This window comes from Medicago sativa, chromosome 4 (assembly GCF_051527215.1).
Source record: "Medicago sativa cultivar Bolivia chromosome 4, Bolivia_mono, whole genome shotgun sequence".
NCBI lineage: Eukaryota > Viridiplantae > Streptophyta > Magnoliopsida > Fabales > Fabaceae > Medicago > Medicago sativa.
The window spans coordinates 54,963,352-55,085,247 of NC_140752.1; the positions used below are offsets into that span (position 1 = coordinate 54,963,352).

A 121,896-nucleotide genomic window follows, 5' to 3' on the forward strand; every position below is an offset into this window, starting at 1 on the left:
AAGATTCAACTAAAGATCTTAGAAATTAGGAAGTTGAATCACATATGTAAAGGAATTTGTCATTCTGTGAAGCATAAAATCCACCTAGTAGAGGTCAACCAAGAGACTCCTAAAGAACCTTGGACGACTTAGGTCTTTAAGTTGTTGACTAGGGCAACTATTGGGGTTGATCAAGTGCTATAGAGAAACTGTTTTATGTGGGCAAACATAGGTTACCGGTTAAGTAAGGATATAAGTCACACAAACAACCTCCAAGAAGATTCGATCCACAATTGATGTCTCAAACCAAAGTTGAACTAGATATGCTTCTTAAATCAAGCTTAATTTGAACAACTAGAAATATTGAGTGGTTGTCTAATATAGTGTCTGTGATTAAAAAAATATGGTTAAGTCAAGGTTTGTATTGACTATTGCCACCTGAATTTGGTTACTTTAAAGGACGAGTATCCAAGAAGATTTGATCCACAATTGATGTCTCAAATCAAAGCTGAAGTAGAGACATTTCTCAAGACAATATCAATTTGAAATGTGTTGAGTTGTTGTCCAATATAATGCTCGTGATTATGAAATATGGTCAAGTCAAGGTCTGTATCGACTATTGCGACCTGAATTTGGTGATTTCAAAGGAATCAACTAGTGGGGATCCACAATTGGTGTCTCAAATCAAAGCCGAAGTAGAGATGCTTCAAGGCAAACTTAATTTGAACGACTATATATGATGAGGGGTTGTCCAATATAGTGCTCGTGATTAAGAAATATGGTCAATTCATGGTTTGTATCGACCATTTCAACCTGAATTTGGCTACCCTAGAGGACAAGTTTGGAATGCCAGTAACAGTGGACTAAAGTTCTCACATTCATGAACAAAAATAGTTACTATCAATCATCTATTTATGAGTGAATTGTCATGTCATTCAAACTCAAGAATGATACTAGTCCATCGCTCGACTTACTCTCAACTTCAACAACATACTCAAATCATTGCCATTAGGCATGGCCATGGGGGGGGGGGGGGGGGACAGGTTTTACCTCCCGGTCCCCATACCCGATTCTCATATACTTACATGATCCCCGTCACGTCCCCATCCCCACATTAAATAATTTTTTTTTCAACTCTAAGAGCAATGTTGTAATGCATTATCCAACAAAATGCTCACTTTAACTTTTTTTTTTTTGGTAAATCGAGTATCCTCCGCGCGCAACTGCAGAGACTAATCCATTGAGCATTGTGGGACCCAAATGACCGAAAAGGTATCCCTAGAGTTTCAACGTCGCTGCATGCCCAAGGCTGGATTCGAACCCAGGACCTTGGTTAAGCTAGAAGAGACCCGTGCCATCTCATCCAAGCACTCTTTGGGTATGAGTCTGGGGTGGTTACCTATATACCTGTTACCCGTGTTTTGAAATCAGATAAAAACTCAAATTCATACTCAAACCCAATCTAAACATGAAAAACCCGTCAAATTAAGTTTGATTCGGGGGGACAAATATAGATATAAGTTTTGTTACCATGCCTAATAGCCATATGTACCAAGTTACTTTGTTACTCCTAATAATTTCTTTTTTGTTTTGATTTTTTTTTTAAAACTTGGTATCTGGTCCATAATTTCTTTTTTATTAATAGAATTATGTAGTATTTATTTTATTAACAATCAATTCCGTTTACCAAATTTGGTTCTCTCTCTTCTACTTCTATCTTGTGTGAGTCGTCACCAAAGTCCAAAACCCTAGTTTATTTTCCTTCATCCATTAAAGAGGGGTGATTTAGGGTCAATTTTTGACCTAAAATCACCTCTCTAACTCGTTTTTCTCTTTCCCTTTTATTGAAATAAGTGACTTTCACATCTATTTCGTTTTTTCTTTCGTGATTTCGTCGTATTAGTGCGACGTTGTGTTCGTCGTCTTTGTGCGGCGTTGTTTGTCTTTCTTGTTTTGCTCAGTATTTGTTCGGTTCAGATTGTCAGATCAGTTTAGATCCAGTGTAGATCCAATCAATAACTTTGGTGTCGTCAATGCTGCAGATCCGGAGACGTGTATTCCGGAGACTTGAATGTAGTCATATGTGCATGCCTTTGTACTTTGCCGTTTTATGCTGTTAACATGGATGCTGTGAGTTTGTTTGCAAATTCATCCTTTTTGTTTTTAGCGAATTTACATTGTATCAATGTGCTTTATCAATTTGAATGAATAAATACCATTTATTTTTGTAAAAAAAAAATTCCGTTTACCAAATTCCTGTTGTTAGCTTCATTATTTATCCAATATTAATTAAGGCACATGCATTAGACAGCAAACTGCTGGTGACAAATGAAAATTAATACTCCCTCCGTCCCGGATTAATTGAGCCATTTACTAAAAAAAAGTGTTCCAAAATAACCGAGCCATTTCAATTTTCAATACTACTTTTATCATTCCCAATTCAATATATTTCACGTTTTCCCCTTTATAACTCTAATTAATACTACTTTCATCATTTCCAATTCAATACAGTAGAAACTCTATGAATTAATACTCGGTAAATTAATAAACTCTCTAAAATAATAAATTTGTCCGGTCCCGACTTGGGCCAATGTAAAAAATTGAAAAACTCGATAAAATAATAAGATAATAATTTTTCGGGAGATCCCTTTATAATTTTCGGTCCCAAGAAAATCATAAATTAATAATTCATAGAAACTAAAAAAAAAATATATTAAGAATACATTGAACACATTTGTTCCTCTTGTTTACATTTACTGTACTTCAAAAGTCATTAAGCATATGAACACAGTAGTTATTAATTTACGTTAAGTCTCAAGGTTCGCTGCAACGTAATTCTAAGAGGCATAGACTAATTTGCCTTTTTGTTTGGTATGTACAATATAATTACTTAAAAACTCTTTAAATTAATAATTATTAATTTATCGATAAATTAATAACTCTCTAAATTAATAAATTTCTCCGGTCCTGACATTATTAATTTATAGAGTTTTAACTGTATATTCCACTTTCCCCTTTATTTATACATTTTTCTTAATAAGTGTGTTCTTAATAAGTGTGAAATGAGCCAAGGGCTCAATTAATTCGGGACGGAGGGAGTATGTTCCTTCCTTACTATGGAAAATAAATAGATGACTGACGGTAACATCAGTACTTTGTTTTTTTTTTGGTCAAAAAAATCCGACAGTACCATTCGTACTTCATTATTACCATCACCATCAAACCAACATTGAATTATGAATGGAGAATAAGAAGAGGAAGAAGATGCATAATGGAAAATAATTATAAACCGACCATGTAGTACTTTTTTTGTTAGGGTAGTGTTAACTTGTGCTCTTAGGGCACATGTTAAGATACCTAAAAGAAGAAATATTTTATAAAATTTTGTGCATTCAACTCATTAAAAAACTAAAGATTAAATGTAATTTACACATTTCAATGAACTATTTCTATATTTATTTCATTAACTTGTGCCTTAAGGCACAAGTTAACATTTTCATTTTTGTTATTATACCTACGGTGCTGAGTTAGTTTCTTTTAAATGCATCAAATTTAGTACGGATAGCTTTTTAAATTACGTAATTGTTCACCTAACTTCAGCCAAATTATAAAAACGTGAAGAATATGATTCTATCAATATACAACAACATTAATTTCACACTAATTGCGATTGGAAGAGATTATTGACATTTCGTTCACATTTGTTGTGACTTGAGTTCAATATGAAATTCCACAGTTGGAAGATTACGCATAACGTAATTCTATTGTATATTCTCAATGATGTTGGTAGTTCGTTCTAATCTTGAAGGCTACATTATTTTTTTTTATTTTTTTTGGAGAGAACCTTAAAGGTTACATAGCGATGTGCCTTACCTAGTCAATTTTTTTATTTACATAAAAAAATAAATAATGTTTTAGTATAACAACTTAGCTAACAAATATTTTTTATGAGAATGTCTTGATCCATACTTAGCTAGTTAGCTTACCAACATTTGAGAGTGGAATTTAATCCCTAGTGATATGAGAAGCTTGAGCGGTCTATACAATGTTTTTTTAGTTTATTTAACATGTTTCTAATAAAATTTGACGATCCTTGTATTTTTTTTTGGAGGATATCTCCGAAGATTTTAGGTCAACTGGTTCCGTGGATTATCCATTTTGTGGAGGATATATCCATTTAGTAGTCATACATTTGGACCGACCCTAAGAATGTCAAATTAAAAAGTCTAGGTAAATTATATTCTTAATAAAATAAATAACACTTAGAATAATTTTTATTAACTCATATCAAACATGACAATGTTTTTCTTTTTTAGAGAAAACATGATAATGTTATATTTGTAACTCACTTTTCTCAAAATGTTTTGATAATCTTGAAACAAACAAACACTTATAATTTTTTTATTTCTTATACTTATAGAATTATTTTATGAATACTTTTAACAACAAACACTTTCCATTACCAAAATTACATTGTTAGCTTCATAATCTCTCACCAAATACTAACTAATTAAAGCACACACATAAGAAATTCAATCTACATACTATTGGTGACAATTGAAATGTTACTCCCTCCGTCCCGGTATATCTGAGCCAGTTTGGTTTTTCACACAGATTAAGAAAAATGTATAAATAAAGAGGAAAGTGGAATATATTGTATTGGGAATGATGAAAGTAATATTAATTAGAGTTATATTGTATTGAGAATGATGAAAGTTGTATTGAAAATTGAAATGACTCAGTTATTTTGGGACATTTTTTTTAAAAAATGGGTCAGATATTCCGGGACGGAGGGAGTACTTCTTATGGCAAAATAAATAGATAATCTGACAGCAGTGTAACCTTTTCTTCCATGTTTTTTTTTTTTTAAGGAACCTTTTCTTCCATGATGTTGACACTTTTTTACATACTTCATTTTCACCATCAAACTAACACATTGAATTATCAATTATCAAACAACAACAAGAATCAAATTGCAAAAAAAAAAAAAAAAATAGTAAAATTTCAAAATTAAAAAAAAAAAAACATTAAAAAAACAAGAAAAAATTGTAAGCCTTGAAATGAACCTGGTAGACCAGCTGTGACTGTCGGCGAATAACAAAGCACACCCATAAGCCCCCCTTCTTCTTCTCTCTCTCTCTAAAAAAAACTCTTGAACTGTTAAACATAAGAGAGAGAAAGTGTTTGTGTTTTTTGTACTTGGTGCTTGTTTTTTTTCTTAGCATTGGTAACAAAGATTGATACTTTCAATCTTGTTTATTGTAGTTTCATAGAAAAAACATTAAGGGTCATGCTATGCTATTTTTGTTGCTCAATGTTGAATGAAAATGCATAAGAGTGAGAGTTTTTTATGTTGGTGTGTTGTTGAAGCAATGTAGGAGAAGGTTTTTGCAATAGTTTGAAGTTGAAAGTGAGGATTTTGAGAAGTGGGTAATGGTGTAAAATTGGTTACTAAAATTGGGTTTTGTTTTGTTTGGTGAATTGAGAGTGATGGAATCTAAGATGGATCAGTATGAGATCATGGAACAGATCGGTCGTGGAGCTTTTGGTGCTGCTATTCTTGTTAATCATAAAGCTGAGAAGAAAAAGTAATAGTCAACACTTAATAATTTTCTGGGTTTCAATTTTATTAATGGGTTTATCTTTGTGTGTTTTTTGATAAGAAATTTGATGTTATATAGGTTAATAAGTTTGATGATTTAATGTTTTTTTTTTTTTGTTTTGTTTTGTTTATGGTTTGTAGGTATGTGTTGAAAAAAATCAGGCTTGCTAGGCAGACTGAAAGATGCAGAAGATCTGCTCATCAAGAGGTGAGTTTTTTTTTTTTTTTTTTTTTCAATTTTTGGAATATCCCTTTTTGTTGATTTGATTCATATACTTGGAATCTGCTTTTATTTGTGTGGTGGAGATTTGATTTAAGTGTTGTTGATTGGTTGGAATTTTAGATGGCTCTTATTGCAAGAATCAGACACCCTTACATTGTGGAATTTAAGGAGGCTTGGGTTGAGAAGGTGAGATATTCTCTTAGTTTTTGTATGATGTGATCATATTAGTATTTTTCTTTCAACAATTTGTTGCAGTTGCGATGCTGTTGCCGAGACCTCTAAAACCTTAGTACTTGCAATTGCGGCTGTGGACCGCAACTTATAACTATATATTTGTGTTCTTAAATGAAACGAGTGGATCATGATCGCGTTCACAGTTGTGTTGCGATTCTTGATGTTGCGAAGAATCGCTGTCAAATGCAGCCTCGATTGAGGTGGTGTTGTGGTGATGCAGACATAAAAAATCTTGATGTCACTGCTCCGATTGCACCCGCGAACGTGTTTTGAAAAATAACAGATAGTGATTGTTATCTTTTCAGCTAAGCATATTCTACTTTTGTTGTAGGGTTGTTATGTCTGCATTGTCACTGGATACTGTGAAGGTGGAGACATGTGAGTCTATCTACGATAATACCTATGAACTTGCAGTTTCATGTAAAAGTTGATAAATTTTATATGCCAAATTTCTCAATGTTTGGTATACTTGTTTCCCTCCATTCATTAAAATTGTTTTTCCGCCTCAAATTTGTAACAGGGCTGAACTGATGAAAAAATCAAACGGTGCTTATTTTCCTGAGGAGGTATTCTTTCCCTCAAATTATTAATTTTTCTTGTTTTTTTTTCTCCTCAAATTTGTAACACATTTCTCGTAATCGCATTTTTTTGATAACCTTTCTGTTTATGTATGTTTTTTTTTAAACATCTTAATTAATGTTTAAAGTATGTAATGACTCACACCGGAAGTTGTTGATATTGTTCAGAAACTCTGCAAATGGTTCACTCAATTACTGTTGGCAGTAGAATATCTTCATTCAAATTATGTTTTACATCGCGACCTAAAGGTATACTGTTAAGAAGCATATGGCCTACATTTCTTGTCTTCGATTTGAAATATACTTTTAGGTCTGATTTGTTGATTCTGCTAACAGTGTTCCAACATCTTTCTTACCAAGGATCAAGATATTCGCCTTGGTGAGTTCATTATCTAATTTTTCTTACATCCGATGTAGATATTTAAGCTTCAACTTTTCATCCTAAATTTGTCTGTATTTTTCTGGCATATAGGTGATTTTGGACTTGCTAAGACACTAAAACAAGATGATTTGGCTTCTTCAGTATGTATTATGAAATACATAAATTGTTGCTTTCTTCTTTAAAGTCAAACTATTTCCTTAACCACAAGTTAACAAGTGCATTTCATTTATGTACAAATACGCTGTTACAAGATCTGGAATTAGTAGTAATTGTTATAAATGTTTCTATGCAGGTGGTAGGAACTCCAAATTACATGTGTCCTGAACTGCTTGCAGATATTCCATATGGATTCAAATCTGATATTTGGTCATTAGGTATATATATTTTATAAGAAAGCATCTGATACTTGCAGATTTGGTTTTTGTCCGACTGAAATGAGATTTTGTTGTTTATTCAGGCTGCTGTGTATACGAGATGGCTGCTCATCGTCCTGCCTTTAAAGCGTTTGTAAGTTTCTTCTGACCTTTTTTACTTTAAAGGCGATGTATGCTTGCCATGTGATTCTCTACACTTTTTGTTTTAGATTTTTATGTATGTGGAGATATCACACCGTGTGTAATTTCTTGTGTTTTTAACAATGCGTCGTGAATTATGTTTCAGGATATGGCAGGATTGATAAGCAAGATAAACCGTTCCTCTATTGGCCCTTTACCTCCATGTTATTCCCCTTCATTGTAAGTATCCATCTATCTGCCTTTGATATTACGATCAATACTGTTTTGTTATTACCCTCTTCGACGAAATCAAACTTATGATCACAAGATGTAGTTGCGCTAGTTTGCACCCATGTGTTTCTGTTTTCTGTGTTTGTGCACTTAACGACATTGTTATAGGCCGTCATTAATGTTTCCGTTGATTTTGTTAAAAAATTTCATTGAAACCGTTATATATGTTTACTTGCTACTTCAATTCTTATATTCTCTCTGATCAAAATCTTAAGTTGCTGACTGCTGAACCTACAGGAAAATACTAATAAAAGGCATGTTGAGAAAAAGTCCCGAGCATCGACCAACAGTAAGAATATCTTGAGAATATATTTTTTTTCCAATTTAGAAATGATTTATTTATTATCGTTGTTTTTTTTTTCCTAAACAAGTTCACTATATTTTTTCACAGGCATCTGAGGTGTTGAAGCACCCTTATTTGCAACCTTACGTCGATCAATACCGTCCATCTTTCGCTCCTCTAACAGCCTTTTCTCCTGAAAAACCGATTTCTTCTGCCACTTATACTAAAAGACATATGGCTGAAAGTCAGAACAGTACTAGTTCAAGTAGTGACAAAGACAGTTTACTGTCAAATGAGAGAAACATTGAAACAACAGCGCCGAAGTGTGATAACAAAGCCACTGAGATGGATATTGCATTGATCGATGATGATGGCTCTGAGCGAGAGGTGATAAAATCATCTCATAATGAACAGCATTCTAATGTTGAATCTAAACAGCCAAAAACAATTAGAAATATAATGATGGCATTGAAAGAAGGGAAAGGTAGAGAAGCAACTTCTCCGATGAGAGGCGGTAGAGAAGCAACTTCTCCGATGAGAGGCAGTCGTCTAAAGGCTGGTGGAGTATCGGCGCAGAAAGTAAATACAGACATATCATCTAAATTGCCTAAACCTACTTTCATTGCTCCAAGTTTGAAGCCTAATTTAGAGTCACCGACTGTTCCAGTTGTAAAGGCATCCCCTGATTCTTCAAAACGGATATATGGATCACATCAGTCAAAGTTACAGGTACATTACCTTTTGAAATTGGATTTAATTGATATACATTGTCATTATTACTTTTTTTTACACATTCAATTAGTTGCAATCGTCAAATCATTAAAAAAGTTTGACTTTAATCAAAACTATCTTTAAAGTTACATACATGATTGATGGTGATTTCTTGATAGTGTAAAAAGTATTACACAATACCAGCTATTTTCGAAGGTTTCCTCATAGCATTAAAATTATTTACTTCTATGTACTGGCAGTTATTGATGACAGAGCCCTCACCAAAAGTTAAACCGAAACATGATATGACTCCACCATCTTCTTCTATCAAACAAGTAGAAGGGGATGGAGTTCCTCCTAGGCCAAGACAAAGAACTCCTCCAAGCTTACTTCGGCGGCCTACTTTTCCAGGACGAATGAGGCTGGCAGGGTTTGATGTTCCAAATGCAGCGAACGATAGCGGGAAGCTAGGTCCAAGTAATACAGGCCAGGAATCTGAGATGAGCCATTGTCATTTGTTCAATGGCAATGTACCGCGTATTTCTAGACCGATTACTAGAGAACCTCATAAGGCTTTTGAAAGAAATTCTAAAGCAATGCAAACAGAGAGTAGTAATTCTGCCTCGTCTTCGGTTTCTATTCAGGGATGTGAACTTGCTGATGATGCAACAACTTTTATTGACATGAGAGAACATATACTTCCTGATCATGACAATGTAACAAAAAGTGTCGGTGTAGAATCACGTCCAGACAGTAGTCCGTCGACAACCTGTTCGCGTTGTACAATGACTGAAGAAGCGTCAGAGGAAACTTGTGAAGTCACCCTGAATTTTCAGAATACTATTACTAGAAATGAAAAAGTGAGTTCCAATTTAACACTTGATCACCCTGTTGAAAATTCTAAGAAAATGTTTGCTTCTGAAGACAGTCTTCCGAGAAATCAGACAACTGTATCTACTGCTTCTACATGTGATGATAGATCAGTTGATATACCTACTGCTTCTATGTGTGATAATAGATATGTTGATACATCTACGGAAGTGGCCGAAGAAATCGAAGGTCTTCGAGATACTTCTAATGAAATGGCTTTAACCAAGTCTCTTAAACATCCACACTCAACTTCTGTAGAAAAGTCTGTTTGTGAAGAAGTTGGTACGGTAAACAAACTCAATGATAGGCCTGAAACAGTCACTGATGATGACAAATTCACGGTGAAGGACCGATTGTCATTGGTCGCTGAAACTGCTCCTGTAATTACCTCTACTAAAGCATCGAGCCAGAAAGTTTTGCAAGAGAAAGGAACTGTAATGCAGAATCCAGCACAAGAAAGGCCAGATACTAGTCATCTTCCTGCAGCCTTTGATGACGTGATCCATGTTATACGCCATAGTAGTTACCGTGTTGGGAGTGATCAGCCGGTAATGGAATCGGTTGAAATGGGAGTTCAGAATGTCGATGTTGGGAAGTTTATCAATGTTATGAGGGATGACATAGAAATGAGAAACACAAACCCTCAAATGACTCTTAAATCTTCGAATTCCTCTGAAGCCGAAACCTTGAAATCTAATATTTCTGATCAGTTGGAAATGAGAAATACAAGCACAACCACCCCTCCTACACTTAAATCCTCAAGTTTCTCCGATCCTGCGAGCTTGAAATCATCGAGCATTTCTGAAAATCCACAAGATGTGAGTAACACTGTTTCTTTAGTTTCGGAATCTGATTCATCCGAGCACAGTAAATGCAACACGCCTACAATCAAAGACAAACCACCGGAAAAGGAAATACTCGATGTGAAATCATTCAGGCAGAGAGCAGAAGCACTTGAAGAGCTCTTGGAATTGTCTGCAGAGTTGCTGCAACATAATCGATTGGAGGAACTTCAAGTTGTACTAAAGCCATTTGGAAAAGATAAGGTCTCCCCAAGGGAGACGGCGATTTGGTTAGCAAGGAGTCTTAAGGGAATGATGTCCGAGGAAAATGGAGGACGTTGTTCATCATGAGGTATCTTGATTCTTTACTTGATGAGTTTGTTTTGTATTTGATGTTCAAAGTTTTCTTTTGTAGTTAAAAGCTACTTAAGGGAAAAATGTTTGGCTTTTATGCTGCTTATTTTCATTATTGTAATTCTTTCAGTACTTTTTTGACGCTGTAAATAGTGATCATACAAATAATAATACCAACTTACGGTTAATTGTATGGACATTCTGTGCCTTGGAATAGTTGTTAAATATTACAGTAAACATCCAATCTAGTCTTCAGAAAACATCTAAACTAATCTTATTTAGCCCTGAAAATGTGAAGTACTAATTTGATCCTCAAAAATCTGAAATATCGGTCAAATTAATACTTTTTTCAGACAATTTTTCGGAACATTTTACTCTCCATTTGATCAACATTTGAAAATTTTGAAGATTACATTAGTAATTTTTGTTATCTGGAAATATTTTTCTTGTTTATTTTATTATATTTTTTGTTGTTGTTGAGGACCAATTTCAGTTTAGTCTATTATTTTTTTAAGTGTACATTCAGACTGCATAGCTTGTCTGAAAGTGTATTTTTGGATGATACTAAACTCATGATGTGTATGATAGGAAAAGTTGAGCTTATTTTCTAGGCGCTGGCTAGGGTGGGAGAGCTTAATAAGTCTCTCACCGTGAGCAAGTAAAAGAAAATAATCATATCCATTAGATTGTGAATCTATGTGATTCTTGGTATACACCGACAGCACCATATACTTCTTTATTTTGTTCTCACTTTTCCTATTCTCTCTTTTCTCCATCCATATCTTTCATTCCCATCCAACAACCCAGATATGCAGCAACACCACCATCTTCTTCCCCATCATTCCAACATATTGATGGTACCATATAAAACTAAAACAAGCAAAGACGGTCTAATTCTTTCAGCTGAAACTTAATCCAAACAAAAAAAACTCAAAATTTTAACTAGAGTCTAAATGTTTAATTTCCATGCGATTTTTTTTTTCATGAACTACCCAGAAAATGGGTACATCGTGAAGATTCAAAACCACAAAAAAGAAAAGAAAAAGTAAGTTTTATCACTAGCATCCTTGATTAATTCGCCACTGTTCTTACAATTAAGAATTTATCAACAAAACACAGGATTAAAATTTGATTCTATCTCTTCTTTTCTCTCCACGGCAACAACCTCAAAACACCATTGTTGGCTTTTTGAATTCTCTTTCCATCCACACACATATTTTTTTTCCATCATTTTTTTTCTTTCTTTGTTTGCCATTACGAATTTCACACAAAGAACTTCATTTAATGAATTGTTTCTTTCTTTAATTATTTTAAAGCTTATTTGATTGTCCCATTTTCATGGTGGATTATGAAGTTTATGAGTTAGCTAGATTCTTCCTTTCTCGGCTCATGTTGGACTCATCATCTTTCTGGGTTCATATATACATTTTACACTTTATGGGTTTGTTGGTAGTAAGCTGGTTGAAGAAGAAGAGAAGAATTGGAATCTGCATGTCTTAAAAGATTAAACATTTATAAATCTTGATCTTGAGAAATTGGAAAACTTTGAACCACTCTTTTAAACAAAATCATGAAATTTTTTAAATTTAACCTGCAAATTACAAAAATGAAACAACAACTTAATTGAATTTGTGGGAATTTTATGGAAAGAGAGAGGAAGAAAGGGGAAGAGATGAAAGGATGAAACGGACTTTAAAATTGTTAATGGCATGCCATTGAGGGATTCTAATAACAGAAATGTTGAAAAACATCTAGTATGGTGTCAATGATGAATCTAATGGTGAGTTTTTTGGTTAATAAGGTCAAGACAGAGATGAAAACAGTTGCAGCAAGAGAAGTGAGAGAATGATCAGAATTAAAGAGAACATTCAGGTGTGTGTAGTACATAGTAAACATCCGTGTGTTGTTGTAATCCAACCGTTAAACAAACTTACGCACGGTGAGGGACCTAATTCCCTCACTCACGCTAGCCTTCGCCTATTTTCTAATCATACAGATTACAGAAGCAGAAACCATTCTTTGTTGATACTATAATTTTCAACAAAGCACATGATGAATTTTTCCTACTTTGGGATAAAGTAATAAATGTAAATGGACCTACTTTATTAGTTATTATACAAAATAACATAGTTTTTGTCATTGAAAGGGACCTACCTCAAAAATCAGTACTTCCTACACTTCCACCAAGTTTCTATATATGCACATTTTGCTTTCTAGGAAGCATCAAAGCTACTCTATCTATCTCATGCAACATTTTACGCGTTTTCTTACTTTATTAATGTGTGGTTTTCTATCTCATCATTCAAATTCATGATATACTTTCTACTTTTGATCATTGCATCACCTTCACCTTCATAACAAATACCTATAACAATACACTGCTTTTGAAAGATATATAGCACAAACCTTATTTTCAAAATCTAAAGAAATGAACATGGAGCACCCTCCTACTAGAAATATCCCAACAAGAAGATCTTCTGACATCGGTTTTGTCCGGCGTCTGACGTTGACGGTTGTATCGATCTTTGTCATTTTCATGGCTATCATTGGCATAGCTTGGTTTGTCATGCATCCACACGACCCTCGTTTTGCGGTAACATCACTTTCTGTCTCAAACTTCACTGTATCTGATTCACAGATTACAGGTGTGTTCGAGGCGGGACTAACCATAACAAACCAAAACAAAAAAATCCAATTGATTCTCGATAATTTCGACGTGGAGATACTTTACGGTGAAACCATGCTCTCAGAAGCTGAGGTGCAACAACCTATACTTTTGGTGAAGATGAGCAACAAGAGTATGAAGGTTGACTTGGTAACGACGAATTCAACGAAGTTCTTGCAGAAGGCGGTGCAAGAGAATCTAGTTGCGGAGTGGAACAAAGGGGTGGTGAATTTTGATGTGAAGATGGTTGTTAGAGTTGGATATGAAGCTGGAATATGGCCAAGCAAGGAAAAGACATTATGTGTTTCTTGTGGGGACTTGGATGTGGAATTCTATTCTACAAAAGACACTGGAAAACTATTGGGTATTGGGAAGAACTGCAACATAGTTGAAGCCAAACCATAGTTAGTTATTGAAGATTGCTTAATTATAAGTGGAATAGTAGCATAATCTAACGCTATTTTTAGTTTTTACACACCTTACTACTCTTTATCTTATTGAATAAAATGCATGTGAGATTGTTGGAAATCAAGCGAGTGGTTAAGTCTCATATCGATTAGAAAGGGAGAAAATATCGGATATACTAGATAGACGGTCCATACACCTAGTGTCTTTAGGTTTTTGGTAAATATGTGGTGTTAAGGTCTCGTACGAGTCCTTGACGTTTAGTTAATTGCCACTTCTCAAATTCCGCAACAAGGATCCTTCAAATCATATAGGTTTTACTTTTTCTTTGGTTGAATTAATATAAATTTTACATTAATATTTAAGAGTGTAAATATCATGTTTTTTATGTGAAGTCATTTTTGGTGGTGTGTTAGAGTATAATGTGTTGGCTAGGAAGCATGTGCTCACATTTTTGTTGCTTGTAACTTTGTTACGTGAGTTTAAGTTAAATTGGATTCGCAGGGACCATGTTACATAATGCGAGAATAAAATATTTATGAACTTTCTTGGCGGTTTATATTGAAGTTGTATTTGAATTACACATCGTCAAAATTTTCGCATTGCGCAATGCATATGTATTTGGACACGGTCGTCTTATAAACTACTCATTGTTGCTTTTATCCCCCCATTAACTAACCAAAAAAATTCTGTTATGCCGTTCAACTATATCTGAAACATCATTGCAACAGAAAAGTAGTTAAGTGGTTTCTAACTGTAATAATCCCAGTAACTGTTATAAACATAAATTAAAATGGAAATTTTAACTTAAACTTATGAAAAAAAATTGTATTTCTTTTTTTCATTTCAGCAAAACCTAATGCTTATAAAAGGCATTATTCACTTCACATTATCTTCATACTCAGTTGTTTAATCTTGAAACAACTTTCTGTTATATCTTCTCTTTCTCACATTCTCACCAAAAATCTTTCAACCATGAAAAACACCAAGAAACCCTCTCTTTACACCATTGATCTTGATGATTCATCTTTGAATCAAGCTTATGCAACAGCAACTGCACTCTTTGCAATTCTCGGCGAATGGATGATCTTGATTCTCGCATGTTCGATCGCCTTGTTCTTCGTCCCTCTAACTCCTTCTTTCACACTCCATTCAACAACTTCAACTGTTCTTAATGTCACCAATGGAAAAACCTTCACAGCCAACTTGGGTGTCGAGTTTCTTGCGGAACACTCCAACACTATCGGAAGCACAATTCACTATGACTCTCTTCATCTATCGCTCTTCCACCGTCAAGAAAACCTCTCAACCTTCTCTATTTCGAAGCCTTTTTACAACGAACCTGTGGATGCTTCAACTCAAGAAGCAAAGTTTCGTAACGTGTCTATGACGATTGATGGATGGAAAGTTCATGGTATTGGAGAAGCTTGCGGGTTGGTGTATTTGGATTTACGATTTAGTGCTAATGCGAGATACATTCAACCAATGTGGCCAGTTATGAAAGACAAGCTTGAAGGTCATTGTGGAGAAATGCAAGTTGAAATGTGTGATTCAGGTACAAGCGTCGTTGTTAACCCGCTTCTTGCGTCGTGCGATGTTTATAGTGATTTGGTGACTAATGTTCGGATTGCGTTGTTTGGAATGTTGATCTTTCTTCTTGTAATTGCTGTGGCTGTTCCTCTTATTGTTGAGCATTTCTTTTGCTCTGCCAATTTTTCTTGAATCTTGAATCTCATAGTTTTTTCTTCTTCTAGGAATTGTAAATATGGTTTCTTTAATTCTTCATGGATTTCAATTCCATGTGTTAGTTGTGTTGTAGAATTTCAGTTTTTCTTCTTCTTTCTGAATCATGAAAGTGTAATAGAGATAAATAATAGTGTAATAATATGCAACACTTTGGATGATTGAAAGTGTTGTCTTTGTTCAAAATGTAATAATGCAAATTATGCAATGCAATCCAATAGCCCTTTTTCTTTTCTTTAATTATTATTGTTCCAGTGTGATTCTATAGATATTTGTGTTATCTACTTTTGGAAGCATTATGGGAACTAATGAAATATTCTGATTGCAATAATTAGTGAAACCCAAAAGCAGGATGAAGGAATATACAATAGCTCATAATTAAGATAGATAATAATAAAATGGAGCTCAAAAACATGGTTAACAGTTTTAATAACCTTTACTTTTTTTAAGTTAAGAATGCAGTTTTTAGAATAGGAGTTTGACAATCTCTTGGACCATATGATTTTTCTGTTGTATTCTATAAATAAAAACTATTTGAATAAGTGGTGGGCAATGTTTATCAGTTGGTGCAGAGCTTTTGGGTAAAAATACAAACACACATTTGGATTTATTTATTTATTTATGTGGAAATTTCCCTTTAGAGTGTGACTAAACCTGTTTTGAAATGCTACATACATTACATTGAAATATCATAATGTAATATTTTGGTAACTAATAATCAAACACTTGAACTGAAAAATTAAAAAATATAAGCTAAGCATTCATTGTACAGAGATTGTGATGAACCATCTGTCGATATGAAAATATGTACAAACTCTTTAATCCTACATACATGACTAGAGGGAGAGTCATGGAGATTAGGTTCGGGTTGAGGAGTCATGGAGATTAGGTTCGGGTTGAGGAGAAAGTGGACCCCACTTGCGATTTTGGTTGAGAGCACTGTTTCGCCATGAATGGAGACCAGACCAAGGAGAAATGGTTGAAGAAGAGAAGCAAGTGTCAGAGAAATGTAAGAATTCATATTTAATTCATTTTTTTTTTTAAATTCTATTTTTTTTAGAGAGATTTTTACAAATTCTACACATTTATCACAATTTCATTAAAAAATACAAAAAATAATTTAAAAATAGGACCAAAGTAGTGACAGAAAATTTTAGGGTTAAATATGTTTTGGTCCCTATAAATATGTCAAATTTTCGTTTTAGTCCCTCTAAATGTTTTCTTCAACCTTTGGTCCCTCGAAAGTTTTCCATCTTTACTTTTGGTCCCTCCTTTAAAGTAAACTCACATGTAGAATTCATATTTTTGAATAAATTTTGATGAAAAATTCATAATATTATAAGAATCTCTCCAAAAAAAAAAAAAAGAATTTTATAACAAAACATGAATTTAATATAAATTTTTATATTTTTTGAGGTTAAAAATTCATATTTAATTTGTTTTGTTAAAAAAATCTAATTTTTTTAGAATATTTTACACATTTCTGCACAATTTCACTAAAAAATAATTAAAAATAGGGACCAAAAGTAATGATTGAAAATTTTATAAGGACTATAAGTTGAAGGAAAATTTTAGAGGAACTAAAACGAAAAGTTGGTATATTTATAGGGACCAAAAACATATTTAACCCAAAATTTGATAGGGATTAAAAGTTGAAGGAAAATTTTAGAGAGACTAAAACGAAAAATCAGTATATTTATAGGGATAAAAAACATATTTAACCTATATAACCAATATGGAAAATCTATGTTTACAATTGAAGGTTTTATAGATTTGAGGAAACTATAATTTCAACTTGTATTTCTTCGACATTTTAAATATTGGTTAATAGTATACACTTCATAAAGGTATCTGTATTTAAAACTAATAGAATATTTGGAACATAATGCTTATAAAAGGCATTATTCACTTCACATTATATTCATACTCAGTTGTTTAATCTTGAAACTACTTCTTTTAATTCTGTTGTATCTTCTCTTTCTCACATTCTCACCAAAAATCTTTCAACCATGAAAAACAACAAAGAAGCACCTCTTTACACCATTGATCTTGATGATTCATCTTTGAATCAAGCTTATGCAACAGCAACTACACTCTTTGCAATTCTTGGTGAATGGACGATCTTGATTCTCACATGTTCGGTCGCCTTGTTCTTCATTCCTCTAACTCCTTCTTTCACACTCCATTCAACAACTTCAACTGTTCTTAATGTCACCAATGGAAAAACCTTCACAGCCAACTTGGGTGTCGAGTTTCTTGCGGAACACTCCAACACTATTGGAAGCACAATTCACTATGACTCTCTTCGTTTCTCACTCTTCCACCGTCAAGAAAACCTCTCAACTTTCTCGCCTTTTTACAACGAACTTGTCGATGCTTTGACTCAAGAAGCAAAGTTTCGTAACGTGTCTATGACAATCGATGGATGGAAAGTTCATGGTATTGGAGAAGCTTGCGGGTTGGTGTATTTGGATTTACAATTTAGTGCTAATGCGAGATACATTCAACCAATGTGGCCGGTTATGAAAGACAAGCTTGAAGGTCATTGTGGAGAAATGAAAGTTGAAATGTGTGATTCAGGTTCAAGCATCGTTGTTAACCCGCTTCTTGCGTCGTGCGATGTTTATAGTGATTTGGTGACTAACGTTAGGATTGCGTTGATTGGAATGTTGATCTTTCTTCTTGTAATTGCTGTGGCTGTTCCTCTTATTGTTGAGCATTTCTTTTGCTCTGCCACTTTTTCTTGAATCTTGAGTCTCATAGTTTTTTCTTCTTTTAGGAATTGTAAATATGGTTTCTTTCATTCTTCATGGATTTCAATTCCATGTGTTAGTTGTGTTGTAGAGTTTCAGTTTTTTCTTTTTCTTTTCTGAATCATGAAAGTGTAATAGAGATAAACAATTAGTGTAATAATAATATGCAACACTTTGGATGATTGAAAGTGTTGTATTTGTTCAAAATGGAATAATGCAATGCAACTTTCTTCCCTGTTACATTTTTTTTCTTTCAATTTTCCAATAGCCTTTTTTCTTTTCTTTAATTATTATTGTTTCAGAGTCATTCTATGGATATTTTTGTTATATTCTTTTTCAAGATTCTGCTGAATATCAACTGCAGAATTTCATTCTTCTGAATGAAGGTATATACAACAGCTCATAATTAAGATAGATAATAATAAAATGGAGCTTACTTTTTTTTAAGTTAAGAATGCAGTCTTTAGAATAGGAGTTTGGCAATCTCTTGGACCATATGATTCTGTTGTATTCTATAAATAAAAACTATTTGAATAAGTGGTGGACAATGTTTATCAGTTGGTGCAGAGCATTTGGGGAACTAGGACCTCTCAATCAAACAAATATACTCACAAAACTAGATAGGGTAAAAATCTGTATTATAAGTATGCGCATGGGCAACGGTAGTTACGTGTACAAGTGTGTGTTAAAGGGTGTGTTGCTACTTGCTAGTACTCCTCGGAATACAAACACTTGAACTGTATTATAAGTATGCGCATGCGCATTTGGATTTATTTTTTTATGTGGAAATTTCTCTTTACAGTGTGACTAAACCTATTTTGAAATGCAACATACATTACCTTGAAATACCATAATGTAATATTTTGGTAACTAAAAATCAAACACTTGAACTGAAAATTTGAAAAATATAAGCTAAGCATCCAACTTTTTGAAATGAAAGTTCACATCATTGTACAGAGATTGTGACGAACCATCTGTCGGTATGAAAATATGTACATACTCTTGTATTCTTAAAAGCAATTTAATCATACATACATGACTAGTACATTGTGTTTAAAATTTTTTATCAAGATGGATTAAAAAAAAAGAGACTTGCTATTAATTACAAACCCAAACTTTGACGAAACACACAAATTCTCCGTGTATTCTTTTGATAAATCACTTTTCGGCCAAATGTGGAAAACACGAGTTCTGTCTCAGAAACTTCCAAGTTCTGATCTTCATCTGATTTTCTCTTCCTATAAGGCTTGGTGAATATCAAATCCTGCTCCATGCTTCTTTTCTTCTTGATGTATAATCCACTCATGCCAACCTTAACGTAATGCTTGGAAGCACAAAACCAAAACTGACTAATGAAATGAAATTCTCCACTTCCATTTTCAAGATAAAAACAAAATAGAAAAAAAGCTTCTTTATACCATCAAGTTCATACATATAAATGTTTCCACAACAGCTTTGTTTGCAAGTTTTAATCTTTCAAACTAGCTATTGAACTATAAGATTATGTTTCTATCTAATATGACATTTTGGACAAAAGATACATATTTACATTAAAACAACCAATGATAAAATTAAGACTTCTTTCTACCATATTTATAAAAATATTACTATGGAATGACAACCAACATTTTTATTCAAAAGATCTTTCATAGAGATTATGATTAAAACAATTTATGCTTTCAAAGTATAAGGATCTTACTTGTAAGAATATTCATCTAGGATCCGGTACAATTTATTAGACGTTGAGTGAAAGTGGCAAACGTCCACTGCACCTTTAGAAAGTTCGGGACTGAAGGGATACATCTGGACTGGAGGCCCTGAGAGATGGATTCCCATACTTTCTTCTGATGCCTTTGAAGCATCCTTATGAAATAGTTGAACAAAAATTAAAGTTATAACATAGTCGAATTTTTATCAGCGTTGTTTCAATGTCGATCATATGACATTGGAATAGATAAATGATTAAATGCGTTAAGATATAATAGATGTCACATCCTAGCAGAAAACCTTGTGAAAAGTGATTAAACAATTCCAATCTGAATCATAATTAATGAGATTAATAAAAATTTAACTACATCCAATAATATTCAAAAACTTTTTCATTAACCAATAAATTTACTGTGTTTAGGCTATTAACTTTTTTCACTCAAAAGATGCATTCAATCCACATAGCACAATAAGTAAATAAATAGATTTTCTTAATCTTTACAATAACTCATGAAGACTTTCAACATCAAATGTCAAGTTTATAAGTATAAAGTGGCTAAAATTTACAATAAGATGGTCTACTTATTGAACTTTAAGCAGTTGCAAACTCTGAGAACCTTTATTTCGACACTTTGAATCAATAGAGCAGGACCAAAACAAAACAAAATTGGTAACAATTATGCGAAACAATGTTTTCAGTTATAATTTCTAAAATTATAACTGAAGATTTTTATATTGAAGATGGTTTATATTGAAGATGGTTTATATCGAAGATTTTTATATCACACAGTGCATATGAATTTGGACACGGTCGTTGACCTACTTTATATCGTATAAGATTTTGCATGACATGTGAGAACTAGACCCATACTCATTGTTGCTTTTATCCCCCACTCAACTAACCAACAAATTTCTGTTATGCCAGTCAACTATATCTGAAACATCATTGTAACAGAAAAGTAGTTAAGTGCTTTGTAACTGTAATAATCCCAGTAACTGTATAAACATTGTCGCGTCATTTTTCGGAGATCAAGGCTATTTGATTAGCGTTTGACTCACTAATTTATTTCACGACTGAACATTTAATTTTTTTTAAGAAAAGGGGAAAAAAGTTCAAACACCCCATATTTTGAAAAGATTTAGGGTTCGGGGGTTAGTTACATAAAGGGAAGGTGTTAGCACCCTTTATGTCCGTAGTACTCTACGGGAACCTCTTGGTTTCATTTAATTAATGTGCTATAACTTGCTTGTTTTGAAGAAAAATGGAGTTTGAAAAGATAAAAGAAAGGAGACCTAGTTTATCTACATTTTATTGATTTGGAAGGACGAATGTCCTCTGCCTACGTACCCGTGAGGGATCAAAACCTCGTAGTTCGGGGTAAAAAAAACTGACGTTTGATTGGTTGTGTGTTTTTTATTAGTTTGAAAAAGGTTTTAAAATGGAAAAGCCAAATGGCAAAATGAAATTTGTTTGTATTTTTTATATTAAAGAAAAATGACTTGAAATATGATTAAATTGATTGAAGTTTGATTAAGGAAAGAAAATAAAAAAAGACGTCACTTGATTTAAGATCAAGGTTTATTTAGAAAAAATATTTTTGTGATTTTTGAATATTTGAATGTTTTTTGTTATTTTTGAATAATGACTATACTAGAATTTACACTAACGGAGCATAAGAGAATAAAAGCGTAGGTACTTTGTAGTGACGTTGGATCACCACAAAGACCATTGACCTAGACTAGAAACAAGATAAAAGGCATACACACACGCACGCACACATGCACCTAAAACTATTACATAAAACCTATTATACATGCTATGGTCTGCGGGAAAAATATAAATAAATTACATTAAGGCCTAATTTATACATTCTAAAATATGAGAAAAAAAGTAAATATGCATGAATCATTTACACCGAGCCTATATATACATTCTAATTTCCATGTGATAAGAAATAAACGACAAAATAAATAAATATGCATGAGTAATACTAAGGTTGCAAATTAATAGACCTAAACTGATAAAATGTATGAATTATTTGCATCTAAACCTAATATGCAATCTAAATTTTTACACAAAAATATATATAAATATGCAATGAACAAATCCTAAACTAGTGAATATGGAAATAATGAAATGCAAACGACATAATAAAAAAAATGCAAGAGAGTTTAAAATGCATGATGAAATAGAAATGAAAATGATGTAACGGAGGGGTGCAAGCAGCAGCGAGCAGGGTGTGTAAAAACTAAAAAAGATAGATGGGGCTTAAGGGAAACCGAAACGGGTCGGTTTGTATTGCAGGTGGGTCGGTTCAATGGGTTTGGGTCGTGGGTGATATATATGGGTTGTATGCTGATTTTTCATTCATTTTTTCATTTCTATTTCTCTCTCTTCCTCATCTATTCTCCCAATCGCTCACATCTCTCTGTTTTCTGTCCTATTCCTCTTCTTCTTCTCCGACATGGAGATACGGCGGTTGAAAGGTGCAGCGCGGCGGCCGACCGTCGCAGATGGCGGCGCCGCCGCTGCAAACTCTCTTTTTTTTTTAATTTTTTTTTGCTATTTTATACTCTCTTTCTCTCCTATTCGCTCACTCTGTTTCTTTCTAATCTTCTTCTCCGACCAAAATGGGCGGCGGCCGGCCACTTCAGGTGGCGGCGCGCCGCCGCCTTTAACCTACTCCTTTTATGTTTTTTTTTTTTTTGGTTTTTCTTTCCTACTTTCTTCTGCCTAAAACCGTTTTTTCACCCAAAATTCCTAAACAAAATTAACACAACCTTAAATCTAGACAAATAAACAGAAAAGATGAAATTTTACCTTTTGATTTGATTTCGACTGGCGGTGGAGGAATTGTCCTGTGGTGTGCCGAATTCGTCACCTTCTATTCCCTTCTCGGTTCCGATTTCTACACCTTCTGTTTTGATTCTGATTTGATTCGGGTTTGCTTGGGACTTGGCAGGTTCGTCTTTTGTGGTCCTGGATGTGCTTCGCGATTCCGATTCGGTTGTGTTTGCTGTTGATTGGGATCAGTTTGGGTTTGACGGTGATGCTGAAGTTTGAGAGACTGAGACGTTGACTGGTTCGATGTTTGGTTTGGATGCGGTTGTGATGAATTGTTTGGAAAAAAAATGGTTTGATGAAATTGTGTGCTAGAGGTTTTTGAATCGGCTATTATGGTTATGATGTTAAGGTTTGGTCGATGGTGATGAGCGGTGTTTTGTGTGTGTCGATTGGATTAAGTGAAATGGGTTTCCGATGAATTTCGTGTTGCTGTCGTGATTGTGCAGATTGAACTTGTGATGAAATTGTGATTGTGTGTTTGAGATTGTTGTGTAAAAATGTGTGAATTGCAGGTTTATGATTGTGAAAATTGTTCGTGACGAATTGCTATGTTTCTGTGAATTTTTTTGCCTAATTTGTGTGGGTGTGGATGTGAATTTTCGGCCAGTTTGTGCGTTGATGAATTTTGGCCCCCCCTGTTGTGTTGTGCAGGTGCTGGTTTTATAGTGACATGGTTTAGGACTTACGTTTGTTAACAAAACAGCAGAAAGTTTGTGGCTTGAGGAGGAAGAAGAGCAAAGTTTGTTGCTGGATTGGGATGAAAACGTGCGCTGGATATGTGATGTGAACAGGCTATCTTTGGATTTGAACCTGGACTGTTTTCTGATGATGAACAAACCGGGACTGTCTTTGGATTGGGATGAAAAGGAGTGTGCGACATCTTTTGATTTTATCGGATAATAACAAAATGAAATAATAGTAGAAATAATGAAAAATGAAAATGAATGACAAACTAAATGAATAAAACTACGCAGATCCTTAAAAAAGAGTATTTAATAGAAACAAAATAAAATAAAAAATAAGGACAAAAGAAAAAGTGACTAAAATAACATAAAAATCGAACAACTAACAAAAATAAAGATTGATTAATTAAATAAAATAAAAGATGGAAATTACGAATTAAAAATAAAACTTAAAGAGAGAAGAGGGTCTGACTCGAACAAAAAATGAGGTATTTTAAAATACCTCTCTGCCGAATTTTCACCGAAAAGTCAGAGACTGATCAGGGTCAAAGGCCACGTGTCGGTGTATGAATGTTGGATCCTTAGGTCAAAAATTGGGGTATGACAGATGCCCCTATTTAAGTTTCTTCGTCCGGAGATTTGAAGATGGAATCTTTAATTCGATCGGAGCGAAGAGACTTAAATACAAAGTACACCAATTTTGGACCTAAGATGCTATGAATGCTCGTGAAATGCTTGTATGAATGCAGGACGACAAAGTTGACTTGACTGAGACGAAAATAACGACGGGATACCCAAATTTGTTGAAGAAAGGGATCCGACTCCGCTAAGGGGAAATGTAGTTTCACTGGGGAAAAGATTGTCTACTACCGTATCGGTTTGAGGCGATAGCTTTAATGAAGACAAGACTTTATAGTGACATCTCTTGGACAACTACGTCGGGGATGACACTTTTGAAATTGACATTGAAATTGATTGAAATTAGAATTGAAATTGAAATAGAAATTGATTAGTGACATCACTAGAACAGCTAACGCTGGGGATAACACTTTTGAACTTGAAATTGAAATTGATTGAAATTGAAATTGAAATTGAAATTGAAATTGAAGTAGAAATTGATTAGTGACATCACTGGAACAGCCAACGCTGGGGATGACACTTTTGGACTTGAAATTGAAATTGATTGAAATTGAAATTGAAATTGAAATTGAAATAGAAATTGATTAGTGACATCACTGGAACAGCCAACGCTGGGGATGACACTTTTGGACTTGAAATTGAAATTGATTGAATTTGAAATTGAAATTGAAATTGAAATTGAAATAGAAATTGATTAGTGACATCACTGGAACAGCCAACGCTGGGGATGACACTTTTGGACTTGAAATTGAAATTGATTGAATTTGAATTTGAAATTGAAATTGAAATAGAAATTGATTAGTGACATCACTGGAACAGCCAACGCTGGGGATGACACTTTTGGACTTGAAATTGAAATTGAAATTGATTGTCGACGTTGTGATAGATGCGACCATGTATGAACGATGTTGTGTATGAATGAAAGTAATAATGCGTGAATGTATGAATGGTTGAATGAATATAATGAGTGTATAGACTGGATTGTGACAGATGAATTTGATGAAACGAGACAAGACAGGTAAGATGGAAAGCGGATTGACATCGCAGCACAAACACTCGACAAACATCCTTGGAGATGATATTATTGTGAACCAATCGAGCCGTTGACGAGGTGAAGCCCGACAAAAGGTAGCAACTGATGCCTCCTGGGGAGCAAACCCATTGTTTAACCAAAAGTCTGGAAGAAGTCGCCATTTGTAAATCAGAGCGGAGTGCTTTTCCCCTGGGATGCTTCAACAATCATGTTTTTTGTATATATTTTTTTGAAAATCCCTAACTTTTGCCTGGACCGCCCTTTCGGGTTTTCAGTCCACCGGGAATATATTCTTTTTTTTATGCCCCTAATTTTTGCCTGGACCGCCCTTTCGGGTTTTCAGTCCAACGGGACGCTCTCTATTGCCTAAGCCGCCTTTTCAGGTTTTCAACTTAGCGAGCATTGATTTTTTTTGTATTATTTTTTTGTATATTTTTTTGACTGTGAAAGCATCTTGCTTAAAGCAGAGGTCCTCTTCATTGTGCTTAGCCATGTTTCTCTTCTGGAATGTAACCGTTCTCGAGGCGGATGCTGATGTACACTTCGACTACTCACAAGTTCAAAGAGAGTGCGTTTGTTGTTCACACTTTTCAAAAGATGTAAAAGGTTTTTGTATTTTGAAAATTTTTGCTTCAAGTATTGCCATCAAAAATAGAAGAAATTTTGCAAATAGAATAAATGAGAATTCCAAATAAATGGCACAGGCTCAAATTTGATGACTAGAGTGGTGACCTGCCAACGGCGTGGCCCCACGGATCTTTGAAAAATTTGGAAAATGGTAAATATATGGGAAGGGTACATTGAACACGATAACCGTTATACTCCCTGACAACTTTGAATGCCCCAGTTCTGAGTCTTTGATCTGCAGATGCTTCGAATCGGAGGTTCTTTTGACGACTGGATGCCCCAAGTGGACTGTGCTGACTGATGCAGTTACCTGTCATGATCCTTAACTTTTGCATAGATTGCCCTTTTGGGTTTCAATCTATCAGGATAATCATTTTTGTTCATGTCTCTAATTTTTGCCCAGACCGCCCTTTCGGGTTTTCAGTCCACCGAGACGCTCATTTTTGCCTAAGCCGCCTTTTCAGGTTTGCGACTTATCGAGCTTTTCTTTTTTAACAGAGTATTTCTTGACTGCACCAGCATTCATAGGACGTGCGAGTTTGTCATCATCCATAGTTGTAAAAGTTTTTGCACATGAACCTTCATAATTAGGCATCCACTTGCCCCTGGAGTCTGGTTGGAAAGTAGTACAAAGTTCCGTTCTTGAAATTCATGGGGACGAACCTTTTTGTTAGAAGCTTGTTTTAAACCTCTTTTGATATATTTGTACAAGGTCGTCATGCGTTTAAACTCGATCAAGCTTGGACTTTAGCAGAACTCCTATTGACGGGACTTCAACCTCCACGGGAAGCACGACTTCCATGTTGCGTATCGGGGAAGGAGGGAGGGTTGCCCCTGTTGAAATTTGTACTGAAGTACGATGTCCGTACGAGGCAACGGTAACATCTCATGCCAGTCTTTGTGAATGTCTGCCATCTTCTGGACAATCTTCGTGACTTTTGTTTGCAGCTTCGATGGCTAAGATGCCCCAGTATGTGAGAGATCTCGTCAGGAGTCTCTTCATTCCCTTCTTCAGCCTCGGACACAGGGAACTTAAAGTTGGAAGAGAGTACATGGTTAATGTGTTCAACGGGTTTATTAATGCATGATTTGATTATTGATTTTGACAAGTATAAGTTATGATTATGCAGATATTTGAGAATGATTATATTTTTTTGGTTTTTTGTATTACCATTTTTCCAGAACAAAGCACAAAATAAAAAAAACAAAGTCGGGATCAAAACGACCTTTTTATTAATGATGAAAATGCTTAAAGCAAAAAGCCCTACACCAGTTCACTTTCGTCTCGGGCAGAACGAAAGGGTTTTTTTTTGAAAAGCAGCAAACAACAAACCAACGCATTATTTGAACAGATAAGTAGCAGAAGGAACATCAAAAACGACCCAAATGTGGCTTGCAAGTCCGAATTCAATCTTCGAAGAGCAATATATTGGCTTCAATCAGCTTCTGGACTTCAATCTTCAAAGAGAGACAGTGCTCAATGTCATGGCCGGGTGCCCCTTGATGAAAGGCACATGAGAGGTCAGGTTGATACCCAACCGGCAACTCGTTGGGCACCCGAGGAGGCTTTCTAGTTTTGACAAGGTTCTTCATGAGCAAGATGGTAAGCAGCTCCGCATACGTCATTGGGATTGGGTCAAACTGCATCTTTGGAGCCTGTTGTCGAGGCTGCTGTTGATGTTGGCGTTCGGGCCTTTGCTTGAACTACGGCTGATTCTGCAAAGCTACCAGTGAAACCACCAGGGTGCTCAGTCTCTCTGACTCGGCCTGGAGTGTTGTGATCTCTTGTTCAAACTGATATGTTCCCTCTTTTTGTTTGCACGAGTGTTGTAGGTGCGAGTTGGCCTTGGGCGAGGACAGTCGGACCACTTGAAACAGATTGACCTCTATGAAAAAGAAATTTTGTGAGACTCAGAATTGAGACTATGAAATGCAAAATGATGCATGATGCGTATGCAAAAATAGACACTTTTTTTTTATCGAAGGACTTATAAAAGCAAATTTGTAAACATCATAATTGAAAATTTCATTGAATAATTAAAGTACTACAAAATAATTCCCTTTTAACAAAACTGAGCCAAGGGATAGACTCCAAAGTACATCACAAAAAAGCTAGGAAATAACATAAAGTGGTGAAACAACTAAGATACTCTTGAACTCCTATAGCAGACTACTCTTCGAAATCTGGATGGGCGCCGGCGAACATATCCATGTACTCCTTCTTCCTTTTAGAATCCCGCCTGAGTATATCATCCTTCTGCTGGAGGAGATCATTCTGCCTAACAATTAGTTGGCCTAGCTTGAGAATTTCACGATCCTTTTGCTCTATCAGTCCATCCTTTGTCTCCATCTGAGCCATAACCATCTCATACTTCCTCTTCCAATTGTTCCTTTCACGTGTCATCTCGACCAACTGGTACTGGAATTCTTCCACATTTTCAGGGAGTATGGGCAGTGGGGGAGCTGAAGTAGTTGAAGATGGGACTCTGGATAAAGTGTAAGGCATCTTGTACGTTGTAGCTCTATGAATGACCCATTCCGTGTAAGAGCTATGGACGAAACTTGATCTTTTTCCCATCTTGCTCCTCTCTTTTCTATGGATGGCATGCCAAGCTTGTATGAATTTTTCCCTCTCATTTGTGTAATCATCATGGTTATGGTAGAATACGCTGGATAAGTCGAGGTATAAAGGTTTGGCTTTGACCGGGTATCCGAGCTGTTGTTGGGCAAGGATGGGGTTGTAGCTAATTCCTCCCCATATTCCGATAAGAGGTACATTAGGGAAGTCACCACAGTGGATTATGACGGTTTTGGTATCACTGGCTGGGTTGTACCAAACTATGTCCGCGGGGGTAAGGGACATGATTCTTTGGGACCACGAGAGCTTTTCAGGGTTTTTGATGAAGGGCTGAGTTCGAGGTAGATGGGAGGTAAACCATTTGTAAAGTAAAGGCGCACAGCAAAGGATAACCCCTCGACCAGCTAGATTACGATCATGGATGGAATGGTAAGTGTCTGCAAGTAATGTAGGGACAGGGTTTTTGGTGAGGAAGATTTTGATGGCGTTGATATCAACAAAGTTGTCAATATTTGGGAAAAGTAGGAGCCCGTATATGAGTAAGGCTAAGATGGAGTGAAAGGCTTTATTGTTGGGTAGTCCGGCGAAGAGGGAGGCTTTTTGGAAAAGGTAATGTGTAGGCAAGCATTGGAGTTGGGGTTTCCCTTTGATGGTAAGTTGAGCTTTCAATTCAGAGGCATCAAGGTGAAGAGCTTTAGCAATGGTTGAGGCTTCAGGATTGGGTTCAAGGCCATGGAAGGGTACTTCATTGGACACAGGTAAGCCAACCAAGTCAGAATATTCTTCAAGAGTGGGAACCAATATGAAGTCAGGGAATAGGAAGCAATGATAGAGTGGGTCATAGAATTGGACCAACGTATTGAGGACCCCTTCTTCAACTTTTGTTTGGAGGATGCTAAGTAGTCTTCCATGATGAGCTTGAAAGTCCTCCGGACTGGTTACTCTCGATCCTAGCTCCCTTAGCTTCAATAAATCGGGTTTCTTGAAAGTGTACTTCCTAGTGCTCCTTATTATAGGATTCATATCTACAACATTTACAAAAAGCTTGTTTTAAGTCCTTCGATGTTTAATGAGAAAAAATCGATGAATGAATGCATGCATGCATGATTATGCTACACAAACGGTGAAAACATGGTGAGGTTTAAGGTCCATGATGATGGAGTCAAGGGTAACAACGCCATTTGGTAAGGACTATGGTTTTATTTTCACTTGTAACAAGGGTTCTACCAAGTTCCCAGAGTTGTCAACCACTTCCGAACATTATCGGGTTGCGGAACTACTTCCGGTCCAACAACGTTCGTAAGAAAGTCTCGTCTGAGTGTAGTATCGCGTATCAACCAACTCAAGACTACTCTTGATTAGCCACCGCACTACGTCCTAAAAGGCCAAGATGGGTTAAAGGTAACTAAAGGTCCTCAACATTAACAGTCACTTGAAAATAGCAATGCCAATCACGACTACTCATGTCGACATAAATTACTTCCAAGAGACCTCCGTTGAGTGGGGTTATCACATGTACCATATCCCGAAACTTACTCTCGGTATGGGACTTTGATTATACCACCATCCTATCTTATGTTTCCCTCAAGTCCGGGTTAGGACTTATCTCACCACTCACGTTTAAAAGAAGGAAGAAAGAAGAATAAGGGAGAACATATATACACGTATTTCCATCTTTTATTTTTTATTTTTTAAGCAAGTTATAGCACAAAAATTAAATAAGACCAAGTTAGGCTCAACCCTCTTAGGGGGGTCCCCAGTGAAGTCGCCATTTCTGTCGCGTCATTTTTCGGAGATCAAGGCTATTTGATTAGCGTTTGACTCACTAATTTATTTCACGACTGAACATTTAATTTTTTTTAAGAAAAGGGGAAAAAAGTTCAAACACCCCATATTTTGAAAAGATTTAGGGTTCGGGGGTTAGTTACATAAAGGGAAGGTGTTAGCACCCTTTATGTCCGTAGTACTCTACGGGAACCTCTTGGTTTCATTTAATTAATGTGCTATAACTTGCTTGTTTTGAAGAAAAATGGAGTTTGAAAAGATAAAAGAAAGGAGACCTAGTTTATCTACATTTTATTGATTTGGAAGGACGAATGTCCTCTGCCTACGTACCCGTGAGGGATCAAAACCTCGTAGTTCGGGGTAAAAAAAACTGACGTTTGATTGGTTGTGTGTTTTTTATTAGTTTGAAAAAGGTTTTAAAATGGAAAAGCCAAATGGCAAAATGAAATTTGTTTGTATTTTTTATATTAAAGAAAAATGACTTGAAATATGATTAAATTGATTGAAGTTTGATTAAGGAAAGAAAATAAAAAAAGACGTCACTTGATTTAAGATCAAGGTTTATTTAGAAAAAATATTTTTGTGATTTTTGAATATTTGAATGTTTTTTGTTATTTTTGAATAATGACTATACTAGAATTTACACTAACGGAGCATAAGAGAATAAAAGCGTAGGTACTTTGTAGTGACGTTGGATCACCACAAAGACCATTGACCTAGACTAGAAACAAGATAAAAGGCATACACACACGCACGCACACATGCACCTAAAACTATTACATAAAACCTATTATACATGCTATGGTCTGCGGGAAAAATATAAATAAATTACATTAAGGCCTAATTTATACATTCTAAAATATGAGAAAAAAAAGTAAATATGCATGAATCATTTACACCGAGCCTATATATACATTCTAATTTCCATGTGATAAGAAATAAACGACAAAATAAATAAATATGCATGAGTAATACTAAGGTTGCAAATTAATAGACCTAAACTGATAAAATGTATGAATTATTTGCATCTAAACCTAATATGCAATCTAAATTTTTACACAAAAATATATATAAATATGCAATGAACAAATCCTAAACTAGTGAATATGGAAATAATGAAATGCAAACGACATAATAAAAAAAATGCAAGAGAGTTTAAAATGCATGATGAAATAGAAATGAAAATGATGTAACGGAGGGGTGCAAGCAGCAGCGAGCAGGGTGTGTAAAAACTAAAAAAGATAGATGGGGCTTAAGGGAAACCGAAACGGGTCGGTTTGTATTGCAGGTGGGTCGGTTCAATGGGTTTGGGTCGTGGGTGATATATATGGGTTGTATGCTGATTTTTCATTCATTTTTTCATTTCTATTTCTCTCTCTTCCTCATCTATTCTCCCAATCGCTCACATCTCTCTGTTTTCTGTCCTATTCCTCTTCTTCTTCTCCGACATGGAGATACGGCGGTTGAAAGGTGCAGCGCGGCGGCCGACCGTCGCAGATGGCGGCGCCGCCGCTGCAAACTCTCTTTTTTTTTTAATTTTTTTTTGCTATTTTATACTCTCTTTCTCTCCTATTCGCTCCCTCTGTTTCTTTCTAATCTTCTTCTCCGACCAAAATGGGCGGCGGCCGGCCACTTCAGGTGGCGGCGCGCCGCCGCCTTTAACCTACTCCTTTTATGTTTTTTTTTTTTTGGTTTTTCTTTCCTACTTTCTTCTGCCTAAAACCGTTTTTTCACCCAAAATTCCTAAACAAAATTAACACAACCTTAAATCTAGACAAATAAACAGAAAAGATGAAATTTTACCTTTTGATTTGATTTCGACTGGCGGTGGAGGAATTGTCCTGTGGTGTGCCGAATTCGTCACCTTCTATTCCCTTCTCGGTTCCGATTTCTACACCTTCTGTTTTGATTCTGATTTGATTCGGGTTTGCTTGGGACTTGGCAGGTTCGTCTTTTGTGGTCCTGGATGTGCTTCGCGATTCCGATTCGGTTGTGTTTGCTGTTGATTGGGATCAGTTTGGGTTTGACGGTGATGCTGAAGTTTGAGAGACTGAGACGTTGACTGGTTCGATGTTTGGTTTGGATGCGGTTGTGATGAATTGTTTGGAAAAAAAATGGTTTGATGAAATTGTGTGCTAGAGGTTTTTGAATCGGCTATTATGGTTATGATGTTAAGGTTTGGTCGATGGTGATGAGCGGTGTTTTGTGTGTGTCGATTGGATTAAGTGAAATGGGTTTCCGATGAATTTCGTGTTGCTGTCGTGATTGTGCAGATTGAACTTGTGATGAAATTGTGATTGTGTGTTTGAGATTGTTGTGTAAAAATGTGTGAATTGCAGGTTTATGATTGTGAAAATTGTTCGTGACGAATTGCTATGTTTCTGTGAATTTTTTTGCCTAATTTGTGTGGGTGTGGATGTGAATTTTCGGCCAGTTTGTGCGTTGATGAATTTTGGCCCCCCCTGTTGTGTTGTGCAGGTGCTGGTTTTATAGTGACATGGTTTAGGACTTACGTTTGTTAACAAAACAGCAGAAAGTTTGTGGCTTGAGGAGGAAGAAGAGCAAAGTTTGTTGCTGGATTGGGATGAAAACGTGCGCTGGATATGTGATGTGAATAGGCTATCTTTGGATTTGAACCTGGACTGTTTTCTGATGATGAACAAACCGGGACTGTCTTTGGATTGGGATGAAAAGGAGTGTGCGACATCTTTTGATTTTATCGGATAATAACAAAATGAAATAATAGTAGAAATAATGAAAAATGAAAATGAATGACAAACTAAATGAATAAAACTACGCAGATCCTTAAAAAAGAGTATTTAATAGAAACAAAATAAAATAAAAAATAAGGACAAAAGAAAAAGTGACTAAAATAACATAAAAATCGAACAACTAACAAAAATAAAGATTGATTAATTAAATAAAATAAAAGATGGAAATTACGAATTAAAAATAAAACTTAAAGAGAGAAGAGGGTCTGACTCGAACAAAAAATGAGGTATTTTAAAATACCTCTCTGCCGAATTTTCACCGAAAAGTCAGAGACTGATCAGGGTCAAAGGCCACGTGTCGGTGTATGAATGTTGGATCCTTAGGTCAAAAATTGGGGTATGACAGATGCCCCTATTTAAGTTTCTTCGTCCGGAGATTTGAAGATGGAATCTTTAATTCGATCGGAGCGAAGAGACTTAAATACAAAGTACACCAATTTTGGACCTAAGATGCTATGAATGCTCGTGAAATGCTTGTATGAATGCAGGACGACAAAGTTGACTTGACTGAGACGAAAATAACGACGGGATACCCAAATTTGTTGAAGAAAGGGATCCGACTCCGCTAAGGGGAAATGTAGTTTCACTGGGGAAAAGATTGTCTACTACCGTATCGGTTTGAGGCGATAGCTTTAATGAAGACAAGACTTTATAGTGACATCTCTTGGACAACTACGTCGGGGATGACACTTTTGAAATTGACATTGAAATTGATTGAAATTAGAATTGAAATTGAAATAGAAATTGATTAGTGACATCACTAGAACAGCTAACGCTGGGGATAACACTTTTGAACTTGAAATTGAAATTGATTGAAATTGAAATTGAAATTGAAATTGAAGTAGAAATTGATTAGTGACATCACTGGAACAGCCAACGCTGGGGATGACACTTTTGGACTTGAAATTGAAATTGATTGAAATTGAAATTGAAATTGAAATTGAAATAGAAATTGATTAGTGACATCACTGGAACAGCCAACGCTGGGGATGACACTTTTGGACTTGAAATTGAAATTGATTGAATTTGAAATTGAAATTGAAATTGAAATTGAAATTGAAATTGATTAGTGACATCACTGGAACAGCCAACGCTGGGGATGACACTTTTGGACTTGAAATTGAAATTGATTGAATTTGAATTTGAAATTGAAATTGAAATAGAAATTGATTAGTGACATCACTGGAACAGCCAACGCTGGGGATGACACTTTTGGACTTGAAATTGAAATTGAAATTGATTGTCGACGTTGTGATAGATGCGACCATGTATGAACGATGTTGTGTATGAATGAAAGTAATAATGCGTGAATGTATGAATGGTTGAATGAATATAATGAGTGTATAGACTGGATTGTGACAGATGAATTTGATGAAACGAGACAAGACAGGTAAGATGGAAAGCGGATTGACATCGCAGCACAAACACTCGACAAACATCCTTGGAGATGATATTATTGTGAACCAATCGAGCCGTTGACGAGGTGAAGCCCGACAAAAGGTAGCAACTGATGCCTCCTGGGGAGCAAACCCATTGTTTAACCAAAAGTCTGGAAGAAGTCGCCATTTGTAAATCAGAGCGGAGTGCTTTTCCCCTGGGATGCTTCAACAATCATGTTTTTTGTATATATTTTTTTGAAAATCCCTAACTTTTGCCTGGACCGCCCTTTCGGGTTTTCAGTCCACCGGGAATATATTCTTTTTTTTATGCCCCTAATTTTTGCCTGGACCGCCCTTTCGGGTTTTCAGTCCAACGGGACGCTCTCTATTGCCTAAGCCGCCTTTTCAGGTTTTCAACTTAGCGAGCATTGATTTTTTTTGTATTATTTTTTTGTATATTTTTTTGACTGTGAAAGCATCTTGCTTGAAGCAGAGGTCCTCTTCATTGTGCTTAGCCATGTTTCTCTTCTGGAATGTAACCGTTCTCGAGGCGGATGCTGATGTACACTTCGACTACTCACAAGTTCAAAGAGAGTGCGTTTGTTGTTCACACTTTTCAAAAGATGTAAAAGGTTTTTGTATTTTGAAAATTTTTGCTTCAAGTATTGCCATCAAAAATAGAAGAAATTTTGCAAATAGAATAAATGAGAATTCCAAATAAATGGCACAGGCTCAAATTTGATGACTAGAGTGGTGACCTGCCAACGGCGTGGCCCCACGGATCTTTGAAAAATTTGGAAAATGGTAAATATATGGGAAGGGTACATTGAACACGATAACCGTTATACTCCCTGACAACTTTGAATGCCCCAGTTCTGAGTCTTTGATCTGCAGATGCTTCGAATCGGAGGTTCTTTTGACGACTGGATGCCCCAAGTGGACTGTGCTGACTGATGCAGTTACCTGTCATGATCCTTAACTTTTGCATAGATTGCCCTTTTGGGTTTCAATCTATCAGGATAATCATTTTTGTTCATGTCTCTAATTTTTGCCCAGACCGCCCTTTCGGGTTTTCAGTCCACCGAGACGCTCATTTTTGCCTAAGCCGCCTTTTCAGGTTTGCGACTTATCGAGCTTTTCTTTTTTAATAGAGTATTTCTTGACTGCACCAGCATTCATAGGACGTGCGAGTTTGTCATCATCCATAGTTGTAAAAGTTTTTGCACATGAACCTTCATAATTAGGCATCCACTTGCCCCTGGAGTCTGGTTGGAAAGTAGTACAAAGTTCCGTTCTTGAAATTCATGGGGACGAACCTTTTTGTTAGAAGCTTGTTTTAAACCTCTTTTGATATATTTGTACAAGGTCGTCATGCGTTTAAACTCGATCAAGCTTGGACTTTAGCAGAACTCCTATTGACGGGACTTCAACCTCCACGGGAAGCACGACTTCCATGTTGCGTATCGGGGAAGGAGGGAGGGTTGCCCCTGTTGAAATTTGTACTGAAGTACGATGTCCGTACGAGGCAACGGTAACATCTCATGCCAGTCTTTGTGAATGTCTGCCATCTTCTGGACAATCTTCGTGACTTTTGTTTGCAGCTTCGATGGCTAAGATGCCCCAGTATGTGAGAGATCTCGTCAGGAGTCTCTTCATTCCCTTCTTCAGCCTCGGACACAGGGAACTCAAAGTTGGAAGAGAGTACATGGTTAATGTGTTCAACGGGTTTATTAATGCATGATTTGATTATTGATTTTGACAAGTATAAGTTATGATTATGCAGATATTTGAGAATGATTATATTTTTTTGGTTTTTTGTATTACCATTTTTCCAGAACAAAGCACAAAATAAAAAAAACAAAGTCGGGATCAAAACGACCTTTTTATTAATGATGAAAATGCTTAAAGCAAAAAGCCCTACACCAGTTCACTTTCGTCTCGGGCAGAACGAAAGGGTTTTTTTTTGAAAAGCAGCAAACAACAAACCAACGCATTATTTGAACAGATAAGTAGCAGAAGGAACATCAAAAACGACCCAAATGTGGCTTGCAAGTCCGAATTCAATCTTCGAAGAGCAATATATTGGCTTCAATCAGCTTCTGGACTTCAATCTTCAAAGAGAGACAGTGCTCAATGTCATGGCCGGGTGCCCCTTGATGAAAGGCACATGAGAGGTCAGGTTGATACCCAACCGGCAACTCGTTGGGCACCCGAGGAGGCTTTCTAGTTTTGACAAGGTTCTTCATGAGCAAGATGGTAAGCAGCTCCGCATACGTCATTGGGATTGGGTCAAACTGCATCTTTGGAGCCTGTTGTCGAGGCTGCTGTTGATGTTGGCGTTCGGGCCTTTGCTTGAACTACGGCTGATTCTGCAAAGCTACCAGTGAAACCACCAGGGTGCTCAGTCTCTCTGACTCGGCCTGGAGTGTTGTGATCTCTTGTTCAAACTGATATGTTCCCTCTTTTTGTTTGCACGAGTGTTGTAGGTGCGAGTTGGCCTTGGGCGAGGTCAGTCGGACCACTTGAAACAGATTGACCTCTATGAAAAAGAAATTTTGTGAGACTCAGAATTGAGACTATGAAATGCAAAATGATGCATGATGCGTATGCAAAAATAGACACTTTTTTTTTTATCGAAGGACTTATAAAAGCAAATTTGTAAACATCATAATTGAAAATTTCATTGAATAATTAAAGTACTACAAAATAATTCCCTTTTAACAAAACTGAGCCAAGGGATAGACTCCAAAGTACATCACAAAAAAGCTAGGAAATAACATAAAGTGGTGAAACAACTAAGATACTCTTGAACTCCTATAGCAGACTACTCTTCGAAATCTGGATGGGCGCCGGCGAACATATCCATGTACTCCTTCTTCCTTTTAGAATCCCGTCTGAGTATATCATCCTTCTACTGGAGGAGATCATTCTGCCTAACAATTAGTTGGCCTAGCTTGAGAATTTCACGATCCTTTTGCTCTATCAGTCCATCCTTTGTCTCCATCTGAGCCATAACCATCTCATACTTCCTCTTCCAATTGTTCCTTTCACGTGTCATCTCGACCAACTGGTACTGGAATTCTTCCACATTTTCAGGGAGTATGGGCAGTGGGGGAGCTGAAGTAGTTGAAGATGGGACTCTGGATAAAGTGTAAGGCATCTTGTACGTTGTAGCTCTATCAATGACCCATTCCGTGTAAGAGCTATGGACGAAACTTGATCTTTTTCCCATCTTGCTCCTCTCTTTTCTATGGATGGCATGCCAAGCTTGTATGAATTTTTCCCTCTCATTTGTGTAATCATCATGGTTATGGTAGAATACGCTGGATAAGTCGAGGTATAAAGGTTTGGCTTTGACCGGGTATCCGAGCTGTTGTTGGGCAAGGATGGGGTTGTAGCTAATTCCTCCCCATATTCCGATAAGAGGTACATTAGGGAAGTCACCACAGTGGATTATGACGGTTTTGGTATCACTGGCTGGGTTGTACCAAACTATGTCCGCGGGGGTAAGGGACATGATTCTTTGGGACCACGAGAGCTTTTCAGGGTTTTTGATGAAGGGCTGAGTTCGAGGTAGATGGGAGGTAAACCATTTGTAAAGTAAAGGCGCACAGCAAAGGATAACCCCTCGACCAGCTAGATTACGATCATGGATGGAATGGTAAGTGTCTGCAAGTAATGTAGGGACAGGGTTTTTGGTGAGGAAGATTTTGATGGCGTTGATATCAACAAAGTTGTCAATATTTGGGAAAAGTAGGAGCCCGTATATGAGTAAGGCTAAGATGGAGTGAAAGGCTTTATTGTTGGGTAGTCCGGCGAAGAGGGAGGCTTTTTGGAAAAGGTAATGTGTAGGCAAGCATTGGAGTTGGGGTTTCCCTTTGATGGTAAGTTGAGCTTTCAATTCAGAGGCATCAAGGTGAAGAGCTTTAGCAATGGTTGAGGCTTCAGGATTGGGTTCAAGGCCATGGAAGGGTACTTCATTGGACACAGGTAAGCCAACCAAGTCAGAATATTCTTCAAGAGTGGGAACCAATATGAAGTCAGGGAATAGGAAGCAATGATAGAGTGGGTCATAGAATTGGACCAACGTATTGAGGACCCCTTCTTCAACTTTTGTTTGGAGGATGCTAAGTAGTCTTCCATGATGAGCTTGAAAGTCCTCCGGACTGGTTACTCTCGATCCTAGCTCCCTTAGCTTCAATAAATCGGGTTTCTTGAAAGTGTACTTCCTAGTGCTCCTTATTATAGGATTCATATCTACAACATTTACAAAAAGCTTGTTTTAAGTCCTTCGATGTTTAATGAGAAAAAATCGATGAATGAATGCATGCATGCATGATTATGCTACACAAACGGTGAAAACATGGTGAGGTTTAAGGTCCATGATGATGGAGTCAAGGGTAACAACGCCATTTGGTAAGGACTATGGTTTTATTTTCACTTGTAACAAGGGTTCTACCAAGTTCCCAGAGTTGTCAACCACTTCCGAACATTATCGGGTTGCGGAACTACTTCCGGTCCAACAACGTTCGTAAGAAAGTCTCGTCTGAGTGTAGTATCGCGTATCAACCAACTCAAGACTACTCTTGATTAGCCACCGCACTACGTCCTAAAAGGCCAAGATGGGTTAAAGGTAACTAAAGGTCCTCAACATTAACAGTCACTTGAAAATAGCAATGCCAATCACGACTACTCATGTCGACATAAATTACTTCCAAGAGACCTCCGTTGAGTGGGGTTATCACATGTACCATATCCCGAAACTTACTCTCGGTATGGGACTTTGATTATACCACCATCCTATCTTATGTTTCCCTCAAGTCCGGGTTAGGACTTATCTCACCACTCACGTTTAAAAGAAGGAAGAAAGAAGAATAAGGGAGAACATATATACACGTATTTCCATCTTTTATTTTTTATTTTTTAAGCAAGTTATAGCACAAAAATTAAATAAGACCAAGTTAGGCTCAACCCTCTTAGGGGGGTCCCCAGTGAAGTCGCCATTTCTGTCGCGTCATTTTTCGGAGATCAAGGCTATTTGATTAGCGTTTGACTCACTAATTTATTTCACGACTGAACATTTAATTTTTTTTAAGAAAAGGGGAAAAAAGTTCAAACACCCCATATTTTGAAAAGATTTAGGGTTCGGGGGTTAGTTACATAAAGGGAAGGTGTTAGCACCCTTTATGTCCGTAGTACTCTACGGGAACCTCTTGGTTTCATTTAATTAATGTGCTATAACTTGCTTGTTTTGAAGAAAAATGGAGTTTGAAAAGATAAAAGAAAGGAGACCTAGTTTATCTACATTTTATTGATTTGGAAGGACGAATGTCCTCTGCCTACGTACCCGTGAGGGATCAAAACCTCGTAGTTCGGGGTAAAAAAAACTGACGTTTGATTGGTTGTGTGTTTTTTATTAGTTTGAAAAAGGTTTTAAAATGGAAAAGCCAAATGGCAAAATGAAATTTGTTTGTATTTTTTATATTAAAGAAAAATGACTTGAAATATGATTAAATTGATTGAAGTTTGATTAAGGAAAGAAAATAAAAAAAGACGTCACTTGATTTAAGATCAAGGTTTATTTAGAAAAAATATTTTTGTGATTTTTGAATATTTGAATGTTTTTTGTTATTTTTGAATAATGACTATACTAGAATTTACACTAACGGAGCATAAGAGAATAAAAGCGTAGGTACTTTGTAGTGACGTTGGATCACCACAAAGACCATTGACCTAGACTAGAAACAAGATAAAAGGCATACACACACGCACGCACACATGCACCTAAAACTATTACATAAAACCTATTATACATGCTATGGTCTGCGGGAAAAATATAAATAAATTACATTAAGGCCTAATTTATACATTCTAAAATATGCGAAAAAAAGTAAATATGCATGAATCATTTACACCGAGCCTATATATACATTCTAATTTCCATGTGATAAGAAATAAACGACAAAATAAATAAATATGCATGAGTAATACTAAGATTGCAAATTAATAGACCTAAACTGATAAAATGTATGAATTATTTGCATCTAAACCTAATATGCAATCTAAATTTTTACACAAAAATATATATAAATATGCAATGAACAAATCCTAAACTAGTGAATATGGAAATAATGAAATGCAAACGACATAATAAAAAAAATGCAAGAGAGTTTAAAATGCATGATGAAATAGAAATGAAAATGATGTAACGGAGGGGTGCAAGCAGCAGCGAGCAGGGTGTGTAAAAACTAAAAAAGATAGATGGGGCTTAAGGGAAACCGAAACGGGTTGGTTTGTATTGCAGGTGGGTCGGTTCAATGGGTTTGGGTCGTGGGTGATATATATGGGTTGTATGCTGATTTTTCATTCATTTTTTCATTTCTATTTCTCTCTCTTCCTCATCTATTCTCCCAATCGCTCACATCTCTCTGTTTTCTGTCCTATTCCTCTTCTTCTTCTCCGACATGGAGATACGGCGGTTGAAAGGTGCAGCGCGGCGGCCGACCGTCGCAGATGGCGGCGCCGCCGCTGCAAACTCTCTGTTTTTTTTTAATTTTTTTTTGCTATTTTATACTCTCTTTCTCTCCTATTCGCTCCCTCTGTTTCTTTCTAATCTTCTTCTCCGACCAAAATGGGCGGCGGCCGGCCACTTCAGGTGGCGGCGCGCCGCCGCCTTTAACCTACTCCTTTTATGTTTTTTTTTTTTTTGGTTTTTCTTTCCTACTTTCTTCTGCCTAAAACCGTTTTTTCACCCAAAATTCCTAAACAAAATTAACACAACCTTAAATCTAGACAAATAAACAGAAAAGATGAAATTTTACCTTTTGATTTGATTTCGACTGGCGGTGGAGGAATTGTCCTGTGGTGTGCCGAATTCGTCACCTTCTACTCCCTTCTCGGTTCCGATTTCTACACCTTCTGTTTTGATTCTGATTTGATTCGGGTTTGCTTGGGACTTGGCAGGTTCGTCTTTTGTGGTCCTGGATGTGCTTCGCGATTCCGATTCGGTTGTGTTTGCTGTTGATTGGGATCAGTTTGGGTTTGACGGTGATGCTGAAGTTTGAGAGACTGAGACGTTGACTGGTTCGATGTTTGGTTTGGATGCGGTTGTGATGAATTGTTTGGAAAAAAAATGGTTTGATGAAATTGTGTGCTAGAGGTTTTTGAATCGGCTATTATGGTTATGATGTTAAGGTTTGGTCGATGGTGATGAGCGGTGTTTTGTGTGTGTCGATTGGATTAAGTGAAATGGGTTTCCGATGAATTTCGTGTTGCTGTCGTGATTGTGCAGATTGAACTTGTGATGAAATTGTGATTGTGTGTTTGAGATTGTTGTGTAAAAATGTGTGAATTGCAGGTTTATGATTGTGAAAATTGTTCGTGACGAATTGCTATGTTTCTGTGAATTTTTTTGCCTAATTTGTGTGGGTGTGGATGTGAATTTTCGGCCAGTTTGTGCGTTGATGAATTTTGGCCCCCCCTGTTGTGTTGTGCAGGTGCTGGTTTTATAGTGACATGGTTTAGGACTTACGTTTGTTAACAAAACAGCAGAAAGTTTGTGGCTTGAGGAGGAAGAAGAGCAAAGTTTGTTGCTGGATTGGGATGAAAACGTGCGCTGGATATGTGATGTGAACAGGCTATCTTTGGATTTGAACCTGGACTGTTTTCTGATGATGAACAAACCGGGACTGTCTTTGGATTGGGATGAAAAGGAGTGTGCGACATCTTTTGATTTTACCGGATAATAACAAAATGAAATAATAGTAGAAATAATGAAAAATGAAAATGAATGACAAACTAAATGAATAAAACTACGCAGATCCTTAAAAAAGAGTATTTAATAGAAACAAAATAAAATAAAAAATAAGGACAAAAGAAAAAGTGACTAAAATAACATAAAAATCGAACAACTAACAAAAATAAAGATTGATTAATTAAATAAAATAAAAGATGGAAATTACGAATTAAAAATAAAACTTAAAGAGAGAAGAGGGTCTGACTCGAACAAAAAATGAGGTATTTTAAAATACCTCTCTGCCGAATTTTCACCGAAAAGTCAGAGACTGATCAGGGTCAAAGGCCACGTGTCGGTGTATGAATGTTGGATCCTTAGGTCAAAAATTGGGGTATGACAAACATAAATTAAAATGGAAATTTTAATTTCAACTTATGGAAAAAAAATGAATTTCTTTTTTTCATTTCAGCAAAACCAATGCTTAAAAAAGGCATTATTCACTTCACATTTATTCATACTGAGTTGTTTAATCTTGAAACAACTTCTTTCAATTCTGTTATATCTTCTCTTTCTCACATTCTCACCAAAAATCTTTCAACCATGAAAAACACCAAGAAACCCTCTGTTTACACCATTGATCTTGATGATTCATCTTTGAATCAAGCTTATGCAACATCAACTACACTCTTTGCAATTCTTGGTGAATGGATGATCTTGATTCTCACATGTTCGATCGCTTTGTTCTTCATTCCTCTAACTCCTTCTTTCACACTCCATTCAACAACTTCAACTGTTCTTAATGTCACCAATGGAAAAACCTTCACAGCCAACTTGGGTGTCGAGTTTCTTGCAGAACACTCCAACACTATTGGAAGCACAATTCACTATGACTCTCTTCATTTCTCACTCTTCCACCGTCAAGAAAACCTCTCAACTTTCTCTCTATCGAAGGCTTTTTACAACGAACTTGTCGATGCTTCAACTCAAGAAGCAAAGTTTCGTAACCTGTCTATGACAATCGATGGATGGAAAGTTCATGGTATTGGAGAAGCTTGCGGGTTGGTGTATTTGGATTTACGATTTAGTGCTAATGCGAGATACATTCAACCAATGTGGCCGGTTATGAAAGACAAGCTTGAAGGACATTGTGGAGAAATGAAAGTTGAAATGTGTGATTCAGGTACAAGCGTCGTTGTTAACCCGCTTCTTGCGTCGTGCGATGTTTATAGTGATTTGATGACTAACGTTCGGATTGCGTTGTTTGGAATGTTGATCTTTCTTCTTGTAATTGCTGTGGCTGTTCCTCTTATTGTTGAGCATTTCTTTTGCTCTGCCACTTTTTCTTGAATCTTGAGTCTCATAGTTTTTTCTTCTTCTAGAAATTGTAATTCCATGTGTTAGTTGTGTTGTAGAATTTCAGTTTTTTTTTCTTCTTTCTGAATCATGAAAGTGTAATAATATGCAACACTTTGGATGATTGAAAGTGTTGTATTTGTTCAATCCAATAGCCCTTTTTCTTTTCTTTAATTATTATTGTTTCAGTGTGATTCTATGGATATTTGTGTTATGTTCTTTTTCAAGATTCTGTTGAAATAGAAACTACAAAATTTCAATCTTCTAAATTAGGGACCTAAATAAGAAATATTCTGAATGCAATAATTAGTGGAACCCAAAAGCAGGATGAAGGAATATACAATAGCTCTTAACAGTTTTGAATGCAATAATTAAGATAGATAATAATAAAATGGAGCTTAACAGTTTTGATAACCTTTACTTTTTTGAAGTTAAGAATGCAGTCTTTAGAATAGGAGTTTGACAATCTCTTGGACCATATGATTTTTCTGTTGTATTCTATAAATAAAAACTATTTGAATAAGTGGTGGACAATGTTTATCAGTTGGTGCAGAGCATTTGGGGAACTAGGACCTCTCAATCAAATAATGTAAGAGTGGAACCAAAATCGTTGGATACTCACATAAATTGATAGGGTAAAAATCTGTATTATAAGTATGCGCATGGGCAAGGGTAGTTACGTGTACAAATGTGCGTATTAAAGGGTGTGTTGCTACTTGCTAGTACTCCTCGGCATACAAACACTCATTTGGATTTATTTATTTTTTTATGTGGAAATTTCCCTTTAGAGTGTGACTAAACCTATTTTGAAATGCAACAGACATTACATTGAAATACCATAATCTAATATTTTCGTAACTAATAATCAAACACTTGAACTGAAAAATGAAAAAATATAAACTAAGCATCCAACTTTTTGAAATGAAAGTTCACATCATTGTACAGAGATTGTGATGAACCATCATCTGTCGATATGAAAATATGTACAAACTCTTTAATCCTACATACATGACTACTACATTGTTTTTAAAAAAATCAAGATGGATTAAAAAAAAAGAGACTTGCTAATAAATATTAATTACAAACCCGAACTTTGACGAAACACAAGAATACTCCCGTTTCTTTGTTCGATAAATAGCTTTTCTGCCAAATGTGGAAAACACAAGTTCTGTCTCAGAAACTTCCAAGCTCTGATCTTCATCTGATTTTCTCTTTCTATAAGGATTGGTGAATATCAAATCCTGCTCCGTGCTTCTTTTCTTCTTGAACACAGTGGATTCCAATTTGTCTACTAAGATTGAAATTCTCAAAACTCTCCAACTGAGCTGCAGTACAACTGAGGTGCAAAGCATATCAATACTCACCGCTGCTCTTTCGATCAACCAACGGTTTCTGCAGTGCAAGCAACCTGTAGACTTGTCGCATGATGACTAAAGATGGTTTCCTGACAATGCATAGTTTTGGTTAGAGAAAAGTTGTGTAAATTACTGACAAATGTTCAATTTTATGAGAGGGATTTTTGTTAGAAACATAACTTCCTCATGTTTATTTCAACATGAGAGGATCCACTCTTGAAATTGTCATACACACCATTATGCAGAAAACAAACATTGTAACATATTACAGTTCTAAACCAAAACTGACTTATGAAAAGAAATTCTCCACTTCCATTTTCAAGATAAAAACAAAATAGAAAAAAAGCTTCTTTATACCATCAATTAATTGGTTTATAAAGATAATAATGATAATGATGTACCTGGCCCAAGGAATATATCTAGCCATGGTGTTCCTTTTTCAGCGTAGGATGAAATTGTGATAATGAAGGATTGGTGAATATCACATCCTCATTCGTGTTGTTTTTCTCCTTGCACCCGTGGATTCCCATTTCTGTACTTCTTAACCTTTTAATCACATTCTCAGGAACCGCAGAGACAAAATGAAGCTTAAACTCCACATAGATCCATTCATTTTTTAAAAGTGCTTTGTCCATTTCAGACTTAAAATTGATCCCGTGAAATATTTTACAGAGTTCAATATTTTCTTCCAAATTCATATCAAACAAATATGTATGTCCCGAAAAAGGCAGCCATTTAAATTCGAGTTCTGGATATGTACATTCATAACCATTGACAAAGAAATTAAATCCTACAGGATATTGAACATCCGGAAGAATAATAATAGAAGTTATAGAAGGGATCTTTTTACAGAACCAGAAAGAAATTGATTGACCCCTGCTTTGATGCTCGAACCAATCTGGAATCCTGATCACCTCTGTTCCGTTTGGGAAACAAATATTGGTGCACCCAGCCTCATGTAATTGCTGATAGTTTAGCATAAGATATATATTACACATTGTCGATTATATATGAAATACTATGTATCAAATACTATTGCACGAAAAAACAACAAACCTGACTCAATAACATTCTTCTACTTGAGGAACTCAATGATTTACATCCAACTGCATCAAGACATTTGAGATTCGGTGGAAACCCTCTAATTTCCTCAAGATGCTTGTTCCAATTCAATTTGAGGGTCCTCATAAGGTGACATTCACTAAGGCACTCAGGAAGAATTTTGAAATCGCCAACGGATAAGTCTAGCAGTTTCACATTAACACATGACTTGAGAACTATTTGGAGACATTCATATGGGAGATGGTAAGTATCGAGATAAAGAGCTTCCACATTTGGAAACATTGTAGAATACATTTTATCATTATGTTTTGGGAACCTGAGCATTTCACATCGCTGAAGTGATACGCTGAGATTTGTCATTCCAATCTCTTTTGTATTTGTCATCTTACATAATAATTCTGGAAAACTCTTGAGTCTCTTGCAATAAGAGAGTCTCAATTGCTTAAGAGAGGGAAGCCATAAGGGTGGAAAACTCTCAAGCTTGATGCATCCCCATGCATTTAAGATTTCAAGTTTATTTAGGTTCCCAATCGAATCGTGAATTGCAATTAAATTATTACAATTATGAAACGAGAAATTTTCTAAATTTGGAAGACCTGAGACATTGGGTATATGGGTTAAATATTGACAATTGTCCAATGTCAAGACTTTCATATCCTCAAACCTCTGCATAAACACAAAGAAGAAACAAACAAATAAATTAAAAATTAAATACTATACTCTCATAGTGATATTTTTTCTTGACAGAAACAAAATCATTGTGAAATTATAAATATATACAATTAGAAAATGAAATTATTTAACTTGCCATGCTGCAAATACAAGATGATAGAGACTCTGAAGAACATCCATTCCATTTCAATACTCTCAAACTGCTTGGAAGATACTTGGGATCTTTAGAAAAAGAGACATTTGTTTAGAGTCACCGACTGTTCCACTTGTAAAGGCATCCCCTGATTCTTCAAAACGGATATATGGATCCCATCAGTCAAAGTTACAGGTACATTACCTTTTGAAATTGGATTTAATTGATATACATTGTCATTATTACTTTTTTTTACACATTCAATTAGTTGCAATCGTCAAATCATTAAAAAAGTTTGACTTTAATCAAAACTATCTTTAAAGTTACATACATGATTGATGGTGATTTCTTGATAGTGTAAAAAGTTTTACACAATACCAGCTATTTTCGAAGGTTTCCTCATAGCATTAAAATTATTTACTTCTATGTACTGGCAGTTACTGATGACAGAGCCCTCACCAAAAGTTAAACCGAAACATGATATGACTCCACCATCTTCTTCTATCAAACAAGTAGAAGGGGATGGAGTTCCTCCTAGGCCAAGACAAAGAACTCCTCCAAGCTTACTTCGGCGGCCTACTTTTCCAGGACGAATGAGGCTGGCAGGGTTTGATGTTCCAAATGCAGCGAACGATAGCGGGAAGCTAGGTCCAAGTAATACAGGCCAGGAATCTGAGACGAGCCATTGTCATTTGTTCAATGGCAATGTACCTCGTATTTCTAGACCAATTACTAGAGAACCTCATAAGGCTTTTGAAAGAAATTCTAAAGCAATGCAAACAGAGAGTTGTAATTCTACTTCGTCTTCGGTTTCTATTCAGGGATGTGAACTTGCTGATGATGCAACAACTTTTATTGACATGAGAGAACATATACTTCCTGATCATGACAATGTAACAAAAAGTGTCGGTGTAGAATTACGTCCAGACAGTAGTCCGTCGACAACCTGTTCGCGTTGTACAATGGCTGAAGAAGCGTCAGAGGAAACCTGTGAAGTCGCCCTGAATTTTCAGAATACTATCCGTAGTAATGAAAAAGCGATTTCCAATTTAACACTTGATCACCCTGTTGAAAATTCTAAGAAAATGTTTGCTTCCGAAGACAGTCTTCCGAGAAATCAGACAACTGTATCTACTGCTTCTATGTGTGATGATAGATCAGTTGATACACCTACTGCTTCTATTTGTGATAATAGATATGTTGATTCATCTACGGAAGTGGCCGAAGAAATCGAAGGTCTTCGAGATACTTCTAATGAAATGGCTTTAACCAAGTCTCTTAAACATCCACACTCAACTTCTGTAGAAAAGTCTGTTTGTGAAGAAGTTGGTTCGGTAAACAAACTCAATGATAGGCCTGAAACAGTCACTGATGATGACAAATTCACGGTCAAGGACCGATTGTCATTGGTCGCTGAAACTGCTCCTGTAATTACCTCTACTAAAGCATCGAGCCAGAAAGTTTTGCAAGAGAAAGGAACTGTAATGCAGAATCAAGCACAAGAAAGGCCAGATACTAGTCATCTTCCTGCAGCCTTTGATGACGTGATCCATGTTATACGCCATAGTAGTTACCGTGTTGGGAGTGATCAGCCGGTAATGGAATCGGTAGAAATGGGAGTTCAGAATGTCGATGTTGGCAAGTTTATCAATGTTATGAGGGATGACATAGAAATGAGAAACACAAACTCTCAAACAACTCTTAAATCTTCGAATTCCTCTGAAGCTGAAACCTTGAAAACTAATATTTCTGATCAGTTGGAAATGAGAAATACAAGCACAACCACTCCTCCTACACTTAAATCCTCAAGTTTCTCCGATGCTACGAGCTTGAAATCATCGAGCATTTCTGAAAATCCTCAAGATGTGAGTAACACTGTTTCTTTAGTATCGGAATCCGATTCATCCGAGCACAGTAAATGCAACACACCTACAACCAAAGACAAACCACCAGAAAAGGAAATACTCGACGTGAAATCATTCAGGCAGAGAGCAGAAGCACTTGAAGAGCTCTTGGAATTGTCTGCAGAGTTGCTGCAACATAATAGATTGGAGGAACTTCAAGTTGTACTATAGCCATTTGGAAAAGATAAGGTCTCCCCAAGGGAGACGGCAATTTGGTTAGCAAGGAGTCTTAAGGGAATGATGTCCGAGGAAAATGGAGGACGTTGTTCAACATGAGGTATCTTGATTCTTTACTTGATGAGTTTGTTTGTCTTTGATGTTCAAAGTTTTCTTTTGTAGTTAAAAGCTACCTAAGAGAAAAATGTTTGGCTTTTCCGCTGCTTATTTTCATTATTGTAATTCTTTCCGTACTTTTTTGACACTGTAAATAGTGATCATACAAATAATAATACCAACTTACGGTTAATTGTATGGACATTCTGTGCCTTGGAATATTTGTTAAATATTACAGTAAAAATCCAATCTAGTCTTTAGCAAACATCTAAACTAATCTTATTTAGCCCCTGAAAATGCAAAGTACTAATTTGATCCTCAAAAATCTGAAATATCAGTCAAATTAATACTTTTTTCAGACATTTTTTCGGAACATTTTACTCTCCATTTGATCAACATTTGAAAGTTTTGAAGATTACATTAGTAATTTTCGTTATTTGGGAATTTTGTTGTTGCTGAGGACCAATTTCAGTTTAGTCTATATTTCTGAAAATGTATTTCTGGATGGTACTAAATTTATGTTTTTTCAAATGTGTACATCTAAAACTCATGATGTATGATAGGAAAAGTTGACCTTATTTTCTAATCATGCATACAGATTACAGAAGCAGAAACCATTCTTTGTTGATACTATAATTTTCAACAAAGCACATGATGAATCTTTCCTACTTTGAGATAAAGTAATAAATGTAAATGGACCTACTCTATTAGTTATTATACAAAATAACATAGTTTTTGTCATTGAAAGGGACCTACCTTAAAAATCAGTAGTTCCTACTTCCTGCACTTCCACCAAATTTCCATATATGCACATTTTGCTTTCTAGGAAGCATCAAAACTACTATCTCATGCAACATTTTACGCATTTTCTTACTTTATTAATGTGTGGTTTTCTATCTCCTTATTCAAATTCATGATATATTTTCTACTTTTGATCACTGCATCACCTTCACCTTCATAACAAATACCTATACCAATACACTAAAAAGGGCAACCCGCTGCACTGAAGCTCCCGCATACGCAGGGTCCGGGAAGGGGTCCCACCATTTGGTGTATTGTACGCAGCCTTACCCTGTTTTTACACAAGAGGCTGTTTCCAGGACTTGAACCCGTGACCTTACAGTCACATGACAACAACTTTACCAGTTGCGCCAAGGTTACCCCTCACCTATACCAATACACTGCTTTTGAAATATATATAGTACGATTAAAGCACAAACCTTCTTTTCAAAATCCAAAGTAATGAACATGGAGCACCCTCCTACTAGAAATATCCCAACAAGAAGATCTTCTGACATCGGTTTTGTCCGGCGTCTGACGTTGACGGTTGTATCGATCTTTGTCATTTTCATGGCTATCATTGGCATAGCTTGGTTTGTCATGCATCCACACGACCCTAGTTTTGCGGTAACATCACTTTCTGTCTCAAACTTCACTGTATCTGATTCACAGATTACAGGCATGTTCGAGGTGAGACTGACCATAACAAACCAAAACAAAAAAATCCAGTTGATTCTCGATAATTTCGATGTGGTGATACTTTACGGTGAAATCGTGTTCTCGGAAGTTGAGGTGCAACAACGTATACTTTTGGTGAAGATGAGCAACAAGAGTATGAAGGTTGACTTGGTAACGACGAATTCAACGAAGTTCTTGCAGAAGGCGGTGCAAGAGAATCTAGTTGAGGAGTGGAACAAAGGGGTGGTGAATTTTGATGTGAAGATGGTTGTTAGAGTTGGATTTGAAGCTGGAATATGGCCAAGCAAGGAAAATACATTGTGTGTTTCTTGTGGGGACTTGGATGTGGAATTCTATTCTACAAAAGACATTGGAAAACTATTGGGTATTGGGAAGAACTGCAACATAGTTGAAGCCAAACCATAGTTAGTTATTGAAGATTGCTTAATTATAAGTTGAATATTAGCATAATTTAACCCTCTTTAGTTTTTACACACCACTCTTTAGTTAAATAAAATGTACGTGATATTGTTGGTTAAGTCTCACATCGATTAAAAATACTAGAGACACCACGCATATACCTAATGTCTTAATGTTATAGATAAATACGAGGTCTCTCACGAGACCTAAACGTTTAGCTCACTGCCTCTCCGTAGACGCTGCAACAAAGATCCTTCAAATCATATAGATTTTACTTTTTCTTTGATTGAATTAATATAAATTTTACATTAATATTTAAGAGTGTGTAAATATAATTTTTTTTATGTGAAGTCATTTTTGGTGGTGTATTAGAATATAATGTGTTGACTAGGGAGCATGTGCTCACATTTTTGTTGCTTTACGTGAGTTGAAGTTAAATTGGATCTGCAGGGGACCATGTTACATAATGTAAGAATAAAATATTTATGAACTATTCACGTGCATCTTAGAGGTTTATATTGAAGTTGTATTTGAATCACACATCGTCAAGATTCTTGCATCACACAGTGCATATGAATTTGGACACGGTCGTTGACCTATTTAATATCGTATAAAATTTTGTATGACATGTGAGAACAGAAAAGTAGTTAAGTGCTTTGTAACTGTAATAATCCCAGTAACTGTTATAAACATAAATTAAAATGGAAATTTTAATTTCAACTTATGGAAAAAAAAATGAATTTCTTTTTTTCATTTCAGCAAAACCTAATGCTTATAAAAGGCATTATTCACTTCACATTTATTCATACTGAGTTTTTCAATCTTGAAACAACTTCTTTCAATTCTGTTATATCTTCTCTTTCTCACATTCTCACCAAAAATCTTTCAACCATGAAAAACACCAAGAAACCCTCTCTTTACACCATTGATCTTGATGATTCATCTTTGAATCAAGCTTATGCAACAGCAACTACACTCTTTGCAATTCTTGGTGAATGGATGATCTTGATTCTCACATGTTCGATCGCTTTGTTCTTCATTCCTCTAACTCCTTCTTTCACACTCCATTCAACAACTTCAACTGTTCTTAATGTCACCAATGGAAAAACCTTCACAGCCAACTTGGGTGTCGAGTTTCTTGCGGAACACTCCAACACTATTGGAAGCACAATTCACTATGACTCTCTTCATCTATCGCTCTTCCACCGTCCAGAAAACCTCTCAACCTTCTCTATTTCGAAGCCTTTTTACAACGAACCTGTGGATGCTTCAACTCAAGAGGCAAAGTTTCGTAACGTGTCTATGACGATCGATGGTTGGAAACTTCATGGTAGTGGAGAAGCTTGCGGGTTGGTGTATTTGGATTTACGATTTAGTGCTAATGCGAGATACATTCAACCAATGTGGCCGGTTATGAAAGACAAGCTTGTAGGTCATTGTGGAGAAATGAAAGTTGAAATGTGTGGTTCAGGTTCAAGCGTCGTTGTTAACCCGCTTCTTGCGTCGTGCGATGTTCATAGTGATTTGGTGACTAACGTTAGAATTGCGTTGTTTGGAATGTTGATCTTTCTTCTTGTAATTGCTGTGGCTGTTCCTCTTATTGTTGAGCATTTCTTTTGCTCTGCCACTTTTTCTTGAATTTGAGTCTCATAGTTTTTTCTTCTTCTAGGAATTGTAAATTTGGTTTCTTTCCTTCTTCATGGATTTCAATTCCATGTGTTAGTTGTGTTGTAGAGTTTCAGTTTTTTTTCTTTCTTTCTGAATCATGAAAGTGTAATAGAGATAAACAATAGTGTAATAATAATATGCAACACTTTGGATGATTGAAAGTGTTGTATTTGTTCAAAATGGAATAATGCAATGCAACTTTCTTCCCTGTTACATTTTTTTTCTTTCAATTTTCCAATAGCCCTTTTTCTTTTCTTTAATTATTATTGTTTCAGTGTGATTCGATGGATATTTTTGTTATATTCTTTTTCAAGATTCTGCTGAATTACAACTGCAGAATTTCATTCTTCTGAATGAAGGTATATACAACAGCTCATAATTAAGATAGATAATAATAAAACGGAGCTCAAAAACATGGTTAACAGTTTTAATAACCTTTACTTTGAAGTTAAGAATGCAGTCTTGGACCATATGATTTGGTGCAGTGAATTTGGGGAAGTGGGAACTGTCAACCAAACAAATATTAGAATTGATGCATAACATGAATCATTAGGAGAAAGGGAGTTTTTTTTTTCTTCTTCTTCCTATTAGAGTTGATTTGCGTAAGGTTTTATGGTAATGGATGGCAATTGAAACCAAAGTCATTAGTTACGTGTACAAATGTGTGTGTTAAAGGGTGTGTTGCTAGTACTCTTTGGAATACGACACACACATTTGGATTTATTTATTTTTTTATGTGGAAATTTCCATTTAGAGTGTGACTAAACCTGTTTTGAAATGCTACACACATTACATTGAAATACCATAATGTAATATTTTGGTAACTAATAATCAAACACTTGAACTGAAAAATGAAAAAAATATAAACTAAGCATCCAACTTTTTGAAATGAAAGTTCACATCATTGTACAGAGATTGTGACGAACCATCATCTGTCGAAATGAAAATATGTACAGAGATTGTGACTTGCTATTAATTACAAACCCGAACTTTGACGAAACACACGAATTCTCCCGTGTCTTCTTGCGATAAATCACTTTTCTGCCAAATGTGGAAAACACAAGTTCTGCCTCAGAAACTTCCAAGCTCTGATCTTCCTCTGATTTTCTTTTTCTATAAGGATTGGTGAATATCACATCCTGCTCCGTGCTTCTTTTGTTCTTGAACACAGTGGATTCCAATTTGTCTACTAAGATTGATATTCTCAAAACTCTCCAACTGAGGTGCAAAGCATATCAATACGCACTGCCCTTTCAAACAACCAATGGTTTCTGTAGTGCGAGCGACAATGCAAATAGCCAGATGACTACAGATGGTTTCCTGACAATGCTTAGTTTTGGTTAGAGAAAAGTTGTTTAAATTACCGACAAATCTGAAATTGTCATACACACCATTATGCAGAAAACAAACATTGTAACATATTACAGTTCTAAACCAAAACTGACTTATGAAAAGAAATTCTCCACTTCCATTTTCAAGATAAAAACAAAATAGAAAAAAAGCTTCTTTATACCATCAATTAATTGGTTTATAAAGATAATAATGATAATGATGTACCTGGACCAAGGAATATATCTAGCCATGGTGTTCCTTTTCTATTGTTTCAGCAAGCACCAAGTTCCGCATGCCTGACACTAAAGCTAGATGTTGCTGCTGCAAAATTTCTGTCTCTGAAACTCCGACTTCCACAAATCTATGTTTTTTCAGCGTAGGATAAAATTGTGATAATGAAGCATTGAGATATTCATCTAATTTTCTCTTTCTACTATAAGGATTGGTGAATATCACATCCGCATTCGTGTTGCTTTTCTCCTTCAACACGTGGATTCCCATTTTTGTACTTCTTAACCCTTTAATCACATTCTCAGGAATCCCCCCAGTTAAAAACCGAAGCTTAAACTCCACATAGATCCATTCATTTTTTAAAAGTGCTTTGTCCATTTCAGACTCGAAATTGATCCCATGAAATATTTTACAGCGTTCAATATTTTCTTCCAAATTCATATCAAACAAATATGTATGTCCCGGAAAAGGCCGCCATTTAAATTCGAATTCTGGAAATGTACATTTATAACCATTGACAAACAAATTAAATCCTAAAGAATAATATGTAACATCCGGAAGAATAACAATAGAAGTTATAGAAGGGATCTTTTTACAGAACCAGAAAGAAATTGATTGACCCCTGCTTTGGTGCTCGAACCAATATGGAATCCTAATCCCCTCTGTTCCGTTTGGGAAACAAATATTGCTGCACTCAGCCTCATGTAATTGCTGTTAGTTTAGCATAAGATATACATTACACATTGTCGATTATATATGAAATACTATATATCAAATACTATTGCGAGAAAAAACAACAACAAACCTGACTCAATAACATTCTTCTACTTGAGGAACTCAATGATTTACATCCTAATGCTTCAAGACATTTGAGATTCGGTGGAAACCCTCTAATTTCCTCAAGATGCTTGTTGAGATTCAATAGGAGGGTCCTCATAAGGTGACATTCACTAAGGCACTCGGGAAGAATTTTGAAATTGCCATGGGATAAGTTTAGCAGTTTCACATTAACACACGACTTGAGAACTATTTGGAGACATTCATATGGGAGATTGAAAGTTTCTAGATGAAGAGCTTCCACATTTGGAAACATTGTAGAATACATTTTATCATTATGTTTTGGGAACTTGAGCATTTCACATCGCTCAAGTGATACGCTGAGATTTGTCATTCCAATCTCTCTTGTATTTGTCATCTTACATAATAATTCTGGAAAACTCTTGAGTCTCTTACAAAAAGAGAGTTCCAATTCCTTAAGAGAGGGCAGCCATAAGGGTGGAAAACTCTCAAGCTTGATGCATCCAAATGCATTTAAGATTTCAAGTTTATTTAGCTTCACAATCAAATCGTGAATTGCAATTAAATTCTTACATATTTCAAACGAGAATTCTTCTAAATTTGGAAGACCTGAGACATTGGGTATATGGGTTAAATATTGACAATTGTCCAATGTCAAGACTTTCATATCCTCAATCCTCTGCATAAACACAAAGAAGAAACAAACAAATAAATTAAAAATCAAATACTATACTATCATAGTGATATTTTTTCTTGATGGAAACAGAAACATTGTGAATTTATAAATATATACAACTAGAAAATGAAATTATTTCACTTGCCTTGCTGCAAATACAAGATGATAGAGACTCTGAAGAACATCCATTCCATTTCATTACCCTTAAACTCCTTGGAAGATGCTTGGGATCTTTAGAAAAAGAGACATTTTTAATAATAAGTGTTTTGAGATTTGTAATCTTCTTGAAGGCTTTTCCATTCCAGTCTATTACGGGATCCGTTGAGGGAGAATTCAGATATATCATCTCAATTTTACTTGTTCCCTTTTAACAGAAAAAAAAATGAATCAACCACAATACAAATAAAATATTGAGAACATGTAAATGTAATTAAGGGTAAAATAAATATTTGTTCATAGATATCAATCTTACTTTGTTTTCCTTTAAAATATGAACTATGTCATCGCGACACCACAGCCTACTACGTTTTTCAGGCTCTTTGGGTGATTCTTTCCGGACGATTTCTTTACCCATGACCTCTAGCAAGTCATGTAATGTCACTACATTTGAGTGGCACTTTATGAGAGACTTATCAACCAACCCTCCAATGTGGCTATTTATGCAATAACCATAATGATGTTGAAGTATCTCTTCAACTTCTGTCAAACTACATCCTTTGAAGAAACAAGCAATATCCAAAAAGACACTTTGTTGTTCTTCGTCCAAAGCATCAAAGCTTACTTTAAGTATCTTTTGGATATCTTCATGTGGAATTCTTTCATACTTATCTAATTTAGACTCACATTCTGCAATACTCTTTCCAAACAAGTTGGAACCCACTACTTCTATAGCTAATGGAAGGCCAGAAGCATACGCAATTGCACGGTTTAAAATCTCTTCATAACTTGACGGAACTTTGTAATTTTTAAAAGCCATCCACCTCAACAATTCAAGAGCATTTTCCCTAGACATCCCTTTTACTTCAAGCATAATTTCTATCTTATGACTGGTTAGTAAGTGTTTGTTACGAGTGGTAATGATAACTCGGCTTCCAGAGCCGAACCAATCAGGTCCTCCAGCCAAAGCATGTAGTTGTTTCAAATTGTCAACATCATCGAGAATCAAAAGAATCTTCTTGGTACGTAGCCTTTCCTTTATATAAGGAATTCCCTCACTAACACCTCCTAACTTAATTTTCTGTGCAAGTGTTTTTAAAAGAAGTTCCTCCTGGAGATGTTTCAATTGATTTGAAGCTGAATTCTCTCTCACATTTTCAAGAAAACACGTGCATTCAAATTGATCAGCAATAAAATTATAAATTTCTTTTGCAAGTGTTGATTTACCCATGCCTCCAATACCATAAAGTCCTACCATGCGGACTCCACCATCAGATCCTTTATCAAGAAGCGATTTCACTTGTTGTACTCGAGACTGCAATCCAACAGGGTAATTGGCAACATGTAAGGGCTGACGACTGATCTTGTTAGAGACGTATTTGACTATCTCTCCAATAAACTTGTATTCATATCTATTCGTGTCCAATAAGATAAGTCAGTATGTAACAACATCACAGTCACATCCATGTACTCATAATATATCATACATTTCTAAATTCTAACTATTTTTTTTTTGACTTATAAATAACTAATACTTGTTTAAAAACGTAAATAAAAAGGTGTTTCCAATTTAGGCTTTAAGATGGTATTATTGAGGAATAAAAAATAAATAAATAAAATGGGAAAAGGAAAACAAGAATTAAGTAAAGAGGAGTACCCAGGACTAAAATGGTAGCCGGACAAGTTAGAGGCTTGGGTCAGAGCCAACTTCCATTGATGCAACCGTTGCATGTTTTTCTTGTTATTTTGGAAAGTTTTTTTGTGCTTAGTGAGATGTTCGCCATAACTCCCACTTTGATGTCGTATATGAGTAGGATCCACACCATAGAAAACAGGCAAAACGAGACGACCTTTTGTTTTGTAGCAGTGAATGATGTGGACAAGTTCGTCCAAACAAAATGAAGAAGAGGCATAGTTGATAGAAAACACAGGTATGAAGATCCTAGACTCTTGAATGGCCTTGTCGAGTGATGGTTTGATTTCATCCCCTCTTTGCAGCTCACAGTCATCAATGAAGGTGTGGATTCCCTTGTCAGTAAGAGCCTTGTAGAGATGGCCAGTAAAACCGTTACGAGTGTCACTGCCCCTGAAGCTGAGGAACACTTGGTAAGTGAATCGATAGGAAAATGAAGAGGATGAGGAAGGTGATTGCATAGCCATGAGAATTGAGAGAAACTGGATGAAAAAAGAGTTTGAGATGCAGAATATGAGTTTATGTTTTTGTGGTCTGAAATGTGGAGTCTTCGGTATGAGTTTATGTTTTTGTGGTGTATATAACAAGGACAAAACTTATGACAACTTCCTGATTACTTCCTATAGTCGTGTGGACCAATCATGCAGTAAATAACATTGTACTGCAACCTCTTCTTGCTAATCTCTTCAATGTAATTGCTGTTCAACTTTCAGAAAAAACTAAAATAAATAAATAAAAAACCAAAGAATAGTATAATAAGTACCGGAACTATTATTTTTGTTTTTGACGCATGTAATAGTTTTATTTGGACACATAAGTCAAATTAAATACAAACAAACAAAGAACAATTTAGTAATATTAACAAACAAAATAAACACATTAACAAACAAAATAAATCACTAAATGTATTTATTAATTTTTTCCTAAACATATCCTTAATTAATACTATTAATTTATCTTAAAATATGAAAAATCAAATTTAATACAAACAAATAAAGGATAATTTGGCAATATTAACACACAAAATAGACATATTAATTGCACCAACAACTTTTCTTAAGAAATGTGAAAAATGCAACGAGTGCTTACATATTGGAGGGAGTATTTAGTAAACTCATAAAAAAGCTTAATATTCTCTCCCCAATTTTACGTTTCATGTTTTCATTGTACTATTAGTAGGACCCTCTACTTTTATATGGTTCTACACTTTTTCCAAGTGGGAAACTTCCTTTTGCCATTTCGTATTTCTTTAAAGTAACCATCACTTACCATAAAAAAAAAAAAAAAAACAACCATCACTTTTCCTAAAGAAAGGTAAAAAAGAAATAAAAGGTAAAATTTATGTCTCCTTAAATTGGGTAGAATGCTATAACCCAAGTAGCCAATCTGGGTGACTGGGTTTGTTATTTTAATGGTAAAGTATGTAGATGAAACACAGACATTCATCGGATTAAGTGTGTCCCGTGTCAGACACATGTCAGAGTATGACACCGACACCTATGTTTACACTGAATTATATGATTTTCTAAAAGAGAAATTCTTACATGAACTCTTACCTAAGAGATCATTCTTACACCCAACCAATTAAAATCAAACATCTTATTAAAATAATAAAAATAATTAATATCATTATTTTTTCTCATTATTTTTAATATTTCTCTCTCCTTTTTCCACTTTCTTTAACCAACAAAAACCACCCACCACCATTTATTGTTTCCATTTCCTTAATTAAAATCACATTTTTTTAAAATTAATAACATGTGTCATATTTTTATTGGTTGGGTGTAAGAATAATCTTTTATGTAAGAGTTCATGCAAGAATAATTATTGTCCGTATCAGCGTGTCGGTGTCGGTGTGTCCGGTGTTCATGTCTGTGTCCGTGCTTTATAACTGCTGAAACCAAATGCTATAAGCATACACAAAAGGGAACTATAATTTGAGGAAACTATAATTTCAACTTGTATTTCTTTGACATTTTAAATATTGGTTAATACACACTTTAGAAAGGTATCTGTGCTTATAAAAGGCATTATTCACTTCACATTATTTCATACTGAGTTGTTTAATCCTGAAACAACTTCTTTCAATTCTGTTATATCTTCTCTTTTTCACATTCTCACCAAAAATCTTTCAACCATGAAAAACAACAAAGAAGCATCTCTTTACACCATTGATCTTGATGATTCATCTTTGAATCAAGCTTATGCAACAGCAACTACACTCTTTGCAATTCTTGGCGAATGGATGATCTTGATTCTCAAATTTTCGATCGCATTGTTCTTCGTCCCTCTAACTCCTTCTTTCACACTCCATTCAACAACTTCAACTGTTCTTAATGTCACTAATGGAAAAACCTTCACAGCCAACTTGGGTGTCGAGTTTCTTGCAGAACACTCCAGCACTATTGGAAGCACAATTCACTATGAATCTCTTCATATATCTCTCTTACACCATCAAAAAAAACCTCTCAACCTTCTCTCTTTCGAAGCCTTTTTACAACGAACCTGTGGATGCTTCAACTCAAGAAGCAAAGTTTCGTAACGTGTCTATGACGATCGATGGATGGAAAGTTCATGGTATTGGAGAAGCTCGCGGGTTGGTGTTTTTGGATTTACGGTTTAGTGCTAATGCGAGATACATTCAACCAATGTGGCCGGTTATGAAAGACAAGCTTGAAGGTCATTGTGGAGAAATGAAAGTTGAAATGTGTGATTCAGGTTCAAGCGTCGTTGCTAACCCGCTTCTTGTGTCATGCGATGTTTATAGTGATTTGGTAACTACGGTTAGGGTTGCGTTGTTTGGAATAATGATCTTTCTTCTTGTAATTGCTGTGGCTGTTCCTCTTATTGTTGAGCATTTCTTTTGCTCTGCCACTTTTTCTTGAATCTTGAGTCTCATATTTTTTTCTTCTTCTAGGAATTGTTAATTCGGTTTCTTTCATTCTTCATGGATTTCAATTCCATGTGTTAGTTGTGTTGTAGAGTTTCAGTTTTTTTCTTTCTGAATCATGAAAGTGTAATAGAGATAAACAATAGTCTAATAATAATATGCAACACTTTGGATGATTGAAAGTGTTGTATTTGTACAAAATGGAATAATGCAATTAAACTTTCTTCCCTGTTTAATTTTTTTTCATTAATTTAACAGCCCTTTTTATTTTCTTTAATTATTATTGTTTCAGTGTGATTCTATGGATATTTGTGGTATCTTCTTTTTCAAGATTCTGCTGAAATAGAAACTACAAAATTTCATTCCTCTGCATGGAGGTATCTACTTTTGGAAGCATCAAGGGACCTAAAAGTTAAATATTTGATTGCAATAATTAGTGGAACCCAAAAGCAGAATGAAGGTATATACAATAGCTCATAATGAAAGATAGATAGATAATAAAATCGAACTCAAAAACATGGTTAACATTTTTTATAACCTTTACTTTTTTTGGTATATATTTTTTTTATTATTAAAGGGACACTAACTGTCATTTTACGATCATACTTGAATGGATTTGAACTCTGTCGTTTAAGATTATGAGCTTGTTGTCCTCTATCGTGAGTCCCGACATTATGAATGTTTTGACGACTATTGTGGATACATAGGAGTATGGCAATCTCTTGGACCATATGATTTTTCTGTTGTATTCTATAAATAAAAACTATTTGGATAAGTACTAGACAATGTTTATCAATGGTTGCAAAGCATTTGGGGAAGTAGGAACTGTCAATCGAACAAATACTAGAATTGATGCATAACATGAACCATGTACAAATCATTAATGAAAATTATCAAAGATTTATAATATAAGCTACAAGTTCAAATTAGTTTTTTCGGACTCCATATAAAAAAAAACATAAACAAGAACTCTGACTAAAGAGGAGGTTTAGAGACCTGCTGAAAACGGTCCACTTTACTTTCAGCCAAAAAAGATAGGAATCAATGTCAATCAATAGAAATGCCAAGTAAAAAAGTAGTGTACCGAGCAGTCCCATCGGATCAAATGAAGGGGTCAGACTAGCAACGGACGAAGTGGGAGAAGAGCTTAGGTATAGAAAGGGACAAAGAGCAAAGCTAGGAGTCAAATAGCCACTTGACTATCTACTACTATAATAGAATAATGAGTGTGATAGTGCCACAAGAGACGCTATCAACAACTCTCGCACCTAAATGGCTGATCGGGTAAGCACATAGAATTGCATTAAAAAGAAAGCGGGTGAGAGAAGTAGGGTCTACCTCTGCGGCTTCTTCAGAGCCTCTCAGGTGCAACTAGTCACTTCCCGATAAGAGAGAGCTTAAGCTTTGTGGGTGTCAGTCCATCCCGAGCAGTGGGCTAGTCCCGAAATTCAAGGTTGATTTGACTTCTGTTAAGCAAAGTATGTGAAGCGAAGTACAGAACACATGATAGGCATCTCAAAAGCAACAAGAAAATAAAAGGGACCATTCCTGTGTGTGTGTGTGTGTGTGTGTGTGTCTATATATATATATATATATATATATATATATATATATATATATATATATATATATATATATATATATATATATATGTATGTATGTATGTATAGTGTTTAATTATGCGTTTCATCCAAAGCTTATGTGCGCAGTTTTAGTCCTCCTATTTTCATCAATTTGCAAAATTGGTCCCCCTATTATGTGTTTTATCCAAAGCTTAACAGGAATGATGCAATGTGAATTTGTATATTCAGGTATTTTCCACCAAATTGTCACAAAAATTGTAGATCTCTATTGCTTGTTTTGAACTCAAAATATCACTTTATTTTGATTTTTGATTCATGTTCACTGCTTAGGTGTCCATATATCTTCACAAATGGAAAAGAAAAAGTACAAATAAAACAAAATTCAATTCACTATCAAAAGGTTTCACAACTTAATCACATGAAGGATTTTGGTGCTGAAATTTGGCAGAATAAATTGGGCACACCATCAAGAGCTTTAATCCGCCTACTTGTCAAAAATTCTCTGCTTTCTTTTGCTAAGGACTTTCATGTCTTCCTGACAGAGAACTTCCATGTTAATTTTCCAAGATTTCTCATGACTTTTTCCTCCTGTAGATTGAATTCGTGGGTGGTTGAAGGAACGACGGCCTGTAGAAGTGCTTGCAGAGGTGTACCTTCTGTCTAACAACAAACAGAAAATAGATATCAGTTAACACAATCTAATCAAATATTATATAATAAATATAAACTAGGTCTGTATAAACACAAAATGCAGAAAGAAGGATGTAGAGTGTCTCAGACAATGAAAGGAATGTTATGAGAAGATTATGAGCAATCAATGAGGATACAAAGAAGGATGCAAATCACAAATATTTCAGTTAATTAGCGCATAGCCGAGCACTTTGAAATAATAACATAAAATTATAGTATGCTGTTTTATAAAATTTGGATGTTTTTTAAAATTACTTTTTCACAGTATTTACATGAAAATTATGAATTTCTCAAATCCGTGTTCTACAAATCAGTTAAAAATATTATCACAGATTTGAAGTTATCAGTGCAAGTTTGTTTTTCAACTCCATATAAACATCATAAATGAGAATATGTGTCTTAATCATACAAAAAGTTTCATATCTAATATAACATTCCAAAAGTTTTATCAACGGTCCTAAAGCCCATGGTCAAGATCAAGCAACTCTCTTTGCTAACACTTTCATGAGACCTTTGCGTTAAGCCACGTCGTGAGCGGTGACAAGTTGTAACACAACCATAAACTTGGAAAATTATTTAACTCAAAATATTATTATTTGTTTTCCACATTAGAGATAAAATCATATGATAACTTGTGGGAATACCATGCCAAGCAGATGATCAAGGACCAAGTTGGAAATTATAACCACCAGAGTTTGTATGATGGAAATTATATGTTTGAGATCAGGCGAAGGATTTTTGTCTTCAAGCTGAAGCTTTAGTTTTTACCCTTCCTCTCTCCCTTGGTGCTCAAAGGGTTGTCTCTTCTCTAACCTTCAAAAACTGCAGCACCTTGCAGTAAGAAACTTGTTAGCATATTATAGCCTTAAAGAAACAACAACAATTATCTTGCAAACAGTAATTTGAAAGCAACACATCCAATGCCATTTTCGTAATAATTCATAACAATGTGAAGAAAACTAGGTTTGTATCCGAGCAAGAGCCCCAATTTGTCCAAGATGGAGGTAGTATTCAGCTGAAGAATTGAATTGAAAATACCAAATTTTTAAAACAAATAATGCTATGAGTAATTACTGAAAAAATACAAAGCAACAAGTACTTTACCTTACATTAGAGCTGAACAAAAAAACTACATACGCACCGGAAATGAAACCCAAATCTTTATTCCTTCAATTGCGAACTGTGAAAAAAAGTATCACACATGAATTATATTTAACGGCAACCCAGAATAAATAAAACCCTATAGAAAAGGATCAATACAAAACTAGGAAAGTGGAAGAAAAGAACATCTTTAAGAAGAGTCATAACTCATAATTATAGAAGATGTAAAATATAATAAATCGAAGTGTCAAATTGTATTAAGAGGGAGCGAGAGATCCAAACCATACCTCGAAGATTTTGAATGTGAGATATTTTTGGCCAATCCTCACCTGTTTCCCTTTTACACCGTTTCCCCAACTCATGACACTCAGAAATACTCAAAGTTTCCAGAGCAGTAAGGCTTTGAATGCTATCCGGAAGACAAATCAACTTCGAACAGTTATAAATGTACAGTTCTTGAAGTGAACTAAGGTTCCCTAAAGAGTGTGACAAGGATGTCAGGTTTGGAAGATTGTTCAACAATAACACTTGAAGTGAACTAAGGTTTCCTTATGAAATAGTTGAACAAAAATTCAAGTTATAATAGATGTGATAAGTAACACATTATACATTTATGCTGCATTTAGCTCACTGTAAACCTCCTATGTGCTTATAAGATAGTCGAATTTTTATCAGTATTGTTCCAATGCCAATCATATGACATTGGGATAGATACATGATTAAGTGCATTAAGATATAATAGATGTCACTTCCAAGCAGAAACCATTGTGAAAAGTGATTTAACAATTCCAATCTGAATCATAATTAATGAGATTAATAATAACTTTAACTTCATCCAATAATATTAAAAAAAAATTCATTAACCAATAATGTAGGAATTAGTGAGTTGTCTTCAGTTATGTTTTGTTTTAAAGACAATAATCTTAGGAGTTTTTTTTTTTGTTTTAAGTTATGTTTCAGCTCTATTTATAGAGCATTAGAGTGTTTGTAATGGTATTCTTAATGTTATAAACAATATTTCTGTCTTCCAATATATCTTTTCCATAATACTTTTTCTCTCATATCCCTTCTAAAACCAACAAATACTGTGTTTAGGATATTAACATTTTCACTCAATAAGTAAATAAATAGATGGGGAGGAAAAGCCTAGATTTTCTTAATCTTTACAATAACTCATGAAGACTTTCAACATCAAATGTCAAGTTTATAAGCATAAAGTGGCTAAAATTTACAATAAAATGGTCTACTTATTGAACTTTAAGCAGTTGCAAACTCTGAGAACCTTTATTTCGACATTTTGAACCAATAGAGCAGGAGGAAATCAAAATAACATTAGTAACATTTATGCGTAACAATGTTTTCAATTATAATTTCTAAAATTTCCATCAATCAAGCTGGATAAAAAACATCCTTCCTATGAAATACCGACACAGACACGAACACCAGACTCGACACTGATTTGTCAACACCAATAGTAATTTGAGAAAATCACATGTTGTCGTGATCAGAAGTGTGTGTCTACAAAGCATTTTCTACAGAATCTTATATCATGTCTCATCATTTGAAAAACTCTTCCAGGTAGAAACTATGGTTTATAAAGATAATAATGGTAATGATGTACCTGGATCAAGGAATATATCTAGCCATGGTGTTCCTTTTCTATTGTTTCAGTAAGCACCAAGTTCCGCATGCCTGACACTAAAGCTAGATGTTGCTGCTGCAAAATTTCTGTCTCTGAAACTCCCACTTCCACAAATCTATGCTTTTTCAGCGTAGGATGAAATTGTGATAATGAAGCATTGAGATATTCATCTAATTTTCTCTTTCTACTATAAGGATTGGTGAATATCACATCCTCATTCGTGTTGTTTTTCTCCTTGCACACGTGGATTCCCATTTGTATACTTCTTAACCATTCAATCACATTCTCAGGAACCGCAGAGACAAAATGAAGCTTAAACTCCACATAGATCCATTCATTTTTTAAAAGTGCTTTGTCCATTTCAGACTCGAAATTGATCCCGTGAAATATTTTACAGAGTTCAATATTTTCTTCCAAATTCATATCAAACAAATATGTATGTCCCGAAGAAGGCAGATGTTTAAAATCGAGTTCTGGAAATGTGCATTCATAACCATTGACAAACAAATTAATTCCGGAAGAATAATAATAGAAGTTATAGATGGGATCTTTTTACAGAACCAGAAAGAAATTGATTGACCCCTGCTTTGATGCTCAAACCAATCTGGAATCCTAATCCCATCTGTTCCATTTGGAAAACAAATATTGGTGCACCCAGCCTCATGTAATTGCTGTTAGTTTAGCATAAGATATATATTACACATTGTCAATTATATATGAAATACTTAATACTATATATCAAATACTATTGCATGAAAAAACAACAACAAACCTGACTCAATAACATTCTTCTAGTTGAGGAACTCAATGATTCACATCCTAATGCATGAAGACATTTGAGATTCGGTGGAAACCCTCTAATTTCCTCAAGATGCTTGTTGCATTTCAATTGGAGGGTCCTCAGAAGTTGACATTCACTAAGGCACTCGGGAAGAATTTTGAAATTGCCAAAGGATAAGTCTAGAAATTTCACATTAACACACGACTTGAGAACTATTTGGAGACCTTCATATGGTAAATAGTGAGTTCCGAGATGAAGAGCTTTCACATTTGAAAACATTATAGAATACATTTTATCATTATGTTTTGGGAACCTGAGCATATCACATCCATATAGTGTTAATCTGAGATTTTGAAATGAAAATGGCAATTCTCTTGTGGAAGTTATACACATTCCAATCTCTTTTGTATTTGTCATCTTACATAATAATTCTGGAAAACTCTTGAGTCTCTTACAATAAGAGAGTTTCAATTTCTTAAGAGAGGGCAGCCATAAGGGTGGAACACTCTCAAGCTTGATGCATCCATATGCATTTAAGACTTCAAGTTTATTTAGCTTCCCAATCGAATCGTGAATTGCACTTAAATTTTTACACTCTCGAAACGAGAATTTTTCTAAATTTGGAAGACCTGAGACATTGGGTATATGGGTTAAATATTGACATTTGTCCAATGTCAAGACTTTCATATCCTCAAACCTCTGCACAAACACAAATAAGAAACAAACAAATAAATTTTAAAAATCAAATACTATACTCTCATAGTGATATTATTTTCTTGACAGAAACAAAATCATTGTGAATTTATAAATATATACAATTAGAAAATGAAATTATTTCACTTGCCTTGCTGCAAATACAAGATGGTAGAGACTCTGAAGAACATCCATTCCATTTCAATACTCTCAAACTGCTTGGAAGATACTTGGGATCTTTAGAAAAAGAGACATTTTCAATAATAAGTGTTTTGAGATTTGTCATCTTTTTGAAGGCCTTTCCATTCCAGTCTATTACCAGATCCGTTGAGGGAGAATTCAGATATATCATCTCAATTTTACTTGTTCCCTTTTAACAGAAAAAAAAAGAGAGAATGAATCAACCACAATACAAATAAAATATTGAGAACATGTAAATGTAATTAAGGGTAAAATAAATATTTGTTCTTAGATATCAATCTTACTTTGTTTTCCTGTAAAATATGAACTATGTCATCACGACACCACAACCTACTACGCTTTTCAGGCTGTTTAGGTGATTCTTTCCGGACGATTTCTTTACCCATGACCTCTATTAAGTCATGTAATGTCACTACATTCGAGTGCCACCAACTAATTTTTATGAGAGACTTATCAACCAACCCTCCAATGTGGCTATTTATGCAATAACCATAATGACGTTGAAGTATCTCTTTGACTTCTGCCAATCTACATCCTTTGAAGAAACAAGCAATATCCAAAAAGACACTTTGTTGTTCTTCGTCCAAAGCATCAAAGCTTACTTTAAGTATCTTTTGGATGTCTTCATGTGGAATTCTTTCATACTTATCTAATGTAGACTCACATTCTGCAATACTCTTTCCAAACAAGTTGGAACCCACTACTTCTATAGCTAATGGAAGGCCAGAAGCATACCCAACTGCACGGTTTAAAATCTCTTCATAACTTGAATGAACTTTGTAATTTTTAAAAGCCATCCACCTCAACAATTCAAGAGCATTTTCCGTAGACATCCCTTTTACTTCATGCATAATTTCTATCTCATGATTGGTTAGTAAGTGTTTGTTACGAGTGGTAATGATAACTCTGCTTCCAGAGCCGAACCAATCAGGTCCTCCAGCCAAAGCATGTAGTTGTTCCAAATTGTCAACATCATCGAGAATCAAAAGAATCTTCTTTGTACGTAGCCTTTCCTTTATATAAGGAATTCCCTCACTAACACCTCCTAACTTAATTTTCAGTGCAAGTGTTTTTAAAAGAAGTTCCTCCTGGAGATGTTTCAATTGATTTGAAGCTGAATTCTCTCTTACATTTTCAAGAAAACATGAGCATTCAAATTGATCAGCAATATAATTATAAATTGCTTTTGCAAGCGTGGATTTACCCATGCCTCCAATACCATAAAGTCCTATCATGCGGACTCCATCATCAGATCCTTCATCAAGAAGCGATTTCACTTGTTGTACTCGAGACTGCAACCCAACAGGGTAATTGGCAACATGTAAGGGCTGTCGACTGATCTTGTTGGAGACGTATTGGACTATATCTCCAATAAACTTGTATTCATATCTATTCATGTCCAATAAGATAAGTTAGTATGTAACAACATCACAGTCACATCCATGTACTCATTATATATCATACAGTTCTAAATTCTAACTATTTTGACTTATTAAAAGCGTAAATAAAAAAGGTGCTTCCAATTTAGGCTTTAAAAGCGTAAATAAAAATTAAATAAATAAAATGCAAAAAGGAAAACAAGAATCAAGTAAAGAGGAGTACCCAGGACCAGGACTAAAGTGGTAGCCGGACAAGTTAGCAGCTTGGGTCAGAGCCAACTTCCATTGATGCAACCGCTCCATGTTTTTCTTGTTATTTTGGAAACTCTTTTCGTGTTTAGTGAGATGTTCACCATAACTCCCACTTTGATGTCGTATGTGAGTAGGATCCACGCCATAGAAAACAGGCAAAACGAGACGACCCTTAGTCTTGTAGCAGTGAATGATGTGGACAAGTTCGTCCAAACAAAATGAAGAAGAGGCATAGTTGATAGAAAACACAGGAATGAAGATCCTAGACTCTTCAATGGCACTGTCGAGTGATGGTTTGATTTCATCCCCTCTTTGCAGGTCACGGTCATCAATGAAGGTGTGGATTCCCTTGTCAGTAAGAGCCTTGTAGAGATGGCCAGTAAAACCGTTACGAGTGTCACTGCCCCTGAAGCTGAGGAACACTTGGTAAGTGAATTGATAGGAAAATGAAGAGGACGAGGAAGGTGATTGCATAGCCATGAGAATTGAGAGAAACTGGATGAAACAAGAGTTTGAGAATGCAGAATATGAGTTTAAGTTTTTGTGAGCTGAAATGTGGAGTCTTCGGTATGAGTTTATGTATATAACAAGGACAAAAATGGTGTGTACAAGTACAACTTCCTGACTACTTCCTATAGCCGTGTGGACCAATCACACTGTAAATAACATCCTGCTAATTTCTACACTTTTACCACTAAGTCTGAAGCTTCCCTCTCATCTACCGTGTAGTGGTTAATTAACCATTCACACACAATTATTACTATAGGTTTTTACGTTAAACCTGCCAGCTATTTAGTAAACTCATAATAAAAAAGCTTAATATTCTCTCCCCAATTTTACGTTTCATGTTCTACACTTTTTCAAAGTTGGAAACTTCCTTCCGTAACCATTACTTTTCCTGAAGAAAGGTTAAAAAAAAAAGAAGGTAAAATTAAGGGTTAATTAAGTTTTTGGTCCCTGTAGTTTCGTTTTTAGTCCCTATAAAATTAAATCACATTTTTTAGTCCCTATAAAATTTTCCGTTATAGTTTTTAGTCCCTGCTGTTAAGTGACCCCTAACGGCACTGACACGTCATTATTTAATTTTTTTTTAAAAATCTTCAGAATTTTTATTTGATGGTTTTTTTCTCCAAAAATTGATTTGGGCATTATGAAATTACTAAAATACCCTTATTGTTTAGCCCATCTAGAGCGGTAAAATTTGTATCAAACCTGCATGTTAGAATAAATGAAACTCAGTTCATTACAGAGCGGTAAACTTGTGAATCAAATCCTTTACTTCATAGCACATGCGTTTGTTCAATTGAAGGTTAAGTGTTCTTAATTTGCAGGCTCTGAAGTGTAGGTTGTGGAATTTTTGTTGACGATTTAGGGTGCGTTTGTTTCAGCTTTAGAAAAAATAGATTTTGAGTTAAAAGAATCTAGAGATTTTTTTTTAGAGATTTTTTAAAAAATCTAAAGCTATTTCTGTTTGTCTACTATCATAAAATCATTTTTTTGAGATTTGAAACACTTACACTTGAGTTCCTTGCATTAAGAAAAAAATAGATTTTGGAAAAGCTACTTGAAATAGATTTTCATTTTGAGGCTAAAAATGATTTTTTTAGCAAAATGGATTTTTTAAAAATCTCAAACAAACACAACAAAAACTAAAAAAGTGATTTTTTACTCAAAAAAATAGTTTTTTTTCAAAAAAAATCCAAAACAAACAGGCCCTTAATGTGGAAAAAAAAATGAATTTCATGAAACTTAGGATGCAGCCATCTTGAATTTCATAAAAGTTAGTAATGCATATCGTTGGAAGTGGTGAGATATTGTGATAGAAATTCAAAGAGACAAAATAATGATAACCTAATGCACCAATACAGACACGATGACACTGACAAATGTGATTACATTCAACCAAATTCGTCCCTTGCTCAGCCCTACATATGCATATATGGATGGTTTTATAGATTTGAGGAAACTATAATTTCAACTTGTATTTCTTTGACATTTTAAATATTGGTTAATAGTATACAGTATACACTCCATAAAGGTATCTGTATTTAAAACTAATAGAATATGTTAGTATTTGGAACCTAATGCTTATAATCTTGAAACAGCTTCTTTCAATTCTGTTATATTTTCACTTTCTAACATTCTCACCAAAAATCTTTCAACCAAGAAACCCTCTCTTTACACCATTGATCTTGATGATTCATATTTGAATCAAGCTTATGCAACAGCAACTACACTCTTTGCAATTCTTGGCGAATGGATGATCTTGATTCTCAAATTTTCGATCGCATTGTTCTTCGTCCCTCTAACTCCTTCTTTCACACTCCATTCAACAACTTCAACTGTTCTTAATGTCACCAATGGAAAAACCTTCACAGCCAACTTGGGTGTCGAGTTTCTTGCGAAACACTCCAACACTATTGGAAGCACAATTCACTACGACTCTCTTCATTTCTCACTCTTCCACCGTCAAGAAAGCCTCTCAACTTTCTCTCTTTCGAAGCCTTTTTACAATGAACCTGTGGATGCTTCAACTCAAGAAGCAAAGTTTCGTAACGTGTCTATGACGATTGATGGATGGAAAGTTCATGGTATTGGAGAAGCTTGAGGGTTGGTGTATTTGGATTTACGGATTAGTGCTAATGCGAGATACATTCAACCAATGTGGCCGGTTATGAAAGACAAGCTTGTAGGTCGTTGTGGAGAAATGAAAGTTGAAATGTGTGGCTCAGGTTCAAGCGTCGTTGTTAACCCGCTTCTTGCGTCGTGCGATGTTCATAGTGATTTGGTGACTAACGTCAGGATTGCGTTGTTTGGAATGTTGATCTTTCTTCTTGTGATTGCTGTGGCTGTTCCTCTTATTGTTGAGCATTTCTTTTGCTCTGCCACTTTTTCTTGAATTTGAGTCTCTTAGTTTTTTCTTCTTCTAGGAATTGTAAATTTGGTTTCTTTCCTTCTTCATGGATTTCAATTCCATGTGTTAGTTGTGTTGTAGAGTTTCAGTTTTTTTTCTGAATCATGAAAGTGTAATAGAGATAAACAATAGTGTAATAATAATATGCAACACTTTGGATGATTGAAAGTGTTGTATTTGTTCAAAATGGAATAATGCAATGCAACTTTCTTCCCTGTTACATTTTTTTTCTTTCAATTTTCCAATACCCCTTTTTCTTTTCTTTAATTATTATTGTTTCAGTGTGATTCGATGGATATTTTTGTTATATTCTTTTTCAAGATTCGATGAATATCAACTGCAGAATTTCATTCTTCTGAATGAAGGTATATACAATAGCTCATAATTAAGATAGATAATAATAAAATGGAGCTCAAAAACATGTATATGCGCATGGGCAAGGGTAGTTACCTGTACAAATGTGTTAAAGGGTGTGTTGCTAGTACTCTTCGGAATACGAACACACATTTGGATTTATTTATTTTTTTATGTGGAAATTTCCCTTTAGAGTGTGACTAAACCTGTTTTGAAATGCTACACACATTACATTGAAATACCATAATGTAATATTTTGGTAACTTATAATCAAACACTTGAACTGAAAAATGAAAAAAAATATAAACTAAGCATCCAACTTTTTGAAATGAAAGTTCACATCATTGTACAGAGATTGTGACAAACCATCATCTGTCAAAATGAAAATATGTACAGAGATTCTCCCATGTTCAATCATACAACTGAGGTGCAAAGCATATCAATACGCACTGCCCTTTCAAACAACCAATGGTTTCTGTAGTGCGAGCAACAATGCAAATAGCCAGATGACTACAGATCGTTTCCTGACAATGCATAGTTTTGGTTAGAGAAAAGTTGTGTAAATTACCGACAAATGTTCAATTTTATGAGAGAGGGATTTTTGTTAGAAACATAACTTCCTCATGTTTATTTCAACATGAGAGGATCCACTCTTGAAATTGTCATACACACCATTATGCAGAAAACAAACATTGTAACATATTACAGTTCTAAACTAAAACTGACTTATGAAAAGAAATTCTCCACTTCCATTTTCAAGATAAAAACAAAATAGAAAAAAAGCTTCTTTATACCATCAATTAATTGGTTTATAAAGATAATAATGATAATGATGTACCTGGACCAAGGAATATATCTAGCCATGGTGTTCCTTTTCTATTGTTTCAGTAAGCACCAAGTTCCGCATGCCTGACACTAAAGCTAGATGTTGCTGCTGCAAAATTTCTGTCTCTGAAACTCCCACTTCCACAAATCTATGCTTTTTCAGCGTAGGATGAAATTGTGATAATGAAGCATTGAGATATTCATCTAATTTTCTCTTTCTATAAGGATTGGTGAATATCACATCCTCATTCGTGTTGCTTTTCTCCTTCAACACGTGGATTCCCATTTCTGCACTTCTTAACCTTTTAATCACATTCTCAGGAAGCCAACTAAACCGAAGCTTAAACTCCACATAGATCCATTCATTTTTTAAAAGTGCTTTGTCCATTTCAGACTCGAAATTGATCCCGTGAAATATTTTACAGCGTTCAATATTTTCTTCCAAATTCATATCAAACAAATATGTATGTCCCGAACAAGGCAGCCATTTAAATTCGAATGCTGGAGATGTACATTCATAACCATTGACAAACAAATTAAATCTGAAAGTATAATGAACATCCGGAAGAATAATAATAGAAGTTATAGAAGGGATCTTTTTACAGAACCAAAAAGAAATTGATGTACATTCATAAACTCTGATCTTTTTGATGTTGCTTTGGTGCTCGAACCAATCTGGAATCCTAATCCCCTCTGTTCCGTTTGGGAAACGAATATTGGTGCACCCAGCCTCATGTAATTGCTGTTAGTTTAGCATAAGATATATGTTACACATTGTCGATTATATATGAAATGCTATATATCAAATAATATTGCATTAAAAAACAACAACAAACCTGACTCAATAACATTCTTCTAGTTGAGGAACTCAATGATTCACATCCAAGTGCATCAAGACGTTTAAGATTCGGTGGAAACCCTCTAATTTCCTCAAGATGCTCGTTGAAATCCAATTTGAGGGTCCTCATAAGGTGACATTCACTAAGACACTCAGGAAGAATTTTTAAATTGCCATGGGATAAGTCTAGAAATTTCACATTAACACACAACTTGAGAACTATTTGGAGACATTCATATGGGAGATAGTAAGAATAAAGAGCTTCCACATTTGAAAACATTATAGAATACATTTTATCATCATGTTTTGGGAACCTGAGCATTTTACATCCATGTAGTGATAAGCTGAGATTTTGAAATGAAAATGGCGATTCTCTTGTGGAAGTTATACACATTCCAATCTCTTTTGTATTTGTCTTCTTACATAATAATTCTGGAAAACTCTTGAGCCTCCTACAAGCAGAGAGGTCCAATTTCTTAAGCGAGGGCAGCCATAAGGGTGGAAAACTCTCAAGCTTGATGCATCCATATGCATTTAAGATTTCAAGTTTATTTAGGTTCCCAACCGAATCATGAATTGCAATTAAATTATGACACTCTCGAAACGAGAATTTTTCTAAATTTGGAAGACCTGAGACATTGGGTATATGGGTTAAGTATTGACAATTGTCCAATGTCAAGACTTTCATATCCTCAAACCTCTGCATAAACACAAAGAAGAAACAAACAAATAAATTTAAAATCAAATAATGATATTTTTTTCTTGATGGAAACAGAATCGTTGTGAATTTATATACAACTAGAAAATGAAATTATTTCACTTGCCTTGCTGCAAATACTATATGATAGAGACTCAAAAGAACATCCATTCCATTTCAATACTCTCAAACTGCTTGGAAGATACTTGGGATCTTTAGAAAAAGAGACATTTTCAATGATAAGTGTTTTGAGATTTGTCATCTTCTTGAAGGCCTTTCCATTCCAGTCTATTACCAGATCCGTTGAGGGAGAATTCAGATATATCATCTCAATTCTACTTGTTCCCTTTTAACAGAAAAATAAAAATAAAAATGAATCAACCACAATACAAATAAGGGTAAAATAAATATTTGTTCATAGATATCAATCTTACTTTGTTTTCCTGTAAAATATGAACTATGTCATCGTGACACCACAACCTACTACGCTTTTCAGGCTCTTTGGGTGATTCTTTCCGGACGATTTCTTTACCCATGACCTCTAGCAAGTCATGTAATGTCACTTCTTTCAAGTGCCACCCACTAATTTTTATGAGAGACTTATCAACCAGTCCTCCAATGTGGCTCTTTATGCAATAACCATAATGACGTTGAAGTACCTCTTCAACTTCTGCCAAACTACATCCTTTGAAGAAACAAGCAATATCCAAAAAGACACTTTGTTGTTCTTCGTCCAAAGCATCAAAGCTTACTTTAAGTATCTTTTGGATATCTTCATGTGGAATTCTTTCATACTTATCTAATGTAGACTCACATTCTGGAATACCTTTTCCAGACAAGTTGGAACCCACTACTTCTATAGCTAATGGAAGGCCAGAAGCATACGCAACTGCACGGTTTAAAATCTCTGCTTCTTGACTTGAAGGAACTTTACAACTTTTAAAAGCCATCCACCTCAACAATTCAAAAGCATTTTCCCTAGACATCCCTTTTACTTCATGCATAATTTCTATCTCATGATTGGTTAGTAAGTGTTTGTTACGAGTGGTAATGATAACTATGCTTCCAAAGCCAAACCAATCACGTCCTCCAGCCAAAGCATGCAGTTGTTCCAAATTGTCAACATCATCGAGAACCAAAAGAATCTTCTTTGTATGTAGCCTTTCCTTTATATAAGGAATTCCCTCACTAACACCTCCTAACTTAATTTTCAGTGCAAGCGTTTTTAAAAGGAGTTCCTCCTGGAGATGTTTCAATTGATTTGAAGCTGAATTCTGTCTCACATTTTCAAGAAAACATGAGCATTCAAATTGATCAGCAATAAAATTATAAATTGCTTTTGCAAGTGTTGATTTACCCATGCCTCCAATACCATAAAGTCCTGCCATGCGGACTCCATTATCAGATCGTTCATCAAGAAGTGATTTCACTTGTTGTACTCGAGACTGCAATCCAACAGGGTAATTGGCAACATGTAAGGGCTGACGACTGATCTTGTTGGAGACGTATTTGACTATCTCTCCAATAAACTTGTATTCATATCTATTCATGTCCAATAAGATAAGTCAGTATGTAACAACATCACAGTCACATCCATGTACTCATAATATATCATACATTTCTAAATTCTAAAGATTTTGACTTATAAATAACTAATACTTGTTTAAGAACGTAAATAAAAAGGTGTTTCCAATTTAGGCTTTAAGATGGTATTATTGAGGAATAAAAATTAAATAAATAAAATGCAAATAGAAAAACAAGAATCAAGTAAAGAGGAGTACCCAAGACCAGGACTAAAATGGTAGCCGGACAAGTTAGCCGCTTGGGTGAGAGCCAACTTCCATTGATGCAGCCGCTCCATGTTTTTCTTGTTATTTTGGAAAATCTTTCTGTGCTTTGTGAGATGTTCACCATAACTGCCACTTTGATGCCGTATGTGAGTAGGATCTACGCCATAGAAAACAGGCAAAACGAGACGACACTTTGTCTTGTAGCAGTGAATGATGTGCACAAGTTCGTCCAAACAAAATGAAGAAGAGGCATAATTGATAGAAAACACAGGAATAAAGATCCTAGACTCTTCAATGGCATTGTCGAGTGATGGTTTGATTTCATTCCCTCTATGCAGGTCACGGTCATCAATGAAGGTGTGGATTCCCTTGTCAGTAAGAGCCTTGTAGAGATGGCCAGTAAAACCGTTACGAGTGTCACTGCCCCTGAAGCTGAGGAACACTTGGTAAGTGAATCGATAGGAAAATGAAGAGGATGAGGAAGGTGATTGCATAGCCATGAGAATTGAGAGAAATTGGATGAAAAAAGAGTTTGAGAATGAAGAATATGAGTTTAAGTTTTTGTGGTCTTTGATGTGGAGTCTTCGGTATGTAACTATATAAAGGAGAAAACTTGTGACAAAAAATGGTCTGTAAAACTTCCTGACTACTTCCTGTAGCCGTGTGGACCAATCACACAGTAAATAGCATTGTACTGCCACATCTTCTTTGCTAATTTCTTCAAGGAAAATAAATGTAAGTTATGCCATTCAAACATCTATTAATGCAATGCAGTTTACAGACAGTGACGCTCTCATCTTCCCTCTCATCTTCCGTGTGAAACCAATCACCAATAATATCATTGAGAATCAAATGGTTAATTAATATTCTCTCACTACAAAAAAACGCGTGTTTTCCGGCGGCTAAAAAATGTATGTTCCGGCGGTTTTAGCCGCCACTATGTACAATTGTGGCGTTTTAAAAAATGCCGAAATTTTGTCTGCCACAATGTTTAAAGCGGCAGTTTTTACGTAGCCGCCATGTTGTCCGCCGTTTTATACTTGGTTTAAAGTGGCGGTTATTTAATTGTATATAACGGCAGTTTCAAACGCCATTATTTACATTATTGTGACAAAGCCAATAGGGGTTTCTGGCATTTTTGACTGCCGCAACTTGCAGAAAGTACTGGCGGTTTTAACCGCCAGAAATTACTCCCGAGACCTATGCACGTAGCGGCATGTCCAACTGCCAGAATTTACTTCTGATATTTAATCATTTAGGTGCCACAATTGACATATAAAATGCCACAATGCTCAGAAAATTGAAATTATTTTATTTATAATATTATTATTTCATAGGAATATATAATTGTACATTTCTATATTTTGAACAAAATTAAAGGACAGACAAATTTTGAACATTGTCATTGATATAGTTATAATTCAACTCAAGTGGAGTTTGATACAAATACCCATTCTCAAAATAAACAAGTCTCAAAATAAACAAGTCTCAAAATAAACAAGTCTCCAAACATAAAGTTACACAAACCATTGCTACCATCTTTAGCTATTCTCAAAATAACAAGTTTCAAAACATGAAAATGACTACACTACTGCTGTCACTAAAATTAGGACTCTCGTGCTCCACGTGCATTGCTTTCATCTGATGATCTAGATATGTCATTAGGTGTTGGAGAATCACTTCCTACGTTTGATGCCTGCAAAAAAATATTATAATTGTTAACTCATATTAAGCAAGATATTATTGCCAATTCAACAACCTAAGCAAAGTAAAAGTTATTATCAAAGTAAAAGCTTGAAAGACAGTATTATCCAAAATCAATTTTTCATAATTGATGAATTTAAAGATTGATGATGAAAAATTTAAAGAAATGCATTTAATTTATAAAAAAATTAGCAGTATTTATTTCATTAGCCCAATAGTATTCAGATCCATTTTGTAAAATATCATCAAATAATATCAATGCTTCCAAAGCTTAATGTAGCGCCGGTACTACTACATGGCACTGCTTGCATTTGGAATCAAAGATGATTTGACAAAGTTCCTGTTTAGTATGATTTATTTTATATAATTCTTTACTTAGAATGGAACAATGGACTTTATCAGATTAGACGAAAGTAATTATTATCATTTTTTTTAGAAGCAAAATTTTATTAATAAAGAGCAAGCTAGCACAAGATATGCAATAGCAGCTATAAACAGAATACACAACTTGAAGATAACAATAGACAAAGTCGAAACATACCTAAACAAAGTGCACATGTGTGACTAACTAAATTACACAACCTCTACAAGGTTCCCCCATCACAAAACTCAAAACCGGCTAAAACACTATAATCCCCCAGCCACTAAGAAACCGAACCTACCTCTACCAATAAGAACAGAAAAACTAGGTTGTCACTACATATTTTAACAATTATCCAGAAAGACACATGCACAAAATCATAAATGCATTGAGTAGTTGTTATACCTGTTGTGTATCATTGGGAAATAAGGCAGCAGCTAACTCTGGAGGCAGTGAACCACCTTCCTTCGCTTTAATGTAGCCAACAAGTGCTGCCATTTGAGCCTCCATAGTTGCAAGTTTTTGGTTCACCAATGCAGAACTGCCGCTTGAAGTACTACCACGAAAAGAGCCAAACTCCATACCGCTAAGTCGTGTGGTAGTATGCTTAAAAGCAATAGTAGGAACCACTCCCATTCCCATTCCTCGAACACGGCCAGAATGCTCTTTTCCAAATATCTTGCCAACAATATCATTTGGAGAAATTTCAGAATAAGCCTCAGGGTTTTCAGCTATATGATTGCAAATTTTCTCCTACAAACCAAATAATAAATAACCAATGAATAACATTCATTTCCTTCAATTCTAAAACAATGAACATAAATTTAAAATAATTTGGGAGGTAGATTATCAATTTACCCCTATCTTCTGAGCTTCTTCGTTCACATACTTCCCATCTGCACTTTTGTGGGTCATATCCCACATTGGACCCCGGCCGACAGGCTTACCAGCCTCAAGAGTCTAGATCAAAAAGTATAATTATGAATCAAATAACTTAATAGTCAACTTAAACAATGAATTAGCTACATACAGTAATAGACAAACATACTAGGATATGTCTTTTCCTCGCGAAAGTCATGGCGCCGCACGTATGATTAAAAATCTGTTTCTTTCTCGCTTCTTTGTTTCGCTTGCACATTTCCTATACAAGTGAGAGTATATTACTTTCTATGATTTAACAACTGATTACTTAAAAAAAAAATCAATATATAATGAAAAATGAAGTATACCATAGTCTCGGGTTTCAAGCGATATTCAACAAATTTCACCCAATGGTCCAAGGGAACATTCTCAGGTTTCTTGTTGACAATTTCATTCTTGCTCAAAGTAGGATCGAAGTTATCATCAAATAGTTTAAGTCTATACTCTCTCCACTTTTTACCAATTGAACCCTCAATATATCTTTTAGCTAGATCTTCAACTTCATTGAATTAAGATATAGCATGACAGTGTAAAGGTACAAGGAACGCATCTCATACCTCCTGCACAGTTTTGTGAATTCAGACGGCAATTTTGGTGCAGCGGCGATTAATGTGCTGACAGTTATAGCAGTTCTATGAGACAATCAGAAAATAAAGTGTTACAAGTATAGTACAGAACTAATTGAAGTATATTACAATCACAAGGAAACTAAAATCAAACTGACCAGGGAAATCAGAACAGTGGAAAGAAAGGCAAAACAATAACCAGAACATTATGATGCAAATTTTATTTTCCTAACTTCTATCAGTAAAATTTCCAAACTCATGTTGACCATCATGAGTTGTTAACCTAAAAATCCTTTCCAAAAAACCTCTAGGAATCGTACTGTTATGAGAACCATGAAAAAATAGAGGGCAATGGACAAATATGACAATGTGGTGGATCACATGTCCCCCACCGTTGGGCAGAATATGATTGAAATTATAGACCTGACTTACAAACATCATGCATCTCCCATATCAAGAATTAAATTGTATGCATGATCCTCTATACTCTCATCACAATTTAAAAAGGCAATCACCTTCAAGATTAGATCATAAAGCGATTGAAAAAACTAACTCTCACAAAAGGTTGAAAAAAAACAGCAAGAAACTAAGAGCTTGTGGAAACCTTAGGAGAGAAAAAAAAGTTAAACACGTTGAGGTTGATATATTGCAATTAATACAATCTTTGTGTTATAGAAACCACTTACAACAGAAGCATGCTTCATTATTTTTTGAAAACTTAGTGATTGAAAATAAATCCAGAATAATGGTTTACACATTCCAAATTACATCATTACCAGGATGCTACAATATTTTCAAAGCAAAGTGTGTGATCGTCAAAAATATGAAATAAAACACCATTTCGTGTAAAACACTTCCATTTTATATTGAACGATAGTAATAAAAAAAATGAGGTAAAAAACATCAGTAAATGCCAACCTTGTAACCAAAAATACATAACCAGAACAGGGATATCATATCCATTAAGACCAACAATTGTGAAACCAATACAATGCAGAAAAGAAAGGCAAATCAATTCACAAAGTGTTTTTTTTTTTTTTGAAATGGCAAATATTATTCTCGACAAGTCCGTGCAAGAAGCACTAAAAGACTCGCGGTAAAAGGGAAAAATACAATAAGATGCCACGATTAAACGGGACACCAAAACAAAGAATAAAACCCCAAGAAAATCGAAGAAAACATGTTGTGAGGCCGACGTATACAAGCCATAAACTGCCAGCATACTCCTGCCTCACACCCGAACCGGCCACCAAGAACCACACCAGCTAACCAACAAAGTGCTGTAACAACAGAAGCTGTCAGTTCAGCACATAACTAGCTCAGTAAAAACTCCCTAAGAGGCAGAACCGAAGGCAGCAGGGAAAAAAAAGGGGACTCAGCTGAAGGCCTCACAAATAGCCAGCACAGACCGCTATACCAGCAAGAAAACAACAGCTAACAGCGGCCCAGACTACCAAAAAACTACCCCCGCGTCACTTCCTTACGAAGGCACAATTGGGGGTTCCAGCACCATTCACAAAGTGTGTGTTGCTTGCTAGGTAATATATATACAATAATATCCAAATACATGAAATCCAATTCCATGAAACACAACTACAGGTTCTAGAATCATGTCAACTTTGTTTAATAATACTGAGAGCTTTGAAACTTCAAATAATTAATTTATTAAACTAATTGCTATCTATGTTTTGTGTACTAGCAATTTAGCAGCAAACCTTCTCACATAACAATAGTTCAAGGTAAATCCATCATTTTTTTAAGGAATAAATCCATCATATTATTAAAACTTGTATTAAAAAAATTGATAGGTGCTAAATGGTACGGCATTCTGTTTTACGAAATTTGACGAACTTCCTATACGCACAGCATATCTTCTCATTTATTTTACTAAAAAATGGGAGATTAACCTAAACAAATACTAACACTAGATTAAAAATAATAACAAAAATACAGCACCCTTTTGTAGAAATAATAATAATAATAATAGTGATCATGTCCCTTAAATAAATTATAATATAGTGATCATGTCTCATACCATGGACAATAAAGGCCAATGGATTTGCAATAAAAGGTCTTAAGAGATCAAACAACTCAAACAACTCATATCCGTACCATTCAACATTATTAAAAAAAAATAACTCATTCAACATTATTAAAAAAAAAATTCATTATTCCTGATTTGGTTTTTAAGAAACAACTCAAACAAAACAAGAAATTTAAATAACTCATATCCTCACCAAATAACAGTGATGGGTCGCAACTCTAGATCTTCCTGATTTGACAGCAAACCTCCTCAAATAACAGCAGTTTCACAAACCTCAGTTTTTCTACCAGTAAAACAAAAACAAAAAAAAATCAAAAACAAAAACAAATTCACAACAGCAGTAAATCTTCAATCATATAATCAAAACTGAACTCAAATCAAGAATAATACAAAGATGAGGGTTTGGGTATTTCAGATTAAGCAAATTTCATACTCACCAAGTTGAGAGAAGAGTTCGACAGGTACCACAGATGGAATCAATTTGCTGGAATTGATGGGTTTGGGTGTTTGAGGTTTTGAAATCTGTTGAAGATTAGGAATCTAAAGGTTTGAGGGAATCGAATGGGTTTGGGTGTTTGAGGGTTTTGGAATCAATTGAAAAAGATGGTTTGAAGATTCAGGAACGAATCGAAGATTGATGCAAGGAATCGAAGGGATTGAAGGTTTGAAAATTAGGATTAGGATGTGGTGAAAAGTGTGTTTCGGTAGTGTTATGGAAAATTTTTGGAACTTTGGAAGCTTGGAGAAATCGGTGAATGAGAAGGTTTTGTTATAAAATATGTTATAAAATATTTTATGTTATAAAATATTTTATTTTATGTTAAGTAGAAAAATATGGAGGGATTTTCTAAAAATTGGAAAAAAAAACGAGGGAAGTTAGTGCGCCAATATTGGAGCTGAAAAATTGAAAAGGCTAATAGCGGCAGTCTAAAATGCCTCAATATACAATGTAAATTGTGCCATTATATTTTGTTAATACTGGCAGTTAAAACTGCCGTAATGTACTGTATAAAGCGGCGGCTAGAAAAATTGCCGCAATCCACCGGATATAGTGGCGGTTTACAGGGACCGCCGGTACAAAACCGCCAGAATTAACGCGTTTTTTTGTAGTGTCTCCCCAATTTTACGTTTCATGTTTTCATTGTACTATTAGTAGGACCCTCTGCTTTTATATTGTTCTACACTTTTTCAAAGTTGGAAACTTCCTTCCGTAACCATTACTTTTCCTGAAGAAAGGTTAAAAAAAAAAAGGTAAAATTTAGGGTTAATTAAGTTTTTGGTCCTATAAATATCTGTAGTTTCGTTTTTAGTCCCTGTAAAATTAAATCATATTTTTTAGTCCCTATAAAATTTTCCATTATAGTTTTTAGTCCCTGCTATTAAGTGACCCCTAATGGCACTGACGTGGCACTGACACGCCATTATTTAATTTTTTTTAAAAATCTTCAGAATTTTTATTTGATGATTTTTTTCTCCAAAAATTGATTTGGGCATTATGAAATTACTAAAATACCCTTATTGTTTAGCCCACTAGAGCGGTAAAAATTTGTATCAAACCTGCATGTTAGAAATGAAACTCAGTTCATTACAGAGCGGTAAACTTTTGTATCAAATCCTTTACTTCATAGCACATGTGTTTGTTCAATTGAAGGTTAAGTGTTCTTAATTTGCAGGCTCTAAAGTGTAGGTTGTGGAATTTTTGTTGACGATTTAATGTGGAAAAAAAAAAAATGAATTTCATGAAAGTTAGTAAAGCATATCGTTGGAAGTGGTGAGATATTGTGATAGAAATTCAAGAGACAAAATAATGATAACCTAATGCACCAATACAGACACGATGACACTGACAAATGTGATTACATTCAACCAAATTCGTCCCTTGCTCAGCCCTACATATGCATATATACATTGTTTTATAGATTTGAGGAAACTATAATTTCAACTTGTATTTCTTTGACATTTTAAATATTGGTTAATAGTATACAGTATAAACTCCATAAAGGTATCTGTATTTAAAACTAATAGAATATGTTAATATTTGGAACCTAGTGCTTATATAAGGCATTATTCACTTCACATTCTCTTCAAACTCAGCTGTTTAATCTTGAAACAACTTTCAATTCTGTTAAATCTTTCAACCATGAAAACCAACAAAGAAGCATCTCTTTACACCATTGATCTTCTTGATGATTCATCTTTGAATCAAGCTTATGCAACAGCAACTGCACTCTTTGCAATTCTTGGTGGATGGATGATCTTGATTCTCGCATGTTCGATCGCATTGTTCTTCGTCCCTCTAACTCCTTCTTTCACACCCCATTCAACAACTTCAACTGTTCTCAATGTCACTAATGGAAAAACCTTCACAGCCAACTTGGGTGTCGAGTTTCTTACAGAACACTCCAACACTATTGGAAGCACAATTCACTATGACTCTCTTCATTTCTCACTCTTCCACCGTCAAGAAAACCTCTCAACTTTCTCTCTTTTGAAGCCTTTTTACAACGAACTTGTCGATGCTTCAACTCAAGAAGCAAAGTTTCGTAACGTGTCTATGACAATCGATGGATGGAAAGTTCATGGTATTGGAGAAGCTTGCGGGTTGGTGTATTTGGATTTACGATTTAGTGCTAATGCGAGATACATGCAACCGATGTGGCCGGTTATGAAAGACAAGCTTGAAGGTCATTGTGGAGAAATGAAAGTTGAAATGTGTGATTTAGGTTCAAGCGTCGTTGTTAACCCGCTTCTTGCGTCGTGCGATGTTTATAGTGATTTGGTGAGTACGGTTAGGATTGCGTTGTTTGGAATGTTGATCTTTCTTCTTGTAATTGCTGTGGCTGTTCCTCTTATTGTTGAGCATTTCTTTTGCTCTGCCACTTTTTCTTGAATTTGAGTCTCATAGTTTCTTCTTCTTCTTGTAGCTGTCAATTTGGTTGCTTTCATTCTTCATGGATTTCAATTCCATGTGTTAGTTCTGTTGTAGAGTTTCAGTTTTTTTTTTCTCTTCTTTCTGAATCATGAAAGTGTAATAGAGATAAACAATAGTGTGATAATAATATGCAACACTTTGGAAGCCATCCACCTCAACAATTCAAGAGCATTTTCCCTAGACATCCCTTTTACTTCATGCATAATTTCTATCTCATGATTGGTTAGTAAGTGTTTGTTACGGGTGGTAATGATAACTCTGCTTCCACAGCCGAACCAATCACGTCCTCCAGCCAAAGCATGTAGTTGTTTCAAATTGTCAACATCATCAAGAATCAAAAGAATCTTCTTTGTATGCAGTCTTTCCTTTATATAAGGAATTCCCTCACTAACACCTCCTAACTTAATTTTCAGTGCAAGTGTTTTTAAAAGGAGTTCCTCCTGGAGATGTTTCAATTGATTTGAAGCTGACTTCTCTCTCACATTTTCAAGAAAACACGAGCATTCAAATTGATCAGCAATAAAATTATAAATTGCCTTTGCAAGTGTTGATTTACCCATGCCTCCAATACCATAAAGTCCTACCATGCGGACTCCATCATCAGATTCTTCATCAAGAAGCGATTTCACTTGTTGTACTCGAGACTGCAATCCAACAGGGTAATTGGCAACATGTAAGGGCTGACGACTGATCTTGTTGGAGACGTATTTGACTATCTCTCCAATAAACTTGTATTCATATCTATTCATGTCCAATAAGATAAGTCTCTCTCAAAAAAAAAAAGTCCAATAAGATAAGTCAGTATGTAACAACATCACAGTCACATCCATGTACTCATAATATATCATACATTTCTAAATTCTAACTATTTTGACTTATAAATAACTAATACTTGCTTAAGAACGTAAATAAAAAGGTGTTTCCAATTTAGGCTTTAAGATGGTATTATTGAGGAATAAAAATTAAATAAATAAAATGCAAAAAGGAAAACAAGAATCAAGTAAAGAGGATTACCCAGGACCAGGACTAAAATGGTAGCCGGACAAGTTAGCAACTTGGGTCAGAGCTAACTTCCATTGATGCAACCGCTCCATGTTTTTCATGTTATTTTGGAACCTCTTTTCGTGCTTAGTGAGATGTTCAGCATAACTCCCACTTTGATGTCGTATGTGAGTAGGATCCACGCCATAGAAAACAGGCAAAACGAGACGACCTTTTGTTTTGTAGCAGTGAATGATGTGGACAAGTTCGTCCAAACAAAATGAAGAAGAGGCATAGTTGAGAGAAAACACAGGAATGAAGATCCTAGACTCTTCAATGGCATTGTCGAGTGATGTTTTGATTTCATCCCCACTTTGCAGGTCACGGTCATCAATGAAGGTGTGGATTCCCTTGTCAGTTAGAGCCTTGTAGAGATGGCCAGTAAAACCATTACGAGTGTCACTGCCCCTAAAGCTGAGGAACACTTGGTAAGTGAATCGATAGGAAAATGAAGAGGATGAAGAAGGTGATTGCATAGCCATGAGAATTGAGAGAAACTGGATGAAAAAAGAGTTTGAGAATGCAGAATATGAGTATAAGTTTTTGTCGCCTTTGATGTGAGAGTCTTCAGTATGTAACTATATAACAAGGAGAAAATTTATGACAAAAATGGTCTGTTAAATTTTCTGACTACTTCCTATAGCCGTGTGGACCAATCACACAGTAAATAACATTCTACTGCCACCTCTTCTTGCTAAAATAAATAAATAAAAACCAAAGAATAGTATAATAAGTACTGGAGCTATTATTTATGTTTTTGACCCATTTAGTTGTGTTACATTTAGTATAATAGTATAATCAGTGTTAAATAACATGCAATAAAGATAAATTTAAGCTATGTCATTCAAACATCTAATTAAAGACAGTCTACACTTTTACCACTATTAAACATAGATGAAAATGAACACAAAAATGTAGATAACTTGTAGCCCAAGTAATTGTTAAGGGCTTTATAGTATTTTTCACTAGCTTCTTCTTTTGTTAGTTAAGTTGGTTACCAGACTCTATATATAAGAGTGTTGTAACACTTCAATGAATAATGAGAATTCCTATTCATTTCTTCATTTTTGTTTCTCTGATATTATGGTATCAGATTTACTCTCTCTCCTCTTGAGAGGAGTTTGTTACGATTCAGTTACAAGCTTCCGCCATTGATGCTCAAGCTCAAGCTTCTTCATCTTCTTCGTTTTCATTGATTCAATAATATTCATAGTTTTCTCTCTCTTTTCTTCTTCCCCAAGTTTCTGTAGTGCTTGGGATCGTTGTTAATATTGATGATTTGAACCGTAGTGCTTGGGATCGTTGCAACTACTTGATTCACTCCTGGATTTTGAACTCTGTTTCTGCTCAAATTGCTCAAACTATCGTATTTCATGAATACGCCATTGACGTGTGGATTGAGCTTCAAGAACGGTTCTCTAAGGTTGATAGAATCAGAATTGCTTCTTTACGCACTGCTATCAACAACTTGAAACAAGGTACTAAATCTGTGCTTGAATACTTCACTGAGTTGAAGTCACTTTGGGAAGAACTCAATTCCCATCGTCCTATGCCTATGTGCCCTTGTCCTCATCCATGTCGTTGTGAATCCATGAGATCTGCTCGCAATTTTCGTTTGGAGGATCAAGTCATTCAGTTTTTAACTGGTTTAAATGATAACTTTGGAGTTGTAAAAACTCAGGTTTTGCTCATGGAGCCCCTTCCTTCCATCAACAAAGTTTATTCACTTGTTGTTCAGGAAGAGAGTAATAATTCAAGTATTATTGCTTCTCCATCTATTGAAGATTCTAGCATATTGGTGAATGCTTCTGAAGCAAGAAAACCTTTTGGTCGTGGCAAATCTACTTCTGGTTCATATCCTCCAAAAAATAACTCCAAATATTGCACCTTTTGCCATAAGACAAATCACACTGTTGATTTTTGTTATCAAAAACATGGATTCCCTAATGCTAATAAGGGTACTCCCTCTACTCATGCTGTGACTTCAGAGGCTGTTCCTGAATCACAAGGTGTTGCTGTAGGTTCTTCAACTATCTCTCAAACTGGTTTGACTCAAGACCAGTATCTTCATCTTGTTAACTTGCTCGAACAATCATCCCTCTCTCCTCCACCATCTAATCCTACTTCAGCCAACACCAATCATATTATTTCTGCCCCTGCTTCATCTTCTGCTAATGCTTCTGCAGGTATAAATACTATATTTTCCTGTTCCTTGCATGTTAAGTCACCTTACTGGCTTATAGACTCAGGTGCTAATGAGCATATTTGTTCCTCTATTTCTTTACTTCATTCCTATTACAAAATTAAACCTCTGAATGTCACTTTACCAAATGGACAATCTGTTTTAGTGCATTATGCTGGTACTGTATTCTTTTCTCCTTCTTTTCATATCACCAATGTTTTATACTCTCCTCATTTTAAGGTCAATTTAATTTCAGTTTCTAGAATACTTCAACTTATGACTTATGCAATACATTTTGTGCATAATACCTGCACTATACAGGATGTGAAATCACAGAAGATGATTGGTTCGGGTGAACTCTGTGATGGACTTTATAGACTGAGAATGCCTGCTACTTCACTCCCTAGTCCTGCTTCTAATACTAGTTCTAAGTTTCTTTCAAATAAAACTTCATTGCAAACTTGTAATTCAGTTTCTTGTACTTCTAATATTCATATACCTGTTTCAGCACTGTGGCACTTTAGATTGGGACATTTGTCCAATCAAAGACTGTCTCAGATGCATCAGTTGTATCCAAATATTCATATTGATAATAAATCCACTTGTGACATCTGCCATTTTGCTAGACATAAGAAATTACCTCATACTTTGAGTACTTCTATTGCTTCATCCAATTTTGAATTACTTCATTTTGATATTTGGGGTCCCATTGCTAAAGTCTCTATACATGGCCATAGGTATTTTCTCACCATTGTTGATGATCATAGTAGATTTATGTGGATCATATTACTCAAAACCAAATCTGAAGTTCCATTACATGTCCAAAATTTTGTTCAGCTCATTAAAACTCAATTTCAAGTCACCCCAAAAATCATCAGGTCAGACAATGGACCTGAATTCCATCTGTCTGATTTTTATGCCTCTAATGGCATCATTCACCAAAGATCTTGTGTTGAAACTCCTCAACAAAATGGTAGAGTTGAAAGGAAGCATCAACACATTTTGAATGTTGCTAGAGCTCTCCTTTTTCAGTCCAAACTTCCCAATTTCTTTTGGTCATATGATGTTTTACATGCTGTCTTCCTTATAAATAGAGTTCCCACTCTTGTTCTCCAAAACAAGTCTCCTTATCAAATTTTATATAACACTTTACCTGATGTTAATTCTTTCAAAGTCTTTGGTTGCCTCTGCTATGCCTCAACCCTTCAAGCTCACAGAACCAAATTACAGTCTAGAGCTAGGAAATCTGTTTTCTTGGGATATAAGTCAGGTTATAAAGGGTTTGTTCTTTATGATTTAAACACCAAAGAAATCTTTATTTCCAGAAATGTTACTTTTCATGAGTCTATTTTACCTTACATTTCTCCTCCCACTCAATTTTCTTCCAATTGGCAATATTTCACATCTTCCCCAAATTCAACACCTTTTGTTGATGAACCAGTTTCTCCTTCTTTACCTGTTACCACTATTCCTAACCCTCCACATATTAGAACCTCCACTAGAACTAAACATAAACCTGCCTATTTGCATGATTTTATTTGTCATTCTGCATCTAATCAGTCTCATCATTTAGCAAGCAAATATCCTATTACTGATTATCATTCCTATGCAAATTTATCTAACTCTCATTCCCTGTTTTCTTTGTCTATATCCACTCACACTGAACCTAAAACCTACACTGAGGCCATTAAACATGATTGTTGGAAGCAAGCCATGCAAAGTGAAATTACTGCTCTTGAACAAACTGGTACTTGGCAGATAGTTGATCTTCCTCCAGCAGTCAAACCTATAGGGTGCAGATGGATCTTCAAAATCAAGCACAATGCTGATGGATCCATAGAGAGATACAAAGCAAGATTGGTGGCCAAAGGATACAATCAGATTGAAGTACTAGATTACTTTGACACATACTCCTCTGTAGCCAAACTCACTACAGTCAGATTCATCATTGCCTTAGCTTCCATCAATCATTGGCACTTACATCAACTTGATGTGAACAATGCATTTCTGCATGGAGAGTTACAGGAAGATGTTTATATGACCATACCCCCTGGTGTCTCTCATTCTCATCCCAATCAAGTTTGCAAACTCACCAAGTCTTTGTATGGTCTCAAACAGGCCAGTAGAAAGTGGTATGAGAAGTTAACCACTACTCTTCTCTCCAATGGTTACAAACAGGCAGCTTCTGATGCTTCTTTGTTTGTTAAAAGCACCAGCTCATCTTTCACTGCCCTACTGGTTTATGTTGATGATGTTATCTTGGCTGGCCACACTCTTTCTGAGTTTACTTTGATTAAAGGTGTTCTTCATGATACCTTTAAAATCAAAGACATTGGCCAACCGAAATATTTTTTGGGTCTTGAGGTTACTCATTCAAAGTCTGGCATCTCATTATGTCAAAGAAAATATTGCCTTGATCTCTTAGAAGATTCAGGTTTACTTGGTTCTAAACCACTTTCCACTCCCTCTGATCCTTCTATTAAGCTCTATAATGATTCATCACCCTCATTTCCTGACATTTCAGCTTACAGAAGATTAATTGGCAGATTGTTGTATCTTAATACAACCAGACCGGATATCACATATATTACTCAGCAACTTAGCCAATTTCTTAGTAACCCTACTCAAACTCATCACACTGCAGCTATGAGAGTTTTGAGATATCTTAAAGGTTGTCCTGGTAAAGGTTTATTCTTTCCCAGAAGTTCATCCCTTCAACTCAAAGGGTACACTGATGCTGACTGGGCTGGCTGCAGAGACACTAGAAGGTCCATTTCTGGCCATTGTTTCTTCCTTGGCAATTCTCTTATTTCATGGAGAACCAAGAAACAACTCACAGTTTCCAGATCCTCTTCAGAAGCTGAATACAGAGCCCTTGCATCTGCTTCCTGTGAATTGCAGTGGCTCACCTATCTGCTCAGAGATTTAGAGGTCACATGCATCAAGCCACCTGTGCTTTATTGTGACAACCAGAGTGCTATCTACATTGCTGCTAATCCCGTATTCCACTAACGCACCAAACATCTAGAGATTGACTGCCACATAGTCAGAGAAAAATTGCAAGCTGGCTTGTTCAAACTGCTGCCTATTTCTTCAAAAGATCAGATAGCAGATTTCTTCACCAAATCCCTGCTTCCTCAACCATTTAATCTCCTTCTATCCAAGTTGGGGTTGCTTAACATTTACCAACCTCCAACTTGTGGGGGGATATTAAACATAGATGAAAATGAACACAAAAATGTAGATAACTTGCAGCCCAAGTAATTGTTAAGGGCTTTATAGTATTTTCACTAGCTTCTTCTTTTGTTAGTTAAGTTGGTTACCAGACTCTATATATAAGAGTGTTGTAACACTTCAATGAATAATGAGAATTCCTATTCATTTCTTCATTTTTGTTTCTCTGATATTAACCACTAAGTCTGAAGCTTCCCTATCATATTCCTTGTGAACCAATCACCAATAATATCATTGAGATTTGAGAACCAAATGGCTAATTAACCATGCACACACAATTATTACTACAGGATTTTACGTTAAACCTGGCAGCTACTTTAGTAAACTCATAAAAAAAGTTTAATATTCTCTCCCCAATTTTACGTTTCATGTTTTCATTGTACTACTAGTAGGACCCTCTGCTTTTATATTGTTCTACACTTTTTTCAAGTGGGAAACTTCCTTGGGAGCCCCTAATATGGACCCCAAATTAAAAGGACCATTGGGGATCCTCATTAAATGACCGGCTCAAGCCGGTTACCATTTTTGGGCAAAAGAACTTCCCTTCTCCTTCTTAAGAACTTCCCTTCTTAAAACACTAAAAAATACACCTACAACTCATCTTTTATTCTAATTTCAACCTAGTTTTAATAACACTTCTGTTTCTCTTTTCAATGTAAGTGTTGCCACCCAACCAATTGCTCAATAATTCTGATTTCGATCCATTTCCACTGACAGTTTTTATGAGCATAATGGCTCAAATAAAATCATCCCAAAATTGTTGAATGAGTAAATATGGCTCAAATAACAGCTCTCTTTCACTTCAGCATTAGATTTTAATTATTAATTTCTCTAATGGTTGTGTTTCTCATGAATTAATTTATAGATTAGTAGATTTACATCCTATTTATAAAGATTAATGATTAAGATTTTCGACTTCTTTTAATTTAACAAACAATAAAATCAAATATTAAAATTTCCATCAGTAAATTTTCAATGGTCTGTTTTGGAAATTAACAATGTCATGAGAACCTTCAAGGTTGGGGGCAATATTGTTGTTCATAGGAGAGAGAAAGCTAACATTGAAGTTAAGGATGAAATGAAAGAGGAACGTGTTTAACAAAAAGAGAACTTGAAAGAATTATTAAAAAAAGTAAATCGGTTACTATATGTATAAATGAAAGGTCCATGTTTGGACCCATTTTAGTAGGGTGCATATTAGAGGGACCCAACTTCCTTCCCATTTCGTATTTCTGTAAAGTAACCATAACTTTTCCTAACGAAAGGTAAAAAAAAGAAAAAGGTAGAATTTATGTCTCCTTAAATTAGGGAATTCTGTTCTTTACTTAACAGAAATTGCTGTTCCCAACTAAAATGACTATAATGCCCTTGTGTGAGTTAACTCACCTCGTGTGGGTTAACTCACACACCTTTGGTCGGTGGCATGAGTTAACTCACGCAGGTTGACCGGTAGTTCACGCACCAAAAACACATTTTTTGGACAGTGGTCAATGTATTTTAATTGATTTTACACGTTTTTAATCTAGGCTTAATTACAATTTTGGCCCCCTAGGTATCACAAAGTTGCGATTTTTGAGCACTAACAAAAACAATAACAAACGAGCCCCTAAGTTTAGCCCATTTTGCAGTTTTGGCCCCGAAGCCAATTCTAACCAAGTCAATGCAGATGTGGCACCCATATCACCCCGCGTGTGTTAATATCCGATTTATTTTAATGTTTATGCTAGTTGAAAAATAATAAAATTTAAAAATTTAAAAAAAAAAAATAGAAGGAATGGCTCACGCTTTTTTCTTTTAGTTTAAATTTAAATTTCCAAAAAGAAAACGAAAATAAGAACTGCATTTTTCATTTATCTGCAAACTCTTCCCCCATTGTTATTGTTATATTCATCACATAACACAACACCATGAATCAAACCTTGATACTCCATACAAACACATCTAGATTAAAATTACATCAACATAAGAGAAATCACTCTCTATTCTCTATCATAATTTCAAATTTTCAACATTGAGACAGAAAATAAATTAAAAAAAGTAACTTGTTAACTTACAAAGCAAAACCCCTCAGGTATCCAGGATCATGCTTAGCCCTTTCTTGAAACTACTTAAACCACCGATTGTTTTATCTTGGTTTTTGGGTGTCAAACATTGATTACGTTTGAACCTTTTTAACCGGTGATATCTCATTTTTTCTTGGGAAGGGAAAAAGTAAGCAAAACCCTTGAGAATCGAGGTCCGGGAGTTGTTTTCGCTACGGGAAGGTGTTAGGCACCCATAACGACTATAGTATCCTATAGGAACCGTCTTTAATTTCTACGCGCGCGCTTTATTTTTAAATGCTATTTTGAAAGATGATATTAAACCTAAGAATTTTCTAAGTGAAGAATTGGAGGGAGAAGAATGTGTTTGAATTTTTATTTTAGTTGAATTGAAGGAATTTTGTTCCTTGCCTACGTACCCGTTTAAGGGATCAAATCCACCGTAGTTCTCTTCCAAAAATGTTTTTGTTTTTGTTGGTTGATTTTAAGTTTGAAAATGGAGTTTTGAAGAATAGAAAGAGGCCTCAAGGGCATGAGATTTAGAAATGGTGAGGTGGAATTAGTTATTTTGGAAAAAAGTCAAGTATTATTAATTTTCATTGAAATTTGATTAAGAAAATAAAAGAGAAAATGCAATGGGATTTTGATCCCAAGGTTTATTATGAAAAAAGGTTTGAGTGAAGTTTGTTCAAGTTTTTGGAAAATTGATTTTTCTCTAAGTATAAACCCTAGGCATTCATCTAAACATACAATCCTAAACATACATCTAAACATGCATATTCTAGCTATATACCTAAAGTGATGTGTGTGCATGTGTAGGTGCTTGTGTCGGTGTACATCATTAGAGTCCATTGTCCTTATTACATCATTGGCCTAGATACATTCTATGGTCTTGCAAGAATTAAAAATGACATGAAAGTAAAATATTACAAGAACTCCTAAATCCTTACATTCTAATTTTGCATGAAATTGAAACTTAAAGTGCAAGAAATAAGATGGAGAGGAAGATGAAGTGTGGATGCTTATGATGAATATGAGACATGAAATGAAATGGTTAGTAGCATAAGGCAATATCAAAAGAAATAAAGCATGAAAGACACTATAACATAAAGGATGGAAAACAAACCAAAATAAAGGCAAAATGAGTGTAAACATGACTAAAATTTGTTCATAAAGTGCAAGGTTCATGTGACCTATAATTCTCACATTCCAATACACTTTTAAAGGTTTAGAATCAAATTTTGGAATGAGAATTTAGGCAACATGACTAACTTGACATTTTAGAAGCAAACCTAAGCACATTTACATTATTTATTTACATAAGTGACTTGTAAACTAAGTAACCTACCAAGATTCACAATTATGCAACAATATCAAACACAAACAGCAGCTAAAATCCTATGAAATCAAATGGTATAGGTCACCAATATTCATCAAGCAATTTGGATTAAAACCAAGCAAATTTTCATTCATTTTCTAGCACAAAATAACACAAAAATAGTAAGTGAACCACCACATTATCTTTTACCAATTTTTATTATGTAAAATTAACACTAAAAGGTCACAAAATTATCAAGAAACACTCATGAATTTCTTTGGAATTTTTAAAGAATTTTTGATCACAAGAACATGTAAAATTTTCACAAGATTTAACAAATGTAATAAACAATTGAAAAAAATGCTACTTATTTTTTATCCAAATTCAACACATAACAGCATCACAAGAAAGTCAAGAAACTAGTCCAAAACACATGAAAAATTAATTGGAATTTTTAACAAAGTTTTCGAGCATGAAGGTGTGCAAATAGCAAGGAGTAGCGCGTAGAATAGCAAAAAAAATGGAAAATCACAGAATCTGCAAGGAAAGGCCCAAGCCCAAGATACTGATGGATCTTGGACTATCCAGACGCCATAGAGGCGTTGGATTGATCCAACTCCATCAGAACCCTAGATCCAAGGGTTGAGAGTATGCAGCACATGGTAAAGGGGCTCAGGTGCATGGAAGCAAAAAATCCTAGGCATACACGTGTCAAACCAACGAATCAGACGGTCAAAAGGTGAAGAGAGGATGAACCGAAGCCAAACCGGCCTGGTTCACAAGAACCGGCTTGGTTTACGTCCTATAAAAGGACATAAACCGGTTTGGACTTCATTCCATACCTCTCCTTCTCTCTCTAAGCTTCTCTAGAGAGAGAAGCTCTGCAATTCTTTCGCCTCCTCTGATCTTCTTCTCCGATGAACTCAACGGCGCCGGTACGGTGGTTTGCCGGCGGCGCCACCGTACTGGAGTGGTTTTCTAAATTTTCTTATACCGTTGAGTTCGTCTCTTCTTTCTCTTTACGATTTTGACATTACTTTTTAGAGGAGAAGCTTGGATCAGAGTAGATCTAGAATTCTTTGATTCGGTTTTGAACTTTTTGAAACTTAGAGAAGAAGAAGAAGAAGGGATTTACCTCTGTTTGTTCGGAGAACGGAGATGAACTATGACGGGAAAGCCTCGTGTTCTTCTGTTGACGGTGAGTTTCTGGATCTTCGTGTTTTCACCGAAAATAAATCGGTGAAAAGCTTCGTATTCTTCTTCTCCTGCTTCGTCTCTGTGAATTTGTTCGAACCGGTACTGATTCACTTCGATTCCTCTTCTTCTCACTATTCGTCCCTGTGATCGTTCAGATTCGCTACTTCGATAGTGAATTTGAGCTCGAATTGCAGGGAAGAAGGTTCGATGATGAGATTTTCTCAGAAAATCACTGAGAACCGATGCGAATTGAACAAACTCTCTTCGAAATTGGAACGGTTTTGATTAATTTTCTGTGAAATTCGTGTTGAATTCGTATGACTGATGATGAATTTTGTGAGAATCAGTGGAGAATTGAGCTTGAATTGTGATGGTTTTGTGGAATTTTGATGAAGATTGATACGGTTAGGGTTTGAAGTTCATATGTTCTTGATGAGTTTTCTGGAAATTTTTGTGTGTTTGATCTTTGTGATTTTGGAGAGAGATTGTGATTGTGTTTGTGAGTTGGCGTGTATTGAATGGGTGTGGCCACTGTGGATTGATGAGATGGCTCCTTATATAGGCTGCCATGTGTGCTTGTGAGCCAGTGGCAAGCTGCCACGTGTTTTGGACTAAAAAGGACCTGTTTGGACTTTGAGGACTGTTTTGCAAATTCTTAAAACTAAGGGCTAATCTGTAAATTAAAAAAGATATTCTGCAAATTTTTAAAAGACTAAAAAAAAACAAGATATTTCGAAATGAAAGACTAAAAAAATATTTGGGACTAAGAAAGGGACTAAAATGCAATTTTTGGTAATTAGGACTTAAAATAAAAAAGAAAACTAATAAAATTGGATTAAAAACGTAATCTGAAATAAACGTAAAGTGAAACGACTAAAATTGACAAAACGGACTAAAACGAACCAATGGCCTAAATGAGGTACTTTAAAGTAACCTCTCTCTGCCGAAATTTCGTGTGAAATGACCAAAATGCCCCCGGGGTTAAAACGACTGAAAATGACTCGGATACAAATTTTAAAATGGATTTTTAACAGGGATTTGAAACAAAAGTTTATTTAAACCAATTTGAAGGACTCAGAGACAATTTTTAAGATTTAAACCGGGCTTTGACACTTGAAAAGACTAAAATGCCCCTAGGGGCAAAACTGACTCAAAACGACTTCTAATGCAATTTTTGAAATGGATTTTGACATAAAATTGAAATGAAGACTTATTCAAACTATTTGAAAGGACTCAAACAATTTTTCAAAGACTGAAAGAAATTTTGACATAGGAAATGACTAAAATACCCTTGCATGTGAATTTTGTAAATAATATTGAAATAAAATGCAGAGAAAGATGTAATTGATCAGAGACATATCAAATGACTTGAAATGCAAGAAAGGAAGAATTGATTAGTATTTTTAGGTCCAAAATTAGGGTATAACACCGATCCAAAATATCCATAGGAACAATCAATTTTGAACCATCCACACCACGAAAACTCTGCATAAAATTAAACAAATTCTCACCACCTTTCATCGCCAACCGTTCAATCCTCTTTTCACCGGCAACATCAATTGAACTCAATGATGCCATATCCTCCACCGAAACACCGATTTTCGCAGAAATTAGCACCGCATCGGCAGTCAGCTATGGCTGTATCGCACCGGAGCTGGGCTCCGGCAAGAGGAGAGATAAGACGGTCGAGTGACGAGCACTAGTGACGGCGACGGGTTATTGAATGTAGATGGCGAGGGCTTTGTTTGGTGGGAGGGTGAAGTTGTTTAGGAGGAAGATGCAGATTTCCGTGACTTGGTGGTATGCTTCAACTAGATATAATTTAAATTTAAATTAGTTGTCTATAAAAAGAAAAAGAAATGATATTTTGACAACCACTTTTTGACAACTTTTGGACAACTTTCTCTCTCATACTCACATGATGTTGTTATTCTCTCTCCTCCTTTTTCTCTCTTCATTGTTTTTGACCAATAAGAAGTGAGAAAAACAAGGTTGTCAACAAAGTTGTCATCAAATGGATGTCAAAATATCATTACTCAAAAAGAAAATAGAAGGAATATGCTTAAAATGAAAATGTGTTTGTCCTAAGCTATGCATTATATATGTAAGGTTCGGGGTTCGATTCCCGACAGTTCCAAAAAAAATGAAAATGTATTTTTTTTTCCATCCTTGGTCTTTCATAGAAAGAAACATCTTTGAATACTTCGATAGGTTGCTTTAAATTTGAGATGATTGGTGATCAGTCTTCTTGGCCGTAAAACGAAGTTGATGTAGTTTTACCTCAAGAAGGTTGGTTTTCTTACGTCTCACTCATCTTATACAAGGGAATTCAATGTGAACGCTTATATAGCTGATTTTGCAGAATACATGTATGTTGTGTTCTCTTCATTCTTTTGAGTTTTCAAACAGACTTGCAAACTTTTACCCTAAATATAAGACACTTCAATACCAACATCTTCAGGAAACTTACAGGAATTAAACTTAAATTCCAACAAAATAAAGACACTACATTATAATGATGCTACCCAATCATAATCTTCAGGCGGAATCAAACTGTTGAGAATATCTTCAGGCGATGTCAGCAACGTGACAAATATATCGATCCACGAGAACATGATGTGCTGCCAAAAAATCGAGAACATGCTCTTTACTTTGTCGTCGTTCTTTAATTTTAGCCGAGTGAACGTTATTCTCCCGTCGTCCAATGTTGGACGTTCATACCAAATGTATTCCACCCTCCTTGTGTCTCCTGGGTTGAGTCCTTGATTTATTTCATCCAGTTGATCCTTGAGACCTTTTAACGTGACATTAATGTACCAAACCTTGAACATCTGAGGATTTCCACCGTTGAAGTGTGTTGGAACAAAATGTGTGTAACATTACCCTTTGAGAGTTTTGATGATAACAAGGTATTAAAAATTGTCAATTGGATAAGCTAATATTTGTTCAAGTGTACAGGACCATAGACAAAAATTTGACATCCTAAATAGGTTCTGGAAGAACAAAAGAGAGCTAAGGAATCAACAAAAAGGAAGCTTGAAGCATCTAAAGAGAAGTGCTCCTGAAGTATAGTGCTCCTGAAGTGATGACGTCATCAGAAGCAAGTTCATCAGAAGCATCTCATCAGAAGCTGAAGTTCATCAGGAGATGCAAGACTTAAAGCTTCAAAGGTTGTTCAATGGATTTAATCTCGTCTAAATATTGCAGAAGACTGGAAGAGTGAAGCAACGACTATTTTGAAAGGATTTGAAGGCATTGGATGCTTGTTCTTTAAAGAGCGTTGACAAAGTACAATTGTACGAAGTGTACAACCACTACCTCCACTACTCTGTTTTTGTCTCTGCTACAAGACAAGAAAAACAACTCTGCCTGCAACGATGTTCCTTCACAATTGAAATGGATTTGAAATTGATCCTTCATAGGACTTGGATGTGGAATTTTATTCTACAAAAGACACTGGGAAATTATTGGGTATTGGGAATAACTTAGTTATTGTGTGTTAGTTATTGAATATTGCTTGATTATTAGTGGAATAGTAGCATAATCTAACGCTATTTTTAGTTTTTACACACCACTACTCCTTATCTTAGTAAATAAAATGTATGTGATATTGTTGGAAATCAAGTGCGAGTGGTTAAGCCTCACAGATTAAAAATGGACGAAATGCGGGATATAGTAATGAAGCAACGCATATATCCAATATCTTAATGTTATAGATAAATATGCGGTGTTAAGGTCTTTTATAAGTCTTAAACGTTTAGTTCATTGCCACTCCGCAGACTCCACAACAAAGATCCTTCAAACTATATAGGTTTTACTCTTTCTTTCATTGAATTAATATAAATTTTAAATTAATATTTAAAAGTGTGTTAATATCATGCTTTTTATGTGAAGTTATGTTTGGTGGTGTGTTAGAATAATGAGTTGGCTAGAGAACATGTGTTAACATCTTTGTTGCTTGTAATTTTGTCACGTGAGTTTAAGTTAAAATATTTATGTACTATCCACATGCATCTTAGCGGTTTGTATTGAAGTTGTATTTGAATCACACATCGTCATGATTCTTGCATCGCGCAATGTATATGTATTTGGACACGGTCGTCTTATAAACTACTTTTCGAGTGAGATACAAACCTATTTAATACCGTATAAGATTTTGTATAACATGTGAGAACTAGACCCATACTCATTGTTGCTTTTATCCCCCACTCAACTAACCAACAAATTTCTGTTATGCCGTTCAACTATATCTGAAACATCATTGTAACAGAAAAGTAGTTAAGTGGTTTCTAAATGTAATAATCCCAGTAACTGTTATAAACATAAATTAAATATGGAAATTTTAATTTAAAACTTATAAAAAAAAGCTGAATTTCTTTTTTTCATTTCAGTAAAACTAATAGAATATGTTACTTATAAAAGGCATTAACCACTTCACATTATATTCATACTGAGTTGTTTAATCTTTAAACAACTTCTTTCAATTCTGTTACATCTTCTCTTTCTCACATTCTCACCAAAAATCTTTCAACCATGAAAAACAACAAAGAAGCATCACTTTACACCATTGATATTACATGATAATAATAATAATAAGGATACCTTAGGATCCAAGCAAGCTAGTTAGCCCAGTTACTTGTATCATACGCTATTGCAGCACCATTGTATGTTATGGTGCAACTGCATTTTAGTATAAATACTCTTGTACTCTTTGTTCTATTCAATAATAAGATTCAGTTTTTCTAGTTTCATAATATGGTATCAGATTTTCCCTCAAGGGAAAGTTTGTTACGATCCTCGTAACCGTTTTCGTTGTGCCTTGTAGATGAAGTTTCGTTGAATCTTCATCTTCTTCCTCTGATTTTCCGCCATTTTCGTTGCTTCAATTGCAACGATTCTTGTTGATTCTTGTTAAGTCTTGTTGTTTTGTGAAGAAGCTTCTTGTTCTTCTTCCTCATTGAGTTGATTTTACTCTGTTTTCTTGATTCGTTGTTTCGCCATTGAAGCATCTTCGTCTTCTTCATTTTTCGTTCAATTTTCGATTACTCTGTTTCACTATGGTTCGCAATAACAATCAGCATCAACAATCGGATTCTGAATCCGCCTTTTTTGTTCATCCCAGCGAAGGACCAAATTCTGTTGTTGTTTTACCAAAGTTCAATGGTTCTAACTACCTTTCATGGAGTCGTTCTATGCAACGCGCTTTAGGAGCTAAGAACAAGCTCTCCTTCATCAATGGAACCTTACCTGAACCTGATCAAGATGATCTGAACCGCAATGCATGGGAACGTTGCAATCACCTAGTTCATTCATGGCTTATAAACTCGGTTTCAGACTCAATTGCACAAACAATTGTCTTTCATGATAATGCCTTTGAGGTTTGGGAAGATTTGAAAGAACGTTTCTCCAAAGTTGATAGAATTCGCATTGCTCAATTGAGAACTTCACTTCATACATTGAAGCAAGGTAACAAGTCTGTGTTGGATTATTTCACAGAGATGAAGGCTTTGTGGGAAGAATTGCACTCACATAGGCCTCTTCCTGCATGTCATTGTCCTTTTGCTTGCAAGTGTGATGCTGTGAAGTTACCTAAGACCTATAGGGTTGAAGACCAGATTATTCAATTTCTCACTGGTCTCAATGAACAATTTTCAGTGGTTAAGACTCAAGTTCTTTTACTTGATCCTCTTCCTACACTGAACAAAGTGTTTTCCTTGGTTGTTCAAGAAGAGAGCAATAATGCTTCTGTACCTGCTATGGTGACTCTTGATGATAGCAGTGTTTCTATTAATGCTTTTGATGCCAGAAAGTCTCAGGGGCGTGGTAAAGGTGGTTACAATAAGCCTCCCAGACATTGCACTTTCTGCAACAAAACCAATCATATTGTTGATTATTGTTATCAGAAGCATGGGTTTCCCAATGTGAATAAGCAAAATTCACAGGTCAATGCCTCTTCTAGTGATGTATCTGAAGTCAATACTTCTACTGGTGTATCTGGTTTGTCTCAAGAGAAGGTGGATCAACTTGTAGCTTTATTGCAACAGGCAAACTTGCTTCCCTCAGCATCAACTTCTACTTCTAGCACTGTCAACAATATCAGTGCCTCTCCTCAAGTTTCCTCCAGCTTTGTTGTTCCCTCTTCAAACACTTTTGCAGGTATAATCAATACCATTTCTCCCCTTTTATCTGATTCATATTGGTTAATTGACTCTAGTGCTAATGAGCACATATGTTGTAATTTGCACTTGTTTAGCTCATATCATGCTATTCCTCCTGCACATGTTACTTTACCTAATGGATATGTTGTCACAGTCACTCACTCTGGCAATATTCAATTCAGTCCTCAATTTTATCTTACAAATGTTTTATATTCTTCTTCATTTAGACTCAATCTCATGTCTGTAGCCAAAGTGTGTGAATCATTGTCTTGTTTCTTTAAATTCTCACCTGACCAATGTATCATACAGGACTCCAAATCCCTGAAGATGATTGGTTTGGCTAGTCAGCAGGATGGATTATACAAGTTTCATGCCCCATCTGTTTCTAATAATAAAGTGCAAGCTAGTTTAGCTTCATCTGTTTCTTGTAACCCTAGTACTATCTTCCTAATAAAGCCATTTGGCACATTAGGCTTGGACATCTTTCTCATCAGAGATTGACTATGATGTCTTCCTTGTATTCATATATTGTTTCAGATAACAAAAACTCTGTGTGTGATATTTGTCAATTTGCTAAACAAAGGCATTTACCTTTTTCATTGAGTACCTCTAATGCTTCATTTAACTTTGAGCTATTACATTTAGACATTTGGGGTCCCTTATCTGTTTCATCTATACATGGTCATAAATATTTCCTCACTATTGTTGATGATCATAGTAGATTTTTGTGGATAATCTTGCTCAAAAATAAATCTGAAGTGTCTCATCATGTTAAATCATTCATTACTATGATCCAAAATCAATTTAATGTCACTCCCAAATGTATTAGGTCTGACAATGGACCTGAATTCTCTATTCCTTCATTTTATGAATCCCATGGTATTTTACACCAAAGATCTTGTGTGGATACCCCCCAACAGAATGGTAGGGTAGAAAGAAAACACCAACATATTTTGAATGTAGGAAGAGCCCTTTTGTATCAGTCAAAACTTCCTGCTTCTTATTGGTCATATGCTTTATTGCATGCTGTGTTTCTTATTAATAGAGTGCCCACTCCTTTACTTCAAGGTCAGTCTCCATATTACATGCTTTATCAAAAATTACCTGACATCAATACCTTTAAAGTTTTTGGTTGTCTTTGTCATGCATCTTCCCTTCAATCTCATAGAACCAAACTTCAAGCTAGAGCCAGGAAAACTGTTTTCTTGGGCTATAAGTCATGATATAAAGGGTTCCTTCTTCTGGATATTCATACTAGAGAAGTCTTTGTTTCAAGACATGTTGTTTTTCATGAACATTATCTACCTTATCCATCAAATAAAGACTCTATCACTACTCAATGGGAATATTTTTCCACTCCTTCATCTCCCATTTCCACTTCTGATCATGTGGAAACCACATCACCAACTCCCATTGTTGATGATGATGATTACCATTCATCAGCCTCTTTCACCCTCTGCTTCTTCACCTGATCCATCCCCTAATATTCCTTCCTCATCTGTTACATCTCCAGATACACCTCCTTCACCCAGACACTCAACTAGAACTAGAAATGCACCTGCCTATCTGCAAGACTATGTCTGTAACCATTTGCATATTTCTCCATATCCTATTTCCAATTATTTGTCTCATGCAAATTTATCTAACTCTCATTCTCATTTTGTCATGTCTTTACATTCACATACTGAACCTAAAACCTATGCTGAGGCAAGCAAGCATGAATGTTGGAATAAAGCCATGCAAGTTGAATTGTCAGCTCTTGAGCAAACTGGTACCTGGTAGATTGTTGATTTACCAGATCACATCAAACCTATTGGTTGCAGATGGATTTATAAAATTAAGTATCATGCTGATGGTTCAGTTGAAAGGTACAAGGCTAGATTGGTTGCAAAGGGTTACACTCAAATTGAAGGCCTTGACTATTTTGATACTTATTCTCCAGTTGCCAAAATGACCACTATCAGGCTTGTGATTGCTTTGGCCTCCATACACAATTGGCATCTTCATCAATTAGATGTCAACAATGCCTTTCTTCATGGAGAGCTACAAGAGGATGTTTATATGATGCTTCCTCCTGGTGTCACATCTTATAAACCAAATCAAGTTTGCAAATTACTCAAATCCTTATATGGATTAAAGCAAGCCAGTAGAAAGTGGTATGAGAAATTAACTTCAATCCTGCTTCAACAAAATTACATTCAAGCATCTGCAGATCATTCACTTTTTACCAAAAAGACTGATTCATCCTTCACAATTTTACTTGTCTATGTGGATGATATCATATTGGCAGGCAACTCTCTTACTGAGTTTCAACATATCAAATCCATTCTGCATGCTTCTTTCAAGATTAAAGATTTGGGACAATTGAAGTATTTTCTTGGTCTTGAAGTTGCTCATTCTAAGCAAGGTATTTCACTATGTCAAAGGAAATATTGCTTAGATTTACTATCTGATTCACATGCAATCAGCTCCAAACCTGTCTCTACACCTTCTGATGCATCTTTAAAGCTTCATAATGATTCTTCTCCACCATATGAAGACATACCTTCTTATAGAAGATTGGTTGGGAGACTGCTCTATCTTAATTCCACCAGGCCAGACATTACCTTCATAACACAGCAGTTAAGTCAGTTTCTATCTAAACCTACTCAATCCCATCATCATGCAGCTCTGAGAGTTCTCAAATATCTTAAGGGATGCCCAGGAAAAGGTTTATTCTTTCCCAGGAACTCTTCTCTTCATCTTCAAGGTTTTTCAGATGCTGACTGGGCTGGTTGCATGGATAGCAGACGTTCCATTTCTGGCCAATGTTTCTTCATAGGTTCCTCTTTGATATCATGGAGAACTAAGAAACAAACCACTGTCTCTAGATCCTCTTCTGAAGCTGAGTATCGTGCTCTAGCATCAGCAACATGTGAGCTTCAATGGATTCTTTATCTTCTCAAGGATCTTCAGATTCAATGCTCCAAGCTTCCTGTTTTGTTTTGTGACAATCAGAGTTCACTTCATATAGCTGCTAACCCAGTTTTTCACGAGCGCACCAAACACTTGGAGATTGATTGCCACCTTGTCAGAGAGAAACTTCAATCTGGGATCATGAAGCTTTTACCAGTTTCATCTCAAAATCAACTTGCTGATTTCTTCACCAAGTCCTTATTGCCTCAGCCTTTTACTCTCCTCTTATCCAAGTTAGGGTTGTTAGATTTATACCAACCTCTAACTTGTGGGGGGCTATTACATGATAATAATAATAATAAGGATACCTTAGGATCCAAGCAAGCTAGTTAGCCCAGTTACTTGTATCATACGCTATTGCAGCACCATTGTATGTTATGGTGCAACTGCATTTTAGTATAAATACTCTTGTACTCTTTGTTCTATTCAATAATAAGATTCAGTTTTTCTAGTTTCATAATAATTGATCTTGATGATTCATCTTTGAATCAAGCTTATGCAACAGCAACTGCACTCTTTGCAATTCTTGGTGAATGGATGATCTTGATTCTCACATGTTCGATCGCTTTGTTCTTCATTCCTCTAACTCCTTCTTTCACACTCTATTCAACAACTTCAACTGTTCTTAATGTCACCAATGGAAAAACCTTCACAGCCAACTTGGGTGTCGAGTTTCTTGCGGAACACTCCAACACTATTGGAAGCACAATTCACTATGACTCTCTTCGTTTCTCACTCTTCCACCGTCAAGAAAACCTCTCAACTTTCTGTCTTTCGAAGCCTTTTTACAACGAACTTGTCGATGCTTTGACTCAAGAAGCAAAGTTTCGTAACGTGTCTATGACAATCGATGGATGGAAAGTTCATGGTATTGGAGAAGCGTGCGGGTTGGTGTATTTGGATTTACAATTTAGTGCTAATGCGAGATACATTCAACCAATGTGGCCGGTTATGAAAGACAAGCTTGAAGGTCATGGTGGAGAAATGAAAGTTGAAATGTGTGATTCAGGTTCAAGAGTCGTTGTTAACCTGCTTCTTGCGTCATGCGATGTTTATAGTGATTTGGTGACTAACGTTAGGATTGCGTTGATTGGAATGTTGATCTTTCTTCTTGTAATTGCTGTGGCTGTTCCTATTATTGTTTAGCATTTCTTTTGCTCTGCCACTTTTTCTTGAATCTTGAGTCTCATAGTTTTTTCTTCTTCTAGGAATTGTATAAATTTGGGTTCTTTCCTTCTTCATGGATTTCAATTCCATGTGTTAGTTGCGTTGTAGATTTTATGTTTTTTTTCTTTCTTTCTGAATCATGAAAGTGTAATAGAGATAAAGAATAGTGTAATAATAATATGCAACACTTTGGATGATTGAAAGTGTTGTATTTGTTCAAAATGGAATAATGCAATGCAACTTTCTTCCCTGTTACATTTTTTTTTCAATTTTCCGATAGCCTTTTTGTTATATTCTTTTTCAAGATTCTGCTGAATATCAACTGCAGAATTTCATTCTTCTGAATGAAGGTTATATACAACAGCTCATAATTAAGATAGATAATAATAAAATGGAGCTTACTTTTTTTAAGATAAGAATGCAGACTTTAGAATAGGAGTATGACAAACTCTTTAATCATACATACATGACTAGTACATTGTTTTAAAAAAAAAAATATCAAGATGGATTAAAAAAAAGACACTTGCTATTAATTACAAACCCAAACTTTACGAAACCAACGAATTCTCCTGTGTCTTCTTTCGATAAGTCACTTTTCTACCAAATGTGGAAAACATAAGTTTTGTCTCAGAAACTTCCAAGTTCCGATCTTCATCTGATTTTCTCTTTCTACAAGGATTGGTGAATTACATCCTGCTCCATGCTTCTTTTCTTCTTGAACACAGTGGATTCCAATTTGTCTACTAAGATTGAAATTCTCAAAACTCTCCAACTGAACTGCAGTACAACTGAGGTGCAAGGCATATCAGTACTCACTGCCCTTTCGAACAACCAACGGATTCTGCAGTGTGAGGGACCTGTAAACTTGTCGCATGATGACTAAAGATGGTTTCCTGACAATGCATAGTTTTGGTTAGAGAAAAGTTGTGTAAATTACCGACAAATGTTCAATTTTATGAGATTGTTGTTAAAAAGTGGGAATAGGGAGATATAAGGTAGATATTTGAAACATAACTTCCTCTTGAACACACCATTATCCAGAAAACAAACATGGTAACATGTTACAGTTCTAAACCAAAACTAAAACTTTTATGTTATAGCAATTTATTTCTCTTCATGACAACCTAAACGTAATGCTTGGAACTACAAAACCAAAACTGACTTATGAAACGAAATTCTCCACTTCCATTTTCAAGATAAAAACAAAATAGAAAAAAAGCTTCTTTATACCATCAAGTTATACATATAAATGTTTCCACAACAGATTTTTTTGCAAGTTTTAATCTTTCAAACTAGCTATTGAACTATGATATAAGATTAAGTTTCTATCTAATATGACATTTTGGACAAAAGATACACATTTACATTAAAACAACCAATGATAAAATTAAGACTTCTTTCTAACATATTTATAAAAATATTACTATGGAATAACAACCAACGTTTTTATTCAAAAGTGTTGGAACAAAATGTGTTTAACAATGAACCTTAAAGAGTTTTGATGATAACAAGGTATTAAAAATTGTAAATTGGACTAGCTAATATTTGTTCAAGTATACAGGACCTTAATTAGAAAGTTACATCATCATTGGTTCTGAATGAGCAAATAAAGAGCAAAGGAAACAACAAAAATTTGAAGCTTGGACGCTTCTGAAGGCAACTTATTACTGAAGAGAAAAAGCGCTCCTGAAGTTAAGTCGCTTCTGAAAGAAAGATTAGTGCTCCTGGAGAATAGTGCTCCTGAAGACAAGAAGTCCAGAAGTCATATCATCAGAAGCTGCATCATCAGAAGCTGCAGAAGTCATATCATCAGAAGCTATTTCACCAGAAGCTGAATATTAACTGGATTTGCAAAGAATCAAGAATTGAAGTATTATCAATGCAAAAGCTATCTATTGGATTCGAAAATGCTACAAAAGATTAGTGGAACTTTGCAACGGTCATTTCAAAGGTGTTTGAAGACATGTGCTTGCAATTTGGACGAAAGCGTTGACATTTGTACGAGTTGTACAACCACGTTCTCCACTACTCTGTTTTGTGTCCACGCTACAAGACAAGAAAACAGCTCCAGAATACGGCTTCGCCTGCATAGATGTTCCTTTGGATAAGGAATGGATTTCAAATTAGTTCTTCATAGGACAACAACCAAATCAGGCAAAAGATCAAAGGTGAAAGATCAAGTTTCAGCAACGACTCTTTGGGCGCTGGCAATTTCACAACGTCTCTTTCACACCTCTATATAAAGAAGTGAAGACTTAGAGTTTTGGTAATGCAAGAACGCTGAACGAAAGACTCACAACATTTTTACAAGTGCCAAACCTCTGCTGAAATTGTTCTGCATTCACTTAGAATTTCTGTGTCTTATAGTCATATCTTAGAAATTCTTAAGTCCATTGAGTCTGTATCTGATTTGTATTGTGAGCACCTCTGATTGTATATCAAGTGTTCAACCTTAAACAATTTTCTGTGTAATTTTGTTTAGTTAGGAAGTCTCTTGATTGTGTTCTTGAGCAAAAGGAGTCTCTTGCTTGTGTGCTTGAGTAAAGGAAGTCTCTTGCTTGTGTGCTTGAGCAATTGTAATCAGATATTACTCTTAGTGAAATCTCCTTGGAAGTGCAAGGGGGACTGGACTACTTCCGGATTGTGGAAGGAACCAGTATAATTGCTTTGTGTCGTTTTTCTTCTCTCTCTCTGTTTTATTCCGCTGCATTTAGATTCTGATCATCACTTCAGAAGCTGTCTCACTTAGCTTCTGATCAGTGTATTCAGTTGTTTAGGAGAAACGAAGAATTTTTCAAAACACAATTCAACCCCCCTTCTTGTGTTTTTCTCACCTTCAATTGGTATCTAGAGCCTTGGTCTGTTGTGTAACACTTAACCGTGCAACAGTCAAAGATCTGAGAAAAACATGACTACTCCTCCTCCTAATGGTTCTGGTGATACTAGCTATAAAAATGTCTCACATGATTATAGTGATAGTAAGAAAACCAGTGTTGGAAAAGTTCCAAAGTTCAATGGAGATGCTGAAGAGTTCTCTTGGTGGAAGACCAATTTTTACAGTTACATCATGAGCCTAGATGAAGAATTATGGGATATTCTGGAAGATGGTGTTGGTGATTTAGTCCTTGATGAAGAAGGAGCTGCTGTGGATAGAAAGAAACATACTCCAGAACTGAGGAAACTCTACAAGAAGCATCATATTATCAGAGGAGCTCTTGTCACTGCCATACCCAAAGCAGAGTACATGAAAATGAGTGACAAATCCACTGCTAAAGCTATGTTTGCTTCTCTCTGTTCAAATTATGAAGGGAGCAAGAAGGTCAAAGAAGCAAAGGCTCTTCTGCTTGTACATCAGTATGAGTTATTCAAGATGAAGGATGATGAAACTATTGAGGAGATGTACTCAAGGTTTCAAACCTTAGTTTCTGGGCTACAGACTTTAAAGAAGAGCTATGTTGCTTCTGATCATGTAAGCAAGATTCTCAGAAGCTTACCTGCCAGATGGAGACCGAAGGTGACTGCCATTGAGGAAGCTAAAGATTTAAACACTTTAAGTGTCGAAGATCTTGTTAGTTCTCTCAAAGTTCATGAGTTAAGTCTTAATGAACATGAGTCTACTAAGAAGAGTAAATCAATAGCTCTTCCATCCAAAGGCAAGTCATCAAAAGCTCTCAGAGTGGTTGAATCTGAAGAGGAAGAACAGTCAAGTTCAGATTCTGAACCAGATGCTGCTGAAATGGCCATGCTCTCAAACAGACTTCAATATCTGGCCAAGAAGAACAGAAAGTTTCTCGCCAAAAGGGGTAACTCCAGAAGCTCAAGGAAAGAAGATCAGAAGGGATGCTTCAACTGTAAGAAGCCGGGACACTTCATTGCTGAATGCCCTGATCTTCAAAGAGAAAAGTCAAAGGACAAGTCAAAGAGGTCTACATTCAAACCAAGCAAATTCAAGAAGCAGATTAAGCAGAGTTTAATGGCAACCTGGGATGATTTGGGTAGTGAATCTGGATCTGATAAAGAGGAAGCTGATGAAGATGCAAAGGTAGCTGTTGGGTTGGTAGCAACAGCAACTTCAGAAGCTGGATCAGATTCAGACTCAGAAGATGAAAACGAGGTATGTCTAAGAGCAGTGCCAAAGCAAAGATCATGGTACCTAGACAGCGGTTGCTCAAGACACATGACAGGAGACAAGTCCATGTTCCTCAGCCTAACAATGAAAGAGGGAGGAAATGTGAAATTTGGAGGCAACCAGTCAGGCAAGATCATAGGTACAGGAACTATTGGTAATTCCTCTACCTCAATTAATAATGTATGGTTGGTAGATGGTCTTGAACATAACCTTTTGAGCATTAGTCAATTTTGTGATAATGGTTATGATGTGCTTTTTGAAAAACCCAACTGTACAATAATCAACAAGGAAGACAAATCCATTGTGTTCAAGGGAAAGAGAGTTGACAATGTCTATAAAATCAATTTTTCTGAACTGGCTGATCAGAAGGTGATTTGCCTACTATCAGTGAATGATAAGAAATGGATGTGGCACAGAAGGTTGGGACATGCTAACTGGAGGTTAATCTCTAAGCTTAGTAAGTTACAACTTGTGAAAGGGCTACCAGACATTGACTATCATTCAGATGCACTCTGTGGTGCATGTCAGAGAGGGAAAATTGTGAAATCATCTTTTAAAACCAAAGACATTGTTTCAACCTCAAGACCTTTAGAATTACTCCATATTCATTTATTTGGACCAGTGAGTATTGCATCCTTATATGGAAGTAGATATGGATTAGTCATTGTTGATGATTACAGCAGATGGACTTGGGTGAAATTCATAAAGAGTAAAGATGTTGCGTGTGATGTATTCAGTAGCTTCTGCACTCAAATTCAATCTGAAAAAGAATCAAAAATTTTGAAAATCAGAAGTGATCATGGTGGAGAATTTGAAAATGAGCCATTTGAAGCTTTTTGTGAAAAACATGGAATTTTCCATGAATTCTCTTCTCCTAGAACACCACAACAAAATGGGGTTGTAGAGAGAAAGAATAGAACTTTACAAGAAATGGCCAGAACCATGATTCATGAAAACAATTTACCAAAACATTTTTGGGCAGAAGCAGTGAATACAGCATGCTATGTTCAAAACAGGATCTATATTAGACCTATTTTGGAGAAAACAGCATATGAACTCTTTAAAGGAAGAAAACCCAATATCTCTTACTTTCATCAATTTGGATGTACATGTTACATTCTGAACAACAAGCTCTACCTAAAGAAATTTGATGCCAAGGCCCAAAGAGGAATCTTTTTAGGTTACTCTGAAAGGTCAAAGGCATACAGAGTGTATAATTCAGAAACACTCTGTGTTGAAGAATCTATGCACGTTAAATTTGATGACAAGGAGCTTGAAGATAAAACTTCAAAGCAAGATGAAAGTTTTGCAGAGATACAGGTTCCTGAAGCTACTCCAGAACCTGATCAGATAGCTGAGTCTGAAGAGAGTCCAGAAGCTGAACTCACATCAGAAGCGCAAGATGAAGCTGCTTCTGATGAAGCACAAGATGGCTCACATCAAGAAGATCCTCCCAGAAACACATTCAAACACAAGTCTTCACATCATGAGGAGCTAATCATTGGAAACAAAGATAGTCCAAGAAGAACAAGATCACATTTCAGACAAGAAGAGTCAATGATTGGACTAATCTCAATGATTGAACCTACAACAGTTGATGAAGCACTTTCAGATGATGGATGGATCCTAGCTATGCAAGAAGAGTTGAATCAATTTCAAAGAAATGATGTGTGGGATCTGGTACCCAAACCTCAGCACAAGAACATTATTGGAACAAAATGGGTATTCAGAAACAAGCTGAATGAGCAAGGTGAAGTAACAAGAAACAAAGCCAGGCTTGTTGCACAATGGTATAGTCAACAAGAAGGCATTGATTACACTGAAACGTTTGCTCCAGTTGCAAGATTGGAAGCAATCAGGTTACTTCTTTCCTATGCAGTTAATCATGGCATAATATTATATCAAATGGATGTCAAGAGTGCATTTCTAAATGGTGTCATAGAAGAAGAAGTGTATGTCAAGCAACCTCCTGGATTTGAGGATATTAAATATCCTGACCATGTTTTTAAACTGAAGAAATCACTATATGGCTTGAAACAAGCTCCCAGAGCTTGGTATGATAGACTAAGTAATTTCTTAATCAAAAATGATTTTAAAAGAGGACAGGTTGATACTACACTCTTCAGAAGGACCCTTGGGAAAGATACTCTTGTTGTGCAAATATATATTGATGATATAATATTTGGTTCTACTAATGCATCTCTGTGCAAGGAATTTTCTGAGTTAATGCAGGATGAATTTGAAATGAGCATGATGGGAGAGCTGAAGTTCTTCCTTGGCATTCAAATCAATCAATGCAAAGATGGAGTCTATGTTCATCAATCAAAGTACACAAAGGAGCTTCTGAAGAAGTTCAAACTTGAAGATTGTAAAGTGATGAACACTCCAATGCACCCTACGTGCAACTTAAGCAAAGAAGATGAAGGAGCTAAAGTAGATCAGAAGCTGTATAGAGGTATGATTGGTTCTTTGTTATACCTCACTGCATCTAGGCCAGATATTTTATTCAGTGTATGCTTGTGTGCAAGATTCCAATCAGATCCTAGAGAATCTCATGTGACTGTTGTCAAGAGAATCTTCAGGTATTTGAAAGGAACAACTAATCTTGGACTCCTTTATAGGAAATCCTTAGATTATAAGCTAATTGGATTATGTGACGCTGATTATGCTGGTGATAGGATTGAAAGAAAGTCAACCAGTGGCAATTGTCAATTTCTGGGTGATAATCTTATATCCTGGGCTAGCAAAAGACAAACAACTATTGCTATGTCTACAGCAGAAGCAGAATACATTTCAGCTGCAAGTTGTTGTACACAACTACTTTGGATGAAACATCAGTTGGAAGATTATCAGATAACTGCTAACAGTATTCCCATTTATTGTGATAATACTGCTGCTATTTGTTTGTCTAAAAATCTAATTTTGCATTCAAGAGCTAAGCACATTGAAATCAAACACCATTTTATCAGAGATTATGTTCAAAAAGGAATGTTAGATATACAATTCATTGATACTGAAAATAAATGGGCTGATATATTTACTAAGCCTTTAACTGTTGAAAGATTTGATTTTATAAAGAAGAATTTGAACATGCACTTTGTATCTGATTAAATGCTTGCTTGCTCCTGAATAGGGTTTTAGGTTCTGAAGTTAGTTCAGAAGCGGTAGTCCATCAGAAGCTCTTTATTGAGGTTCTGAGGAAAACTCGCTTCTGATGATGACGTCTGTAACGCCCTCCTTTTTATTTAATTATTTTTATTAAGTTAGAGTCTATTTATGTGATTTATTTATTTATTTATATGAGGTGTTAGTATTTTATTATGTGGCATTATTCTATTATTTATTAGAATATGAGAATTATTAGAGTAAGTAGATTTGGAGGTAATTTTGAGATTAGATGTCTTTTTATGATTTAGTCGATTTATTTTGATGAGTTGGTATTTACTAGAATAATATATATTTGTTATTTGTTAGAGATATATTTGTTATTTGGTGCAGAAATATATTTGTTATTTGTGAGAGATATATTTAATTTAGAAATAAATAAGATTATGAGGATTATTAGTGTAAGTAAAATTGAAGGTTAGAATAGAAATAAGAATAAGTTATTGGGCCTAAATAGATTTAGGAAGAGTGATTAGTATTAGAAATAAGGAAGCTTAGGTTAGAAAGAATTTTTACGTTAAACCGCTTTTTGGAGAAAGAGGAGAAAGTAGAAAACTCAGAGAGAGAACCCTAGGAACGAAGAACGCTGCTTTTGATTTCAGAAAAACAATCTAAGGTAAGGGTGAGACTATCTTTCACTAATATTAAGTCTGTAGATCATTAGATTGCATCTAACATGTTTTAGGATGATTTTTGTGAGATTATGAGAATTAGGGTTTAAGTGAGAATTGATGATTAGGTGATGAAAAACCGTTGAATTAATATATGGGGTGAGTCTTTATTCATCATAAGGGTTGTATGGACATGTGGGTAGTGAATGATTTTGTTTTTCTATTTGTTTTTCATGATTTTATAAAGAATTAATGTTAAATCTGTGCTCTAATTTGTTGTTGTGATTTTAAGTATATCCTTATCTTTGAATTTATGATTTTGAATGTGATAAACACGTGATTGAAATACAGTTATGTTGTGTTCTAATATATATGAGAAAAAGTGAATAATTACATATGGTATATTAATTTTTTTGATTTTATATTGTTTTCAGATGTTAGTTTTAATTTGTTCGGATGAGTTATGAATTGATGATTGTCCTTTGAATTATATAAGTTCTTCTACGTTCCTCTTTCCCTGTATATGCCCTTCGATTTACTGTATCTACATCTATCGTATGAGTTATTATCTATATAATTATCCATGGACCGGCACGGTTTCAGTTAGAGATCGTATACCATATATGTGCATACATATGCAGCTATGTATCATAAGATTCATACTTTAAAAAAAGTAGCTAATTATTAAACGATTTATTTATTCCTCGTTGATTGGAAAGATACTTATTTTTGACTTGCTGCCACTTTGTATTTCAAGTTTTCAAGTGCACACAGTGTGTACACATACGCTAGTATGTGAAGAAAATACTACCATGTTAGTTATAATAATAATATACTTTAGATTTAAAGTGATTTCTAGAGATAATTACTATAACGAAATTATTTCTACTACTTTTAAATGTGCTATCTGAAGATGTATGATTTAAAGATGTGTTATTTGAAGATGTGTGATTTAAAGATGTGCTATTTGAAGATGTGCTATTTTAAGATGTGTGATTTAAATATGTGTTATTTATGATGCTTATGTTGATGCGATGTTTAAGATGTTGATGTTTATCATTTGATACTGATAAGTTATGATGCTGATATGATGTGACTTTATAAGTGTTGCATATGTTGTTGTTGATCTTATTTAAGATGTAAATGTCGGTCTAAGTCAAGAAGTTATAGGATGTTCATGAAGTTTCTAAGATGTAAGATGTTGAGTCCATGCATACTCATTCAAAGTTGAGGGCTTGATGCCCTGGAGCTTTTGCTCAAACACGACGATGGAGCTTTTGCTCAACCATGACGATGGAGCTTTTGCTCAAACACGACGATGGAGCTTTTGCTCAACCATGACGATGGAGCTTTTGCTCAACCACGACGATGAGGGCTTATGCCCTAAAATGGTACCACATGCATTTGCATTTCATGATGATTCAAGATGGTTTAAGACGTTAAGAGTTGCATAGTCGAGTTTAGATGCATTGTCAAGTCAAGTTGTTAAGTTGTGATGTTTTAACGAATTACTTTGTGATGTTTTAACGAATTACTTTGTGATGTCTTTTAGTATGATGATATGTGACGATGACTGTGACTGCTATTTGATGATATTTTGCTAAGATAAATGATGATGTTTATGTATTTAATTATAGTTGTTAAATTATAAGATGTTTATGTTGTTAAATGTAATTTATGATTTATAAGCTTAATATTATTGTTTGAGAAATCTCACCCCTTCTGCGTATATGTTGCCTCGACCGTGGGTAATGTGCAGGTAATAAAGACTAGCTGTGTTCGTGAGTAGACTCCTCACATCGTGTCTAGGATGCTCTGATACGTAACGGGATGGGGATTTTAATACTATTTTCTGTTCCTTTACGTATTGCTTTTGAAGTTTAAGAATTATTTTTGAACTAAGATTTATGAGACTTTTATGATGAGGTTGAAGTTTAAGAATTATTTTTGAACTAAGATTTATGAGACTTTTATGATGAGGCCTGCGTGCCAAAGACATTTATGTTGTTGAACTAATTCCGCTGCGAAGTTTTAAAGATTAAGTTGAATAATTTTGAAGGATAAATATTTATTTATTCAATTTATGATTTTTATGAAATGTGACATTCCGTTTACGATGAATACTCTGATTTATTTACGAAATTTTCACGTTGGGAAAACGGGGTGTTACAATTGGTATCAGAGCAGGTCGGTCCGTCCGGCCAAGTAGATGAGTCGTTGTGTCGTGTCGTCATGTTTTCTAGTTAGTAGTTATGTTTTTTTTTATGTGATCATGTTTAACTGACTAACCTTGATGTGTTTTTGTGTTTTGTTTAAAGAAGCAATAATTAAATTTATTTTCTCTTGTGCCTTGAATTTCGAGGACGAAATTCTTTTAAGTTGGGGAGAGTTGTAACGCCCTCCTTTTTATTTAATTATTTTTATTAAGTTAGAGTCTATTTATGTGATTTATTTATTTATTTATATGAGGTGTTAGTATTTTATTATGTGGCATTATTCTATTATTTATTAGAATATGAGAATTATTAGAGTAAGTAGATTTGGAGGTAATTTTGAGATTAGATGTCTTTTTATGATTTAGTCGATTTATTTTGATGAGTTGGTATTTACTAGAATAATATATATTTGTTATTTGTTAGAGATATATTTGTTATTTGGTGCAGAAATATATTTGTTATTTGTGAGAGATATATTTAATTTAGAAATAAATAAGATTATGAGGATTATTAGTGTAAGTAAAATTGAAGGTTAGAATAGAAATAAGAATAAGTTATTGGGCCTAAATAGATTTAGGAAGAGTGATTAGTATTAGAAATAAGGAAGCTTAGGTTAGAAAGAATTTTTACGTTAAACCGCTTTTTGGAGAAAGAGGAGAAAGTAGAAAACTCAGAGAGAGAACCCTAGGAACGAAGAACGCTGCTTTTGATTTCAGAAAAACAATCTAAGGTAAGGGTGAGACTATCTTTCACTAATATTAAGTCTGTAGATCATTAGATTGCATCTAACATGTTTTAGGATGATTTTTGTGAGATTATGAGAATTAGGGTTTAAGTGAGAATTGATGATTAGGTGATGAAAAACCGTTGAATTAATATATGGGGTGAGTCTTTATTCATCATAAGGGTTGTATGGACATGTGGGTAGTGAATGATTTTGTTTTTCTATTTGTTTTTCATGATTTTATAAAGAATTAATGTTAAATCTGTGCTCTAATTTGTTGTTGTGATTTTAAGTATATCCTTATCTTTGAATTTATGATTTTGAATGTGATAAACACGTGATTGAAATACAGTTATGTTGTGTTCTAATATATATGAGAAAAAGTGAATAATTACATATGGTATATTAATTTTTTTGATTTTATATTGTTTTCAGATGTTAGTTTTAATTTGTTCGGATGAGTTATGAATTGATGATTGTCCTTTGAATTATATAAGTTCTTCTACGTTCCTCTTTCCCTGTATATGCCCTTCGATTTACTGTATCTACATCTATCGTATGAGTTATTATCTATATAATTATCCATGGACCGGCACGGTTTCAGTTAGAGATCGTATACCATATATGTGCATACATATGCAGCTATGTATCATAAGATTCATACTTTAAAAAAAGTAGCTAATTATTAAACGATTTATTTATTCCTCGTTGATTGGAAAGATACTTATTTTTGACTTGCTGCCACTTTGTATTTCAAGTTTTCAAGTGCACACAGTGTGTACACATACGCTAGTATGTGAAGAAAATACTACCATGTTAGTTATAATAATAATATACTTTAGATTTAAAGTGATTTCTAGAGATAATTACTATAACGAAATTATTTCTACTACTTTTAAATGTGCTATCTGAAGATGTATGATTTAAAGATGTGTTATTTGAAGATGTGTGATTTAAAGATGTGCTATTTGAAGATGTGCTATTTTAAGATGTGTGATTTAAATATGTGTTATTTATGATGCTTATGTTGATGCGATGTTTAAGATGTTGATGTTTATCATTTGATACTGATAAGTTATGATGCTGATATGATGTGACTTTATAAGTGTTGCATATGTTGTTGTTGATCTTATTTAAGATGTAAATGTCGGTCTAAGTCAAGAAGTTATAGGATGTTCATGAAGTTTCTAAGATGTAAGATGTTGAGTCCATGCATACTCATTCAAAGTTGAGGGCTTGATGCCCTGGAGCTTTTGCTCAAACACGACGATGGAGCTTTTGCTCAACCATGACGATGGAGCTTTTGCTCAAACACGACGATGGAGCTTTTGCTCAACCATGACGATGGAGCTTTTGCTCAACCACGACGATGAGGGCTTATGCCCTAAAATGGTACCACATGCATTTGCATTTCATGATGATTCAAGATGGTTTAAGACGTTAAGAGTTGCATAGTCGAGTTTAGATGCATTGTCAAGTCAAGTTGTTAAGTTGTGATGTTTTAACGAATTACTTTGTGATGTTTTAACGAATTACTTTGTGATGTCTTTTAGTATGATGATATGTGACGATGACTGTGACTGCTATTTGATGATATTTTGCTAAGATAAATGATGATGTTTATGTATTTAATTATAGTTGTTAAATTATAAGATGTTTATGTTGTTAAATGTAATTTATGATTTATAAGCTTAATATTATTGTTTGAGAAATCTCACCCCTTCTGCGTATATGTTGCCTCGACCGTGGGTAATGTGCAGGTAATAAAGACTAGCTGTGTTCGTGAGTAGACTCCTCACATCGTGTCTAGGATGCTCTGATACGTAACGGGATGGGGATTTTAATACTATTTTCTGTTCCTTTACGTATTGCTTTTGAAGTTTAAGAATTATTTTTGAACTAAGATTTATGAGACTTTTATGATGAGGTTGAAGTTTAAGAATTATTTTTGAACTAAGATTTATGAGACTTTTATGATGAGGCCTGCGTGCCAAAGACATTTATGTTGTTGAACTAATTCCGCTGCGAAGTTTTAAAGATTAAGTTGAATAATTTTGAAGGATAAATATTTATTTATTCAATTTATGATTTTTATGAAATGTGACATTCCGTTTACGATGAATACTCTGATTTATTTACGAAATTTTCACGTTGGGAAAACGGGGTGTTACAATTGGTATCAGAGCAGGTCGGTCCGTCCGGCCAAGTAGATGAGTCGTTGTGTCGTGTCGTCATGTTTTCTAGTTAGTAGTTATGTTTTTTTTTATGTGATCATGTTTAACTGACTAACCTTGATGTGTTTTTGTGTTTTGTTTAAAGAAGCAATAATTAAATTTATTTTCTCTTGTGCCTTGAATTTCGAGGACGAAATTCTTTTAAGTTGGGGAGAGTTGTAACGCCCTCCTTTTTATTTAATTATTTTTATTAAGTTAGAGTCTATTTATGTGATTTATTTATTTATTTATATGAGGTGTTAGTATTTTATTATGTGGCATTATTCTATTATTTATTAGAATATGAGAATTATTAGAGTAAGTAGATTTGGAGGTAATTTTGAGATTAGATGTCTTTTTATGATTTAGTCGATTTATTTTGATGAGTTGGTATTTACTAGAATAATATATATTTGTTATTTGTTAGAGATATATTTGTTATTTGGTGCAGAAATATATTTGTTATTTGTGAGAGATATATTTAATTTAGAAATAAATAAGATTATGAGGATTATTAGTGTAAGTAAAATTGAAGGTTAGAATAGAAATAAGAATAAGTTATTGGGCCTAAATAGATTTAGGAAGAGTGATTAGTATTAGAAATAAGGAAGCTTAGGTTAGAAAGAATTTTTACGTTAAACCGCTTTTTGGAGAAAGAGGAGAAAGTAGAAAACTCAGAGAGAGAACCCTAGGAACGAAGAACGCTGCTTTTGATTTCAGAAAAACAATCTAAGGTAAGGGTGAGACTATCTTTCACTAATATTAAGTCTGTAGATCATTAGATTGCATCTAACATGTTTTAGGATGATTTTTGTGAGATTATGAGAATTAGGGTTTAAGTGAGAATTGATGATTAGGTGATGAAAAACCGTTGAATTAATATATGGGGTGAGTCTTTATTCATCATAAGGGTTGTATGGACATGTGGGTAGTGAATGATTTTGTTTTTCTATTTGTTTTTCATGATTTTATAAAGAATTAATGTTAAATCTGTGCTCTAATTTGTTGTTGTGATTTTAAGTATATCCTTATCTTTGAATTTATGATTTTGAATGTGATAAACACGTGATTGAAATACAGTTATGTTGTGTTCTAATATATATGAGAAAAAGTGAATAATTACATATGGTATATTAATTTTTTTGATTTTATATTGTTTTCAGATGTTAGTTTTAATTTGTTCGGATGAGTTATGAATTGATGATTGTCCTTTGAATTATATAAGTTCTTCTACGTTCCTCTTTCCCTGTATATGCCCTTCGATTTACTGTATCTACATCTATCGTATGAGTTATTATCTATATAATTATCCATGGACCGGCACGGTTTCAGTTAGAGATCGTATACCATATATGTGCATACATATGCAGCTATGTATCATAAGATTCATACTTTAAAAAAAGTAGCTAATTATTAAACGATTTATTTATTCCTCGTTGATTGGAAAGATACTTATTTTTGACTTGCTGCCACTTTGTATTTCAAGTTTTCAAGTGCACACAGTGTGTACACATACGCTAGTATGTGAAGAAAATACTACCATGTTAGTTATAATAATAATATACTTTAGATTTAAAGTGATTTCTAGAGATAATTACTATAACGAAATTATTTCTACTACTTTTAAATGTGCTATCTGAAGATGTATGATTTAAAGATGTGTTATTTGAAGATGTGTGATTTAAAGATGTGCTATTTGAAGATGTGCTATTTTAAGATGTGTGATTTAAATATGTGTTATTTATGATGCTTATGTTGATGCGATGTTTAAGATGTTGATGTTTATCATTTGATACTGATAAGTTATGATGCTGATATGATGTGACTTTATAAGTGTTGCATATGTTGTTGTTGATCTTATTTAAGATGTAAATGTCGGTCTAAGTCAAGAAGTTATAGGATGTTCATGAAGTTTCTAAGATGTAAGATGTTGAGTCCATGCATACTCATTCAAAGTTGAGGGCTTGATGCCCTGGAGCTTTTGCTCAAACACGACGATGGAGCTTTTGCTCAACCATGACGATGGAGCTTTTGCTCAAACACGACGATGGAGCTTTTGCTCAACCATGACGATGGAGCTTTTGCTCAACCACGACGATGAGGGCTTATGCCCTAAAATGGTACCACATGCATTTGCATTTCATGATGATTCAAGATGGTTTAAGACGTTAAGAGTTGCATAGTCGAGTTTAGATGCATTGTCAAGTCAAGTTGTTAAGTTGTGATGTTTTAACGAATTACTTTGTGATGTTTTAACGAATTACTTTGTGATGTCTTTTAGTATGATGATATGTGACGATGACTGTGACTGCTATTTGATGATATTTTGCTAAGATAAATGATGATGTTTATGTATTTAATTATAGTTGTTAAATTATAAGATGTTTATGTTGTTAAATGTAATTTATGATTTATAAGCTTAATATTATTGTTTGAGAAATCTCACCCCTTCTGCGTATATGTTACCTCGACCGTGGGTAATGTGCAGGTAATAAAGACTAGCTGTGTTCGTGAGTAGACTCCTCACATCGTGTCTAGGATGCTCTGATACGTAACGGGATGGGGATTTTAATACTATTTTCTGTTCCTTTACGTATTGCTTTTGAAGTTTAAGAATTATTTTTGAACTAAGATTTATGAGACTTTTATGATGAGGTTGAAGTTTAAGAATTATTTTTGAACTAAGATTTATGAGACTTTTATGATGAGGCCTGCGTGCCAAAGACATTTATGTTGTTGAACTAATTCCGCTGCGAAGTTTTAAAGATTAAGTTGAATAATTTTGAAGGATAAATATTTATTTATTCAATTTATGATTTTTATGAAATGTGACATTCCGTTTACGATGAATACTCTGATTTATTTACGAAATTTTCACGTTGGGAAAACGGGGTGTTACAACGTCAGCATCTGAAGTCCAGAAGCTGGATTTGTTGCTTCTGAATAGTTGAATTAGTGGAAACGTTGGAAGTTACCTTTTAAAAAGTAACTTCTGGCCCACTAACTTGGTAGTTACTCTGTGAACTTCTTACGTGGCCTGTATGTGTTGGTGTATAACTAAAAGGGCAATG

General features: G+C 35.1%; 9 protein-coding genes, 3 long non-coding RNA genes and 1 pseudogene across 17 annotated transcripts; 5 read left to right on the top strand and 8 right to left on the bottom strand.

Annotated features, from left to right (window-relative positions):
- Nucleotides 1–5,065: 5,065 nt before the first annotated feature.
- On the top strand, nt 5,066–14,211 carry LOC146929928 (serine/threonine-protein kinase Nek5-like). Its single transcript, XM_085701613.1, has 15 exons — nt 5,066–5,567; nt 5,723–5,789; nt 5,925–5,990; nt 6,370–6,416; nt 6,559–6,604; nt 6,785–6,865; nt 6,953–6,995; nt 7,089–7,138; nt 7,291–7,372; nt 7,456–7,505; nt 7,659–7,732; nt 8,021–8,072; nt 8,175–8,795; nt 9,038–10,781; nt 13,422–14,211. Exons 1-14 carry the CDS (start codon nt 5,470–5,472, stop codon nt 10,778–10,780), a joined length of 3,120 nt encoding a protein of 1,039 aa, XP_085557739.1. The 5' UTR covers nt 5,066–5,469; the 3' UTR covers nt 10,781; nt 13,422–14,211.
- On the top strand, nt 13,218–13,853 carry LOC146929929 (uncharacterized). Its single transcript, XM_085707438.1, has one exon. The coding sequence runs from the start codon at nt 13,218–13,220 to the stop codon at nt 13,851–13,853; it is 636 nt and encodes a 211-aa protein (XP_085563564.1).
- Nucleotides 14,212–27,093: 12,882 nt separating the features above from the next.
- On the bottom strand, nt 27,094–31,461 carry LOC146929930 (uncharacterized). Its single transcript, XM_085701624.1, has one exon. The coding sequence runs from the start codon at nt 29,482–29,484 to the stop codon at nt 28,054–28,056; it is 1,431 nt and encodes a 476-aa protein (XP_085557750.1). The 5' UTR covers nt 29,485–31,461; the 3' UTR covers nt 27,094–28,053.
- Nucleotides 31,462–36,259: 4,798 nt separating this feature from the next.
- On the bottom strand, nt 36,260–40,612 carry LOC146929931 (uncharacterized). The gene has a single exon (XM_085701626.1). It carries the CDS (start codon nt 38,649–38,651, stop codon nt 37,308–37,310), a length of 1,344 nt encoding a protein of 447 aa, XP_085557752.1. The 5' UTR covers nt 38,652–40,612; the 3' UTR covers nt 36,260–37,307.
- Nucleotides 40,613–44,714: 4,102 nt separating this feature from the next.
- Nucleotides 44,715–57,856, bottom strand: LOC146929933 (disease resistance protein RUN1-like). 2 transcript variants are annotated; one of them, XM_085701615.1, is made up of 7 exons: nt 57,280–57,856; nt 55,939–57,034; nt 55,612–55,830; nt 54,798–55,469; nt 53,987–54,703; nt 53,714–53,749; nt 44,715–44,909 (listed from the first exon to the last, which is right to left on the bottom strand). In XM_085701615.1, the coding sequence occupies exons 1-5, from the start codon at nt 57,780–57,782 to the stop codon at nt 54,005–54,007; spliced, it is 3,189 nt and encodes a 1,062-aa protein (XP_085557741.1). In that variant the 5' UTR covers nt 57,783–57,856; the 3' UTR covers nt 44,715–44,909; nt 53,714–53,749; nt 53,987–54,004. The 2 variants fall into 2 exon arrangements, with proteins under 2 accessions (XP_085557741.1, XP_085557740.1); XM_085701614.1 differs by lacking the exons at nt 53,714–53,749; nt 53,987–54,703; nt 54,798–55,469 and adding exons at nt 45,241–45,804; nt 45,896–46,567 and having other exon boundaries at nt 44,715–44,928.
- On the bottom strand, nt 44,715–76,779 carry LOC146929932 (disease resistance protein Roq1-like). 3 transcript variants are annotated; one of them, XR_015006228.1, is made up of 7 exons: nt 75,937–76,779; nt 74,590–75,697; nt 74,283–74,501; nt 73,457–74,158; nt 72,634–73,362; nt 53,714–53,749; nt 44,715–44,909 (listed from the first exon to the last, which is right to left on the bottom strand). XR_015006228.1 is itself a non-coding variant. In XM_085701612.1 (6 exons), exons 1-5 carry the CDS (start codon nt 76,443–76,445, stop codon nt 72,652–72,654), a joined length of 3,249 nt encoding a protein of 1,082 aa, XP_085557738.1. In that variant the 5' UTR covers nt 76,446–76,779; the 3' UTR covers nt 71,929–72,319; nt 72,634–72,651. The 3 variants fall into 3 exon arrangements, 2 of the variants coding, with proteins under 2 accessions (XP_085557738.1, XP_085557737.1); XM_085701612.1 differs by lacking the exons at nt 44,715–44,909; nt 53,714–53,749 and adding an exon at nt 71,929–72,319; XM_085701611.1 differs by lacking the exons at nt 44,715–44,909; nt 53,714–53,749 and having other exon boundaries at nt 72,542–73,362.
- LOC146929934 (serine/threonine-protein kinase Nek5-like) lies at nt 47,116–49,085 on the top strand. Its single transcript, XM_085701623.1, has one exon. It carries the CDS (start codon nt 47,132–47,134, stop codon nt 48,779–48,781), a length of 1,650 nt encoding a protein of 549 aa, XP_085557749.1. The 5' UTR covers nt 47,116–47,131; the 3' UTR covers nt 48,782–49,085.
- Nucleotides 62,702–69,092, bottom strand: LOC146929935 (disease resistance protein RPV1-like). Of its 2 annotated transcripts, XM_085701621.1 has the most exons (9): nt 68,499–69,092; nt 67,181–68,285; nt 66,847–67,065; nt 65,994–66,701; nt 65,783–65,892; nt 65,201–65,694; nt 63,867–64,055; nt 63,583–63,658; nt 62,702–63,300 (listed from the first exon to the last, which is right to left on the bottom strand). In XM_085701621.1, coding segments are annotated over exons 1-6 (2,652 nt in total). In that variant the 5' UTR covers nt 69,008–69,092; the 3' UTR covers nt 62,702–63,300; nt 63,583–63,658; nt 63,867–64,055; nt 65,201–65,693. The 2 variants fall into 2 exon arrangements, with proteins under 2 accessions (XP_085557747.1, XP_085557748.1); XM_085701622.1 differs by lacking the exons at nt 62,702–63,300; nt 63,583–63,658; nt 63,867–64,055; ... (1 more) ...; nt 65,783–65,892; nt 65,994–66,701 and having other exon boundaries at nt 66,736–67,065.
- Nucleotides 76,780–77,335: 556 nt separating the features above from the next.
- LOC146929936 (uncharacterized) lies at nt 77,336–79,434 on the bottom strand (the record flags this gene model as incomplete). The annotated part of the gene is made up of 5 exons (XM_085701629.1): nt 77,336–77,641; nt 78,416–78,763; nt 78,869–78,970; nt 79,059–79,151; nt 79,240–79,434. Coding segments are annotated over 5 exons (828 nt in total), but the record flags the coding sequence as incomplete, so codon positions are not given.
- Nucleotides 79,435–79,436: 2 nt separating this feature from the next.
- Nucleotides 79,437–82,327, bottom strand: LOC146929937 (uncharacterized). Its single transcript, XR_015006230.1, has 3 exons — nt 81,979–82,327; nt 81,735–81,824; nt 79,437–79,563 (listed from the first exon to the last, which is right to left on the bottom strand). It is a non-coding gene; the product is annotated as an uncharacterized LOC146929937 (long non-coding RNA).
- A 2,232-nt stretch (nt 82,328–84,559) lies between these two features.
- LOC146929938 (disease resistance protein RPV1 pseudogene) lies at nt 84,560–86,073 on the bottom strand (annotated as a pseudogene). The gene is made up of 2 exons (XR_015007981.1): nt 85,488–86,073; nt 84,560–85,214 (listed from the first exon to the last, which is right to left on the bottom strand). The product of XR_015007981.1 is annotated as a disease resistance protein RPV1 pseudogene (transcript).
- A 27,156-nt stretch (nt 86,074–113,229) lies between these two features.
- On the top strand, nt 113,230–115,793 carry LOC146929939 (uncharacterized). The gene is made up of 2 exons (XR_015006232.1): nt 113,230–115,598; nt 115,653–115,793. It is a non-coding gene; the product is annotated as an uncharacterized LOC146929939 (long non-coding RNA).
- Nucleotides 115,794–116,069: 276 nt separating this feature from the next.
- LOC146929940 (uncharacterized) lies at nt 116,070–121,675 on the top strand. The gene is made up of 2 exons (XR_015006231.1): nt 116,070–118,539; nt 118,594–121,675. It is a non-coding gene; the product is annotated as an uncharacterized LOC146929940 (long non-coding RNA).
- Nucleotides 121,676–121,896: the final 221 nt, after the last annotated feature.

Excerpts from the sequence above, each read along its gene's own strand:
- LOC146929928 (XM_085701613.1), top strand. The coding sequence starts at position 5,470 with ATGGAATCTAAGATGGATCAGTATGAGATCATGGAACAGATCGGTCGT. Across the intron at positions 5,991-6,369 it reads AGGAGGCTTGGGTTGAGAAG|GGTTGTTATGTCTGCATTGT; the intron begins GTGAGATATTCT and ends CTTTTGTTGTAG. Across the intron at positions 7,506-7,658 it reads GTCCTGCCTTTAAAGCGTTT|GATATGGCAGGATTGATAAG; the intron begins GTAAGTTTCTTC and ends ATTATGTTTCAG.
- LOC146929929 (XM_085707438.1), top strand. The coding sequence starts at position 13,218 with ATGGAGCACCCTCCTACTAGAAATATCCCAACAAGAAGATCTTCTGAC.
- LOC146929930 (XM_085701624.1), bottom strand. The coding sequence starts at position 29,484 with ATGAATCCTATAATAAGGAGCACTAGGAAGTACACTTTCAAGAAACCC.
- LOC146929931 (XM_085701626.1), bottom strand. The coding sequence starts at position 38,651 with ATGAATCCTATAATAAGGAGCACTAGGAAGTACACTTTCAAGAAACCC.
- LOC146929934 (XM_085701623.1), top strand. The coding sequence starts at position 47,132 with ATGTACTGGCAGTTACTGATGACAGAGCCCTCACCAAAAGTTAAACCG.
- LOC146929933 (XM_085701615.1), bottom strand. The coding sequence starts at position 57,782 with ATGGCTATGCAATCACCTTCCTCATCCTCTTCATTTTCCTATCGATTC. Across the intron at positions 55,831-55,938 it reads ATATTTTAAAGGAAAACAAA|GGAACAAGTAAAATTGAGAT; the intron begins GTAAGATTGATA and ends TTCTGTTAAAAG. Across the intron at positions 54,704-54,797 it reads GAAGAATGTTATTGAGTCAG|CAATTACATGAGGCTGAGTG; the intron begins GTTTGTTGTTGT and ends CTAAACTAACAG.
- LOC146929935 (XM_085701621.1), bottom strand. The coding sequence starts at position 69,007 with ATGGCTATGCAATCACCTTCCTCGTCCTCTTCATTTTCCTATCAATTC. Across the intron at positions 68,286-68,498 it reads CACTTTAGTCCTGGTCCTGG|ATATGAATACAAGTTTATTG; the intron begins GTACTCCTCTTT and ends GGACATGAATAG. Across the intron at positions 66,702-66,846 it reads CATCTTGTATTTGCAGCAAG|AGGTTTGAGGATATGAAAGT; the intron begins GCAAGTGAAATA and ends GTGTTTGTGCAG.
- LOC146929932 (XM_085701612.1), bottom strand. The coding sequence starts at position 76,445 with ATGGCTATGCAATCACCTTCCTCATCCTCTTCATTTTCCTATCGATTC. Across the intron at positions 75,698-75,936 it reads CATTTTAGTCCTGGTCTTGG|ATATGAATACAAGTTTATTG; the intron begins GTACTCCTCTTT and ends GGACATGAATAG. Across the intron at positions 74,159-74,282 it reads CATATAGTATTTGCAGCAAG|AGGTTTGAGGATATGAAAGT; the intron begins GCAAGTGAAATA and ends GTGTTTATGCAG.